This window comes from Acomys minous (genome assembly GCF_964271855.1).
Source record: "Acomys minous genome assembly, chromosome: 19".
Lineage (NCBI taxonomy): Eukaryota > Metazoa > Chordata > Mammalia > Rodentia > Muridae > Acomys > Acomys minous.
In genome coordinates this window covers 55,404,909-55,549,087 of record NC_140499.1, presented here as the reverse complement: position 1 = coordinate 55,549,087, position 144,179 = coordinate 55,404,909, and the positions used below count along the sequence as shown (strand labels likewise).

The 144,179-nt window shown below is 41.8% G+C and overlaps 2 protein-coding genes across 6 annotated transcripts; both read left to right on the top strand.

Annotated features, from left to right (window-relative positions):
* The first annotated feature begins 57,090 nt into the window (after positions 1-57,090).
* On the top strand, positions 57,091-67,644 carry LRAT (lecithin retinol acyltransferase). Its single transcript, XM_084769424.1, has 3 exons — positions 57,091-57,167; positions 57,382-57,922; positions 63,355-67,644. Exons 2-3 carry the CDS (start codon positions 57,383-57,385, stop codon positions 63,508-63,510), a joined length of 696 nt encoding a protein of 231 aa, XP_084625550.1. The 5' UTR covers positions 57,091-57,167; position 57,382; the 3' UTR covers positions 63,511-67,644.
* A 9,748-nt stretch (positions 67,645-77,392) lies between these two features.
* RBM46 (RNA binding motif protein 46) lies at positions 77,393-109,009 on the top strand. 5 transcript variants are annotated; one of them, XM_084768744.1, is made up of 6 exons: positions 77,415-77,565; positions 87,587-87,748; positions 88,560-89,027; positions 89,547-90,329; positions 103,790-103,849; positions 107,114-108,285. In XM_084768744.1, exons 2-5 carry the CDS (start codon positions 87,598-87,600, stop codon positions 103,843-103,845), a joined length of 1,458 nt encoding a protein of 485 aa, XP_084624870.1. In that variant the 5' UTR covers positions 77,415-77,565; positions 87,587-87,597; the 3' UTR covers positions 103,846-103,849; positions 107,114-108,285. The 5 variants fall into 5 exon arrangements, with proteins under 5 accessions (XP_084624873.1, XP_084624870.1, XP_084624871.1 ...); XM_084768745.1 differs by having other exon boundaries at positions 108,143-108,278; XM_084768747.1 differs by lacking the exon at positions 103,790-103,849 and having other exon boundaries at positions 77,393-77,540; positions 108,143-109,009.
* Positions 109,010-144,179: the final 35,170 nt, after the last annotated feature.

The following is a 144,179-nucleotide window of genomic DNA, read 5'->3' as shown; positions in this document are numbered from 1 at the left end:
GTGAAAAAAAAATCTCCAAAGACTCAAATACCTATATATAATGTAGAATATGTAAAATGATGCAGCGGGGAATTCAATTACTGGGAGTTACAAGTTCTAAAGAAATCACTCGAAATGCAGGCAGAGTCGATGGCCAAACTCTGACAAGGTAAGCAAGCCCTCAATAGTTCCCGCCTCACAAATATGTCTGTCAGATACATTGGGCCAGAAGGCTGAAGATGATGTCCTAACGTTATAGAGAGTTTTGGATCACTATTCAGGTAGCAAACTGTCTCTGTCATCTTCTCATTTGGAAAGCTACTAACCTGAACTTCTGTCATACTCAGGTAATCAAGTTTACTCCTTCTCAAGTCTCTGATGGAGTTGAAGACCAGGTAGCTTAGTTTTAAAATGAAGCTTAGTTGTTTAGGGGCTAAGATGTTTTTAGGTCTAGATAGGTGTTCTAAGTTGATAATGACAATATGTGATGGAGATTGATTTACATTCAGAATTTTGGATGCACCAAGATAGGAAAGATGTCTTCTTCAAGGCTGTCAAATACAAATAGCCAAAACACTAAGAGTGTAACATTTATATTATTCCTGATTGTATCATTGTTCGCTTTGCTATAGGTAGTTTATTGTATATATGTGTAATAATATAAATGTATATGTAAACAATAAACAATATAAAAATGAAAGCAAATTTACATACTTAAAAAAGAAATCACTTGAAAGAATTAAAGTTATAAATAGAAAGCTAATAATTATACAATATTTGCCTACAATAAAAGTAGACGTACAGAAAATAACTACCAGCTGGGTGTGGTGGCACATGCCTTTAATCCCAATACTTGGGAGGCAGAAGCAGGCGGATTGCTCTGAGTTCAAGGCCAGACTGGTCTACAAAGCAAGTCTAGGACAGCCAAGGCTAAAACAGAGAAACCCTGTCTCGAAAAACCAACCAACCAAACAAACAAACAAAAATAACTACCTAGGTAGGGCCAGATTTTCTAGAATTTAATAAGACACTGATTACAATATTTGGAGTAATTAAAACATAATTTAAAAAACTCTCAAAGTGCTCCATACTAATTATTGGAATTTATTAATGAATGTGTTTTGTGAAGTTGTTGTTGGGGGCCTTGTATATACTGGGCATGAGGCCTAATACTGAGACATTCCGCACACATGCTAAGAATGTTTAAATTTAACAGTTTTAAAATTTATTCTAAATACATAGGTGAGGTTATTTTTTTTTAAAGATTTATTTATTTATTATTATGTATATAGTGCTCCCCCTGCATTCACACCTGCAGGCCAGAAGAGGGCATCAGATCACATTATAGATGGTTGTGAGCCATTATGTGGTTGCCGGGAACCGAACTCTGGACCTCTGGAAGAATGGTCAGTGCTCTTAAGCTCTGAGCCATCTCTCCAGCCCAGGTGAGGTTATTTTTTAAATAAAATAAAGACTCAGCACTCAGGGAGGCAGAGACAGAGGGTGTGAGTTTGTGGCCAGCCTGGTCTACAGTTTAGGACAGCCAAGGCTACACAGGGAAACCCTGTCTCAAAGAACCAAAAACTAAAAAAATAAAGAAATAAAGAAGTCATTGTTAATAAAGGTAAAATGGAAGCTTTAAAATGAATTGAAGAGATCACAATGGAAACATATTCTCACCACTGAAAATTAGAAGGCAAACCCAAAGTCATTTTAATCATAGGAGTAACTTTACTTTTTCAGCCAAGACACATGGTAGCAGAGAGCTGATTCCCAATCTGGTGGCAGCCATGGCTCTGGAGTTGAGGTGTGCCAGCCAAAGCTCTGTAGGACAGCTGTGCTCTCCAACAATCTGTGACTGATGGGCCTCAAAGGAGCTAGAAAGAAGAGTCCAGTTCCCAACATATGGAAATGCTGTTTGAGCAGATGGAACTGGGACCCACCCTGACTTGATCATTTTACATATGCGCTGAATTATCACACTTCGCCCTACTAGTACTCATCTAGAAAACAATTCAGAGTGCAGCTTTAGAAGTTAGGAATATTCTGGGTAGTGACAAAACTTTCAAGAGCATCACCCAGTTAGAAACTGAGAGAAATCAAAGAAACAGGAGACCAACATCTCAAAAGTAGTCAGAAATGAAGAGCTTACTCAAATAAACTTATCCTTTAAAAGCTAGTTCTGGATCAACACTCGGTCTTCTGAACAATTACAAGTTGTCACCTGAAGCTGGAGGGATGGCTCAGCAGTTCAGAGCACTGGCTGCTTGCTCTTCAAGGGACCTGGGTTCAATTCCCATCACCCAGAAGGCAGTACACACCCAGCTGTAACCCACTTCCAAGAGACCTGCCATCCTCTTCGGGCCTCTGAGGACACCAGGCACATACGAGGCACAGACATCCATGCAGGTAAAACACTCATACACAGAAGAAATTATTATTCAAAAATCTTACTCACTAAATAATTACAACTGCATTTGTTCTGTTTTCCACTCTCCCCCCCCTCCCCTTCCCCTGACCCTCCCTCTTTTCTCTCTTTATGTCTATCTTTATTTCATCTTTTACTGAGATAGGATCTCTGTCTATAGCCCCGCCTAGGGGCCTTGGGCTGCATAGTCCCAGCTCAGCTTGCCAAGTCCAGGGACTGCAGGCATGTGTCACCGTGCCTGGCTTGGACTTTGTTTCTTAGTTTAAGGAAACACTCTGTGGTTTTAACTGTCAGTGCTGTTGGGTTGCTGGCGAAGCTTTTTCTTGTACTCCGAGAAAATGGAAATGCTCTGTTAGGAGCAAATTGCATGTCCATAAAAAGCAGAGGAGTTACCTACAGCGTGACAGATGCAGACAATTGCAGGAGGTGCTTTTAAACATTATTAGGAAATGCTACAGATATTTTAAAAAATTAAAGATGAAGAAGTAATATATCATCTGATCCCAACACGAGCTTTGGGTGCACAGAACAATTAATTTTTCCATTCTTTCTTCTTTGTGTTAATTTGATTTTCTAAGCTAATCTCTTATTACTACCAACAGTATTTCTTAGCCTCCAGAACCTCTTGTTAAAGAAATAAGCCAAAAAAATTTACATTGCAGTGTTCAGTAAATACACATGCCAAAATTTTGTCTCTTCTATATCTACATATTACTGTTTCAACAGTTCATTAGTTTTAATACCATACAAATACATGTTCAATATGTTATTTTAGAATGTGTTCTAAAAATACATTGGTTGCCCAAGTCAAAAAAAAATGTGCTCATATTTAGGAAGTTTCCATCATGAAGGTAAAACTTATTTTTTTCTCTTATATTCTTTTTTAAATTAATTTATTCTTGTTACATCTCAATGGTTATCCCATCCCTTGTATCCTCCCATTCTTCCCTCCCTCCCATTTTCCCCTTATTCCCCTCCCCTATGACTGTTCCTGAGGGGGATTACCTCCCCCTGTATATGCTCATAGGGTATCAAGTCTCTTCTCGGTAACCTGCTGTCCTTCCTCTGAGTGCCACCAGATATCCCCATCCAGGGGACATGGTCAATTGTGAGGCACCAGAGTATGTGAGAAAGTCATATCCCACTCTCCACTCAATTGTGGAGACTGTTCTGACCATTGGCTAGATCTGTGTAGGGGTTTAAAGTTTACCACCTGTATTTTCCTTGGGTGGTGCTTTAGTTTGAGCAGGACCCCTGGGCCCAAATCTGCCTACCATAATGTTCTATTTGTAGGTTTCTATGACCCTCTGGATCCTTCTACTTTGCTATTCTCCCATGCTTCTCTCATCCAGAGTCTCAATGGGATGTCCTCCCATCTGTCCCAGTTTCCTGGTAAGCGAAGGCTTTCATGGGACATGCCCCTTGGGCTTGTATGCAGATATAAGTGAGTATATACCATTTGAGTCTTTCTGCTCATGAAGGTAAAACTTATATTCATGACAATTAATCTAAACCAGTATCAAGAAAATGAACACTGTCTGTGGCCTTATTGACCAAAATAGTTTGTTTACTTCCTATATAAGATTAATACGCTTGTTTGTCTACTATGCAAAGGGAAAGGTATGTACTTCCTTTCCCTTATAAATATGTAACAAGGCAAGGAAAGAGAGAGGCAAGTGAGGGAGGAAGGGGAGAGAGAGACAGAGAGAAATAAAAGGAAGCTGTAACTCCAATGTTAGGAAACACAAATAAATAAAAAACAAGGAAGAAGGAAGAAACCCTGTGGCCACTTACTTCAACACAAAATCGGTTCATTATTCTAAGTAAAGGGTTATTGCTTTTATTTTTTAATGACCTTCACAACTGGGATGTGTGTCTCAGTGGTAGAATGCTTGCTTAGCATTTAAGTAGCACTGAATTACACACACACACACACACACACACACACACACACACACACACGTGCACACACATGCATATAAATGTTAACACAAACATTTAGAAGAGAGACTTAGAGAGTCCCTTAAAGTGTTGAACACAAATGACTTGACTTTGCTCTCCATTTCAATGACCTCACTGAAAGGATCACAGAAGGCCACTTAAGCCTGTGAGCACATCCTTGTGTAATAGGGAGATCTCTATCCGATGATATTGTCATAACTACATCAGACGTCAGAAAAGCTGGATTAATTACAGCTTAATGCAGCTCGCATGCTGATCTTCTGAGAGCAGTTGTGTGCCATTTCACACATCTATGGCCATTAACTATAATCTTTCTTTTAACTAAATAACATCCAAAACACTAGCCATGGTGAATAAATTACAGTCTGAGAATGAAGTGGGTGTTAAGACTTGATTCTGTGGATGGAGATGCCTCTCAGCAGCCACACAGCAGAATGGTTGTTGTTTGGCCAATGCAGGCGGTGCACAGTTTTGTGCAAACAACGTGAAGTTTTCGAGAGAAACAGAAACATTTGTTACTATCTTCATATTCTGAGACTTTTCTGAACTAGGATTTCAATACTAGGTAATGAACACAAAAAACTTTTCTGGGGGCGTGAAGGGGTGCTGGGCACATATATAAAACATGTTCTGCCACTGAGCTACAACCTGGTTCCAGAAATAACCTCCTTAAGTTCCTAAAGCAAAGGCCATACAAATATTATAGTTTCATGAATGTTTCATCCTTAGCTTTTGATAAGGATTTGATCCCCACAAAATAGATTTTGTCTTTTAACATTGTGTGTGTGTGTGTGTGTGTGTGTGTGCATGTGGTGTCTGTGTATGGGTCTGTGCATGTGTGAATGAGCCCAGGTGCCCTCAGAGGCCAGAAGCATCCAATCCTCCTGGAGTTGGGGACAAAGGTGGTTGTGACCCTCCCAACATGGGTACTGGAATCTGAAGTCCAGTCTTCTCAAAGAACAGCTAGCACTCTGAGCCCTGAGCTGTCTCCCCAGCCCCCCCAGGCCCCCCAGCCCCCATTGCAGTTTGCTTCTTTGCTTGCTACTTTGTTGGAGCACGAAATGATGGAAAGGGCAGGACTTGTGGGTTAGAGAGATCGGCCAGAGCCCCTTGGGCAAGTAGTCCAGTCGCCGTCTCCTTCTCTATATAATGAGTTTGCTGACTGCAGTGGGGAGAAGCCCAAGATTGGAATCACCTAGGCTTTGCCTGACTCTCAGCATAACTGCAGCGCACAGTTCACCTCTTCCTTCCAGAGTGATCTGAAGAAACCATGTGCACCACACGGCATTGCACTGCGAGCCGTTCAGAGTAAATGTCATTCGAGTTCTTCCTGTGCAAGATGCAATATCCACAGTATAGACAGAGTTTTAAGTAGAATTATCTCAATAAAGCCAAGAAAGCTCCCTTAAAATTCGATACATTTTGTGGCCCAGTCATGCCCTTAAAATGTATTTCGCAAGCACTGGCTTAAAGTGCACGTCAGGCAGAGAATACAGCCCAGCCCAGCCTCTGGGCTCAAGCATAGAATGTAAGAAAACGGCCTATAATAAAGGTCTCCAAGTAAACACCGGAGATAGATAGTTGGCCCTCTCGTCTCTGTTGGACATGTCAAGTAGTGCATCCAAAAACATTTGAGCAATCTGCCTACATCCCATCTGGTAACTTTCTCAACTGAGAGCTGCAAGTTCATGTGCAAGTTCATCCTGAGTTCATACACGTCGGAGCAGGTCATCCCCGGGGTAAAGGTTCATGTAGAGTTTATTAGTGTTTTTTTTTTTAAGACTGAAGTAGAAAAAGAGAAAATATACTAGTTGGAACCATTTTATATTAAGACCACAATATTTTTTTTCAGCACCATAAATAAAAGTTATGGATTTTCACAAGCCCTGTGCATTATGTAACAGCAACGGTCGTGATTGGGGAGGAGTCACCCAAGACGCTCTCCCTCCAGAAGCCATGGTGAATCTTGGCTTATATTATTTACAATACTTAAGAGAAAAATGTCAGCTTTTATGTTGTAATAAACCTATTATTTAAACTACGTGTCCAGGAGCTGTGGTGACGGCTCAGTAGCTAAGAATACTGGCTTCTCTTGAAAAGAGGGTGCTGGTTTGGCTCTGAGCTCCCAAAAAACAGCTGGTGACCATTCACGAATCCAGTTCCAGGTGATCTTCTGGCTTCTTGTGGCACCAGGCACATAGGTGATACACAGATATGCACGCAGGCAAAACACTCAAACTAAATAAATATACTACATGTCCAAAAACAGCCCTGTGAAATCTTCTGATAAATGGGGCATCGGAGAGAGATGTTGCACATCTTACTATCGGCTAATTAATGGTGAGTTTTTACTTTTGCAATTTCTTTTCTTTTTTTAAAATTTTCTATCCTCTCTCTTTCTTGTTTTCTTCTCATTTTAGACAGGGTCTAAAATATATAGTCCCAACTGGCCTGAAACTCACTATGTAAGCCAGGCTGGACTCAAACTCACAGCAATCCACCTGCCTCTGCCTCCAGCTTGGTCCATATGATGGCCAGATTAATTGACCTTTTCTAAAAATACTATTTGAAGTGCAGCACTTGTAGGTATGTTAAACACAAAAATGAAAGGCAAAGGAACGATATGATTCATTTGCAACAAAATTACCGAGTTTTCTTTGGGAAAATTTAATTTTGATAGCATTAGTCAATATTATTTAAATCAGCAACAAACATTATGATTTTTCTTTTGAGTAAAATCTTTGTATTTAAAAAAATTAAACTGCACGTTTCATCGCAGCACTTGGAAGGTAGGTGTGGGAAGATCTTTGTGAGTTCAAGGCCAGCTTGGTCTACATAGTGAGTTCTAGGAGCTCTAGGACTACATAGAGAGACCGTGTCTCAAAAAAATTTAGATTATTGGTTTTCAGGAAAATAATGTTGAAATATATCTTAGTCTGTTTGATGTTGCTGTAACACAGTATCTGATGGCAGACAATATTGAAAGATAAAAGTTGTTTACAATTCTGGGTGCTCGGAACTCTACACAGCACACCCCCTGTGTCTGTGGAAGGCTCCCTGCCTGCATCACACTTTCCTGAAAAAGAAAATGGTACCACTTCTTACTGCAGGAGCACGCGTATAGAAGAAAGCAGAGGCAGAAAGACCACATTACCAGCCCGTTCTCTCAGGAGCTGATGGCCTTTCCCACAAGACAGCATTGATCATCCAGATGCGCTGTGCCTGCCTTGACCTAATTACCTTCCACTTTGTCCCTAGGCATCAAGCAAGCTGTGTTCTCAACACAACCATCCTGGGGACCAAGTTTCCAGCACAGGAAACCTGGCCGACTACCCGTATCCAAAGTTAAGCAGAATGTTCTAAATGTACTAAAGCAATCTCTACTGTTTCTCAAATTCTGGCCAAATGCAGGTCCTTTGCTTCAAGACACCACTAAGATCCTTAAGAATACACTTGTTTCTCTGGGGCATGATGTATTACCATTGCGTTTTTTAATATACAGAGCACTTATACTGAGATGTTTCCCTTGATAAATGCTTAGTATTTATTATTTGGAAACATCTGTGCTAAGGATTACAAAAGACACAAAAATTAATCAGGTAACATTACTGTCTTGAAAAAGCCTATGCCCAGTGCAATAAATGTGAAATAAATATAAGAATAAATAACACAGCGTTAAAATGATTTAGTGCCACTTGGGAGATTAATGTAAAATGACTTCAGTGAGAGAACATGAGAAAAAAAATACAAGTTAAATCCAGGAAAAGGAGAGGCTGGGGATACCAAAGTGGAACATCTTCTACCCAGAAGTTTTAAGATGATGAACTACCCCCGGAGGAAACATTTCCAGATGGGAAAGCCTGGACTGTGCTGAGTAAAAGCCAAAGAAAAGTTCTGTGCAGCCTGGAGGAAACCTCAGGTATATTAGTTACCTGGTTTGGCCGTGATAGAACACCATGGCCAAAAGCAACTTAAAGACAAGAAAGCATTCATTCTTAGCAGGAGGATGAAAGTCCATTGCTGGACACAGAGATGCTGAGAGATCACATTTCTATCTACCCATGGGAAGCAGAGGGAAAAACCCTCATAACCGGCCTCAGTAACATAGCTCCTCCATGAGGGCTACATCTAAAGGGTCTATAACCCCTGCAAATAGCGCCAACAACAGGAGACCAGGTCTTCAAATTCCCGAGCCTACAAGAGACATCTCTCACTGAAACCAGGGTGAAGACACATTGTACCAAGCAATACTGTTGTTGGAGAACAATTATCCAGATCTGCATATTTTTGCATTTGCAATGTATACGTCCAATATTACACCTCTGAAAAGCACACGGCAGGCAGCTGGCCAGTGTGTGGTGAGTGCTTACAGATAACGTCTGGGACCTGGAGAGAGAGAACGGAGCAGGGGTGCATGCGTTTTTCCCAAGTGTGGAAGCAGCCCTGGGCTCCTCTGGACGTGAGTGATGAGCGTCCCAGCTGCGCGGCACGGAGTTCAAGGATAAGCAGTCTGGAACAAGACCACGGGGGCCTGGATGGCTAATGAGGATGACACATCATCAGATCCCTGCCCGGTCAGATCCTTCTGGTCTCTGGTGACCCTGACTGATTCCATGTGCTGGTCGCTTGGCCAGATTTCCCACCCTCCCCCTACAGCTTGCAGAAACTGGAAGACTGTTAAGTCCAGGCTGGAGGAACTTGTGCCTGAGCTTTTAACAGAAAACGGGTTCTTTTCTCCATTAAGAAATACAGGATAGGTAGGCGGGTCTCTGTGAGTTCAAGGCCAGCCTGGTTTACAAAGTGAGGCCAGGACAGCCAAGGCTACACAGAGAAAAACTGTCTTGAAGTAGCCAAATTTAAAAATAAATACAGGGTAACAGATGGTTGACCACAGTGTTTAACCATAGCCATGATGGCTAGCGCAAAGACTCCTCCTGTCTGACTATAAGGGAACACAGGGTTTCACTGTAGTAAGCTGCTACAACTTTTAAAAGTCAAATGACAAAAATGTCAGAAACAAAGAGTAATGACAACTTATACACTGTTGTTCAATATTTTTAAAGTTATTACATTTATGTGTGTGCTGAGTGTGCATTGCACTTATGGTTGTGTGTGTGTGTGTGTGTGTGTGTGTGTGTGTGTGTGTGTGTGTGTGTCTGTGGTGAGGCACACATACAGAAGTCAGAGGACAGCTCTTAGAAGCTGGCTCTCCCTCCGTCATGTAGGTCTCAGGCTTGAACTCAGGTTGTAAGAGTTAGCAGCAGGCATCTTTACCTGCTAAGCCATCTTACTGGCCTTAGTTCAATAATTCTAAAATGTCTCTAAAGATAGAAAAGCACATTCAAAATGGAAAAAAAATACGAGAAAGCAAACAATTGTCAGAGCTATATGATATAATAATGATATTAATTCTGTCAAACTACTAACCCTATACTCTGAGCCAAACTCACAGAGATAAGGGTCTGAAATGGCAAGGTGTTGGGAGGATGGGAGATAGGGCACAAGGAAGAGAGAAGCAATGGCGGGCATCGGGAGGTCTTGTATAAGCTGGTGATTTCTGCCAAGTTGACTTACTAAGAGGTAGAACATTTTATATACTAGTCGTGGGGGAAGAGTAGGACAAGGTCAGCAGAGAGCTGTATCAATGTTGGCAAAGAGAACACAGGCGACCTCCCGCACAGCTGCCTCAGGACTAATAACTACAGCCCTTGAGGGGAGAAAGTCACGTTCCCAGGAACCTTAACTCCTTTGAGGCCCCAGCCCCAGACTAGATTTTTGCTAAGTCTGTTCTTGGACAAGGACACAGAACTGACATTCCCTTTGTCCTTTTATCAGGGCCTCTGAGAGTCTAGAGTCCGTCTGGCTCTCAACAATACTCAAAGTGTATCCACATAGAATTCCCTCCCGCGGGTAAAAACATTCTTTGAGTTCATGTGGAACAATGACCAGATAGCAACAAACACAGATACACTCATTTCCTATGCTTGAGCCTGGCATGGGAGGCCCAGCAAAGCCGTCAGAAGCAGGAGGGAAAGAAATGTCTGTAGCCTGGGCTGCCCTAGAACAAGCTATGTAGTCAAAGTTGCCCTGGAACTCCTGGCAGTCCCTCTGCCTCAGCCTCCTGAGTTCTGGGGTTACAGGCACAAGTCACCAAACTGAAAGAAATAAATGTCTTTTTTTTCCCCGTAAAGTACCCAAACGGTTGTTTTTTATTTTAGCTACTGAAAATTAACTATAATTGTTCATGTCTGACCATCCATAAAATCAAAATGGATCATATTCTGAAATCTAAAATCTAAAACTATTAGGCTTTCAGAAGAAGTGTAAGAGAAAATCTCCATGATTATGAGTTAGGTTATTTTTTTCACTTTAATACCTTAAGTATGATCTATAAAAAGAAAAAATTTATAAATTGAATCTCATTAGCATTTAAAATTTTTTCTGACAATATCCAGGAAATTAAACAAATACAGAAAAGGAGAAGATTCCTTGTCAAGTGTGTAGGTAATGTCTACCAAACATGTAGATGCAGCAGGGACAGGACGCTGCAGGGACAGAAACTACTCCATACAGTTGCCCAGTCAGGGGAGCTCATCCATAACTTTATCAAATAACAACAGATTAGAAATAAATTTTGACAGGTCAGACCTGAGAGTTAACCAAAATCACACAACATCTAATGGCCACAGCTGTTCATCAGATGACATAAGGCTTCTTGTTCAGGAGGCCATCAACTGTACGTTAGTCACCTGTCTGCTCACACCATCTCCACCGACAATTGCTATTCCCAATGATCCCAGCCTTCCTGGAGGGCTTATGAAGGCCATCACGGCTGCCAGGGCACATGCCTGCCACATCAGAGCCTTGTAGGAATCACTCTGCGTTTAACTGACATTAAAGTTCCATCACCTCTTCCTCATTCCACCATGATGCACCCCCAACCTTAGAGGGAAGCATACTAGAGGTGACAGCAGTTCAAGATCATATCAGGATGGCTGCAGAAGTTTCTAGCGGTTATGACCATCAGATGGATGGCTAGTAATGAGCTAGGCAAAGGTGTAAGTGCATGTCCTAAAAGGTGTTTATGGGTAACTAATGAAATGGTTAATTTTAAATCCCTGGATTTGTAAAATCATCCTTATCATCTAGAGAGGACTGATCAAGACAATTAGTTACCTCTTTTAATAAACTATTTATTAATTTATTTATTGGGGCCATCATGCACATATATTTTACTCTGGATTTCCTCTGCCCCTGCCATCATTTCTCACCTGCTCCTGTTGCTCTACTGTGTCTACATTTCCAGAATGGTCTGTTCCTTAGTGATCTCCACAGAGGTTTCATGATGTTTGGGGCTCACAGTATCCAAGTGCAACAGGCTCTTTTCTACAGAACACCTGCTTTTCACACTCAACCAAAGTGGTCCGGCTCATTATCTGGTTACCTAGGCCTGGGAGCTCAAAGGCTTCAGTTTACCCAATCTGACAAAAAAAAAGTTGTTTTCTTTCTTTTTTTTTCTTTGCGAACTCACAGAGATCTGTTAACCTCTGACTTGCAAATGCTGGGATTAACAGCATTTACCACTACCACACTACCTGGAAAAAAAACCAACCCTTTTCCTCCAGGTGGGACATAATAGTCGAATTGCCATGTTTACAGGTGGAGAGAGAAATCAAGGCTTAGAGAATGGGAAATGGGCTCTTTTTGGCTTCAAGGAGAAAAGTAAATCTTTGCAATTTCCAGAGATAGTTATGTCACAGGGAACATTTCTGCTTTGTCCCCTCCAGTTGCTCCTTGTCCTTTGATTAAAAATAAAGGAGAACAAGTCCTTTGGCTTTAGTAGTCTTTTTTTGTTTGTTTGTTTTTCGAGACAAGTTTCTCTGTGTAGGCTTGGCTGTCCTGGACTAACTTTGTAGACCAGCCTGGCCTTGAACTCACAGCGATCTGCCTATCTCTGCCTTGCGAGGGAGGTGAGAGGGAATTAGACACAACTTGAATTGGACCTTGAGGGGAAAAGGGTGTTTCTCTTCAAAGCCTGGGAAGAAGTTTCGTGAGATGGATAGCTGAAAACCAGATCAAGAGAGCCACATGGCAGCAGAGTCTGCAGGGAAGAGTGTAACAGAGGCTCCAGAAAAGCCCTGAACAAAGGAAACATCTCACTTGTGTTTTTTCAGGAGGTAGCAAGTTCCACATCACATGATTTAGTCTGAGAGAGCTTGTGTGACAGAGAGCAAGGAGGAGGCACAGGGACTCAGTAGGACCATAGAGTAGAGGCTGTGAAGGCACAGCACAACTCGGTTCCTTACCTCTCTAGTCTCGGAGAGCTACAGAGGGGCCTGGCCTATTTCTTCAGGTTGTTGGATCTGGCCTCTTGTTTTAGAGTCGGGCCCTGGTTTTCACTGAATGGGAATAAGTATAACTACTCAGATGCCCTACAGGGGTACAGGGTAATTTACAGTGTAAAAGAGAGACAGAAGGAGGAGAGAGTGGAGACAAGAGATGGACAGCGTAGGGAGAGACGGGGTAGGAGACACAGAATATCAAAGTGTTTCAGCAGCAAAGCAATGGCTACAGGCAAAACTCCAGCGTTGGAGTCCGTGCGGCGTTTCTGCCGTGTCACCTACTCTGCACTCTGCGTACCTCACACTGCCCACATTGTTTTGCTTTTAACTGATGACTTGATTGCCATTTTTGAATGTGGGAAACTCAGAGCAGTATTCTTTTTAGAGTCCGTTCAACTGCTGCTCTCGGCAAAATAAAGCTGTCAGTCTGTGGCGTCACCGTTTCCTCTTAGTTTCTGGTGCAGCTTAAAGCGATTCATAAGTGACACTGGATTTCAGAGTTGAGAACTTGAGAGTTCTCAGACTTACCCAAATCCTATTTAGTGATTTCACTTTGGACCAACCTTTCTGTGCACACAGCCTGCTTCCACAGTTCAGTCTGGGACAATTAGGTAGCCATGGCACTGCTTCCTAACATGAGTTCCCACCTTCCAGGCTTTCAAATCTGTTTCCCGGGTGCTCAAAAATGTTACCATTTCCAGGCATAAAATTCTGTCTACTGAAAGTTTCTGGTCTCTAAAAGCCCTCCAGTTAGTTTAAGCGTAAAGAGCCAGGTTTACACAATGATGGCACATAGAACTCTGGGAGAATCATGCAACTTGTTCTGTATCTGAGTCAAAACAGGAACACAAAAACTGTAGCTGTGGGGAGTCACCATTGCTCTTTGTATGAAGGAAAATATAGCTTGCACTCTCCCTCCCTCCCTGTCTTCTTTCACAGGAACCATGTGATTGTACCATCATGTTTACTAAAAGAGGCAAATGCCCTCAGCATGCCTGTTTCTCATCCACATCCTGGAAAAATGAATGTGCTTGCTGTCTGGACCTGAGGCCACATGCCTGCCCTGTACCACAGGAAGACTGGGAAAGGACTGGTCTCCAGCTTCTGTAGCAAGGCAAGAACCAACGGGGTCAGAAAGAGTATAGAGTGAGTGAGTTTAAAGACAGCAGCAGTATTCTTCCTTGCAAATTCACTGTGGGACCTGGGGCAAAAGATACTTAACCTCTTTAACTAATCCATAGCTAATCCATAATGCGCCTAAGGATTTGGGACCCTGTGAATTCCAGGAGTCCTCACACTAATTCAGTTCTGGGTCTGTACTAGCTACAATTTTGGCTTCTAGTAACAGAATCCTTATGTGAACTTGTGAGAGTAAGTCAAAGGAATTCAAAACCCAACAGCAGGAAGAACAGGGGTGAAGCTGGCTGTAGGGGCCAGAGGCTGACTTGGGGGGTGTCTGACTCAGCTGGCTTCTCATGATCTCTCTTCCAAGCCTAAGAGTGGGCAGGACAGGAGTGAAGCTGGCTTTAGGGGTGTCTGGTCAGGTCGCCTCCCATCTCCCTGCTCTGGGAAAGAAGAACTTAGCCTGTCCATGGAGCTGGAACAAACCTGAGGCAGGAGAGAGTGCTCAGCGGTTAAAGCATCCTTTACACTTCCAGGGACCCATCTGTACTGGCTAGGTTTATGTTCATTTGACACAAGCAGACTCATTTTGGAAGAGGGAAACTCAATTGAGAATATGGTCCTACCAGAGCAGTCTGTGGGGTAGTTTGTGGTGCATTTTCTTAATTAGAGACATTGGTTGTAGGGCCCAGCCCATTGTGAGGAGTATCTCCTCTGACTAGGCAGTCCTGGGGTGTATACAAAATCAGACTGAGCAAGCTTTAGGGAGCAAGTCAGTAAACAACCATCTTTCATGGCCTCTGCTCCAGTTTCAGTCTCCCAGTTCCAGCCCTGGTGAGTCCCTGCCCTGGCTTCCTTCAGTGATGGACTTAGAAGCTGTAAGGATGAATCAACCCTTTCCTTCCCAAGTGTTTTTGGTCACGGTGTTTTACCACTTCAATAGAAACCCCAACTCCTAGCATCCATATGGTGGTGGCTCATATGGCCTGGAACCCCACCTTCATGGAGCAGGGAGATCTGACACCCTGATCCGGCTTCTATGAGCACCACATGCATGTGGTGCACAGACACACATGCAGGGAAAACATCCATGCAGTGAAAATAAAATTAGAAAGAAAAAAATCAACTCACATTCAAGTATCTCCTCATTCATGGGGGAATGAGAACTTTGCCTCTGGGAATCAATTTTTAAGGTCCATATGTGTGCTTGCTAACTGGGCTTGGTTGCTCCTATGTCAGGGAGCAGAGTCTGTGTCAGAGAGAGGGCAGCACACAGGAAGGTTGTGTCTAGTGTGTCATAAAACATGTGCAGAGTCTCTCTGTTCCTCCTGGTGTATGATGATGAGAGACCCAAACAACACCACTGTGGCTGTTACAGAGGCTACAGCCAAATTCTTGAGAGAAAAGCAAGTGCAGAGATTGGAGCTCCACCTGTAAATAGATTACAGAACGCCTTTATGGAGCGATCTAAATCTTGGAATGTAAAGGACCAGACTGGCTGGACAGTGTCTGCCAGGCATTGTCCCTACCTGCTATTCCTAAGCTGGTCATGATCAGATTCGAAGACCATTGTTTGAATACAAAAGTCTTTTCTCTTGAACTTTACGTGTTCACCCCACTCTATATCTATGTTTATGTATAAACATAAAAACATTCTGTGACGTATTAATATTTCTTTGGAAAGTTATATTATTGTAGCAAGATATACTCTAGTGCTGGTCATACAAATGACAACATAATTGTGTAGCTCCATGCTCTAGGAACATATCTGGCCTAAGACAAAAAAAAAACCAATCTACTATTTTCTCCTCAGAACTAATGACTAGGCAGCTTACCCTACAGTGGCTCTGAGGTATAGATAATGCTTTGCATAGTGAATCACGTTTCCTAAGTTGTTGTAAATGTGTGAGGTCCAGCTTGGATGTGTCAGCATGCAGATGTGCTTGTTGTTATTGTGATCTGAGGCACATGCACATTAACTGCTGAAAACTAATTGCAGTAAATCCTGGTATAATCTGGATGTCTCAATAATGCCACATTGTTATTCTGAGTGAACTTGTAATACCATTACATAAGAGCCCATTTTAAAACTGTTTTGTTATTTGCTGGTCTCTGCTTCTCTGATGTTTATTAATGATCAGGTGATTTCATTGGATTTTCTACTTGTGTGTCAAGTCAAGACTCGTGGATGCATTTCATCCTCTTCCATTTGATGGGCATCCACCTCTATGGATGTAATTAGAATTTCATACATATTCTTTTAAATCATTCTTTCTGCAAAAAGCCAACATGTATGATATACAGTTAATAGAGGAGCATAATTTGCTTTTAAAATAGAATTTATCTATTGTAATAAAAGGAATGTATTTTAAGTTAGGAGAGAAAATTATTTTAATTACTTAATAGCATTCATGTTATTTTCCCATGGCACTTACAGGTAAATGAGAGTCTTCCACATTTTAGGGCTTTGATTAATGTCATGCCACATGGGGAATTTTTAGCTCGGCTTATGTAAAATTAAAATCTCATTATTAAATACAACTGAGAAATATATTTTGAGAAAGTGATTGTTGGGGTTAAAATGTGCTCTGGCAGCATAAAATGAATGAAAAAGGGGGAATATTGGGAGCATAGGGCTATCACAGCTACACACTGCAGGAACATGTGGCCTGACCTGGGAATCCAGGGAAGTGCTATTTCACCTGACAATGGAAAGACTGCTAGCCGGGCTACTCCTGTGAAAACAGTCTTAGAGTGTACAGCACCTGGGAATGTTCAGAGGTGACAGGGAGGGTAGTCTCCTACAGCCGCCACAGAGAGGTGAGGTCAGCTCAGGGAGAGGTGTTAACGCACCAATGACTAGAGAGGCCTGACCTAGGACGACATAGTGAAGCTAAGAGGAATGAGTACTTTGAAAAGGGATGGGAGGAAGAACTTTTTGGTTACTGTGACTTGAGGGGCATCGAGGACCATTGTGCACATGGATGCGGTATGATGCACAAATGGAGGAAAACCAGGGCTGGGTAGCTGTGGGGCACTTCAGCGTGTCTGCACGAAGGTGTGTGAGCCACGTAGCTACTGCTTTCACACAAACACGAAAAGAATCTATAAGAGGAGAACTTCCTTAAGAGAACTACAGGGATCCACCAGGAAGGAGAAGAAAACCTTCTTAATGCTCAATGCTTAAGGAAAAAAAAAAACCCTCCAGAAATAATTTGCAAATGATTAAAAGAAAAATCACGATGCTCTGCAAAGACCAGATAGGATGAGAACTGAGAATTTCCTTTTTGAGTTTGTAATGAGAATGTTGCTGGTGACCTTGGCATAACCTCTCGGGTAAGTGGCCAGGGTGAAATCCAGACACAGTTGCTTGGGGAATAAGGAAGAAACAAGGAATTAAGGCTAGTGAACGTCAACAGCGCTTTCAACAACAATATCTGCGAAACAGACTACAGATGGCGAGTGGCTGGAGGGCAATGGGAAGCCTGGGACAATCTGGGTGGAAGACAGTTGGATTTAAACAGTACAATGTGAAGTTTCCAGAAGAGAGCAAAAGCTTGAAGATACCGGTGGGAGGACAGGGGGAGACCCCTGAGAGAATGGGAGATCATGGGGGTCCACCGTTTGGAAGTGGGACCCTCATCTATTGTAATGAGGAGGGAAACATGGCTTTCGGGGTGTGCCCGTCAGAAGTGTTTCCAGTTACAAAGAAGAGACAGCAACAGCCTCCTTAGCAGAGACTTGTTCTCTCATAGGACAAGGAACACAAGGTGCGCAGTTGCATAATCTAATCCTCCGGAAATTATCTGGGCGGGCAGTGGTGTTTGCCTTCTCACAGGGCCACCTGTAGCGGCAAGGGAAGCAGAGAAGGCGCTGTCATGCTCATGGTGGGGAAACGGAGAAATGAGATGAAAATGGTGCTTGCTGAGCAGAACAGCAGCACCTACACAGTACAGCACAGACAGAAACCTCAGCTGGCACCTCATGTGTCTGGTTTCCCCAAAGCTGAAGGGAGCTATTTTTGTGTCTGAAGTAAGAAATAGAATAATGACTGAGACAAAAACAAAACAAAACAAAACAAAACAAAACAAAACCCAAACAAACAAACAGGAAAATACCCTCAATGGAATATTTTAGAAATTGAGGAGGAAACAGTGAATCCCGAGGCACCTCATGGATCAGTTAGGAATTAGGGATTCATAAGGAAGAAGCTGAAATACTGCCAGAATGCTGGTCCCTATGACACGTCACAGTGCTCACATCTGGGAAGTGATGCCTCTTTTACTGCTCTAGATTTTAGATTCTGTCAAATGGAATTTACTTGATTACTCGATTATTGATTTATACCATATAAACCTTTGTTCATTTGGTTTTAGGTATGTCTCTTGGATCGACATATGGTAATGCAGACGATTTCATTCATGTGTATTTTCCCAGAGCTTTTTATCTTGAAAAATGTCAAATCTACAGATTTTTGTAAAGAGGAGAGAAACATGGCTTTCAGAGTGTGCTAGTCAGAAGTGTTTCCAGTGACAAATTCCACATTACAAAAAACAGTAATGTGATGGTGATAAACATGCATTATCCAATAACATTTACACACACACACACACACACACACACACACACACACACACACACACACACACACACACACACAAACACTTTTTCCCTAAGACTATCTAAAACTTTAAAGTATAATCAGTAGCTGAGGTGTCCCATGTATTTCTGGATAACTGTAACCTTCTTGGGTAAGCACACCACCATAACTGCACTTTTCAAGATTTAGCATAAAAACAGACTCTGATATTTTATAACAACCTTTGCTTTTAACTTTCCTAGTGTCCTCAAAATGATCTCCAGCCCAGTCTCAAGGAGACTATCGGAAAACTAGGTTTCTTTCCTTTGAACCAATTTAACAGTTTTGAAACATCCTTTGACAGCTGGGCTTAGTGGTGAGATTTTTGTCAGGGCTTTTCCAATCTTTTAAACTTTCATTTGAGAACAACTTCTTAAGAACATATACTATATTGTATATATTTGCACATTTAACGTTACATTTTCATTGGCTTTCATTTTCATCGACAAAGGCCTACTTCTCAGTCTGATGGTCAATGGTTCTGCCCTCCATTTTTTGACTATGTCTGAGTATCATGAAGCATCTATACCATCTGTCCCCTAAACCAACCAGAACTTACATTTGAGCCATTACTTCCATTGTTTGAACGAGAAATATGACTTGACATTTGCATAAACAGAGATGATGTCTTAGGGCATGTCAGAACTGCTAATAAACTGTAACTCAGTGCCTGAGATGCAAGTACTCCAGAAACAAAATTTAAATTATGCAAAAGTGGAAACACTAGGATTGTTGTTGCTGGAAGGGTCAGTGGGATTTTCTAAGTACAAACATAAGCCCTTATCAAGGAACTGGACTTCTTAAGCATGTAAATAAAAGACCAGATAAGGGGACAGAGAATGTACATCAAGGCTATCTGCCAAACACAGAGAAATATGCAGGATATTCAGGAGGATGCTCAGACAGGAACAAGCTTCTTGGAGGTTTACATGGTACCCTTTACACGTTCATGATATTTTGATGTTTTAATAAATAAAATAGGGTAATGGTGACCTAAGTAATTTTGTGTGCCAAATGCACACATTTTTCCATTATGCAAGTTACGTGCACAAAATAGCAAGATGCTGCTTACTGTTTTGGGAAGGCTGTGCTGTGTGGTGCATTGTACTGGCCTAGCCCACAGTCTCCCACAGTATCTGAGTCTCAGGATTTCTTTAGTCTCTCTGGTCTTAGGCAGTGTCAACTACTGTAGCCCATGAAACAAGGATTTCCCCAAGATGGACCTTGGCCTCCAGCACTGGCCTCCATAGCTTCAGTGAAGCAGTTGATGCTTTCAGAGTTGGGAAAAATGAGGACACGCGACTACCATTAAAAACGTGTGCAACCATCCTGGGCTGGGTCTTTGGTGATGAATGCAGTCCTGCCAACTGCTTATGTCAAAGCTGTCTGTGGACTGTCTGGCCTGTTGTTGCTTGCACGTGGCCACCAAACCTGACTGGAAAGGGTTGTAACTCGACTTTTTAATAGGGCTTGATTGAAACTGTGGCTGCTGACCTGGGCCTCAGGGCGCTGGTTCCGGCTTACATGCCCAGCCACTCCCTTGCAGGGCTAGGTCACCATTTCTTATCTTCCCTCCATCCTCCCGAGTCTACTCTTAGCTGATGGCTCTGCATCATATTTCACTGAGGTAATGGGAAGAGTTTCCTCCATGCCTCTTTCATAACCTGTAACTGATCTACTGGTGAGTTTCTTGGCTACCTCCAACATGCAACGCCAACCACGCCAACCACGCTAACCACGCCAACCACGCTAACCATGCTAACCATGCCAACCACGCCAACCACGCTAACCACCTTCTACCAGTTTCACACCATTCAGTCACAGTGGGCCTTGCAAGAGTCTCTGACAGCAGTTAGTGTTTCTACCACTGGCCATGTGTGCACCTGCATGCACGCGAGGGGGGGGGGTGTGCTAGGTAAGTTAGGTAAGTACTCTACCACACACCTTTATTCCCAGCCTTGACTGGCTCTTTTGACATATTAGTGTTTGTACTTATTGTCATTGTCATCATTGTGGTAGGAGGATTCCCAGTCTCTTCCCGTTGGCCACATACTTACCACCATTCTACTCCTCTGTGATGACGTCATGTCAGCAAGGTGTTTTGTAAACACCAGGTTATTAGAGAAGGCAAGATGGTACTTTTTGTTAACTCATAAGCAATTACTTACTTTTTTCTTTTCTTTTTTTTTTTTGTTGTTCTTTTGTTTTGTTTTGTTTTGTTTTGTTTTGTTTTGTTTTGAGACAGAGTTTCTCTGTGTAGCCCTGGCTGTCCTGGAACTTTGTAGACTAGGCTGGCCTTGAACTCACAGAGATCCACCTGCCTCTGCCTCCCGAGTGCTGGTGCTGGGATTAAAGGCCTGTGCCACCACCACCCGTCAGGAAGTCACTTTAAAGGAAAATATCAGGCTGCTCAGTCTGAGATTTCAATAGTTCTCTTAGTCCTGACTTGAGGCTGGGTCCTGGCCAGAGCTATCCCAGGCTGCACTGACGTCACTCCCTTTTGTCCAGACGACTGGAATGCCCTTTCAGTTCTTGGAGTTTGTTATCTATGTGGCACCCTGTCTTGCTTGCACACAGCAACTAAAGTGATTTGGTTTTGCAAACCCACCGCCATTTACACAGATGTGGTCTGGGGGACCTGCTCATTTTTACTGGGCTCTCCTCCTCCTTCCCTCCTAACTCAACTGCGCCTTGACCATGCCATGGCCAGATCTTTTTCCTTCCTGTAAGGTCTGTTTTGACAAGTCCCAGGGTGTGACCTCTGCAGAGAGGCCCTCTGCACCCCACAATTAAGGCAGCAGCCCCCCTCTCATTCTCTAGGCTACGAGCTCACTGTTTCTGTCCTAAAGCTTACCACCGTCTCAATGTGTCATTTCTGTGGTTCACTGCCTGTCTCCCATGAAGAGTGCAAGCTCTCAGAGTTTGCTATTCTGTACTGAGTAGTGTCTGGCTTACAGTAGGCACTCAGTAACTTATATTCCTTGGATGGATGAGTCAATCAGAGGAAAAAACAGAACTAATGGAAGAATATAAAATCCCCACAGCTACTGTTCACCTAGGAAACCAGAGGGATCCCTTGGAGTCCTCTTTCTCACTATTTGGAATGCAGAACTCAAAGCATTTACTGTTTAATAACTCCTATACTAAAATAATTCTGGCTCTGTGTGCTGGGGTATGCCTAAAATCTCAGCACCTAGGCAGTTGAGGCAGGAGGGTTACAAGTTGGTAGCTAGTCTGGGCTACACGGCAAGACCCTGTGAAGAATTCTGTTTAGTTCAGTGTCCTGACTTCACTGACAAGTTTTCTTTCATGTTGGAGTCAAAAGTTTAAAAACAACTTCCCAGAGAGTCAGTAATACTGACTAGAGCAGGGAAATCCTAGTGTTTATGGATTAAACAGTAAACAAAGAATAAACTTTAGGCATAAATAATTTATTTTCCACTCAAAAGTCAATTTTGCACTAAAAGTTTACTTTTTTGTTCCGGATTCTGAACTAGGCAATAAGGGTCACCATGCATATTCTTTCAGATCTATCAAAGGGGAAGAAATGAATTGGCCTTACACACATATTAAAAATCACTCAGATATAAACGTGCTGGGCTTCATGTATACTTAGTTGTTGATAATTATTTAAGTATCAATGTAATTTGTACATATTTTGTTTGTGAGCCATCCTAAAATTCCATGTGACATAATAACTGACATCTGCAGCAGGGGCTCACTGCTGGGGCACACAGCTCAATAGCTGTAATGATTTCACTAATAGCAAAGGAAGGAGATATATTCCCCCCCCCAACACAATTGACCCTTGTTTCACATTAAAATGACCGCAGTTTGACACTAACATGACAGCTGGTTCAGACAGCTTGAGATTTCAAAGTGCTTGAGTACATATAAATATTATGACTGATCACATAAAGTGTTGGAAGACATCTTAAGAAAGGTCCTTGGTTTAACGGTTTGCTGCATTCCCTGCTTCTGATTGAAAGAAAATACCACAATTTCTGTTTTATCTTTTGGGTTTAGAGGAAATAGAATAAATAAAAGACATGTAGTTGAACTCAGCAGAACCAAGATTGCAGGTTCAGGCTGGATGCAAACTGCTATTTTGTGCAACACTTTAGGTTCGGATTCCTAGAGTTTGATGACAAGGCTGATTCTATGATGAGATGTCAATAGCAATAGCATAGAAAATGCATCTCTAAAATGTATTTTGCCTCTGACTTTACTTTCTGAGCAAGGCGAGCATTTGGGAGTCAAAGGCAGATGGGGCACAGGTCATTTTTGTCCTTGAGACTCATAGTCTCCAAGGCACACCTGCCTTCATGCCTTCAGGCCTGAGCCCTTGGAAATGGTCTCATTTTTACTTTTCAAGTCTCTCTCTCTCTCTCTCTCTCTCTCTCTCTCTCTCTCTCTCTCTTTCTCCCTCTCTGTCTCTTTCTGTGTCTCTGTCTCTCTCTCTTTCCCTCTCTCTCCCTCTCTGTCTCTGTCTCTTTCTGTGTCTCTCTCTTTCCCTCTCTCTCCTTCTCTGTCCCTCTCTGTCTCTGCCTCTTTCTGTCTCTCTCTCTCTCTCTCTTTCCCTCTCTGTCTCTGTCTCTTTCTGTGTCTCTGTCTCTCTCTGTCTCTGTCTCTCTCTCTCACACACACACAAATCATAAACATTACACCCTAGTTCTTTAGGGTTTTTGGCACATTATTCTGTGAACAAGGAAAACGTGGGGTGACTGAGGGGAAAGATTAGGAGGTTAGAGTGGTAAACAAAAGCCAGAAGTATGGGGTTTGTTACTGTCTGAGATAGTTTATCAGCAGGACAGAGTTCACACAGAAGCTTTCCCATGAGGCCCTGGCCAGTTCCAAATGCATTAGCTTCAATTAATGAAGAGGTGGTCAAGGGTGCCTGAGGATGCAGCTCAGTTGGTAGTGTGCTAGCGAACGTGGGACCATGGGAAGAATTCTAGCATCATATAAACTGGGCAGAGTGGCTCATGCCTGCAACCCCAGCACTGGGGAGCTACATGCAGGAGGGTCAGAAGTTCAATGTCATCCTATGCACACACAAAAACTTCAAGATCAGTTTGGGCTGCGTGAAACTCTTGTCTCAAAACAAACATTAAACAGAACAGACAAAAATAATTGAGAAAAACTGAGGGTGCCTAGGGCCGTGCAGTCCATGAAAGAGTGTGGATTTGAAGGTGGAGGCTCTATAGGAGACAGATGTATAGTCGTTTTTGAGCAGGCAGGTGATCATGGAAAGAGAAATGTGTACACAGAACAGCTGGGATACACGGTTTTAATTTGGCATTTCTAATATCTTAAAACAGTAGTGTATGCACATGGCACAGAATTCAAATAAAGCAAAAGATCAAATGAGCATGCAGACCTTCCCACAACAGGTCCCAGTCTTGTCTCCTCCTCCAGGAGGTGAATGCTTTGTAATATATGCTTCTAGAGACACTCTATGCAGGAACAAACCTTTAGATACAGCTCTTGCTTTTTATATTAAAAGTAGCCTTCAAACAGTGCCTTCACTTTTCAGCCAGGACATGTGAACCTTATTATTCCACATCTGCCTTTCTTTCCTAAAGTGATTATGGACTTTGTTGCCTCAGTGCTTTTCCCAGATGCATTATGTGTGCATGGGGCAGGTTCTTGCTGGTAATAGGATGGAGTGGGCATCTATGCTTTCTTAATATATTTCCTATGGTGCTTGTGGCTTTGTTTTAAAATAAGGTCTTGCTATGTTGTCCAGGCTGGATTTGAACTTCAAGAACCTTTCTGTTCTTGTCTCTTAAATAGTTGAGGACTTTAGCATGTACATTTGGCTTAATGGGTACACTTTCATTGGATTTGTAGTTTATACACATATGCAGTTTACACTTTCAGTAGATAAAAAAGTCTCATATTTAAAGGGCATATTATTTCTCCCTTGTTTCTGTAATTTAATTTTCTGACAAAAACATCTTAAGGGGGAAATTACTCTGGTTTATAGTTCGAGAAGATGGAGTCCATGATGGCAGGAAAACTCTGTGGACAGTTAGGGAAGGCGCCATGGAAAGATCTGGAAGCTGGGTGGTTACAATGTATACACACTCATGAGAACCAAGAGAAGAGCAAGTTGGGTTAACCTGCCCTCAAAGCCTGAAATCCCATTCCTAGGGCTGTGCTTCCTACAAGGACACTCCTCCTCCCTAAGGGTTCCATAACTTTTCCTAGCAGTGCCGGCAGCTGGGGACCAAGTCATCAAGCACATGACCCTGTAGGGGACATTTCACATTCAAAACAAAACAGCCATTTAGAATACTGTCAAAGCATCCTTTGCTTGGATGCATTCGATGTGTTTCTTTGTGTTTAGGTTCAAGTCCAAGCCCTGGTTTAGAAGACTGTTTGGATACTCTGTCTCTGCCAGACTTCGGCTCTGGTCCCACATCTCAGCCCTGCCACTGAGTCCTCTGTCATGCCAGCTCGTTCGCCTTGTGGTGAGAAGATACACACACGTTTGCTTATTTTCTTCCTGTTTCCAGAAATGCTTACTTATTTCCTTTATGTACTCTTCCTCATCATCAGTAACTTCTACAGAGAAAATTCTAGTTAACTTAGGCTCCCTTCTGAGTTGTTCTCATGGAGGGTAAGTGATGTTTATTTTCTCTGCATTTTAGCTAGTGTCTCCCCCATTACTACTGTGTATCAGTCAACAATAATAGAAGCAGCATTTTGTTGAGATTATAGGGACTTCAGCCCTGATCCACTACAGCCATTGTGGCCTTGGCATATACATAACACATTCAAACATGCTCATCCCAATAGGTTTCCTGTGACATACTTGCTAGGGATTGACCTGAGGGCCTTTCTGAAGTAGGCTAGGCCAGCACTATACCATAAAGCTACACCCATAACCTGCCTGCCATCATGTTTGATAAGGCATTGTCTTTTATCTAGAGTTAATAATTTTTTTTTAAAACATTCTTGATGTTTTAAAAATTATAAATCTGAGCCGGGCGGTGGTGGTACACGCCTTTAATCCCAGCACCCAGGAGGCAAAGGCAGGCTGATCGCTGTGAGTTCGAGGCCAGGCTGGTGTACAAAGTTAGTCCAGGACAGCCAAGGCTACACAGAGAAACTCTATCTCACAAAACCAAAAAAAAAAAATATCTATATATCTATATATATCTGCTAGAAGGTATATACGAGCAGACTGAAATAGTTATTTTTTTCTGCTTTATAGCTCAAGTGAGAGGGTTATATTTTAAGAAAAATCTAAGCTTTTCTGATTCCATTTCAAGCTCTGAAACAAAATTCTCTTCAAGAAGCACACCCCCCTCTCAAAGAAAAGGACTTTCTTTAACACAACAGAAAGGTCTCTGTGGGTCTTAAAACAGGTGAGCCCATAAATCACACACACACACACACACACACACACACACACACACACACACTTTGAGACAGGGTTTTAGGAGGTGGGGGCAGGTAAACTTGATATTTTAAGGAGACTGAGTCCAACTGGATTCAGTAAATGTGATGAAAATTCTTTGTCTTTTTGGGTCTTAGTTTTATTAGTTGTAATACTAATTTGCCCCTATTCTAAAAGAATTCTTCACTGTTACATTATGTTTCCTTATCTACTACTGCTAATTACCCAGAGACCATGAATTTTAAATCTATTTCTGAAGAGCTAAGAGTGGCCCTATAAGAAAATGAACTCCTCTCATTATTTTTGATCATCCTGGAACTTTATAAAAATTTACCAAACCCTCATAAGGAGATTATTTTTCATGTTTAGGTTTCTTTAGCAGTAGTTGGAGGGTATCCAATGGAAGCTCTCTGACAAGAAGTCTTTTGTGGACTGACACCCCCTATTCCCCCCCCCCCCACCAGCTTCCTGCAGGTTCTGGAAGGAGGGGACAGGACAGGACAGTTGTAGCAATCAGTGGTCCAGCCTCCTGCTCTGTCTTGTTTATTAGCTCCTCTGGGCTTTAGAGGCAACTTTGCTGTGTATCTTGCACAGTAAGCCAGCCATATCTGAAAGCACAGGGGCACAAATGAGACAGGTGACCTGAGGGTAAAGTCCCTGTGAGATAAGCGACTTTCCTAGCAAGTCACATAACAGCACTTTGCTAATCAATTTTTGCAGCCACCACTTTACGACAGGGAGACGCTGACTCACTGACACAGGCATTTGACACCACATGAAATTAGAGGAAGCTGGCCACCCTCTCCGGCCATCTTCTTTCATAGCCCAGCTTCACAGAGAATGAACAGACTTTTTATAATTTAGTGGAATCTTCTAGATGCTTCATGTTCTCGTCTGTCTGTTGAGACGAGATGAGACATGCTCTGTTTGGGCTTCTGAGTTCCAGCATGTACTGGTGTCAGGAGTTCATGGAATCCTCTTTCTTTTCAAGGAAGACAAGGAAGAAAAGGCCTCAAAAGTCTTCTGTTTATTCTTTTACCTCCTAAGCCCTGAGCAATGGTTTCCCATCCACTCCCTTTCCAAAACTGCCCCTGAGAATGTCTCCTGTGGCTTCCATTGTGCTGAAGACAGTAGTCTGTGACTGCAATCCTCTGACCTGAGTCCTGACCACCCTTTGGCATTATAGTCACCTCTTACTTCTTTTCTCCATTTGGATTCTGTGTGATTGGTTCCCACCTCATGTTCCTCCATGTCTCTGGGTGGCTCTCCCTCTCTCTTCCTGCCTCTACTAGAAGTCCTCTGCAGACCCAGGGTTTGGCCCCTTATTTTCTAGCTGCACTTACTTCCCTTCTGGCTCCATCTTGTCTTTGACTTTAAATACCACCAGCATGCCAGATTCTTTATTCTAGCTCCTATGTCTGTCTTGGACCCCACACTCACATGCCTGCTCTCAACTTCACAAGGATGTCTGGCAAACATCTCAAACCTAACATGGCTCCACCCCCATCCCATTCAATGGACTTCCTCCTCTTTTTAGTAGTGACAACTCAGAAGTGAAATCCTTCAGTCCACCCCTAATCCTTCTCTTAGTTTTGTGGCCTGTGTGTAGTCCATCTGCCATGGCTCTGCTGCTATCTTCAAACTCTGCCAAGTCTGGCCAGGTTTTGTCAGTGTGTGATGATTACCCCTTACTGTCAACTTTATGAGATCTGGGCTTCACTAACAGGCATGCCTTTGGGTAGGTCTGTGAGGGCGTGTCCAGGAAAGACTAAATGAGGGACCCAGAACCGGGTGCATCTTCAAACAACATGTAAAATGTAAAGAGGCCTGAGGAAAAGAGAGAAAGAGAGGGGTGGGGGAGAGAGATGCTTGCCTGTCTCTGCTGCTTGCTGGTGACTGTGTCAATCCACAGCCATGGTTGTTGCATGGCTGTTGTATCTTTCACTAGCATCAGACTTCAGCTCAGGCTACCCACCATAGGCTGAAGACCAGCACATCTATGAGAATCTTCGAAGCCTTCAGCACCAGGCTGAGACAGCTGAGGCATTCTGTCTTCTGTACTGAAAAGCTTTAAAGTCCGCAGCCTCTCCCAGTACACAGTCCCCATCAATATAAGCCATTATAGTAAATAAATACCCTCCATGCATATGTGTATACATATAAGTACACTTACACACCTCTCTCTCTCTCTCTCTCTCTCTCTCTCTCTCTCTCTCTCTCTCTCTCTCTCCCTCCCTCCTTCCCTCCCCAGAACCTTGACATGCGATACTGTTTCTCTTGTTTCAGAGGCCTTCACCTGTAGCTGGGATTGTCACTATGGCTTTCTGCCTTGTCTCCCTGTTTCAACACCCCAGCTACTATCTATCTTCAGAAGAGTTAAACTTTAACCATGGATGGAGCTGATGCGATTCCCTTCTTCAAAACCCTCCACCTACAGCAAAAGGCCAGGTCCTTCAAATAGCCAAGCAGGCTCTGCCATGGCTGGGCTGCAATCAAGAGGCTGTATGCTGTCACCTCAGGGCCTAGCTTTTACTTTTTTCCTCAGGTGCACCTGGTCATGGTGCCCCCACTTGCTGGAGGTCTTGCCTTGGAGGTCACAAAACCAAAGGCCCTATTTCATACTGTCCAATGTCTTCCAGTACCTCAGGTCCCCTTTCTGGTCCACCTGACCTACTTGATGTTGTACTTATTTTCCATCTTATTTAAATCTGTCTCCCCATACATACTCCCACTCATATACACAAGCCTAAGGACAGAAATCTCCCTGACTACTTATTGCTGTCCCATTGATAAGGAAGGAATTCCTGCTGGGCAACAGACAACTGTACAATTCAAAACTCTGGTTTCTTGCCACCTGAGGTGGGGGTGAATCCATGTTGTATCTGCTGAGAGCTGAAACCGCAGCATTACCGCACACGGGCTGACCAGTTAGCAAACACTAACTGAGTGGTTTGGCACTAAAGACGGAGAAAGGAACACAAGTTGCCCCTGCAATCACAAGCTCACAAAACTCCCTCCACTTATAGTTTTATTACATTTAATATATAAAATAGAAATTAAAATAATTTGTATTAACATATAAAAATAATGATTTCTCTTCCTCACCTCTTATTTTCTCTTCTCTCCATCTCTGTATGTCTTGGGTGGCCTGGAATTGGCTATGAATACCAGGATGGCCTCCAACTTAGCTTTATACCTGCCTCTTGTCTTGAATACTGGGGTTAGTGGTGTGTGCCACCATGCCAGCCAAGAGATTCTTCTGTGCCTACCTCAGGCCTGAGAGAAAGAAACAGCACAGCTCACATGTGCCCCACTTTACCTTTCTCAGTTGCAGCCCTGCCAGAGGTAGCTGCTGACCCAAGTTCAGTGTCTACCCTTCCTACAATGCTTTTCTTTTCCGACCCAGGTATATATTTTTTATTAGCTAATATATATTAACTGTACCAACTACTAGATTTCATTATAACTGATGATAAGTGTTTATAGGTCTCTTATAGATCAGCATGTTTATGTTGGCTTCTGTTTTAAACAATCCTCCATAAATGTTTATATAGCTGTGTAAAACAATTACAAATGGATTCCTAAAACACAATAGCATTTTAGTTGTTTAAATGGTACCAGAAAGAAGGTTTTATTTTTTACTTTCTGGTGTGTGTGTGTGTGTGTGTGTGTGTGTGTGTGTGTGTGTGTGTGTGTGTGTGTGTGTAAACCTGTTCCTTTTCATTTCTGTATAGCATGCCACTCACTTGTTCATTGTGATTAGTTTCCAGTTTTCTCGATTTGACAGGACTGGTCAACAGAACTTTCTGGAATAATATATGACTATATTTTTACTCTGAGAGGACCATATCTACTGGAAAGATGGAGCTACTGAGAACTAGAGGTGGACCTAGGAGACTTGGTCAAGGAGACTTGAAAGTAGAATTTATCTACTCTTACTTGATATGGCTAACTGATGGGAAAGTGCAGTGCTGTCTTGGATGTGCATGGAACTCATCTGGGGATCACCTGTCAGCCGCTATGCTCTTGTGAGACTCCTGGAATACGCAGATGCAGGCATCAGTGAGAGTGGAGGAGAGATGTCACTAGTGGATTGAGGTCAGGGCAGCTCCAGAAAGGCTTCCATGTCGGGCCCAGTTTGCATTCTCATTTTATACTCTAAAACCACAAGGTGGGGAGGGCAGGCAGACAAGATTTTACAGAAGCCTATGTGGCAGTCAGCAGTTGTTAAGGGAACGGCCCATTAGTTCAGCTACTTCTCCAGGTCATTCTGTTCCAGGGAGCAAGCGAAGTCATGCTTGGCAGATAGGCAGTGCAAGTGATACTTTAAGCAAATCAATAAATCAGTATCTAATAATTGACCTTTTCTGCCTTACTCCATTCCATTCTTATAACAAGCATATTGTGTCACATCATTTATTATCTTGCATTTATAAATAACAGGTCCGTACACATTTACCATATTACTGTGCTGTACTTACTCTAAGAATGTCATTTTAGTTAGTATTTCAGTACGGCACCGACCACAAATATGCCACTCAGAAGACATAAGGAACTTAGCTGTAACTGCAGGCTGGTAAAAGTGTGTGATATGGGTAAGTCAGAAAGTGCCAGGGTGTGTGGTTGTTGATGAGGACAATTTGACATCTTCCTACTTATGTGTATGGGTGTTTTGCCTGCACGGGTGTCTGTGCAACATGTGTGTGCTTGTTGCCTGGGGAGAACAAATGTGGGCATCAGATTCCTGGATCTGGAGTTATGGTTGGGTTGGAGCCACCATGTGGGTGTTGGGAACTGATCCTGCATCCTCTGCAAGAACAGTCAGTGTTCCTAATCCTCTTAGGCAGCAAGCTATCATGTTCTCCAGTCTCTCTGTTAGACTTTTTCAATTCAGGGAGGGTACAGGGACATTCCCTTTTGAATGAGACCATCCTTCAGGTTCAGGACATACAGTATACGCGGTATAGCCCTGGCCTTGCTGAGACTTTTGATACGTCCAGCACACCCAGCAGCAAGGCCACTGGCTCTCCCAACGTGAGCATGTTCACCTTACTGAACAGTGGCTTTTGCCCTACCAAGTAACCTCCAACGACTTCCGAGTTTTCCAAGTGTCTGGGTCAATTCCCACCTCCTGGCGCAAGTGTACTCCTGCCGCTTTCCTGAGGAGTCCCTACTACAGGGTTCTAGCTGCTTCCCCCAGCACTACGTACATATGTCTTCATTTCCTCTTGGGCCCCCTTCTTAAAATCCCATATATGTTTAAAAAGTGTCACCCAGGTATTCATAATTCACAACCATAATATCACAGAGTGAGGTCAGTGCAGCCAAGTCCATCCGGTTGACAGGAGTGACAAGGGAGCATCTTGCACACGCTGATCATAACTACAAGATAACTATCGCTGCCACAGTGACAACATTCTCAACAAGTTCACAGTTCCAGGCCTCGTTACCACAGTCCTGCGTGGCTACGGCTGGGCAGCTCTGCGCAAGGCTGTGGGCTGGCTGGGCGTGCCCCTAGGACTCTGCAGGCCTCAAACTGGCTCCAGACTTTTCAATCTAAGATGATGGTGGCAAACGCTGCTTTTTATCTCCAGGCGGACTTTGAGGCACAAGTACTCAAGCCTTCTTTTCAAGGAATATTGAAAGCTGCCATGTGGATCACACCTGTGAATCTTCTAGAGGTTGACATGTGCCAGGCAGTAGCTCAAAGGCAACGGCAAGCTAGACAGAAATGGCGATAGGTCTGCCCAGTCCCTACTAGGACACTTTTGCTTTTCTATAACCCCTGAACGGCACATGTCTAAAAATACATATCAAAAACTAATGGAATAATTAGGATGGAAGTCCTCTTGTCTTTGCATACCAGCACGTGCTTTTCCTCTTACCCGGCACATTAATTCTGCCCACATGGTCAGGTACTATGTGACAGCACAGAAGGCAGGCCAGAGGGCGCTGAAGCATGGCCGCCGGTGTTTTCCAGTAGCACACACAGAGACAGAAGAACACCTTCAGCTGCTTCCAGGTCTTTCTACAGAGCTGTCAGACCCAGCACTCTACGATCATCATATTCTAAAAGCCCAGCAAACTTAAGAATCTTTATTTCTCTCCCTTAAAGGCATCAACCTAATAAATGAAAACATCATTCCAAATATTCCTGAGAATAAGGCAAAAAATTACATTGTGTGGCTTTCTGAAATCTAATATTAGGATGAATATACTAGTTGTAGCATATTGTTTTAATATAACAGTATGCAGTAATAAACCCCAACACATTACAGTAAGCTCTGCTTAGGAATATGCATGTATCTGCAACCGTTCAGTTGAATGAAAGAAGTCAGGCACGGAAGAGCAGGTACTACAGTTCCCTTGATGTAAAGTTCAAAAGGCTGGCAGCGTTAGATTAGCGTGTGGCAAAACAATCAACACACACTTAGACGTAAAGACACTGGATGGCTCATTGAAGAAGGTAAGATGGCTGCTTCTGAGGGCCAGGTACCTGTCTATTTTTCAGTGTTGTGGTAGGTTCATGGGTGTTGTTTTCTGATAAACCACTAGGTTGTACATACCTTATGTACATAGTTATATTTTACTTTAAAATGCTTGAAAAAGTGTAAGGATCCCAAGATGCTGGCTCTCATAAACCTGTATCTAGGTTAACTCTCTCAATACGACACACATAAAATTTTAAAAAATTTATCCAGTTAAAAAACTGATATGGGCCAGAAAAACATAAAATCCAGCACTAGGGTGGTGAGGCAAGAAGATTGTTACAGATATGTTACAATTTATAAACTTTAAATTTTTGGATGAACACTCAATTTTTACATGATTTTGTTAGTGTTCCTCTTGTGGGCACGGTTGCCATGAACATTCTTGTACAACCGTCCTTCATGTACCAAGGTTTATCTAGGCTTATTGCTGTAGAAGTAGAAAGAGTGACTTATTGGACATGTACATCTTTCTTACATTAATTAAGCCAACTGTTTCCCAGAGTTCTAATTTATGTTCATACTTGCAATCATTGAGCAGTTGAAGCTCTCTACATGTTGTAGTATGAATTTTTTTTGTGTGTGTGCATAAGCCTGATCATCCCATCACCACTTGAAAGTAGAGGTTACTCTGGCTTGGTAGCAATGACAACTAATTGAGTAGACCACAGAGGTAGCCATTTCCTCGTGAAAGGAGGTTGAAGAGTTGTCACGGGATTCTCACCTGGGGTTCTACCCATTGCTTCCCTCTACCCTCCTCCAGCAGGAAGTGATGTTGGCAAATGCTAGAAGAAAGAAACGGAAAGGCAACTGAAAGTCAGACTCCCTGACGCAGCTTCCATAAGGTCACCATCCATGACGGGGTGAGACCATGCAGCGATGGGGTCATCCATGCTCCATTAAGTACCTTTGACCCACACTCTGTAAGCCCAGTAGACTCACTGGTTTGCCAAGCTGGTTGCATTGGAACTGCTCCTTTGGGCTAGGCTTGTGCCCCATCTGGGGTGAAAAGACATTTGTTCACAACCCCCCAAGTTAACCCAGCACTCAGGAGCATGTTCTACTCTTTCATTTGCATTGCCATCACATGCGTATGATGGGTTTAATCTTTTATTCTCTTGTTTGCCGTCATCTCTGCTGACTGATAAATTCACACGTTGTGTCTTTTGTTGTTGGATCACTGCCTTTTTTTCTTAGAGTTCCTGGGTTCTTTAAGTTATCTTTGAAATCTGTGTATTCTGGACAGCAAGCCTTTATTAAGTATGTGTATTACAAATTAGCCCCTCCACATTTCTGGGTTTTGTTGGATTTACTGGTAAGCAGGGTTATTCAGTGAGCCAAATTGTCCCCATAGTTATGACAATGCACCGACCCAGCCAGCATTGAGGGCCGATCGACTCTGCATGCTCCTAGTTTACACAGCATTTGGATTAGGCATGAATCAGATCAGAAGTCATTGCAAGGGCCATATTAATTCATTCATTTATTGAGAGGGTAAATGTTGCAGGCACTGACTGTAGTAAGTTTTATAATACATAGAAGAAAAAGTGAGGGTCTCACCCTTAAATAACCACATAAACAACGCAGTCATACCAATCCCTTTAAAAGGCATGCTACTGCAGCTTGCCTGCTACCATGGTGCATGCGCCAGATTCACCACACCCTGATAAACAGACAGAGCTGACAATGCTCATTGCACAGAGGGCTCCATTGTGTGGACCTGGCCTTTGAGAATAGGTGTTCCCAAGACCTGACTGAACTCTGAGACTGGGAGAACAAGCTGGAAATGCTTTTCTAGGGAGATGAGTGATGAAGCAGCCATCAGTCATCAACTCTCAAGACACAAAGAGCCATTGATCCCAGGCCAGCCCTGGGGATATATACACTTGGTAGTCCTTCCATTTTGACTACTAGGTAGGGTTCACTTGCTTGTGACTGCCAGATACCTGACTACCACCCTACCAACAGCAAGCAGAGACAGGACCTCCTGAGAGGGCTTGCCCAGAAGCAGTGCAGAAGTGAGAACATGTTAGGTTCTTCTCACTCTAAATGGGATGACAAAGCAGTTCTTTCCCACCTCCCACCCTGCTGCTGTGTGTCTGTGAGTGCATAGGCATGTGGGTGTAGATGTACGGGGGCCAGGAGTCATTCTCAGGTGCTTGTCCTCAGATACCACCATGCTGAGTGTTTCCAAGATAGGCTTTCTCAGTAGCTAGGAGGTCACTGAATAGGCTAGGCTGGCTGGCCAGCTGCCCCCAGGAGTCGATGTGTCCCCACCTCTCCAGAGTGGTTATTACAAGCACATATCACAAAGTCCAGCGTTAAAAAAAATATTGGTCCTGAGGACACAGCTCAAGTCCTCAGTGCTTACAAGGCAAGCGATTTACACAGTTGTAGACTGTCTCTACAACATCCAAAGCGGGGGTCATGAAGTCTCAGAAAGCTTCAAAAACAGAATGTCTAAGTTGGGCATACAGAACTCATCAGTTGGTATTGGAATCATAAGTTCAGACTTCTTTATGAAACATTGACAGATTAAAGTTAAACAAAGGCATTTATTTGGTTGGCATCCTTATAATAGAGAATATGTTGAATCTTTTTAAAGAAAGGATGCATTTATTTTTGTTATAAGTGTTTTGCCTGCATGCATGCATGCAAGGCCCTGCATGTGTGGCTGGTGAGTGCAGAGGCCAGAGGAAGGCACTCAATCCCCAGAACATGGAGATAGGAAAGATCATTTGGTGCCATGTGAATGCTGAGAACCTGAGTCCAGAAAGTGCTTTTCACCACTGAGCCATCTCTCTAGGCTCTGGATCTTAAAACAAAGCCAAAGATACAATTATACTGGTGACATGGCACTTACTAAGTTAACCAGGATACATGACTTGTATATGTTCACTTTGATAACTTCTATAAGAGCAGTTTACTAAGTCTTCCTTCAAGATATAAAAACGAGTAGCAATGTGCACATTACTTTGGCAGGAAGAACTGATGTGGGATTGGGCGTGCTAAGGCCTGGGTGTGGCATATATGAACGAGCCGGGCTTGCGGACATTATTCAGTGACTAAACTAAAACTCATGGTGAAAACTGATGCGCGTTGAGTTCTGCTTGGTCAAGGCAAATACAAAGGTGCAGAAATCAAGGATGTGGAATTTTAAGGTTTTAGCATGAATTAATAAGTATGATCTTATCCAAGCTGGGGAGACCTAACCCTCAAGTGGAGAGCAGAGGGCACACAAAAGTAAATCACTGTGGAAAGATAGTCACACATGGCACACTTGCAGTAGAAAGAAGGGAGAAAATTTGAAAACCTGTCAGCCTTCCAGAGCCAGCTTCGGGAAGCCCAAACAGGCTGCTCTGCTCTGACCTCTCATGGGCTTCTGTGATCAGATGGCTTCCAGAATTCTCTCCCGTCTAATTTCTATGTTGTGAACATTGCTTAGAATCCTTTAATATGATGGTCTGCTGGGCATGGTGGCACACGGCTGTAATCCCAGAGCTCAGAGAGGCGGAGGCAGGCAGATCTCTGTGAGTTTGAGGCCAGCCTGGTCTACAAAGCAAGTCAAGGACAGCCAAGGCTATGACACAGAGAAACCCTGTCTCAAAACAAACAAACAAACAAAACAAAAAAAGAAAAGAAAAAATTTTATGATGGCTGTCTGTTGTTATTACTTGGGGGTGAGGGAGGCATCGTTTCCTGGGGAATCCTTCATCTTAATGACAGTCACTTTCCCCAGTGTGAAGAAGGTGGTCTTTATATGATCTCTTATTAACCATCCACAGTGCCAATGTTCCCACTGTTTTCCCTTCTTTAGCTTCACTTGTGACTAACTTAAATTGTCCTTTCAGTGTTACTACTTTCTGTCCATTTCCTGCAGTCTTCTCTTTATTGCATAGTTGTGCCTACCAGTGACTCATTTCTGTAAAATATCACATAAGTTTATCATTGGGAGGCAGTTAGGCAACACTGCTCGCTCACCCTCCCTCCCTCCCTCCCTCCCTCCCTTCCTCCCTCCCTCCCTCTCTTCTCCCTTCTCTCTCTCTCTCTGTAGTGACTATTAATTATGCAGTTGCACTTGGTTAATATGTCCTGTTAACTAGAATTGGACTTCTGTGCTTGGAAGACTGGTGTTGTGCAAATGATTGTAGTAACTGAAATTCATGCTCTTTTATTCTGTGCAAAGGGAAGGCCGTCTGTGCATTCAAGACACAGGAGATTGAAGCACCGGTCACATTTCATATGATCAAATGAGTTCTGTGGATAGCTTTCAAGTCATTAGGTTCAGGGACAAATACCCATGTGTTTTGGCCTAAGTTTAGTTTGCACATGCACATATAAACGGTTGGTTTATAATTCACAGCTGTCTGAATTTCTGTTAATTTCTGTCACTTGAAGGATAAAAAGCATATTTTGGCCCATAGCATGAGAGGGATCAGACCATGGTTGCTTAGCTGCATTGCTTCTGAGCTGTGGCAGGGCAGTGCACTGTAGTGCAAAGGAGTATGTGTTAGGTCAATACACAGAGAGAGGGCTAAAAAGGAGCCATGGACTCCATCCATCCTTTTGTAACATGTTCCTGGTGATGTAGTGCTACCACACCTGAGAACACCAAATACTGGCAAGTAAGCCTTAAACATGTGGGCCTTCGGGAGATGTGTTCAAACCCTGGCAAGTTCATATGCTGCAATATGAACCCTTGGGGGAACAAAAGCCAAAATTCTAAACATCCTTGGGTCAGAAAGTCCACTGGATTAATTTTCACTTACGCTATGTATTGGCCCCTTGCCAATCCTCTGGTTCTTCTTTTCCTTGGTGTTTGCTGTACAGCACAGGCCTTCTTTGTTGTCACCATACTATTGTTTCTTATTCAAACATATGCACCTGATTTACACTGTGAGGGAAATGTCTTCAGCTTCTCTTTCCTTTTTTTCACCAGATTTTTTCCTTTCCCCTTAGAGTAACCTCTCTGTCACTTTCTCCCTTTTAACTTTGCATAATGTCACTCACTAGCTCTTACTGGAATCCCAAGAGCAAACAGGCTATTCTTTAATCAATGCTGCTAAGTGTACCACTTGTGTCTCAGTAAAGGAACAAGGGCAAGGGCAGTCGTGGTGCCATCGTCTAGTGAATCTATAGGCTGAAATGAATCAAAGTAATAAATCAAAGGGCCAGTGTGTCATTTTCATAAACAATGTCTCCGTTTCATCTCTTCCTGGCAAGCCCTCGGATTATGGCTGCAGGCAGTGCATGTACTTTTGTTTTACTAGTAGCTGCTGCCAGATTGCATTACCTGAATTCAACTGATTAGTCAATCCTTCATTACTGATGACAAAGGAGAAGGGTCTGCTTTCTGGAAAAAAGCGATATATTTAGTGTGTGTGTATTTTTTAAATATTTATTTATTCATTATTTATACAGTATTCAGAGGGCATCAGATCTCATTAAAATGGTTATGAACCACCATGTGGTTGCTGGGAATTGAACTCAGGACCTTTGAGAGAACAGCCAGTGCTCTTAACCTCTGAGCCATCTCTCCAGCCCCCACTTTAGTGTGTTTTGCTTGCTTGCTTTCCAAGGTCCTGGTAATGTAACAAGAGTTCTCCCTTATGGGGAAGAGACACTCACAGTCCTGATGTTTCTTGATGAGTTGGAGTGGATGGGAAAGAGGACTCCCCTTTTCTGAGGAATAGGGAAGGGGAGAGGGGGAGAAGAAAGGAGGATGGGACTGGGAGGAGAGGAGGGGTGGAGCTATGAGTAGGATGCAAAGTGAATAAAATATATATTAGAGGGGAGAGAGAGAGAGAGAGAGAGAGAGAGAGAGAGAGAGAGAGAGAGAGAGAGAGAGAGAAGAGAGGCCCAAAACAAACAAAAAAGAGTTCTCCCTTATGGTGTACAAATACTCTACCATTGGGCTACACACTCTTAAATATTCAGCCAATGATATTGTTTACTCAAAACAAAACAAAACAAAACTTCAAAATACAACTCCAGCCCCTATTACTTCTAGAACATCAGTTTGCATTGGTATTTACTAATAATATAATTTTTGGAAAATTAAAGTTTTTAAAGTTTATAACACATATTTAAAATGTTTTAAATGACACATTGTATGTGTATTTAAAGTCTACGTTATATTTATGTTAACTGGCATAATTACATCGTTTTCTTTAAAACAACTGTTTTCAGCTGCAAATTATCCATTTTTTCTTTTTTATTAATTTCATTATTCTTCAACTTCATTTTCTGATAGTTGACTTTCACAATTCATATATCTTAACAGTGTTTCTGAATATCAGATGATTAATAAAATTCGTTCTATTAATTTTACATTCGACAGTCAACACTTAGAACACCAGAGGCTGTGTTTGATCTAGTAGTGCCATTTTTACGTAGCAGGTTTTCCTGAAAGTGTTGACTTTAGAATGAGGACCTACTTAAACATATCTCAAGATTTAAAACAGATCGTTTGTGATTTTGCTTGTCTAAAAGCAATGGTGACTGTGTGCATGATTTCTGACGTCCTTCATGCAGAAATAAAGGTCCCATGTCCATTCTAAACTCCATCTTATAGGAGGCCTTGGCCCTCTGAAACATCTGCAGATATGCTGTGTGTAGTTACTAAAGCTGAGGTGGGCTAAGGCTCCAATGCACAAGAGATGGAGCAGGGCACCATGTTTAGAAGCTTTATGTAAGACCTTGAGGAAGGCAAGCAGGTAGCCAAACCAGACAGATGACGACCTGTGTTCTGAGTGGAAGGAATGTATGAAATGGGCTGTGGTTGCACGACTGAAGATTAATTAGCTTAATTCAAGACTATGATACAATATGCTGGGGTAAGAAAGGTCAAAGTTGCTGGCAGGTTCAAGTCCGTTGGCTTTGTCAGCAAGGCTGGTCCCAGGAAGGCAAGGTAATTATCAGATGAGTTGGTTATCAAGGTGTCCTGAGATATGCTTAAGGCAGAAGACAGCCTGATCAGCAGGACCTGAGGTCTAGCTCTCAGATATTAGCAGCTACTTGTCCTCAGAGCTTATTTAGATAAGAGGCTATATTTATCTGGGTCCTTTTCTGTACTTAGCAGCTTTACATCTTTCATGTTCTTTAACAGCGACGTTCCTACATCAGCATTTCCAGAACTATGTCTATGGATACAGCAAACAGATGTAGGTTCAAACTTCCAGGCCCCATTTCTATTTCTGTTAGATAGAGGTGTTTCTTGGGGAACTCAATAGGAACTCGCCAAGAGTTCGGGGCTCTTATTTTCCTTTGGCCTCCTTTACCTGGCTCCACTTCACTTCCACCATCTTGGACAAAGAGCTGGGCTTATAAAGCCAGATGTTTTATTGGGCTTTAGTAGAACATTGGCTATTAAATATCTTAGAATCAGCATCACATTTGTACAACTATTTAAAATCAACATGAACTTTAGAAATGTTCACACTGATGGAACCACAGAAGTGGACTGAGATGATACATTCACAAGGAGGGGAGATATCTGAGGGTATTTCATTACTATATTTTTTTATTAAAGCTTTTATGATTATTATAATCTGATCTAAGGTCCCTAAAAGTTCCTGGTGGAAGTCAGTTACCTCAGCAAGTTGATTGTCCTGTTTCGTTGGGTTATAAAAATGTCAGCTGAGGGATTTTCAACTCAAGCATATAGACATGAGATTGGCTGGGTTTACTTATTACAATCCCTGGGGAACAATACTAGCATTGAGTGGGCAGGTCAGTGAGGTTGTGCTTCTCACAATACATGGGACAAAACCATGGAAAAAACAAGAATTACCCTGGCCAATGGGGAGATGGCTCAGTGGGTTAGAGAATTTCCTGTGTGGGCGTGTCAAACTTATTTTGGATCTCTAGAACCCATGTAAAAAGCTGGATGTGGCCACATGTACTTGTAGTCCACTGCTGGGGAGGGAGGTGGAGACAGAAGCCAGTCTAGCTGAAAATCAGGGAGTTCTAGGTTCACTGAGAGACACTATGTTAAAGGTTTAATGCAGAAAGCAATAGGGAAAGATTACCAACATGGCCCTTGCAGTGGAGCAGCATGTGTACATGTGCATGCTCCACACATAACACATATGCACACATCACACATACACACAAAGAATTCCTCTGCCTAGAAATTTTCAAGCACTAGGATGCTTGATACGACTGACTGTGGTGATGTCTAGTTGGTTCCCAGGTACAGTCCTAGGAACTACACCAACCTTTATACTCTTCTTAAGATTTCCTGATGCTAAGGTTCATCTCATCGCCCATCTGGTTTCCATAGTCTCTTCAGAATAGTCAAGGAAAACCTTAATCTCCCTTTGTTTCCATGAGGATTCTTCATTTCTGCCCACACCATTCCCCTTCCTCCTTCTTTAAAAAAATTTTTTTTCATCTCTTTTCCAAGGAGAACAACTGGTCCACCTCCATGAGACTCTGGTCTCATTCCATGCCATCCCATCCCCTGCATTTCTGTGCCATCCTACCTTATTGCCCACCCCATGCCGTGAGTTACAGTTTGGATCTGGAATATCCACCAAGGAACCACATGTTCAAAGCTTGGTTGCCAGGCCCTGATACTACTGTGAGATCATGGAGCCTCAGGTGGGGACAGGAGCCTGGGGGGGGGGGAGGGCGGTAAGGAGAGTAAGGGAAATTAACCACAGACGTGCCCTTGAAGGAGATACATGGGTCCTGTGATTTCCTTCTCTCCCTCTGCAGCTCTGCAGGCACGGGGTAAGCAGCCCCTTGGACATGCTTTTCCAAGCGACATGCTGCCTCAGCTCAGGTGCAAAGCAATGGGGCCAGGCCACTGTGGACAGAAACCTCTGAGACTGTGAGCAAGAGAGCCCTCCCGCTTCCTTTATCTCTGACATTCCGTCTGTGCAACGCAAAGCAAACACAGCATGCCCTGCCATCTCATCCCACTCCCAGCCCGTTCAGATCCTTAATGGCCCCGTTCCTCCTTTTGTACCCCAATCTTAAACATGAAATGAAAGAATTTGAAAGTTTTAATCTGCCACCCAGGCCCCTGGATTCTGTGGCTCCTGTCACTCTTCAGTCTGGGACGTGGCATCTATAAGTGCTTCTTGTGGCCATTGGCTCTATTTCCTTACTATATGGTGACCTTCCGAGTTCCTCAAAATCCACTTTCTACCTCCTAAGTATGGCTGCCACTCGCTCCTCGGGTTCCTTAGATTTCTCTGCAGATAAGCCCCTCACAAACTCAGCATTTTAGATCACCACTTTCTTGCTTCAGTTGACTTCCTGATATCCCACAATAGACACATCAAATAAATGTCTATGTTTCCCCAAACTCTGATATGGTATGATTCCCTTTCTGTCCACATGTGTCCTGAACTGTGACTGCTCCATGTCTGGGTTCCTTTCCTTCAGCCCCTCCATACACTGATATTAGATGTTGGTCCTCCTCCTCTACTGCCCAGACTGACCGCAGTGAAACCCATGACAATTTGTTCCTCTTGCCTCCTCTCCTCCTCTTTCCTCCATTTCTTTTGCTTTTCCCTGTGCTGCAGATTGCTCGCAGGGCTTTCCCCAGCCGGGCAGGTGCTCAACCACTAAGCACATCCACAGCCCTCACATGCTTGTGCAGTGCTGTAGTTTGGTGATCACTTCCACACGTGACCATCTCCACTTCTAGCCTAAGTGAAGCCAAAGGCTGCTTATACTCCTTGTTAGGTATGCAGCACCCAGTTCAGCGCTCTCAAGTCTTCACTAGAGGATGCCTGGGGTTGTAACCTAGTGGCAGAACTCTTGATTGGTGTGTGTAAGACTCTGACTTCAGTCTCCAGCACTGGAAAAAAAATAGTTGCACAATCAACAAATGTCGAGTGACTTGCAATTTTTTTTGTGTGTGTGAATATACTGTATATATTACATCAGCAGTTTTCAACCTGTGGGTTATGTATGACCTCTTTGGGATCACATATCATATATCCTGCATATTAGATATTTATATTACAAATCATAACAAAATTGCAGTTATGAAGCAACAACAAATAATTTTAAGGTTGGGGCCACACACATGAGGAACTGTATTAAGGGTCGAAGCATTAGGAAGCTTGAGAACCGCTGTTCCAGACTGTGCTTAGCACAGCTATAGATACTAAGCAAGCCACTTTACTACTTTTAAACAAAGTCTTACTTTGCAGTCCAAGCTGGCCTTCAACCCTTAGCTATTCTATGCCAGTCTCTTGAGTGCTAGGACTGCAGACATAGGCCATCATGCCCACCTTTAAACAATGTTGTTGTTTTTCTTTTTTTTTTAATGAGTCTCTTTTTCTAAAGCTATCATCTTTTGCAGTGTTTTCTCTTAATGTTTAGTACCATTTTCCTGTAACCCAAGTTGCAAAACTCCAGCTTTCTGATCCTGTCCTGAGCACAACATCTGAGTCACCTTGTCTGGTAAGCCTATCTCAGAGGTTTAAAGTATTTCCTTTATTTCATCTCAATTCTCACCATACTAATAGATTCTTCCATTTACAATGATATTTCCCAGTCAGCCTTCCTGTGGTCCACCACAGTCTAATAAAAGATATCAGATGCAGGGGGAAAAAGCCAACCAAAAGACCTTTCCACACGTTCTTTGCCCAACTCTTTCCTGGGTGAGTCAGGTTAGGCCACTTTAGCAGAGCTCACAGATTTCAGCAGATGAGGACATAGCACCAGATTGCTGTTCACATTATATGTCCATCACTTGTCAGCAGCAAGACTGCTCATGTTTAGGCCTCAGTGGCTCAAGCTGATGCAGTCTTGAAAGATGAAGGAGAAAGCTTTAGAGTTCTTACCATGGCCAGGAAGTAACACACATTTGTTGGGTTTGGGTTAAGTATCCTTCAAAGGCCCATGTGCTAAAAGGACTGGTCCTTAACACATTACGCTACTGAGAGAAGGTAGAACCTTTGGAAGGGGGAGCATAATGAAGGAGGTTAGGTAACCAGGGGTGTGCCCATCATGAAGATATTGACACATGGTTCATCTTCCTCTTCCTCTCTTCACTCACAGCATCTCAAGTAACCAGCTCCCTCCGGGGTGCCCTCCCATGGTGACATGCTGGCAAGCCACAGGGCTAAAGCAACAGTGAGCCAAAATAATCTTTCTCCCCGCTTAAGCTGATCATCTTGGGAATTTTGTCATGGTGGTAGGAAACTAACACACATGTCACTTCTGCTCCCTGGGTAGTGGTTACAATATCATATGCCGCTCCATCATGACAGGCAGGAAAAGCACAGGATCACGGGAGTGGAACTGTTTGGTTAACAACACCCATAACTGCCTACCACAGTGCCCATTTCTTTTATGGTCCTTACTGTCTTATCTTTCAGACAAGCTTCCTGTGTGATGATTAACATTTTGGCTTGTTAGCATCTAGAGTTATGCAGAACACAAACCTCTGGGCATTTCCGTGAAAACTTTTCTCTGCTCCCCCCACCTCCGTTTTCTTGGCTCTTTAAAAATTTTTTTTTTATTTTATGTGCATTGGTATTTTGATTGAATGTATGTCTGGATGAGAGTGTTGGATCCCCTGGAATAGGAGTTAAAGACAGTTGTGAGCTGCCATGTGGGTGCTGGGAATTGAACCTGGGTCCTCTGGAAGAACAGTCAGTGCTCTTAACCTCTGAGCCATCTCTCCAGCCCCTAGAATTTTTCTTGATTAGATTGGCTGAGGTGGGAAGAGGGGCACTGTCATTACACATTAGATCATAAGGTAACCTGTGACCCTGGTTTGAAGGAAAGATAAACCTAATTTTTAGGATTCCAAATGTGGGATCGGAACGGACTTGTGAGAGAACAGGTGAGGTTAATCCACTAGAAGACCAATCATCTCGTGCAGGAGCTTAATTGTTGCCAGCTGAAAATATCCTGTGAACAGACTCTGGGAGGAGATATATAAATGAGCCTAGAACTCAAGGCGGGGCCTTTTGGAGACTTGGGATAGTTTTGGCTGTTCATCGCTGCACTTCGAGATGCTCCTAGAGAGAACCCGCTCAAGGGAAGGCTTCGGGGCTCTGGCTCCTGCTGAGGTTTGGGGTTCTGGTTACTCAAGGTTCCAGCAGAAGAAATCCTGCTGATTGTGCCAGGAGAATCGTTCCTCGGAATTGATATCCTTACGGTTTTGTTACTGTGTCTATTAATCCTCATTTCCTATTGTTTTGGTTGGTCAGGTTATAAGTGATGTATGCTCGGTCACCAAGTTGTTAATAAAATATATTGGTTAGGAAAATTGAGCCTACACTGCTTAGCTTGAGCTACATACATATTCCTTTCTAGCATAGGGACCTCCACCTGCACAGAGCTGAGTGCAAACCACTCACTCCTTAAGCGAAACAAATGGTCACTCTGCTCTAATAACATTTAGAGTCCCTTAGGAAGCCCCATTTAGTCAAACACACCTTAGACTGTATCTGGGAACTGTGGACAGTAGGCCAGTTTAGCCTAGACTTTTTTGGGATGCATTAGTATAGTATGGAAAACTGTGTCTTATGAGTGAACTTTTATCAAAAACAATCGCTATTTACCAGCTATACCCAGCATGAATGGGTGTTCATTGTTAAAATCAGGTCCGCCATGGAAAAGAATATCCACCTAACAGGTAAACAAAGGCCCGAGCCTATCAATCAATAAAGCAAGTAAGCAAACAAAACCAGTCACCCACACTCCACGCCTTGAAGCCAGCTCCCCCTCCTAGACAGACAGCATCCAAGGGCTCTTCAGCCAATCTCACTTAGCCCATTGTTCTTTTCAGGGTATCTACTCTGTGCTTTATCTTTGCTTCTGAATAGATCCTCTTTCTTAAATTCTATAATATATTTTATTAATGTAGTCATATTGCATCTAAATTGTTATCCCATCCCTTGTATCCTCCCATTTCTCCCTCCCTCCCATTTTCCCCTTACTCCACTCCCCTATGACTGTGACTGATGGGGACCTCTTCCCCCTGTATATGCTCATAGGGTATCAAGTCTCTTCTTGGTAGCCTGCTACCCTTCCTCTGAGTGCCACTGGATCATCTTTCTAAAGAAGATGCTGAGAATGAAGAACTAGAGACCACAGAGTCCTAGAATGAATGAAGAGATGAAAGCTAGCACCTGCATTGTTCTTCCTGACAGGATACAATGTGAATGAATATTTCAAGTCCCTGTTGACATTTCTTTTTTAAAAATATTTTATTAATTTATTCATATTACATCTCAATTATTATTCCATCCCTTGTATCCTCCCATTCCTCCCTCCCTCCCTCCTGCTTTCCCCCTACTCCTCTCCCCTATGTCTGTGACTGAGGGGGACCTCCTCCCCCTGTATATGCCATCCTTCCTCTGAGTGCCACCAGGCCTCCCTATCTCCACAACACAACAGGGACATATGCTCAACCATGTTCATAGCGGCCTTATTCATAATAGCCAGAACATGAAACAGCCCCAAGTGTCCCTCAGTAGAAGAATGGATAAAGAAACTGTGGTACATTTACACTAATGAATACTACTCAGCTATTAAAAACAAGGATTTCGCAAAAATTTGTGGGCAAATGGATTGAACTAGAAATGATCATAATGAGTGAGTTCACCCAGAAGCAGAGAGAGTCAAATGGTATAATCTCACTTATATCTGGACATTAGCCCAAGGGGCATGTCCCATGAAAGTCTTCACTTACCAGGAAAGTAGGGCAGAGGGGAGGACATCCTACTGGGACTCTAGATGAGAGAAGCATGGGAGAATGGGGAAATAGAAGGATCCAGAGGGTCTTAGAAATCTACAAGAAGAACATTATGATGGCTGGATCTGGGCCCAGGGGTCCTGCTCAAACTATGGCACCAGCCAAGGAGAATACGTGCAGTAAACTTTGAGCCCCTACCCAGATCTAGCCAATGGACAGGACATTCTGCATAGTTGAGTGGAGAGTGGGGACTGACTTTCACCTGTTGACATTTCTTACTGCCATGGTGAGCTGCATCCTCTAACTGCGAATCACAATAAACCTTCTTCAAGTTTCTTTGGTCACATATTTTGTCACATCAGTGAGAAAAGAACCGTTCAGTCAACTTTGGTCATTCTCGCATTCAGTCAAGGCCCAGGAAATATATATTGCTTACTGATTATGTTAGATACTGAGATGGAACTGGGGAAGCAGCTGTGAGCAAGCTCCAGGGAGGGAGGGAGAGATGATGCCCAGTGAAGCTCACTGTAGCTAAGTTCACTGCAGACACAAGATCACAGAGGGTAAAAGCACCAATTCCCCCACCCAGCCCAGTGTGGTGCACATGCCTCCTAGCAAGAGAGGGAGCCAAGGAGTCAGGCTGCAGCAGAAGTAGAGGGGGAGGGGAAGGAAAACGGAGGAGAGAAGAGAAAGAGAGAGGGAGCCATAAGGAGGAAGGAAGGAAGGACTAGGAAGGGAGAGAATGGAAAGGAGAGAGAGAAAAAAAAGAAGTAAGGGAGGGATGAGAAAGGGAGAGAAGTGGGGAGGAAAGAAAGCGGAAAGGAGTATGGGAGAGACAGAGAGAAAGGGAGGGGAGAGGCGGAATGGGGAGAAAGAGGGAGGGAGATAGAGTGATGGGTGGAGAGAAAGGCAGAGGGGGACAGGGGAAGGCCACACAGGAGCACCCCTTAGAGAAACAAGCAAAGGCTATGAATGAGCAGAGCTGGCAGTGGGCAAGTATCCAGGGAGATGGGAATGGGGGAAAGGCATCCCAAGCTTTGGGGAGTGGGGTAACTTGTGAGGCTAAAGAAACAGGTGAGACTGACAGCACATGCGAGACTTGGCCTTTAAGGAATCTGAACTTTTCTCTCTCCAAAACATAATCAAATACTTATCTCTGAGCTCCTGGATTTCTTCCAAGCAGTTTTCCCTTCTTGCCATCTGCCTTTACAGTGAAATCCTTATAACTACCTTACATTCCCAGTTCAAGTAGACCTTTCTATATGAAAGTGCCCTTATTTCTGACACAGAAAAATCAGTCTGTTTCTACACTTTACTGTTAAGTAGTGTCTTTCCTGTCTTTTTTTTTTTATGAGTGTCTGTTGGGCTTGTATTAAGAGTTGCATCTGCCTTTGGACACCTCTAGCAGATGTTCCAGCCTCTCTGGCCAGGCATAGTCAGGCCCATCGATCACTTTCACATAGAGCTTCAGCAAACATTTCAAATTAGTATCCAGTAGTGAAGATAGAAGGATCCAGAGGGTCCTAGAAACCTACAAGAAGAACATTATGATAGGCCGATTTGGGCCCAGGGGTCCCGCTCAAACTATGGCACCAGCCAAGGACAATACATGCAGTAAACTTCAAACCTCTACCCAGATCTAGTCAAAGGACAGGACATTCTCCACAGTTGAGTGGAGAGTGGGGACTGACTTTCACATGTACTCTGGTGCCTCACCTTTGACCATGTCCCCTGGATGGGGAGGCCTAGTGGCACTCAGAGGAAGGGTAGCAGGCTACCAATAAGAGACTTGATACCCTATGAGCATATACAGGGGGAGGAGGTCCCCCTCAGTCACAGTCATAGGGGAGGGGAGTAAGGGGAAAATGGGAGGGAGGGAGGAATGGGAGGATACAAGGGAGGGGATAACAATTTAAATGCAATATGAATAAATTAATAAAATATATAAAAAAGAAAACACCTTCAGTGAATAAGATTATTAAATGTACCTACTTACTTGGAGGCCATTTTTGTGTTGGGCATTTAAAACATGTTGACTAATTAAATTCAGCAATTTAAGGTTCATTTATATTGCACAGCATTCATAGTGTTCTACTGTTTTATTAATGGAAAGTAAAGTTCCGAGGGCCAGCAAGATGGGGCAGGGAGTGAAGTGGTTGGAATAACAAATGTCCCTAATAGCCTTGAGCTTTTCAATACTTGGTCTCCAGTTGGTGGTGCTGTCTGGGGAGGGTCAGGAGGTGTGGCCCTGCTGGAGAAAATATGTCACTGAGGTAAGTAAGCTTTTGTGTTCTCAACAAATGTGTTTCTAAATAAATAAATAAATAAAAATAAATAAATAAATAAATAAATCCATTAGTGGAAAGTTAGGACTTAGGGCTATTTATTTAATTTTGTGGGAACTCTATGTGTTATAGTGAAATGGTTTTCCCTGTATATTTACTTGCTAATTATATTTTTATGCAGATAAAGATACAGTCAGGTGTTTTGTTCATGTACATGGATACCCTTTAGGAGTAGCTATGCTATTAAATAAATATATTTTAGGAAAATTATTTTTCATGTGTCTAATTTTAACATTCTCTTAAAAAGCTCAAAAAACAATACCCCCCCCCCAAATCCCAAATGCCCCCTCTCCCAAGTGTATTTTGAGGAGAAAATGTTGGGGATCAGGATGAACTGTCCCAAAGTGAGACTGGAGAACTCTAGACTATATCCACCTGAAACACACTAAGGGGACATTGTTATTGGTTCTGAGATCTGTGGACACAGGCCTGGTGTGAAGCCCTACCCCTCAGGGCTGGGCTGTAGAGCGCTTGCCTGGCAGGCCAGGGCCCTGGTTTGATTCCCAGCAATGGGAGGGTGGGGCTTTGCACTCACCAAAGAATCTTAATGTTAGCAGCAGTGTCTATGAGTCACACAACCTTCCTTCTCTGGTGCAATCTCTCTTTGGTGCTTTCTAGAGTCCTAAGTATTTCCCTTACATCTCAGGGTGTTGTGTCAGCTCTTCTGCCCTGGTTCAGGTGTGGCTCTCCTACCACTCACTAAGCATGCTTGTTTATGCTTCTTTAACTTGTGGCTCAGCAAACAGCCCTGGAAGGGAGCAGGGTGGACATTTTTCTCTCCACAACCAAAGCAACTCCATTATATTCAGCTGCTATCCTAGCTTTATTTCGGCAATATTCGATATTTGAAATAAGTACATTTCCCCTAAGATTACCATCATTCCTTACACATTTGGCCTCGAGAGAAGTCTGATGCTGCACAAGCAGTGCGCAAGTGCAGATCACCTCCAAAGATGGCTGCGCAGCATGGCACAGCAGAGTCTTCATGTCTTTGTCCCTTAATCACAGACACTCTTATCTTAATTATTCAAAGCAATATAATATGATTATCTCCAGGGAGGCAGATAACTCTATACCAGCTCCTTCCTGGCCTTGCACTGACTGCTCATTACTTAGCATACATTTGTAGGCTGGTCTGTGTTGGAGCTACTTCTGCTTTCTGCTGCACTAGTGACCTGGAACTGCTCTAGCTTGGTATTCACGGCCAATCTGCTTTCTTCAACAGAGGCAGCCAGCGCTTATGGCATGAGGTGTTGACTTTAAGTATGACTTTAAACAGAGTCATTGTAAAATAGGATGGCCACTATTCGTATTTGTAACATCTTGGAATCTGCAACAGAACACTAAAACCTTAATATGTTAATCTAAAGTTACCAGGAGCTCCACAAGAAGACCAACAGAGCTAACTAACCAGGGCCCAGAGGGGGTTGCGGAGACTGAAGCACCGACCAAGGACCATGCATGGACTGGACCTAAGCCCCCTACATAGATGTAGCCTATGGGCAGCTCAGGCTTCGTGTGGGTCCTCTAGTAAGGGGAGTGGGGGCTGTCTCTGTCATGGACTTTGTTGCTTGCTTTTTGATCACTTCCCCCTGGCGCAGCTGCCTCGCCAGGCCACAGGGCTGATGGGGCTTGATGTGCTGGGGTGGTTTGGTGGGCGGGGCTTTCCTTTTATAAGGAATGTGGGAGGGGAATAGAGAAGAAAGAGGGAGGGAGGGGGGATGGGCAGGGAGAAGAGGAAGGAGGAGCTACTATCAGGATGTAAAGTGAGTTAGCAAATGAAAATTTAAAATTACAATTTCTGATTTTATTAAGTAGAGAAGCTGTGTCCACCTAGTCTTCTCTGTAGCCAGCAATGCCATCACCATACAACATTCCTCCTCTCCACACTCAAATATTCCTGAGGATAAAGAGCATGATTTGTAATTCCTCCTAATAACCTCACCACAGGGTGATGGATCTGGTTTTGATGTTTCATCTAAGTACTAAGGAACAAGACTGGGGCGACTTCTGAATATCTTTCTTCTTTACTATCTTAAGTTGGTTAATGCTTGTTTAGATTGATTGCCAAAGATGGATGAGTTCAATTATGTTCTGACAAACTGACTTGAAGAGAGATCAAATTCTTTCCTTATAGCATCTGGTGACTTCACAAAGGTCAAGCAGGAAAAATGGTTCTGTTCTGAACAAATCCATAGGGTGCCAATCCCCACCAGAACTAGCCAAACTCAGGTTTGACTTCCATTATAATAATGTGATATTTGGCCTCATTGCCTTGTTCCTACGGCCAGATTCTATGGAACCCACATCCTCCGTTTCATTTAGCATCCTACAAAGAGGATCTAATTACTTATGCTCTGCTTTTGTATAAAATTTATCAAAAACGAACAGGAAATTCTCTGGGAAGTTTGGTCTCTAATGAATGCTGAAGCCACATTTAGAACACTGTACTTAAGAAGGCCTGCATTGTACACAGTTGTACTTAGTCAGCCCGACACTCTTCCATGTTTATGAGCCTTTCTCAACATTAAGGCATGTCTATATTTTGAAGCAAAAATTTAAAGAATTTTAATAGCTATGCCATTCTATACATATTCAATTTCTTAAAATTTTTCATGTAAAAAGAATGAATCCTTTAAATAGTCTTAATGTGCAAATGAAAGTACCTATTAATTTGGGGGTTGAGAAGTAATAAATGCCAAAACTTTCTAGCTAACTATATATACTTACGAAGAACAAACAAGTATTGACTCAGCACCCTCATGTAGTGGGCTGTACAAAGTAAACAGGAGAGAGCAAGTGCAGTAGGAGGCAGACTAGCACTTGCTACTTGAAAGCTCTGCAGGGAGTTAAGACTAAAACAAGTCAAACAAAATCACATAGAGATGGACTTTTTGGTATTGAAATGGGCTGATTAAGCACTACTAGTTGAGAGGCAATGTAAAATTGAAAGAGGAACTCAAAGGAAAATAATTCAGTCCGTGATATTTAATTGAAAGAATGACTGAGGCATTCATACAGATACACCTGCTGTCTACGACAGAGGTGTTGCTTGGTATGCGCCCTTAAGTGTGTATTGTTTGTGCCCTAGCTCCTTTACAAGTTAAGCTTCTGACGTAACCATGCCTTACACTTCACGTTACCAGCATAAGACATCATTTCTGTTCACTGTGGAGTACATAGTGAAAGGGAGCACACCGCACATAAACTGAGTGGGAAATAAGGCCATCACTGGACCTTAGCTCCTTAATCTCACTAGGTAAGTTCCCATTGATGACATTAAATATCACGGTGGGAGACGCTGGAGAGATGATCAGTGGTTAGGAACGTTGGCTGCTCTTGCAGAGGACCCAGGTTTGGGTCCCAGCAGCCACAGAGAGGGCTCCACAACTATCTGTAACTCTAATTCCAGGGCATCCAGTACCCTCTTCTGGCCTCCTCAGGAACTTTGTGCGACTCATACTCATGTATGCAGAAACGTCACTCATGCAAACGTGAAATAAAAATGAAATGGCTCTATAAATCATTCAGACTTTGAGAGTATCCTATATGTCAGCTCAGGCAATAGGTATCATTTATTGAAATGACTTAGTGATGGGCGTTCAGCACTTATTCACTTGCTCTTCCTTTCCAAATATTTTCTGGGTAAGAGTATATCACACAATGATGAAATAGTTTGCTATCGTTACAGAGATTGCAGTTTTATTCAAACCCTGGCAATGCAGCTCACAGATCCAAGGCCTTGACCCTGTTAACCTCCCTTACCAAGGGAACACCTGTCTGTCTGGCTTTCTGTAAGCAGGAGATACTGTGTTTCACTGGGTCTTTCTAAAGTTAGACATTGATACTTAGAAGGAATAAGATGGGTCCTACGTGGGGTTGGGAGTTTGCTCAGATACTGAACTGATATATTTGAAATGGTTCACATTTTTTTAAAATGTCAGTTATGTGCATGGGTGCTTTAACTGAATATATGTTCTCTGTCTCTTGTATGTGTATGTGTGTGCGTGTACGTGTGCGTGTGTGTGCATGCATCTGAGAAAGCAGCAAGAGGAGGATCTGAACCCTTGAAATTGAGGTTATAGACTTCCAGATGGCTGTTAGCTGCCCAGCAGGTGCTGGGAACCTAACTAGGGTCCTCTGCAAGAGCAGCAATAGTTCGCATCTGCTAGGCTAGCTCCCTAAGCCCGCTGGTTCCTATTTTTAAGAGCAAGAATACCTAGATGAATTTGATGCTACTTCGGACAAACAGAACATTGGGATTTAAAGTATTCAGGTCTCTGCAGCATTTCTACAGCTTTCTCCCGTTAATACCATTATCTCCATTCTCCATGATTAGTTCTCCATTTTTGTAAGTAAGATGTTTCTACTTTCATACTATCTCCTTGGCAGAGTGGACACGCATACCTTCCAGGATTTCAATGGCATGTGTGGCATGTGTTGGTTTCAGCTTTAGTCTTGCCCTAGCACATTTATTCTTAGAGAAATTCAACTTATTTATTTATATTTTATTTTTAGATTTAATTGAAGTGGGCTCTTCGTATATAGTCCACATTAGCATAGAAATCATTCTGTAGCCCAGCCTGCCACAGGGGCCTCCTGCTTTAGGCTCCCAAGCGCTCACTTAGAGGCAATTCAACTTTAAATAATATTCACAAGTGCTTTGGCCTCTGTCAGATCTTTTGTTTATTTTGTGTTTGAGGTCTGGAAATGGAACTGCAGAGCTCACACATGCTAGGCAAGGACTCTCCCAGTGAGCCTATCAGGACCTCCCAGGGAGCTGTATTGCTCCTGTCCCACACTGCCCTCTATTGCTATGGAAGAATGACCCACCTCCCAGCACAGCAGAGCAAAGGTACTTGTCTAGTTAGGGAGGAAATGAAATGAGCCGAGAAGGTTTCTGTATTTCCTGAAATCTACAAGCAGACATATCTTTACATACAAGTGCAGTCACGGGGCTGGAGAAATGGCTCAGCAGGTAAGAGTACTTTACACAGAGCCTGATGACCTAAACTCAGCTTCCAGGAGCAAGCACACTTGCATCGTTGTGAAAGTCGGCTTCATACCAGCCCCATATACGTTCAATTTCCTTGTTAAGTCCACATTCCACTTGGGTAAAAGTATAAAAGAAAAAAAAATAAGTCAGTTTAATTTACTGGGTATAAAATTACAAAAGAGATAGTAACGTAAAAGATAAATTAATCTTTTATTACAATAACCTATCTAGAAATTACTGTTAAATGTAGCATTTGTTTTAATAATAATGAATGTATTCAGTAGTGTGTAGGATCAGTAGCTGAAATTTGTATGATGGGAAGAGAAGTAACAGACTTCAATAGTAAACATTTTGAGAGGAAAAAGTTGTTCTTCCGCCAGCTACTCTTATGAGTGATTTTTTAAAATTCCTGTGTGCATATGTTAAAACAAAGTGAAAAGTTCATTTCAAAGGCACAGAGGATAAAGCTGTCTTCTGCCAGTTTTAAGACTAGGTCAAATGCCCAGGGTGTAGCTCTGTAGATAAAGTAGTCACTATGGACCACACAAAATTGATTGTGGCAGTACATGTCTATATTCCCAACAACTGACATGTGAAAGCAGTAATATCAGTAATCAGAGGCATGAGATACAAACTCTAAGAGATCACAGATGCCTGCCCAGACTACTATCCTCAGCAAAAATTTCAATCACAACTTATGGAGAAAGAAAGACATCCTATGATTTAAAAAAAAAATCTAATCAGTATGTATCTATAAGCCCAGACCCACTAGAAAGAAATATCAACCCGAAGAGGTTAACAACGTCCAAGAAAACACAGACTAGAAAATCAAAAGAGGAAGGGAAAAGCCACACCACAACAAAAAGCAATTAGGAACATAGACTAACAGCCTGTATTTAAAAACAGGATCCATCTTTCTGCTGCACTCAAGAAACAAACCTGAACAGTAGGGATAGACATCACCTGAGGATTAAAAAAAAAAAAAACATTCCAAGCAAATGGACCCAAGAAACAAACTAGTGTAATCATTTTAGTATCTGACAAAATAGACTTCAAACCAAAACTAATCAGGAGAGGGAAAAAAACTGTCTACTCAACAAGGGAAAAAAATCCACCAAGAAGACATTGCAATTCTTAATTTCTATGCAGCAAACAAAAGGTCACCCACGTTCATAAAAGACACTATTGAAGCTTAAATAACATATTTACCCTCATACTCTGATAGTGGATGATTCCAATACCCACTCTTACTAATAGACAGGTCATCCAGACAAAACTAAACTGAGCAATGATGGAGCTAAGTGACACCATAAATCAAATTCACATAACAGGTCTTTATAGAACATTTCACCCAATAACAAAAGAATATATCTTCTTTTTAGCATCTCATTGATTGTTGCAGGATATTTGATTACACTGTGAACCCTGAACAGCACTGATTGTGCTGCTTGCTGAAGAAATCTGTTTCTAATTGTAGTGTGGCTAAGCCTTATTCACATACCTTTAAACCAAGAGCTTTCTGCTCGAACAGGAATAAAGCTAACCATAAGCCAAGAGCTGAGCAAGCAACCAGATGACAGGGAGTGAAGACAGGAAAAAAACCGTAGAGTAAGAGAAAGTCATGCAGATTCTGTAGACACTAACAAACCTACTAAATGGTGTTGTCACTCGCTAGTGTAGGTTATCTGTTTTTCCAGTATTGGAGACGGAACCCAGATCCTCCTACATGCTCAAATGAACTACACCTGTAGTTCCTAATTCTTCTGCCTTCCACCTAAAGGCCTTACATCTTATATCGTCTTCCTCCGTTCCTGGTTCCTGTCAGGTCAGCAAAGCCCTGTCCTTTGCCCTGGCTGTAACTCTGTCTACAGTTTGAACCTACTGCTTCCCCCCGATATGTATGTCATGCTGTTTTTCTTTTTTTCTTCTTCTGAGACAGGGCCTCAATGTGTAGGCCTGGTTGGCTTGGGTCTCAGCTTGTGGACCAGGCTGGCCTCTAACTCACACACATCTGCTTGCCTCTCCCTCTTGAGTGGTGGGATTAAAGGAGGGAGTCACCATGCCTAGCAATTAAGCTGTTCTTCATTGCTATCTGGTTTCTATCTCCCCCTGATTACACTTCCTTTAATGTTCATATAACCTCATAGAATCTACTGGAAAATAAACAAAATAAAAACTTCTAGTTGAGCTCGTGTCTTTTCTGCAAAATCCTTGAAACACTCTATCATAAGCCTTTTTATTGTTTGTGCCTAGCAGCCTTGCGGAGATGAGAGAACCGTCTGCAGTGAGCCGTGGGCTCTTAGGATAGAACGCAGGTGGTTTCTTATTAATCTGTACTTACCTCACCTAGCCCTGACTCACTATCCCAGGAAAAACAACTTGTCAAAAAAGGACCACTGAGACAAGTGGAAAAAGGAAGTAAAAGTGACAGGTGGGGTGGGAAATATAGGCTGGTTTTGTTGAACCTCCAGGCAGGGCACAGTACATGGCATATAGCAAGTAGGCAGTAAGGGAACAGAAGACTATAGATGGATTGATGGAAGATCATGCTTACTTCCTCTTCCCATCTTCCTCTTCGATTCCTTTGTGGTAGTTTTCTCCTTGGAGGGAGAGTGCACTGCAGTGAGATCTACAATCCATCATCTGTGGAATGAACAAATGAACAAAAGTGCAGCGACAGGGACAGATCACTCATAGCAGACAGGTTGGCAGCAAAAACTTGAGTCCATCCATAGAGAGGTGGCCCCAGGCCCGAGCCTGGTAGGTCCCTTCATGAGAAATGGGGATCTCAGACCTTGGCTCAAACTTAGACTTCTTAGTCTTGTGGCCCAAGGCAGGGTTGCCCTTGTGGCCTTTGTCCTCGGAATTTAATCATTTACACAATACATAAGCACAGACATTCAGACCAGTCTGAGCACCCAGAGCCCAGCTGGTGAAGCCAGCACCTCAGGGGCTGCCTCCCCTCGGCAGCCTCCTCAGCACCCTCCACTGTGCCTGTGCCGCTGCAAGCACGCTGCCTGGCCAGAAGCACAGTGCCAAGTCCCAGCTTTTCAGCTCTCCTTAGTCTCCCTAGGCGGCAGCGCTTTACTGAAAGCCGCAACAGCTGGGTGAGTGACGCGAAGCAAGGACCCTGACATCAAAGGAACTTGCCGAGACAGTCCTGTTTTGCTGGAGGTCGTTGGGGCTTCTTGATGACCGTTAGAAGGCGCGCGCTCCGCAGGCGCTGGAGCCCTTGGAGCTTTCAGACTGTAGGGTTCGGATAGTCTGCGCTGGGGACTGCACAAGGAGCAATTCCACTTCCCCGCGTGCCACCTGAGAGCACCTGGACGCTGTGTGTCTAAAACTACAGCGATCAATTTAGGTAGGGTCCGCAGGCATTCCCGGCGCATTCACAGTGGAGAAGCAAAGTGAATTCTTTTCGTAAGTTTAGGGGCCCGCTGTGTATCAATACCCCATAGAGCTGGGCTCACACAGCAATCTTCCAGAGGGCACTTCTCACCGCCATAAAAGGCGCTCCACTGGCCCATTCGCGGCAGGTGCAGGACTTTGGGCGCGGCCACGCCTCAGACATCGCCTATCCCACGTGAGCTGTTTAAAGGTCTTGAGTGAGGAAGAGCCCTCGAGGAGGAGAAGTCAGGGTGCAGAACGCCCGCACCCAATCCGTGTTCTTCGGCCTGTGACCGAATTCGGCCCGCCCTCTGTACCTCTATAAGAAGCCACCGCTAAGAGCGCACCCGGAGCACCGCCCCCAGGCACGCTACTCTTCTAGCTCCTCCAGCGCTGGTACAGCTGTTCCCAAGGCTGCCATACACTGCTTTCTCTCCTTCTCTACATCCAGCACTGGGTGGCTTAGTCAGGCTCCTGGCTTCTGCTCCCCTGTTCTCCTGGCCCTGGGCAGCCCCCGCGGCGCTGGTCCGCAGGTGAACAGCGCTGCCTGGTGAGCTCACCTTGTGCACGCAGCCCGGGGGTGGCCAGCGTAAAATTCTGTTCCCTTTAGGATGAAGAACCAGATGCTGGAAGCGGCGTCCCTCCTCCTGGAGAAGTTGCTCCTCATCTCCAACTTCAAGTTCTTTAGCGTGTGCGCTCCAGGAGGAGGCACAGGGAGGAACCGTCCCTATGAAATCAGCTCTTTTCTCCGGGGCGATGTGCTAGAGGTGCCACGGACCCATTTTACCCACTACGGGATCTACCTGGGAGACAACCGAGTCGCCCATCTAATGCCTGACATTCTGTTGGTCCTGACCAAAGACAAGGGCCGCACTCAGAAGGTGGTCTCCAACAAGCGTCTCCTCCCAGGGGTCATTTGCAAGGTGGCTAGCATCCGTGTGGACACAGTAGAGGACTTTGCCTACGGAGCAGACATCCTCGTTAATCATCTGGACGAGACCCTCAAGAAGAAGTCCTTGCTCAATGAAGAGGTCGCACGAAGGGCTGAGCAGCAGTTGGGTCTAACCCCCTACAGCCTCCTGTGGAACAACTGCGAACACTTCGTGACCTACTGTAGATATGGCACTCGGATCAGTCCGCAGGCTGAGAAGGTAGGAGAGCCTGGTAGGAGCTGGGGTTGGATTCGTGATCTTTTGGGGCATCTTCTCCAACACAGCACTGTTTTGAGCTCTAGAGTAAGAAAGCTCTGGTGTTCCTAGGGGAGATTTGGTAAACAAATGACAGCTTGCCTTGCAGGAAGGATATTCTCAAAACGCATAGTAAAAGGGTGTGGCCACACAGAGGGTTTCCAGTGATTTCTGTTACTGCACACATGAGGTAGTTCAAAGGATCAGGGCCAGGGACTTGGAACTTCCCTCAAAAGTGCAATGGGCAGGGATGTGTCCAGTTTTCTCCTCTTGTTAGCTGCATAAGGTGAGTTCCCTTAATAGGCTCAAATTTTCTGGTAGGAGGATACTCCTGGTAGACACTCTTTCTTTCTGTTTTTGACTCAGAGAGTGTTTTCCCTGGTGTTGTGACTTCTTCCTAGGTGACTTTAATCCCTATCTCATGCCCCCAGTCATTATTAAGCATCTCTGAGTCATTAGCCCCAAAGGTAGGTTGGATTTTAGGTTCCCCAGAGATTAAACCAATTCATTTCAGGGTCCTTACATTTTAAAAGGTAATTTTTATGGCTACCTATGTATGTGTGTGTGTGGCAAGTATTAGAAAATGATTGTTAAATAAGCTACAAATCCAAAGGGGAAAATAGATTATGTCCCAAAGAAACTACTTAACTACAAAAGGTAATTTGTGTATTTAATCCTGCACTTTCATTAGCAATTGGATGCTTCTCAGTCTTGACTGTAATTATTAAGGGGTATACATTTGCTCTTCTTATGGAATCCTGGTCAGTCACAGAATAAGCTTTGGTGTCAGTTGCTATGTTTAGATGCTCTTTTGGAAACAAAGAACAAGACATCACACTCTACAGCCTAGATTTAATTGACTTATGTCTGCAGTAATTTTTTTTTTTGACACAGCAAAGAATGAAGCTACTTGGCTTTTATGCTGGATTTTTTAATTGAACCAGAATTAACTCATTCTAGGAATCATTTTCTACAGTAAATTAAAATGCAATGATTCAGGAAGTCTCCTCTTTAGCTCAGGCCCGTTTAGAGGCAAACTCCCCCACATTCACAAACACTGGCTTCAAAAGGAGACTTGCTAGACTTGGTTAGAAAGTGAGCCAATGGCTGTAGAGAAAAATAGTTTTCTTATCCAAACTGAGAGCTGCCCTTTCAAGGAACACATGTAGCACTCTGTTACATATTTCACCAGGGAAAGGGTATGCATGCTTTTTACCAGCACTAACATATTAATCATTTGAAGCACTAGTTAGTTGTATCATTTCTAATTTGGGGAAATGGTATGCTTCTTCACACGGTGAAGAGTTTTAATTAACAGAGATGCATAGACTCCAGTGAAACTGAGTTTCCGTGTTTCCTTCTGAAATGGTCTAGCAATCTAGGCCCAGACAGGAAGACTAGGCTTTCTCAAGGAAAAAAAATTCTCACCCAAATGTTCTAATTCTAAGAATTTTCTTTTTAAAATGGGGCATTAGTACTATATGATTTCTACTTTGAAAAAATTTAAAAGATATTTATATTTTTGTTTTAAATTAATGTATGTGTGTGCACATGTACACAAGTGCAGGTGCCCTTGGAGGCCAAAGGCTTGGCATCCTGAGAGTGGAGTGACAGGCCGGTTGTAAGCCATTCAGAGTCAGTGTTTGGATGAATTGGAGCCCTCTGCAATGGTGGCACCTGATGTCCATGGCTATGCCATAGCTCCAGCTCCATGGTTTCCACTCTTTAGAAACCTGGGTCTGACTCTTGAAGTCTGCATCTTCACAGCTATCCACTCAGCATGGCAAAATCATCTCTTCTTAAAGCTGGGTTTATAAAAAATTTCTTCAACACTTTCCCTCATGTGAACATTTCTTGCTATTAACAGCTCTCACTAGTAGGCCAGTGACAAGAGTCACTGGGTACAGGTGCTTACTGCTCAAACTAGGTGACTGCAGTTTGATCTCTGAATCCCACGGTGAAAGGAGGTAACTAACATCCAAAAGTTGTCCTCTTACACACACAGTGGTGTTACAGTACTGGTAAATATACACACACACCTCCTCTCTCTCCCTCTCTCTAGCAAATAAGAGACTGAACAAGAGCCTTTACATCTTTGTGAGACTGTTCTTTTTTCTTTTTAAGTTTTTCTTACTAAAAATATTGACAATTTCATATAGGTATATAATGTATTTTGACCACATAGCTCCCTTCCTCCTCCAGCTGATCCACTTCCATGTCACCAATTTCCCTCCTACTTTCATGACTTCTTGTGCATGTGACATACTGAGTTTAGTTAGTGTCTTGGTCAGTGTTCTGGTGCTGTGAAGAGACACCATGACCACCACAGCAACTCTTATAAAGGAGAGCACTTAGTTGGGGCCTGCTTACACTTTCAGAGGCCTATCTATTATTATTGGGGTGGAGAGCACGGTGGTAAGTAGACACACTGTTGGAGAAGTAGCTGAGAGTTCTACAACCAGATCTGCAAGCAGAAGAAGAGAGAGCCACTGAACCTAGCTTGGGCTTGTGAAACCTCAAAGCCTACCCTCAGTGACACACTAGCAAGGCCACAGCCCCTATTCTTTCTCAAGTAGTGCCATTCCCTGATGACTAAGCATTCAAAATAAGAGCCAATGAGGGGCATCTTATCCAAACCACCACAACAATTAGTATGTTTGTATGAGCATGGGATGGAGGTTATTTATTGGTGTATGGGCAACTAGCAAGTGAAAAATTGCTACTCCTTCCTTCAGTACCCATTAACTTACTAGTGTCTCTTCAGGAAGAGGCAGGGCCTCCCAAGACCCTCTAAGAGTTGTCTCTGTTGCATGCAGGATGGTGTCCTGGCTCAATGAAGGCAACTCCAGAGCAGGTAGCCATGGCTGCTGTGACCAGGAGACATCATTTTATATCACTCTTCCCAGGTAGCCATGGCTGCTGTGACCAGGAGACATCATTTTTTATCACTCGTCCCATCCTCAGCTCTTATATTCTTTCCACTCCCCTCTTCCAATATTGCTTTTCTTAGAAATCATAAAATTAAGACATTTTATACTGATATTGAGCACCAGTATAGTAAAATGTAAGTTTCTTTGTTTTTAACTTTTACTATTTGTTATGCTTTTTCTACTATCCATCTTTTGTCTAACTTGTCATTGCCAGAATGAATGCAGGTACTTTTCAAGTGAGTCAGTGTTTACAAAAGTGAACTTCTTGACACCTTCTATACATTTCTTACATTTTTAAAAAAAAACAAAACAAGGTCTTCATGAGGCTGACCTCAGATTCCCAATCTAGCTGAGGATGACCTCGAGTTTCTGATCTTCTGATCTTCCTTTTTCTACATCCCACGGTCATGCCTCACCACACCCAATGTATACAGTGCTGAGATACAAACCTCGGGTTTCCTGCATTCTAGGCAATCTTACCCGCCACGCTGATGACCAGCCTTCCTGTGGCTAGACAGTAGGGAGGGAGAGAGGAAAAGGAAAGGAGGGAGCAAGAGGGAGATGGAGAGACAGAGACAGAGTTGCATATTCATTCAATTATTCATGTGCATCTATACATAGAGGAGAAACAAGACATGAGCCCTAGGCTGGCCTCTAGCCCTCGAGAGGCAAGGCTCACCATGAACTTTTAATATTCCTTCCTCCACACCCCAAGTGCCAGGATTTCAGGTGCATCAGCACCCTTCATTTATGTGGCACTGGGAATTAAACCCTTAGCTTCACGAACTCTAAGCAAATACTCCACCAACTGAGCTTCATTGAACTCTAAGCCTCTAACTGAGTTACAGCCTCAGATCCTTGTTCAGTTCGATGTTGACCACTTTAGGACAAAGCACTCATTATTCTATATCTTGTTAGTTTAGTAGAAAATGATAAATTAGATGTTTGTCCTGTAAACAATACTTGGATGGCTAACAGGATATTGGACATTTCTTTAGATAGTATGTAAAACTATGAATAGAGATGCCTTTGCAGTCATATAGTGGACTAATACACACAGTCGAGCTTGGTTTAATGCCATTTTACTTGTATCACAAGGTTATTTACTTATACATCAGTAATTGAACCCTATAAGACTATTCCTATATCTGTGGTTGGTCCTCACCTGAGAAGGCCCTCTGAGGTCTTTAACTGTATTAAGCCTGTTTATTGTATTCATCAATAATTTAGAAGTTCAGGCAGGCGCAGTGGCGCACACCATTGAACCCCCCTCCCCCACTCTAGAAGCAGAAGCAGAAGCAGAAGGTACCTGTATTTTAAGGCCATCCTGTTCTATATAGTAAGTCCCAGGAAAGCAGAAACAATAGCAAAAGCCTGTCTCAAAACAAGGAAAATGAAGAATTTAAAAAGCCGGCCGGAGAACTGGTTCAGAAGTTAAGAGTTTATACTGCTCTTACAGAGGGCCCAAGTTTGGTTCTCAGCATCCACCGTGGGCTGACCATAACTGCCTGTGACTCTAGTTCCCAGAGTGCGGGCATGGTTCTGATGCTCTGGCCCCCACGGGCACCTGCACTCATCATGTGCACATACCCATACACAGATACACACAAATATAGTTAAGAATAACAAAAATAAACCTTAAAAAGCAAAGACTTTAGAAACTTCCCCTGCTGTTCACGAGATTCCATTAAGCCCCAGAATTCTGGGGGCTTGAGCAACACACCAAGCCCTCACCTCATATACATGGGCATATTCTAGAAAAGAATCCTGACTCTAGTAGGAATAGGAAAATCCACATGAAACTGAGAGTTGTTAAATTCTAGCAATGACAGTGATACCTGTCAAGAAATACAGCAGTGAGAGTAATCACAGCTGGCACCTTACATTTATACACTACAGAGAAGAACATTATTCATTTTCATGGAAGATTTAGCTGGTCGTCAGGGCTATCCCAGTATTCCCAGAAGAAGGAAGCCTAGACAGGAGAAATGCCTTATTTGGTGTCGCACAACAAATAAGACAAAGCCAGGGGGGTGGGAGCTACATCTAAGGTCTTTATTTCTAGGAGGCAATTATGTGTCATGTAACTGATGATGAATTTAGCTAGGAAGAGGATATGGCAACCCAGTGTGACTGACTCTATGTTGTTAGACTTTAAGAGTTATAAAAAAATATGATTGTTATCAAATTTTAGAGTAGCTGCCTAATTTTTTTTTTAAATTCAAGTTTAGAAACTTCCTTCTTAGGTTAGTTTTAGAATATGCTAATTAATATTAATTAACTTAATGATGTTGTTGTTCTTTAATGCTGAGTAACTTTTATGTGGTTCATTCTATAGTTTTCTATTAGTCACTGAGAACATAGTTTTCCCAGCAGACACAAAACAACTGGGAAGACTGTTTAGTCTGCGGTGTATGTGGTTCTTTTTAGCCTTGGATCCTAATAGTCCTACCTTTTGTTTTCCAGTTCTATGAGATTGTGAAGACGATCATCCGTGATCAGAGAAGCTGTCTTGCTTCAGCTGTCTTGGGATTAGCATCTATTGTCTACATGGGCCTGGCGTCATACACGACCCTTCCTGCAATCTGTATCCCATTCAGCTTGTGGATGATGTCCGGCTAGCTTCCATTGTGAATGTGTAAGGATTTTGTGTGAAAATGTTTATATTTATAGAGCACAAAGCATTATAAGCATTGTTGAGAAAACATAGCCTGCAATACTGTTTTGTAGATAAAATTGTGATTAAGAATCTAACAAAATGCTTACCATGTAAGCCAGAACAAAGCCTCTCCGTGTCCACTCGGGCGGTTCTGCTGCCGAGCACCATGAGTCCTTGGAAACATGACAGCCTGTGGGAGCTCCACAGCCCCAGAGAAGCAGAGCCTGAAGTGACAGCCACAGGACGTATCGTGGGTCCTTCTTTTCCCTTGTAGCCATTCTGCAGCAGGCTTATCAGCCGAGATCACTACGTTCATTGTAATGTATTCTGCATATTTAATGACTGATATTAAAGTGACAGTTTTCCCTCATTTAAATGAACGTATGTTTGCTAATTAGCCAAAAAGAAGCCAAAGCTAACATTTTCTTTTGCCTTTCCTCGTGTAATAATACAGTTTCAAGTCAGCCAAGAGTATTATTTTCATGTTCTGAGACCAGTATTGAAAGAACTTACCTAGAGTAAGTGATCAGAAAGCATAGAAATGTTTTCTCCTGTAGAAACAGTAACAGTAGCTATTTATATTTACTTGCGAATAGTCAGATATTGTGTTTTCTTCTTTTTGTTTCACATGCTTGTATGACTACTTTCCAAAAGGTAAATATAATACTGAAACAATTCCAGTAGTTGGTGTATACATGTGCCAAATAAATACACCAATATCTACACATACATAGATTGATAGGTAAACTGTATTTCTGGTTGCTTTATTATACTAGTGATGTTATTGATGAGGATCTATAAAAATGAACATAAAATTAAGTCCAGTGGTTTTTTTTTCTATGCCCTTGCCCTTCTGTATCTCTGTGTGTGTGTGTGTGTGTGTGTGTGTGTGTGTGTGTGTGTGTGTCACAGAAACTAAATTCTTTAATGCCATTTTCTAAAACAACAACAACAACAACAAAAAACCCAAAAAACCTCAGATTAGTTTTCCAACTTTCTAATTTAAATAATCCATTAAAGGTGTGTCGCAGCAATATACAAAGCCTAAATAAGTAGAACCAAAATATTATTCTGACAGAATTAGTAATGCCAAGCCTGGGAAAGGATTTCACTGACTCCATTGGATCAGAGCGGAGAGCTAGCTGTGTTAAAACTATGCCTTCAAGAGGGTCTCTAAAAATGACTCAGGTAGGAGTCACACTTCAGGTCCTGGAGCTGCTCTAGGAGAGGGTGCACGGCTGCAGTAGCTGTGTTCAGAAGGCTGAAGGAGCACACAGGGGGCTCCAGGCCTGTTGTCTGTTAACTGTCAAGAGTTACACAACAGGCCCCAGGAGATGGTGACTCAGCAGTTAAGAGCTAGTGCTGCTCTTGCAGAGGACCAGGATTCAGTTGCCAACAGTTCCCAGTGGCTCACAAGCTTCTGTAACTCCAGTTCTAGAAGGTTCAACACCCTCTTCTGTCCTTCATGAGCATAGCACACATGGTAGACAAATATACACGCAGGCAACACACACACACACACACACACACACACACACACACACACACACACATTAAAAATAAAGTGAAAGAAAGAAAGAAAGAAAGGAAGGAAGAAAAAGAAGCACAGAACACAGAATAGCCTAGCATGTAATCAAGGCATGGGATGTGGAGGGAGGAAGATTGGGTGTTCAAGATCAGCCTGCTACACAAGGGGATTTAAGACTTGTTTAGATGACCCAGCATGGTTCAAAACCAGCTTTCATTACATAGGGAGTTCAAGGCCAGTGTGGGCTACCCAATCTCAAAACAACAACAACAACAAAAGAATCACAGAACAGTGACTTTTATGGAGGAAAGGAGGATTTGTTTTAGCCGGTGTTTAGTAGGTGTTTAAGTGAACTCATTATGACTTTTTGTTGACATCATTATTGTTGGTAGCAGAAAATACTGTTTGAAATTAAATCTGTGTTCATGGATAGTAGCTTCTCCTCCCACAAGATGGAAATTCCTGGGGCTATAATTGACGTAAGTGATTTCAATGCTCTTCATGTCCTTAGATGAACAATCACTCATCATACACTGGATGTTCACTCTGTGCTAAGCACTGAAGTGCTGCAGTTTCATATTCTGGTATTAGTTTCCTTTTTTTTTAAATTTGGAGACAGAGTCTTACTCAGGAGACCAGATTTGCCTCAGATGAATTCACTCATGGAGATTTGTTTGCCTTTGCTTCCCAAGGGTTGGGATTAAAGACGTGGGCCACCACTCATAAGCTAATATTACTTTTTAGCCTGGTAGAATCACATGCGTATAGTGTGGTGGGAATATAGAGAGAAGAGAAAGAAATTCTATCTCAAGAACTACTTGAAGAAGGCAATAACAAGCAGGAAGCTGAGAAAGTGTGAGACAATTTTGTTACACTGACATCACTTAAGTGTCTTTGGGAAGGGAGGAAGGAAGGAAGATTCTATTTGGTAAATGTTATACAACACCAGAACTGGTCAACTTGTAGATAAGAGAGTATCTATTTTGTTTTTCCCATTTGACTAGTTAGTTAACAGGTAGAAAGAAAGATGTAAGTTATAAAAGAAATCTTGGACCAATCATGTGTTTCCTAATCTGAGGCAGCAGGTCATGAATTTCCCTAGACTTCTTTCAGTCAAAGCTCATCTTTATGACCCAAGTTCCTCATATTATAGTATTTATATTCTATCTTGTACAGCAATGACTACGTCATGACTGATGGTGTTTTTCATCTCTTGATTTGTTCTTTGCATAGATTGAGGCCAAAGGGACTTACCGGGCTTAAGACGAGTTGATGTAAGTGTCAGGAAGTAGGTTGCGTATGGAATGAAAAGAGAATGAGACATATACGGCCTAATAGACATAGTTACACTGGAGGTCAGTGACTGACATCTCAATAGAGCAAACTGAAGACACATAGAGAAAAGGGACTAATTTCAGCCGCTGAAACCAAAATCAGACAGACAGTGGGTACTAAGACTTAAATGCTGGGACAGGTTTTGGACAGGACATTCCACACATGGGAACAGCATGGAGGATACATGGGAACTGACTGTGAGGTATTCCACGTCAGGCCAATGCAAGTGGTTTAGGGTCTAGCAGAGCGAAGCGGGTGACTAGACATGCAGAAACACAAAGTGGTGCTGAGATGGTGTTGAGTCTTTCGTAAACCAAGAACTTTGAACCTCATGGAATAGAAGTGGAGAACTGGGTGTATAGAAAGGTAACTTCAAAGAACAGAGCAGAGCAGAAGGATGGGGTTCAGGCACAGGATAAAGAGACCTGAGAAGTTTAGCTAAAGTCGTTACTCTGTCAAATAAGGGTCTAGATTAGTGGTTCTAAACCTTCCCGATGCTGCAACCCTTCAGTGCAATTTCCTCATGGCGTGATGACCCCAGCCATAAAATTACTGTCATTGCTACTTCACAACTGCAATTTTGCTACTGTTTTAAGCCATAATGTAAGTATCTGACATGCAGGGTATTTACTATGTGACTCCTATGAAAGATTTGTTGAGAACCACTGGTGTAGATGGTGGGATGGCTCAGTAGCTGGAAGTGTACCTTCTGCAAAGCCTGACGACCCAAGTTCAAAGAGGGGTCTGCAGTTGCAAGGCTAAAAAGTGATGTGTCAGAGAAGTGCCAAACAACCTGAGCCATACCCTTAGAGTGACTGAAGAACAAGTCTTGATGGCTTGTCAGGGGATACCATGTATCCTCGCTTTCCCAAGAAAGAGTTGATTGCTGCAAAACAAATGGACTTGACGACTGTGCACACTGAACACTCCTGATCTTCACTCCGCTAGGCACGCTCCTTTCTAAGGACATGCAAGCAAGTTTGGATTGGCTGTCTGAATGTTTGTCAGAACCTGTTTCTTACTTCCTTGTTTTCTATTTCATATTGTTCATGCCTAAGACTAAGAGCTGCTTTTCAGGAGCATGGAGTTCCTGTAATGGCAAAGTCTTTTGTTATGGATAAGAAGCATACGGGCAGAGTCTGTATTTATATGCTCTAGCTGGGTTTCAATTAGCCTAGGTTTTTAAAGTTAAGTTTATATTGATATACATGTATTTTGAATAAAAATTAGTTCTACACAGCATTTTCTTGTCTCTCAATTCTTAATACCAAAGGGTGAACAGCAAATAGTTTTTGAACTTGGTAGCCTGAAGAACACTGCCTCTCTAAGCTATTTTACTATCATTAACTGTAGCTTTATATAGTTGAAAAGAAAATTTTATGTGTATCTACCTGTAGACTGATACGATCTTTGTTTCTCACAGCTTTCAGTCTACCTTAATTATGAAGGATTAAACAACAAATTCTTTATCCATCTGAAAAAAATTAACCACACTAACTCATTAGAGCTAAGCAAATGAGTTCAATGCTACCAAAGCAGCCTGCAGCTGTGCTCTGGCTGCACCTGGGATGGGAATGGGGCCTAAATTGGGGGGGGGAGGGGAAGGATTCCATGGGACACTAGCAGCACTCCCTCTCTCTCTCCCTCTCTCTCTCTCTCTCTCTCTCTCTCTCTCTCTCTCTCTCTCGCACTCCCTCTTTCTCTCCCTCTCTCCCTCTCTCTCTGTTTTGTTTTTGTTTGTTTGTTTTGTTTTTGAAACAGGGTTTCTCTGTGTAGCCTTGCCTGTCTTGGACTCATTTTGTAGAGCAGGCTGGTCTCAAATTCACAGAGATCCACTTGCCTCTGGGATTACAGGTGAAAACCATCAAGCCTGGCTCCTCCATAGCTAGGCTTAAAACACACAGCCAAGGATACTGAGTTAGCATCTTAGTTCTATAGCTTTGGGGTCTAATGAGAAAGAATAACATGAAAACAGGTTTTAAAACACTAATAGCAGCAGAGCCCAGACATTTTTCTGCCATCTGAGCGCCAGGAAAGGAAGGTGTTAAACAATGTAGTTACTCTGAGCATTGACTAGGTGGCCTATCTGAATTTCCTCCTGCCCTACTCTTTGTTTTCTTTGATGATAGAGGCTTGTAAGCTGGAAGAATTTCTTCATGTCTGGTGATCACTAGATCCATTAGATCTAGAAACGCTGTCAGAGTCCCCATACCACCACATCTAACTTCATTATAATCTCATTTGCATACTAAACAACACATTCCAGTATTGACACTGTAGCAAGGAAGGTAGTGCGCAAATTCCCAGAAAATCTCCATTTTCCCCATTAAGACATTGAAATCCCTCCCCTTTCTTAGACAACCCTTCCCTCTCCTGTCACCCTATGTCCATAATCTTCCAACCCCCATGGGCTGAGACGTTGATTCCAAGTTTGTTTCTCATTTCTCATTTTCTTGGTGAAGAAGACATTTCTCCTTTACTAGTCAGTGGCTGGTGACATTGTTAGCGCCACAATTCTGAGGGGGTGGGATGGAGGTTGTTTGAGGGCAACAGGGTAACAATAATCAGAAGGCTGGGGGCTGCAGAGATGTCTCAGTAGTCAGGAACACTTGCTGGTCTTGTAGAGGACCTGGGTTCTGTTGCCAGCACCCACATGGAAACCCACAACTGCTAATAATTCCAGTTTCTGATGGTGTGACATCCTCGTCCTACCTCATTTGGCACCAGGAATGCATGTGGTGCACATACACACCTGAAGACACTCACATACATAAAAAAGATAAAAAGAAATCTTAAGAAAATAAGAATTAGAAGCCTTGAAAGTCACTGAGAACTTACCTCTCTCTCATGAATTTTTGAAACGCACCACTGGTGTACCTGATAACATATAAATTATAAAAGAGAGAGAGAGAGAGAGAGAGAGAGAGAGAGAGAGAGAGAGAGAGAGTATCACATGTGCCTTTTGACAGAATTTGAAACATCATTCAAAAGAAAGCCATGTGGAGGCAGCAAGGCTTTGCTGAAGCCCTAAGGGAAGGCTATTTTCTCCGTAAAGCATGACTATTTTACAGACTTTTTTTCTTTACCTAGAAAAGGAAATTGTACTCTGTTATATGATTTTGCTTAAAAGACTGGGTGTAGGCATAAGGTTATTATATAGTTTAAATTCTGAGCTATCTAAATGTTGTGTAAACTCTGCTCCCCTATTGTCCCTCTGCTATGTCAATAAAGCAGCTTACAGCCAATTGTTGAGAAGGGGAGAGAATAGGGCTGGACTTCCTGTCAGCCAGGGAAGGAGGAGTTAGAGAAGGAGTGATGAGGAGGGTGAAGGAAGTTGAAGAGGAAGGAGCTGGTGCCGAGGAAAACTACAAAAGTGCAAGTATCACTGGGATGTTTGCTGGGAGTAAGACAGAATTTTAATAACAGACAAACTGTTCGGATTGTATTGTGAAGCCTTGTATTATAAAAGAGTCTCAATTATTTGTGTGATAGCCAGGTTAAGAAATAAGCTAAGAGAAACAAACACTGTTTAACTAAAATAACTTCAACAATTTGGATCTAAGTTCTGTCTGGCCTTGATAATGAACAAAGACTAATATTGTCTTTCCATCCTAAGAATTGATTAAAAAGAACAAAAGAATTAATTCTAATGGGCCTGCCAATGATGTGCACAGGAAACTCCCCTGCCCCAGAGGAAAGCTGCCTGTTACAGAGACTTTAGAAAATGGTGTCATACCTGCCTAAACGTGTAGGTCTATATGATGGTCCATGGCTTCACTCAGTGACCACTCAGTCTGTGAGAGCACTTCCTCTGTCCTGGAGGCTTTGGTCAATGCCTACTCTCAACTCCTTCTGTCCTGTAGTAAACACTGCCTATTTTCTCTACTTTGCTCTGTGTCTCGCCTGAATCCATTCAACAGGGAACCCAAGGATAGAAGACCAAGGGGAGGCCAGAGGAGATCTCTCTAACACTGTCAATATTGAAATAGAGAGATCTCCCTTTTCTAGGCCATTTCAGGCACAGAGTACAATGAACACAAAGGCACAAAACCATGTGAGAGCACACAACACAGTGGAGTCCACACAAACACTAAGAATAATGGTTTGTGTGTGTGTGTGTATGTGTGTGTGTGTGTGTGTGTGTGTGTGTGTGTGTGGTGTGTGTGTGTTTAAGCTGTGCTTTGAGAAAGAGAAGTTTCCTGTCACGATGGCTAAGATCAATAAAACAAGTGACAGCTCATGCTGGAGATGATGTGTAGCAAGGGGGAACACCTGTCCATTGCTGGTGGGGTGCAAACATGTACAGCCACTATAGAAATCAGTGTGGCAGTTCCTCAGGGGGATGGGAATCTATAAACCTGAAGTTTCAGCTGTATCACACTTGAGTGCATACCCAAAGATGCTTCATCTTTCCATGGAGATACTAGCTCAACCATGTTCATTGCTGCTCTACTCAAAAATAGCCAGACTAGATGTTCCTCAACAGAAGAATGGATATAGCAAATGTGGTACATTTACACAATGGAGTTTTACTTTGTTGTTAAAAATAATAAAATCATGAAATTCAAAGGTAAATGGGTGAAGCTAGAAAAAAAATCATGGGCAAGGGATCCCAGACCTAGAAAGACAAATGTAGTATGTATTTGCTTATATGTCAATATTAGCTGTCAAACCAATACTAACTAAGCTACAATTCATAAAAACACAGAGGTTAGGTATAGAGCGAAAAAATAGCGTGGCAGATAGATCTCATCAGGAAAGGGAAATAGGAGAGTTATGAGTGGGTGGCGTCTGGAATAGGGGGATCATGTCGGGGAGGAAAGGTAAGAGGGATACAAAGAGAAGAGAAGGCTGTTGCTGGCTCAGCATCCTGATGATGGAGATTGGTGTTGCCCCAAAGAACCCTACGACCATAAACAGCAGGAAGCAGCCAAGAGAACTACACCCCTTCTCCCCACTAACCTCCTTTCCCTCCTACCTAGGGTGAGTGGGTTGGAAGGGAAGTAGAGGCATTAAGAACCCCAAATAAAGTAGGTTAAAAAAAATTAAAGCCTACACAAGGGTATTCACCATCTCTATACTTATTCAACACAGTACTTCAAGCCTTTCGAGAGTGAGAAGGAAATAAAAGGAATGCAAATAAAGGCACAACAGAAATGTCTACTTCATAAAGGCAGACAGGTTATAGTTTCCTTCTGTAGCTCCATACCGTCCCAAAGCTTTAGCACTGTGGACCAGGCTATCCCGTGTGCTGATGATCCTAGGAAGTTAGGGCAGGAAGTCACAGTCAGTTGTGCAGGGGAAGGCTCTACAGAGGAAATCCTCCTGCACATAGAACATGTGTCAGATGTAGAGTGGAAGATAGGGTGCTAAATATTAGGGGATGGTCGTGTTGGAAAGCCACAAGGACCAGTCTATTCTTGTGAAGACAAGCCTCTCTGCTTCATCTGTATCCTCTAGGCATCTCTTAAATGCCAGCCTGAAGGGTACCAGCAGCATGAGAAAACAAGACTAATCAACATCACATCCTAAGGAACCCCGGTGGAGTATGGTCAGCTGGTCAATACAAATCCTGTGCTTTTCCTAAGCCTGTGATTATATTAGCTTGGAAAAGAGAACAGAGACCAAACTGGCTCCCACACACCTGTAGCTGCCAAGTTTAAAGTTCATGGCTATACTTTGCTGACAGTTGTCTTATTTTTCTCACTAATAAAGTTATACAATCTTTTAAGGTGTTTTAAGTACTCATGTTTTACACATGAACACACACACACACACACACAACCATAAATCTTAAAACATACCAAAAATGACACTTTCTTTCAGTGTTACAGTTATTTTTATATTTATAAACAAGTAGTTAGAAAAGATTTTTCACTTGTAATTCTCTGAAGACATACATTCAAACATGGTTATAACCGATAGTTGCGAGCCACCCTAGGGGTACTGGGAATAGAACCAGGTCTTTTTCAAGAGCAACAAGTACTCTTAACTGCTGAGCCATCTCTCCAGCCCAGCACTCTTTTCTTTCTGTTTTTCTATGTACAACACATTCATACTGAGCATCTAACTACAAAACAGCTGCTGAGCCTTAGATCACTATAAAAATGGAAAGGGAGCCACTAGCGACAAGGATAGTCCTCTATGGTTTTTGCCAGTATCGTGCCTTATAGGACGATTATTGTGAGAATAATAAGCAGGAAAGTTATGCTCTGGGCTGTACATTCCACATAATGCTTTTCCTTATCTCCACATCCACAACTCGTAGGTTCAAATCCTCACTCTAAGGACTGGCTCTGGGTTTAAGGTACAAAAGGTGTTTCCTTTGTCCTCTGCAATTCCCCATTGTTCAGAGGATAATCTTACTCAGGAAAGCTCCGGCTTGCAGGAGTCCGACGTGCTGCCCCTTCACAGCTCTACCCACGCTCCACATCACCACAGCATGCACCACCCAGGCAGCATGATGCTCTGGTTGATGACTTTACCCTTTTCTGTCACCAATATAACCTTTAAAAAACTATTCTGTCTTTTTTCCTTCTTGTCCACTGTCATGCATGAATGCAACCAACGTGATTACGAACAAAGAAAGTCACACTTATTTGGAAATGATTAGGACTGCAACCAGGGAGCTAGGGACATACTCAGAGACCTCCACCAGCCAGTCTCTCTGTGATGTCCGGCTGCTTCCCCATGAAGTGACCCTTGGGACTGTGTCGACCTGGTGGAGGAAAGAGTGTGGTTCTTCAAACGGTTGCACTAGTAAAGACACCACTCCCAAGTATTGCTCCTAGGGACCTGAAATATGACAGCTGTGTTTAAAAACTAATGTCGCAAGTGGGCAGACTGTTATGTCATGCAGTCAGGATTATGACAGCACTGTAAACGCCAAGCAGTCTTGTGAAACGGGATTGGGTGTAATCTCAAGCATCTGGTGGTTTTAGGGAAGGAGAACTTTGTACAGAAAGCCAGCTGACATCTCAGGAAACTGCCAGTTTGGACTCAGTGGAAATGTTAGCACTCCTGGGGCTGGGCATGCTTGAATCCCAGATCAAAGATTCATTTGCAAAAGCACAGGGTCTTTCTAAAAAACTGATCCAACAGTGGCCTGCTGTTTCCACCTTAAATGCCTAGAACACTTGCCACTGTGTTTTGGATTTCTTCTGTGACACCACCATCTAAGAAGAAGGATCTTATCAAAATTACTTCTACGTCTATAAGAGTAAAATCTATTGAGACAAGAAGTTTGGACATTTATTATTTATTCAACTCGCTAATGTTTGTGTGTGTGTGTGTGTGTGTGTGTGTGTGTGTGTGTGTGTGTGTGTTTTATGATCGTTTCTTTACATTTTGCTACCATATTTTTTTTGTGTGTTTCCTGGTTCATTTACTGGGCGGTCTTCCATGGGAGAATTCTCTCTGATAAAACAGGAGGACCTTGCTTTGTGTCAGACTTCTGACTGGCCTGACACACTTTCTTGAGTATTAAGTAGGTGTTCCTCACTTCCACAGATGATCATGATGTTTCCGGCATGTTGCGCTAGTCAACAGACACAAGCAGACATGCTCTATAGGCTACTTTGAAAGACGGCTGCTCATGGGACACATCCCTTGGGCTAGTGTCCAGATATAAGTGAGTATAAGTGAGAAAAGCATGAGAGAATGGAGAAATAGAAGGATCCAGAGGGTCCCAGAAACCTACAAGAAGAACATTATGATGGGCAGATCTGGGACCAGGGGTCCTGTTCACACTATGACATCAGTCAAGGACAATACGTGCAGTAAACTTCGGATCCCTAGCCAGATCTAGCCAATGGACAGGACATTCTTCACAGTTGAGTGGAGAGTGGGGTCTGACTTCCACAGGAACTCTGGTGCCCTATATTTGACCACGTCCCCTGGATGAGGAGACCTGGTGGCACTCAGAGGAAGGATAGCAGGCTACCAAGAAGAGACTTGATACCGTATGAGCATATACAGGGGGAGGAGGTCCCCCTCAGTCACAGTCATAGGGGAGAGGAGTAAGGAGAAAATGGGAGGATACAAGGGATGGGATAACAATTGAGATGTAATATGAATAAATTAATAAAATACATTAAAAAAATTAAAAAGACGGCAGCTCTCCATATTCCAAGCAGCATTTTAGGTTTATAGTTCCTCCTTGTTTTTTCTGATGATACTTATTACAGGGGATTGTTGTGGTCGCGCATGAAAGAAATAAACACAACAGGCTCATCTATGTGTTCGGTGTTTGGTCACAGGTTGTAGCGCACTGCTGTGATTGGAGGTGTGTCTAGGTAAAGAAAGTAGATCACAGTAGACATGCCTCTGAAGATCATATTGGATCTGAGCCCCTCTCCTCTGTCTTTGTTCCCTGTCCCTCACCGTGAGAAGCGTCTACAGCATGAACTAGTACAAAGTGGAGACATCTGCCTTCATCAGAACTCCCTTCACTTTGTACTGATGTTACCTGAGGCCATGGCCACCGGTTTGATACTTACAAGTTGACATTGATCTACGATACAAAGACCGTTATTTCTGTTATGCTGCCATAAAAGCAAGATTGTCAGTCCTAGGGCAATATAGATAGGGCAGAAAGATGTCTCATTCCTGTCACCAGAAAAGCCATTGCTAAAAACACCTATCTTACCTTAGAATCACCTTGATAATGGCTCATGGTCCAGAGTGATGGGAAGTTCTCATCATCCAGTCTTTGTGTTGAAGAAAGTATCACACCACCGACAGAGCGTGGACCAGTGGGCTGGAATTACAGCTGTACCACCATCATAAAAAACAACAACAAAAGCACTTTTGAAAGGCTGTCATCTTGATCAAAGTGGACCTGTTTTCTGTGTTGGGGTTCTATACTGATGCTAAGAGTTCTAGAAACACACAGGTAGGTGCCATGCTTTTGGATCTTTGTCATGACTACCAGATATGGATGGAGGAATCTTTAGCAACATATTAACCTTTATACAGAAAGTCCACCTTTATTTCTATCATGCCCTAAACAGTAAACATTTATAAGGACTTGCTATTGCTTTTCTTACCTTTAGTGGCTTGTATTCTATAGGACATTTATGAAACTAACTTCTAAATAATCCCAAAGCTTGCATTTCATATGGGGAAGATACACTTACAGATATCCAAGCTATTCTACCCAACTATTCATATTCCTCCCATTTCAAATGAGTTTTTATTAATTTTAAATCATGAATAGGTGTGTGTCTGCATGTGGATATGTGCCTGCAGAGGCCAGAGGTCCCAGCTCTCCTAGTACTAGAGTTACAGACAGCTGTGAGCCATAGGAACTGAATTTGGGTCCTCTGGAAGAGCAGTAAGTCTTCTTAACTGTTGAGATATTTCTCCAAGCCCCCTTCCATTGTTTAACTGTTTCTTTCCATGCCTACAGTCAGCATAGCTGCCGGCAGATCTCTTCTCTGTCCTCCTTCAGCAAAGGCTATTCCCTGTTTCTGGCTTCTTTCCAGTCTAAAGAACACCTACATTTCACATCTTTCTTCATTTGGATCATCTTTTTTTTTTTAATCTAAAATTTGAAATCTATTCTTAATGAATTCTAGTGGCAAAAAGGTTTCAGATGCCTTTTCCTTGGAAATAAAGGCTATTCCTTTATTTTCAGTTGCAGAAAACACAGTCTTTTATAGCATTCAATGAAAAATACATTTGCTAATGAATTTTGCTTAATTTCTTTAAGATTTTGACCAAAGGGCATATCCTGTAACATGAGTCTTCAATATTGTCTTTCTAAAGCAAGTATGGCCTCACTCTAATGAGCTTTAAGAAATCCTTGTTTACTTTTTTATTTTACACTTGGGGTCCGGTGTGAAAAGAAACCACACTGGAAAAGTTAAATGGCCCCCAGGCTATCGCCAGGAACTGTTTCAGGCCTCACAGTCAAATATCGCCACCTACTGGCTCGTAAAGGTTCCTACAACATCTCTTAACCATTTCAGCAAGTTAGAAAATTCACTGTTGGTAAAGGATAATAAGGCATCAACATGAAAATGAGGAGTGTGAATAACTTTTTCTCCCTGGAGAGAAAAACAAACAAACAAAAAACAAACAAACAAACAAACAAACAAAACCTAACAATTAGTGTTTAAAAGACCCAACTTTTGAAGTTTCGAGGTTTAAAAAAAAACAAACCTTAAAAACAAAGCCAAGCAAGCGTATTATACTACGTTTAGGCTTTCAACTTGATTTGAATATACTGAGCGGAACAGTTTAAGAAATACTGCTTTCCGAGCTACCAACGCATAGCATCCTCCTTGCGGGCACCTTTTGGGACAGTACACATCCCAGAGCTACTGTACGCAGTTTTCTGCGCAAAACTTGAGCCGCTTAATGCACAAGCGGTGTAAATGCCTACAGCTCCTCGCGTGGGTTTCCCTGCCTGTAAAACACGCCATGCCTTGTCTAAAGTACTGTGTGGACGTGGCACGCAGAAGCGTGAAAGCGCTAAAACTGTGTTAACGTTATTTATTTATCATCCAGGTCACACGATATGCGTTTTAAGGAGACCTAGAGAAGTTAAGGAGCTTTAGAAACCACCCCTCCTGTCCTCGCTCTATAAAAGTCCCCCAGGACTGTTTTGGGTCAAATTAGTAATTCAAGATTTGCAAGCTCCATCCAACAAGGCAAAGAACGTTCTCAACCTACCTACATCTCCCTTAAAAGGGAAGCACGCAAGTTCATATTGTAACTTGTTTTGTAAACGCCTTCAAGTCTTCCACGCGCCAAACCCCACTCTCCGGGGCTCGCTTTTCCCGTCCCAATTGGCCAGAGAGGCTGCCACTCCAAGTGGCTTTTCCCCTGTCGCCAGCGCCTTCTCGGGCATGTCAAGGCTCGGTCCCGCCCCCTCGCCTCTGCGGGGAGGACGCTGATTGGTCGCAGTGGGGGTTCGGGGGAAACTCCGCGTGAGGCACGCCAGGCTGAGGCGCCGAGCCCGAGGCACCGGAGGCGCGAGGACGGCACGAGCCCCCGCTGGCCACGCCCTGCCCTGCCCCGCCCCGCCCCGTCCCCGAGGCCACTGCCCCCGGCCACTGCTTCCGCCCCAAGCGCAGATCCAAAGCTCTGGCGGCGGTTTGCGCTCGTTGGTCCAGGGATTTTTAGGTCTGGCCTTAGAAGACCCGACGGGGTGAGGCGGGGACGGGAGCTGCGGGGTTGACCCGGCGAGGCGAACCGCTGCCAACGGCCGCCGCCGCCGTCGCCGCCGCCGGGGGTGCCCTCGCTCTGGGTCCCAGGCGCCACCGTCGAGCGAGCGGCGTCCGCGGGCTGGCCTGCGCGGCCGCCCCGTCCACGGCGGCTTTGGGTTTGGGGGTTGTCCCGGGATGGGGGCGGCTCGGGCTCCTGGCCTCCCGCTGCCGCCGTTGCGCCGGAGCGGGGCCAGGCCTCGAACTTTTGCTCCGCCGCCGGCCTGCTGCGGAGCGCATCTGCGTGAGTGGCTGTCGGGAGCCAACTGTCCGTCGTGCCCGCTAACGCACGCAAGCGCAGCAGCCTGGGGTGCCGGGGGTGGGGGTGGGGGTGGGGGGAGGACCATGGTGTCCCCGCAGGAGCCCGGCCTGGTGCTATAGCCTCCTGGCCTCCTGCAAGGGTAGGTGGGCTGCCTTCCTGGTCAACTATCAGAGGGGACCCAAGTAGACTTAGAAAATCATGGCTTCTAGGAATCCGCCCCATTCAGCCTTCCAAAATTGAGTTAAAATCAGGAAGCACCATGGGGTAGCATATAGAAGGCAATAACAAACCGTCGCTTGTGAATATGCACGTGAAAATTTTTGCTAATTTAAATAACTGACGGGCTTCATTCCAAGGATCAGGACAGTGCAGAGTTCTAGAAACTTCCTTTGTAGTCTTTCAGAACTAAGTTGACTTTGCACTGTGTTAGGTAGATTTTTTTTTTTCAGGTATACTGTTTAACATATTGTTTTAATGTTAACTGTGTGCCACGGAGGATATAAAGGTTGTTGTTCGCACTGTATTTGCCAAATGCCAACAGTGCCATGCTTTAAAAGCTAAATTTCATATTAATCTTGGATTTTAACATTAATGCCCAAAGTATAAAACAGCTCATGTGAAGTTCAAACTCCTGATAATGTAAGGATTATTTATCCCAAGAATTGTGCAAACATATTGTATGGCTGGAGTTAAGCCTTAAGTGTTAAGTGGTGTCATTTTTGTTGGTGGGAAACTTAGATGTACCATAACATTAAGAAGGAATGGCAAATAAGTAATTTGTATAAAATGTAAAATTTAATGCTATCTTATTTTACTATCTGATGGTTGGCAAGGTAAGAAAATATGATGGAAAATGTGATTTCTTTGTTCACGTTGATAAGATTTCAAATGACATTATTGAAGACTAAATAAGAAATGGTAGCTAGTGTAGTTTGGACAAACATTTGTGGATATCTCTCATAAGTTCTAAGAACACATAGCTTTTGGGTTTAGTATGTAAAATTTGTATAGTTATTTGAGACATGTTTTCCATGTGTGGGAGAGTGCAGGAGTGTGCATGAAAGTCAGAGGGTAACTCTGAGGAGCTGACTCTCGCCTGGTGGGCTGCACAGGTGAGACTCAAGCTTTCAAGTGGCAAGTGCCTTAACCCATTGCATATTGTAGCTCCAAGTGGTTTTTCCTAAATAGTTTTTTTTTAATACTAAATTTAAGCCTGTACTACAGGTATGAACTACCTAGTGCTAAAACTTTTAAACATTATGTTTAACTTTTGCAATTAAACACCCTCTCATTCTTTAATAGAAAAAGCTTAAAGTGAAATTGAATAGATCCATCTCTGACCTTATATTTAGAAATTGTCTTAGCTGTATAGGACCACACTTTTTAATGTTCAACCATGTTGCCTGTAGGACCCTGTCTCACTAAAGTAAATGTTGCTCAAAATCTCCATTAACTAGCACACAGGGATTTGGTGTACCACGCTCAGTAACACCTGAAGTAACAAGATTGTAGGAAAGAGATTCTATGTCTTAAATTATTATGCAACATGTAGTTTTGAAGACTTAAACTTTATATAATGTTCCCCTTATTAATCTGAGATATTTTTGTGATAATACAGATGAAGTTTCAGTTTGAGTTTAGGATACAAATAGAACACATTTTTTTAGACAAATAATTTTTCCCTGTATAAGGTGCAGAACTTTTGTTGTACTTGCCATTTTTTTTCATTACTATATTCTTTTGGAAGTCAGTACAAATCTGAAAGACACACACACACACACACACACACACACACACACACACACGTAGGATGTATGTGCATAGAAGTACAGTTGCCTTGGGAAGCCAGAGGCATCATCTCTAGGAAGTGGAATTACAGGCCATACTGAAGTCACATAAATTTTATCCCTGAATTGTAGAGAAGGGAACACACACATTTAGTGCTAATGCAGGTTCCAGATTCTTCCTCGACCTAGTCCTCCTCCTCCTCCTCCTCCTCCTCCTCCTCCTCCTCCTCCTCCCCCTCCTCCTCTTCTGATAACAACTCATCCTACTTTGTTTAAGTTAGAAGAGCCTAAAAATGATAAGCAGAAATGAGATGGTGTCTGTTATTCGGAAACAAGCAGAGGAGAAGGAGAAGAGCTTTTATCTATGCTATAGTTGAGCCTTTAAAATGTGGCTTTATAATATAAATAACCCAGCTCTTGAGAGGCTGGGGCAGTTCAAGGACAATCTGGGCTAAGTAGCAAGATTCCTCCCTTGCAGAGTTTTCACATAGACATTTAAAAGTGAATATTCAGACTTAGGCGATGCTAATGGGTAGATATTCTGTGTCATGATACAGCAGTGTTGGATTTGTTTGTGTTTTAATTTTTTGAAAAATTTCCTTTGCTTTTTAATTTGTTTAACTTTGGAGACAGGCTCTGTCTATGTATCCCTGGCTAGCCTGGAACTGCCCAGGAAGACCAAACTGCCTTCGTAGTCACAGCAATCTGCCTGCTACTGCCTCCAGAGTACTGGGATTAAATTTATGTGCCACCAGATCTGGCCAGACTAGAATATCTTAAAGATGTTTTCTGATTCTACTTGGGCCAGTGAATGCTGATTTCTCTCTGTGTGCTGTTTACTCAGGCACTGGCCACCATTTATATATTTGAGTCTGGGTTTCTTCACTTATTGGTAACTGAAGTGGTTTGGTTAGCCTTCCCAGAGATCTACCACATTAAAAAAAAACGGGTTCTGAAGATGGAACTCAGGTTCAAACATTTTTCTGATTAAGATGTCTTTCTGGCTTATTTTTTAAAAATGGAAAGTAATGCCTTAAGGAAAATGAGCAAAGTAGGCAGTTTCATGGATAGGACCCAAGTGGGTAAAAATGTTTAAAGTGAGGGCACATTTGTATAGGCAAATACCTAATGTGGTTATCTGCCTCACAGTGTTTGCCTCTGTGTTTTTAAATGAGCAAGGATAGCAACATCTCACAGATTATTATCATAAGTAGTAAATGGGATTCATCTAAGTCCATTATTTTTAGTGAAATCATAATGTCCCTTCAGTTTCTTTATTGAATATGCATTGTTTGGGGGTACTATGTGGTACCTAGAAAAGAAAGACTACACCTTAAAGTCTGGTGGGGACTGAGGAGGAAGGAGACGGCAGAGTGAGAAGAAGAGGGGATAGGCTCTCACAGCACTCTGAGGCGGGTTCTGTGATAAAAAGCAGACACTGAGCAAGACCTCATTTAGAATTGGGAGCTGTGTCTCGGAGAGAATTAATGGCAGGAGAAGCTCTTGGAATCAGTGAACACAGGGCTGACAGATGAGAGTGTGGGACATTTGAGAAGTCACAATAAGTACACATTGGGCCACATAAGAAGTGAAGCTGGGGAGCGAGACACAGCTAGGTTATGAGAGGTCCATGTGACTCTCTGTGTGGACTGGAGTTTGTCTTTAAGGAACAGTAGGAAGCTAGGCAGGCTAGTGAGCCCTGCCTGTAATCCCAGCACTTGGGAGGATTGCTGAATTGAAGTCAAGCCTGGGCTGCAGAGGTAGCAAGATCCTGTCTCAACAAAACCAACACAGACATAAAGAAAACCTGCCTGAAAGAGCTCTTTAGAAAGCATACACAGAGAAGTGAGAAGGAAAGGTATACTTTTGCCAATGATGACAAATTTTCAAGTTTCTTATAAATTGCCTCATAATTTGTATATGCCCATGTAAGATATGTGAATTTATATATGCTTATCTGAAAACCCTACATTTACAATTGCTATTGTTGTAAATGTATTGTTCTCTAGAGTGTTCTTTAAGTTTTTCTATATTCAGTAAACACAGGAGTATGACATTTAAGAAAGTGTTTTTTTTTTAACATTTATTTTATGTACATTTTGTCTGTATGCATGCAGGCGTAGGTATGTGTGTGCATGTATGTGCATCTGCCCTCCTGTAACTGTAGTTATAGATGATTGTGAATCAGCATGTGGGTGCTGACACTTGAACCCAGATCCACTGGAAGAGCAACAAGTGTTCCAAACCACTGAGCATGTCTCCAGCTCCAGGCATGGCATTCTTTAATAGCCTGTAAACATGCTAATGTGCAGTTATATAGTGACTTTTAACCCAGTTTGTGTAAGGATAGTTTTTTTGTAGGTTGTTGCTTTTATAAACAATGATCATTGAATTTGTATCTGTAGCTTCCATTCTTGAATTACCAAGAACATATGTATTTTGTATTTAATAGAAATTATCAAATATTGCTATAAAAAGAAGAAGCTTCTAGTTTAAAGTATTACTGCCAATGGTTCATGAATCGTTAGTTTTTTTTTTTTCTGAAATTTTTGTTGGGTTCTTCAAAAAATAATGTTTGGGTGCCTATTGTAGGTACTAAGGAAAGTATTGACAGCTCAGATATTGGGCTGTAGGAAAGCTGTTTTGTTTGGTCTATAGAGGTCTATTGATATTTTTATAGCTAATAGACAAGTTTTTAAATTTTAGAGATTTCACATGAAAATTTTCTAAATTTCTAGCCTTAAAAAAATTTGTGCATTTGCTACTAGTTGGTGTCTTATGTTCTGTTCCTGTTGCTGTAATAAAATATGCTGTCAAAGTCAGCTTAGGGGAGAGTTCATTGGCTCACATTTCAGTGGTACAGCCCATCATTTCAGGGATGCAAGGAGGCAGCAGTTAGAAGTGGTTGGTTCCATTGCATCCATAGTCAGGAAGCAGAGAGGAGGGGGATCCGTGCATGCCACTTCTCAGCTCATTTCCCTGCTCCATACACTCCAGGGTCCACTTCTGATGGAATGGCTCCACGTACAGTAGTTGGCATGGTCCACATTAGTAATCCCCCAGAGGCGTGTCCAGAGGTTGTTTCTCAGGAGACTCTGGATTCTGACCTGCTGACAGTCAGCACTGCCCACCACACTGTTCCCTCATGGTAACAGTTTTCTGGAGTTGATATTTCCCTTTTCACATGATGTACACAGAGTATAGTTGAATATGACTCATTCTTCGTTTGGGGTCCTATATTCATCCTCTAAGCATTTGTTAGACCTTGATGAATTTGGCTTGATCATTTAATAGATACTCAAATTTGCAATGTCTAAAACTGAAGTATATTTATCTATAAAATCTCTTCAGCCTTCCTCTTTTCTCATTGCTCAAGCTCAAACTTTGTTGTTCTCTTCCATTTGACTCTCATCCAGGAAGTCTGAAAATTGTACAGGATGTCTCTTTACATGAGACTGATTCTTACACTCTGCACCTCAAATTTCAATCTCCATCACCTTCATCACTCCGCCTACATTCGTAGCCTTCTCATTAGTGTCTGCCTCTACCTCTCTCTGTACTTCTTAACAGCAAGGCGATCCTTTTAGCTGGTTTTATTTTTTTTTCTGTTGTTCTTGGGATAGAACCCAGGCACTGTGCTGCTGGGCAGACACTGAGCTGTGTCCCCAGTCTATAGACGGCATCACGCTATTTCTGTGCTCCCAGTTGGCCGTGCTTCTCCTTTAACTCTATTTTAAAATGTGGAAGTTACTCAGCTCAAAAGGCGAATGCTGTACTGTAGTGAGAGCGTTCCTCCTACTTTCTCTTGTTCTTTTGCTATGAATTGCACATGCCAAGCACATGTGTATCCATGGTGTGTGTATGTGCGCGCTCACACATGCCTGTGTGTGTGTGTTCTTACTTATAGGTGCATGGGTAGGTTCTTTGATTCTTAGATGAAAGATTCCTTGTTTCCTTTCTCCACGAGAGCCCTTTTTCTGCTGAGAAGCTGGTACCTTCTCAGTCACATGGCTGTATGACTCAACAGTGTCACGACCCAGTCATAACCCAATCTGGTGAGGAACACCTGGAGGATTCCTGGAGGTCCATGTTGGAAGGCCAGAGAAGCAGGTTCCAATGTCAGTGGACAGTGTAGCAGTGATCACACCAGGATAGAGGATCTTGAGGACAGGATGTGAAGGCAGTCTGGCAAAAAGCAAAAGCCTTTTTCTTCAGAGCTCCAGATCTCTGGACCACCCTTGGAAAGGCGGTGCTCATTTTAGGTGGGAGCTCCCACTGCAGTTAACATAATCAGGAAGGTCCCTCACAGGTGTGCCAGACACTAGTGCAGGCACTGCTTCACAGTGTGCCAGACATTAGTGCAGGCACTGCTTCCCAGTGTGCCAGAGGACTGTCTCTTTACAGTGTGCCAGGGGACTGTCTCTTCACAGTGTGCCAGGGGACTGTCTCTTTACAGTGTGCCAGGGGACTGTCTCTTTACAGTGTGCCAGGGGACTGTCTCTTTACAGTGTGCCAGGGGACTGTCTCTTCCCCGTGTGCCAGGGGACTGTCTCTTCACAGTGTGCCAGGGGACTGTCTCTTTACAGTGTGCCAGGGGACTGTCTCTTCCCCGTGTGCCAGGGGACTGTCTCTTTACAGTGTGCCAGGGGGACTGTCTCTTCCCCGTGTGCCAGGGGACTGTCTCTTCCCCGTGTGCCAGGGGACTGTCTCTTTACAGTGTGCCAGGGGACTGTCTCTTCCCCGTGTGCCAGGGGACTGTCTCTTCACAGTGTGCCAGGGGGCTGTCTCTTTACAGTGTGCCAGGGGACTGTCTCTTCCCCGTGTGCCAGGGGACTGTCTCTTCACAGTGTGCCAGGGAACTGTCTCTTTACAGTGTGCCAGGGGACTGTCTCTTTACAGTGTGCCAGGGGACTGTCTCTTTACAGTGTGCCAGGGGACTGTCTCTTCCCCGTGTGCCAGGGGACTGTCTCTTCCCCGTGTGCCAGGGGACTGTCTCTTCACAGTGTGCCAGGGGACTGTCTCTTTACAGTGTGCCAGGGGACTGTCTCTTCCCCGTGTGCCAGGGGACTGTCTCTTCCCCGTGTGCCAGGGGACTGTCTCATCAGTAGTTCTTTTGCAGCGGTTCTCAACCTTCCTCATGGTGTGGTGACCCCCAACCAAAAAATTATTTTTGTTGCTACTTCATAACTATAATTTGACTACTGTTATGAATTGTAATGTAAACCTGTACATTCCTTGTAAGAGGATCAATCATTCAACCCCAGAGAGGTCACCATCCACAAGTATAACCATTGCACCTATCTTCTGCCAGTATGACTGAATAGATGCTTGTTTTCTGTACTAGAATATAAGCTTCAAGAGTGTTTGGTATTAATTTACTGTTATATCCCAGAAATGAGGGACACAGTTGGTAGTCAGTAAATATTGCAACTCAGCACACAAGTAAATGAAGATATTGTATGTCAGAATAATTTTCTAGGCAAGGGTGGGTGTTTGAGAACACGGTGACCTGGTTTAGAATTCCGTATATACCACTTTCCGGCTCTGGGATCTTGGACAATATAGTTTCTCTGAGTTTTTTCATTTCTTACAGTTTTGAAACTTGGAAATAATTTTCTCTTGTAAAGGCATATAGCTTTTATTAGTTGTAGAGATTAGAGATTTTACTTATTATTAGTGTCTTTGTATTTGTAATAAGCCTGAAAATGTAAACCTCTTATTTGTTTGTAGCTAGCATTGCAGTTTCGTTTTGAAGCTAGCTATTGTACAGATAAATTGAATAACTAGTTTCTGTAGTTATTTGCATATATGTGTGCATTGATATGAAGCATTCCAATATATGAATAAAATTAGCATTTCTGAATAATTGTTTTAAGATAAAAAAAAGAGTGCTAATGCTTTTACTTAGCCATCAGCTGGCTTATTTGTCAAACATTCCCTTTTCTTTATAAGATATTTGTCCTACTAATAAACAGTGTAATCAGCATATTACACACTGAAAAAATTGAGGTACAGCGTAATTAATAATTTACTATATTGATAATGAGTTAAAAGAAAGGTAATGAACCCAAGCCATCTCACGGCTTGCTTACCTCTGAAGCATTTGTTGAGAGCTACAGTGATTGCCTCCTTTGCTCTAGATCAGTGGTTCTCAACCTCCCTATGCTGCGACCCTGTAATACAGATCCTCATGTTGTGCTGACCCTCAATCATAAAATTATTTTGTTGGAATTCTGTAACTATAGTTTTGCTACCATTATGAACTTTAATGTGTACACCTGATGTACAGGGTATCTGATGTGACCCACAGACTGAGAACTGCTGCTGTAGAGCAAACTCATGGCATCTTCTCCACTCCCATTCTCTAGAGAGCCCACTATGAACCCTTGCTCATAGTCAGTTTGTATTTGTTGTGACACAGATATATCACCCTTGAGAAATGAAAGTTGTTTCTGAAAAAAACAATGTGACCTCTGCCTTTTTAAGCACCTAAAAAAATTAAAATATGCTGCCATTCTCATATTTATCAAGGCACTTACTTGATCCTTATGGACATTTTTAGTAGCCTTTTTACATATACTGTGTTAGTCAACCTTAAAAAAAGCAGTCATGTGAGAACTTATATTGGTATGTTTAAATGAATAATGTCTAAAGAAATAATTTTCAGGGCTGGAGAGATGGCTTAGAGGTTAAGACCACCATCTGCTCTTCCAAAGGCCCTGAGTTCAGTTCCCAGCAACCACATGGTGGCTCACAACCATCTGCAATGAGATCTGGTGCCCTCTTCTGGTGTGCAAGTGTACACACAGGCAGTGTATACATAATAAATAAATACTTATAAAGAAAGAGAAAGAAGTTGTCAAAGTCGTATAGAAAGAAAGGCTAAAATTGAGGTGCGCTGGTCTAAAAATTTACTTCTTCCATCCTAAAATACTAACCAGGCGCAACATTGCTTAGTTTCTAATGTTACACAAGACTGGCCATGTTCAGGGTGGTATGGCCATGAACAAAATGGACTTCTAACAATACAGTGACCTGGTTTCCATTTTATAATTAAGAAGAGTATATTTGAAGCCAAGATAGCTTTCACAGTCTACTCTCCATAATATGAATTTAATTTTTGTAATTATACTACTACTAACTGTGTGTGAGAGAAAACCACAGTGTTGATCATTAGGAAACACAAATATAATAATTGTTATTTTTAAAAATTAAAATGCAGGGATGGGAAGATAACTCAGGTGGAAAAGTACTTGCCATGTAAGTATGAGGATCTAAGTTTGATCCCAGTTGAAAACAAAAGCAAAAGCAAAAAACTGGACATGTGGCATGTACTTGTGGTTCCAGCTCCAGGAGAATCACACCCACGGTTGATAGTGGCCACCACATGCACACATGCGCATGAGCACACTAACCTCCACACGTGGAAACATCCATTTTATATAGGATGCTGAGGAAAGGCTGTGGCACTTGCTATATTTCCTATCCACTCAACTAAGAAACGTCTCTTGAGCTGATGCTAATCAGATACCAATCACATTGGCTTCTCAGATGACTGATGATTGTGTGTTTCTAGTCACCCTCTGGTACCTCCTAGTAGATACTAATAGGCAGATACGAAGGCTTTGTCTCACTTCTGATTTCTCATTCTTCCTAGTCCTCTCAGCTTTACCTCCCTTTCTCCTACTCAGATTATCTAAAGGTACTGCTTACGTGATGAGGGGCTTGAAAAGCAGTTTCCCAGTTTCTACTGCAGGAAACCTGGCAACTGCTTTGGTGGGTTTTAAAGGGGAGTAGTGAAGGTTAGCCATCATACATGTCAGCCACAACTGTCCTTGGCTTCATGTAATCCAAAGAAATGCTCCCCAGACGCCCAGAGCTGCGCTAAGAGGTCACGGTTATTTGACTCTATTTTAGGAATTGCAGCCATGAATGAAGAAAACACCGATGGAACAAATGGATGCAGTAAAGTACGGACTGGCACTCAGAATGAAGCCGCTTTGCTGGCTCTCATGGAAAAGACTGGCTACAACATGGTCCAAGAAAATGGGCAAAGGAAATTTGGTGGTCCTCCTCCAGGTGGGGTTTGCTTATACATGTTTAAATAAAAATTTTCAGTCATTTAGATGAGGTGTGTATCCCCACAAGCATTCTGACCAATCTCAGCCATGACTTGTGATTTTGAAAGAGTTTATGCATTTGTCTAAAACCTTGTTCTTGTTTAAGAACTGATTGAGAAATAACTTGGTTTGGATTGAGAAATAAATCAAGATTCAGGGTCTCGGGAAAAAGTATACTCAAGGCATTAACGGCAGGTCATTTGAGCAGAGATTTGAAAGAGCAGTGAGTAAGGCATAATATTTATATAACAAGTTTCAAAAAGGTATGGTATCTTTCCATCCTAATAATGCATTTCCTTTACTCAGACTCTCAAAATGGTTAAATAAAATTCTGGTTTCTGCTCTCCTCAGTTGCTGCATCACTCTCCACTGCTCTCCCCATCTAGTGCACTTGAGGCAAGTGGGCACCTGTACTGTCGTTTTCTCTTCATGTCTCCTCTCCCAGATAGTCCTCGTACATAACTTTATTTGTTGTATTCAGGTCACTGCACAAACTTTATTCTCAGAGATTTACTTATTTTATTAATGGTAACACTTCTTATATGACTAAATTTTCCTCTCAGAATTTTACCATTTACACATTGTCTCCTAGGATTTTGCTAAACTAAGTTTCACAAGGGAAGGAACTTTGTTTTTGTATCTCCAATATTTAGAATACTGCTTGCCACATAGGTGGCTGATAGCCTATTTGTCCAATGAGTAAATGATTCAGTTATGAATATGCCTTTTTAGAATTTAATTTTTAGGGTTTTTTTCCCTTTGTTTTTCAGGCTGGGAAGGTCCACCTCCCCCTAGAGGCTGTGAAGTTTTTGTTGGAAAAATACCCCGTGATATGTATGAAGATGAATTGGTTCCTGTGTTTGAAAGAGCTGGGAAGATATATGAGTTTCGACTGATGATGGAATTTAGTGGTGAAAATAGAGGTTATGCTTTTGTGATGTACACTACGAAAGAAGAAGCCCAGTTAGCCATCCGGATTCTTAACAATTACGAGATTCGACCAGGGAAGTTTATTGGTGTGTGTGTAAGCTTGGATAATTGCAGATTGTTTATTGGAGCAATTCCCAAAGAAAAGAAAAAGGAAGAAATTTTGGATGAAATGAAGAAAGTTACAGAAGGTGTTGTAGATGTGATTGTTTATCCAAGTGCAACTGATAAAACCAAGAACCGTGGCTTTGCGTTTGTTGAGTATGAGTCCCACAGAGCAGCTGCTATGGCCAGGAGAAAGCTGATCCCAGGTAGGATGGTCATTTCAAAGGTTACTTTACATATCAACCCCATCATAAATATGGAAAAGCATCAGTATATTATAAAGCATTATTAACAAGGTATATAATGCCACCGGAAGATCAAGAATTATTTTATTGAGGAAGTAAATTAAATGACTATAAAGTACAAGAAATTGTTCCTACAAAATGAGTTACATTTTCTAATTAATGTGTTTATACTTTAACTGACACTTTAATGTGTAGTTAACATTACCTGTTAATTATATTTAGTAAAATTTCAGAGAGCATTATTTAAATATTGCAGTAATCTTTAAGGTCTTGTTTGTCTTGCCAACTCTTAAATTTTGCCATAAGTTCTTTGCTTTAGTAAAGCCTGTGATATGAATAGGCGCACGTGGTGAGTGAGCTATAGTGATGCATGCTTGAGTTTCTGTTTACTTGGAGAAATTGCTCTATGCCGCTCTTTACACTTGTATTCTTTGCTCTAGCTACCTTCAAATCAGCTCATGTATGTTTTTTTTTTTTCAGGAACGTTTCAACTCTGGGGCCACACCATTCAGGTAGATTGGGCTGATCCAGAGAAAGAAGTTGATGAGGAAACCATGCAGAGAGTTAAAGTTCTCTATGTAAGAAATCTAATGATCTCAACGACGGAGGAAACAATTAAAGCAGAATTCAATAAATTCAAGCCTGGCGCAGTGGAACGAGTAAAGAAACTTAGGGATTATGCGTTTGTTCACTTTTTCAACCGAGAAGATGCAGTGGCTGCTATGTCTGTTATGAATGGAAAATGTATTGATGGAGCCAGTATTGAGGTAACGCTGGCAAAGCCAGTGAATAAAGAAAATACTTGGCGACAGCATCTTAATGGTCAGATCAGCCCCAATTCTGAAAATCTACTTGTATATACTAACAAAGAAGAGAGTCACTCCAAAACTCTAGGCAAGCCACCAGCTCTTCCAACTCGTCTCAATGGTCAGCATAGTCCAAGTCCCCCTGAAATTGAAAGATGTACTTATCCTTTTTTCCCTGGAACAAAGCTGACCCCAATTAGTATGTATTCTTTAAAATCCAATCATTTTAATTCTGCAGTGATGCATTTGGATTATTACTGCAACAAAAATAATTGGGCACCACCAGAATATTACTTATATTCAACAACCAGTCAGGATGGAAAAGTACTCTTGGTGTATAAGATAGTCATTCCTGCGATTGCAAACGGATCCCAGAGCTACTTTATGCCAGATAAACTCTGCACTACACTGGAAGACGCAAAGGAACTAGCAGCCCAGTTCACGCTGCTTCATTTGGGTAAGTTTAGAAGTAGTTGGCCTGTTGACATTAGAAAACACTGTAATAGGTTATACAGTTGTTGATTTGAACTCGGAACAGTAGTGCCCAGTCTCTAAATTGATCTGAGTCCTTGGAGACCAGAGCAGGAGGACCACAAGTTCAAAACTCAGTTCATTTTCCTGAGACTTGACTCCTGTCTAATTTTCTTATATTTTGCTTTTTGAGCACTATTAACCTAGAGGGAACTTCAGTTTGGGTTATAGTTTATGGCCTGTGTCATTACTTTATTGTCTGCTAGTGACTAATCCTCATTTGATAAACAGTCTGATGCGTGTCACAGAATTTGTTACACGAACCAGTTTTAATTCTGTCCTTGCATGTTTGGTGAAGTCTACACAATGAATTTTTAGTGGGAAGGGTTAGATCCATAAAATCACAGATGTTTCATGTGGATCATGTGTAAACATAGCTTTATGCTCACCAATCTGGAAATTTGTTATGACTCATGAAAGGCAAAAAACATCATTAAGAGAGATTGATGACAATTCTCTTTAAATTTCATGTTTTTAAAGCACTCCATTTTCTTAAATGTTGTTGGAATGATTGAGAATTAGGATATACAAAACTTGCTTGCTTGATAGTCTAAAGGAAAAGTTATTATAAGCCTCTAGAGTTGTCCTAATACTTACTATGTTTATAGCATATTTTTATGGAGATAGAAGTTTGCCCATCCATTTGCCTCAAAAAATTAAGATTCTACATGGAGCCAGAAGCTTGTCATTAACCTTTTAGCTCCCTTCTGGGGATGCTTTTAAGTTCAGTTCACTATTACTGACCTAAGAAAAGGTAGAGTAGTCCTGATTTGTTTTATGTAGGGATAAAATTAGCTGTGTGTCTCAGTTATGCTTTCTATTGCTCCAATAAAACACCATGACCAAAAGCAACCTATGGCACACACTTCACATCACAGTCTATTATCAAAGGCAGTCAGGAGCTCAGAGGAACCTGGGGGCAGGAGATATGGAGGAATGGCGTTTGCTGGCTGTCTCCATGGCTTGCGCAGTCTGCCTTGTCTACAGCACCTAGGACCGCCAGCCCGGAGGTGGCATCGTCCAGTCAGCTGGGCCCTTCCACACCAGTCATATAGCAAGGAAATGCACCAGAGGCTTGTGCACAGGCCAGTTGGATGGGACAGTTTCTCAACTGAGAATCCTCCTTCCTTCATGAGTCTAGCCTGTGTCAAGTTCACATAAAATTAGCCAGCACTCTGGCACATGTGTCCAACCGGTCACATTTTGACACAGTATTGTCTTAGACGAAGGTCACACTTCAGAGCTGCACAAGTGAGGTTAAAAATTTGCAAAGCAAATCTTGATGTTTAGAGTAAGTTTACAGTTTTGTGGTGGGCTGTATCTATAGAAACACTGGGATATATACATTACACGTGCCACAGATTAGACACCTGCTGCAGTGTACATGTAGATCAGTTAGAACGCTCACTTTAGATTTTTACAAGTTTTATATCAGAACTTTTAATTTGAAAAATAGAAGAGTTTGCATCTTATCAATTTTTTTATTTCTGTTCATCACTAGGGAGAATAGTTAATAGAATGTTATTCGTATTTATTAAAAGAAATGAGATGTAGCCTTAGCAGGTGCATGGCCCTGTGCTAAATCCTCAGACTTCCAAAAAATAATTATAGTAAACCCTAGAGCACATTAGGGCATGGTAACTAGGTCTGAGGCTGTGAGTAGGGAGCACAGTGCAGCAGTACTTACTGTGCTTGACCAGAGGCTAACGGGAGGCTGTTGGAAATACTGCTCAGGGGAGTGAGGAACAGGAGGGAAAGGAAGTGGGAAATCTGGATGAGGAATTTAGGAAGCCTCCGTCAGAAAGCGTATGTAAGGTCGTAAGAGACCAGGGTCAGGAAATGTGTGGAAAGGAGATGGCACTGTGTACCACGAGGCAGTTACGTGCCAGTGTCTGTGTTCTCACTAGCTCGCTCTTCAGTGATGCAGGATCCTTAGTGCAGGCTTACAGAGCTGGTGCCTCCTTTCCAGCACGGCTTTCCCTTAGGCAAACGGTGACGGATTTTATGCCACAGTTCAGGCTTGGGGATAGTGCGTGGCAATGGTAGAGAAGTGATAGTGGGGGTGAGTTTCTAGTGAGTTTACCCAACACTGCTTTCCTTTTTTTCTTGAGGTTTTGAGAGGTTGTTACTGATTCTTAAGAGTACTTCAAATAGAGTTTTTAAAATATTAAAATACATGCTTTGGCTCTATTTTTAAAAAGCATTTCAGAAACCCAAATTTGCAGATAGTACGAGTTACTTAAAGATAATTTCCTTGGATATAGTAATTTTTCTCAATTTGTTTTGATATTCCGTATAGCCCTGCTAATTTAGGGCTTTTTTATTTCATTCAACATTATCCAGTTCTTTGGATTTTTTGTTTTGTTTTGTTTTGGTTTTGGTGGGTTTTTCTTTGACAGTTGTAAGCAGCTATTTCCCAGCAAGGTCAACCCAGTCTGGCCTAGTGAGCGTTGACTCTCTTGCATGTGAGGCATTCATTTAACTGCTTTTTTTTTTTGCATCTCTTCAGGGATGTGATGTTAATATCCATATAGTTTCCATATTATCTTAGACTTTTGTCCCCATTTTTCAAGTTTGAAAACTTGAATAGAAGCTAAAAGATGCTGTATGTTTAAATGACCAACATGCAGTCCTTTAGGGACAGGGGCCACGTGAGTGGATATTAGCTGCCACGCTGTTCCTTCAAGGCACTTGATCTGAAGCGCCTTACAGCAGTTAACAACGTAGGAAGCAAGCTCTTCTGATGAAAACGCCTTTGGAGAAAGAAGGCCAAAGAAGGGTTAACCTCCAAATAGAAGGCCCTTATTTTCACTTCAGAATTAGAGCCTGTCACTAGCTTCATGTCAGAAAACCTTCCGTGACTCGGTCATCCATTGGAAGAAGCAGTGATGCATTCATTTACCTATTACTAGAAATACAGTGCTTATCTTTTAAAATTAAGATTTTGCTTCATGAGAAATAAGTATGATATATTCAGTGAGTTTACCTATTTATTATGTAGGTTTCTGAGACAGGAACTTGCTGTATTGGCTCAAACTGCCCTTGAAACTTGACTTCTTTCTGGTTCAGCCTCCTGAAGTCAGCAAGTTTAATGGGTCAAATGTAGATGGGCAGGTTAGGATAACAAGTCCAATACTTAATGTTTGGTCAGTGGAGACAGTTGATATTATTCATTATCACCTCTTTTAAAATATGACTCAGTTTTGATTATGGGCCTGTCAGTTCATTGCCATTGCTTTTCTAGATGATTACATTTTTTTTTCAAAAAAAGAAAATAAAATTGCTAGAAAACAGAGGAGAGAGGTAGACTTCATAGTTATTGCTATGAATGACCTCATTAAGTAATGTGCTGGTCACGGACATCAGTGGCAGTTCTTTCTTGTGTCACTACTTGGTGGTTTTAAAAGCGGGATGAGAGTCTCTGCTAGAAAGCTTCTTGTGTCACTTGGCGTAGCTCTGGAAAGGTTTGCTTTGGTGATCTCTGGCAGCCTTTAAGAATAACTGAAGAAATTGAGAAGCTGTGGCATTAGTTAATTGAACTTTCATCTTTCTGTTTAAAACAATTTACAGTATGGCTTTCCAGGTTGTACTTGCTTTTTCTCTGAGCAAGTAATTTTCTAGACAAGTCTGGCTTTTAGAAACATTTTATGTCAATATCCGTGATTTTAATATCACCGCTTTTGTCTTTATCTAAAATAGTCCGCAGGTGATATATATTGTATCTTGTGTTTGATTTGAAATGACCCATACATTTTCCCCTAACTGCTGAGTGGAATTTTGTAAATATTTTATTTTCTGTATTCTCATGTAAATTAGGTTTCGGTTTCTCTCTCACACAACTTTAGCTAGATGCTGAGGAGAAAGTATTACTACTGTGACTTTTTACTTGAAAGATAACTGGTGCTTTTTTCTCATGAGCTATTATTTCCAGATTGATGGGCAAAGTGTAAAACATAAGCAGGATTTTAGATTTAGAAAATTTGTCAATAAATTGTTTTGAAATAGAAAACTTTAGCTTTTTATTAAAAATAATTTTAATAGATATTTAAGCTAAATATAAAATAATGATTATATTACAGTGGAAGCTTTTATTATAAATAGAAGAAAATACTTTCACACTATATTCCGTCTAGATTTAAGTAGAGATTTCTCATACTGTCTCAAGCTGGTACTTAAAAGAATAGTTAAATTTGCTATAAAATCCACCTTATTTAATGAGAAGTAGCCATCAATTTTAACATTTTACACAATTAATTTTCACATGACCAAATGATAAGACCAAAATTCCATTAACTCAACTATGTGTCTTTGACCCTTGAAGAGGGACCACTTCTTTTGAAATGTACCTATATATTCCTATTGGAATTTATTTTTCTTTAAGATTCTTTGATGACCTTAATATTCGTTATCAGTCTTATCTTGATAGTACTTATCTTAGTTAATGGGCCACAAATACTATACAGCTAATATGAATGAAGCAGCTTAATGGAGGACTAACACCAGAGCACACAACTCCTGTGGTTTAATTAGGCACCAGCAGTGTGATCGTAGATGGGATATCTGAGTGATGTGGTCTTCAGACTTGAACACCTTCAGCCCTGAAATGCCAGGGTTATTTGCTAGGCTCTTCTTTTAGGAATTTATTTTAGGAATTTTTTTTAGTTGAGACAGGGTCTTGCTTTGTAACTCTTGCTAGGTCTTCTGAGTGCTGGGATGAAAGGAGTGCACCACCACACCTGGTCGTGGATCTTTCTCTCTCTTGATATTTTTTGAGACAGGGTTTCTCTGTGTAGCCTTGGCTGTCCTAGACTTGATTTGTAGACCAGGCTGGCCTCGAACTCACAGAGATCTGCTGACCTCTGCCTCCCGAGTGCTGGGGAGTACAGGAGTGTGCCACCACATCCAGCTCACACCTGGTTTCTAAGAATTCTTTCTATCTCACAAATTTATAGTTTTGTTTAAACTGTTAAAGGATGTGTTCAAATATTTGTGTAGGACCAAAAATATCACCTCAGCATATTTATAATCTGCCAGCATACGTATTTGGGTTCTGATAATTTAAAATCAGGAGCTTCTTTTCTAAAAGTAACCCTTTATCACAAATTAGTTCTTTATATAATTGAAAACTATGTATACCCTCCCCGTTTTTGAGATAGGGTCTCAACTGTATAACTCCTGGAAAGTCGGCCTGCCTCTGCCTCCTGACTGCTAGCGTTTGTATATTTTTCATAGCTGAACAACACTATGAAAAGTGAGTCAGTCATCGAGCTCTTTTATGATGGCACATCCTTTTGGCTTTTTTCTGCCAATTTAATCCCTCCTTTCCTCCTTCCCTCCCTCCCTTCCTTCCCTTCCTCTCTCCCTTCCTTCCTTCCTTCCTTCCTTTCATTCACTTTTTTCCAAGATAGGCTTTCTCTGTGTAGCCTTGGCTGTCCTGGAACGTACTCCGCTGACCAGGCCTCTGCCTCCTGAGTGCTGGGATTAAAGGCATGCACCACCACTGCATGGCTTCCCTTAAATTGCAGTCAAACCAAGATTGTCAGATTCCACGAAACAATTATTTGGAAGTTCAGAAAAATTTTTGTAACAGGATCTAGAAAACTAGTGATATGTATTCCAGGCCAGTGGTTGTTCCATAGTTATTATGTATTAGTTAATACTTAAACTGCTTAAAGTGGTTTCTTATAATTTTGCTTATAAATTAAGTTAGTTTAATCCTTTATGGTACACTTTCTTAGTATCTTTGTACAGGGTGTATGTGGATGTCTCTGTGACCACCGTGGCCATCAGAGTAACATTCTGCAGGAGGCAAGAAGGTAGTTTTGTTGAATATGACTAAATAGCTTGTATTGGTTTAAACTTCAGGAGTCTGACCCCAGGTAATTTATTTTAGTCATATTTAAACACATTTGGTGAAAATTTTCCTGGAGGTAATTAACCATTCCCATGTGTACAATAAAGCGTAAGATGTGACTACGTTGAAACTCTGTGAAATACATGTGGCATCTTCCATGAAGACGGGGTCTGTAGATTGACTACATATGACGCTTTCCAAAAACATAGGTTCTACTTGTCACAGTGAGAGTATGGGGGAGGATGCAGACCACACCGTGCAAATGTCACCAAGCTGTAAACCATGTCCACTCCCAGCCTTCTGGGTAGTAACAGTTCATGCATCGCTCCCTTTGAAGGAACAATCCTGCGTTTAACATTCCTGGTTCCCCTAGTGTGCATGTGTGTGCACAAGACCTCTGTGCCTTCTACATCTTTGTCTAAGACATCCCTGAAATCCTTACTTTAATATATTTATTTTCAACACTAGCTATTTTGTATTGATAATTGATTTTCTAATTTTGTTATTTATCTAATTTATTTATTAATTTATTCTAATTTTGTTATTTTGTTTAAAATTCTCCCTTTAGGTTAAATATTCAAATATATTACAGCACATGGTGGTTGGATGGCAACAGCAATTCATAGTTCTGCCACATGGTGTCGCCTAAATACATTATTTAATGTAGCTTTAAAATGAGTTTTTTTTTTTTTAATGTTGTTCTTATTTTAACCTCCTTCATTTTCTTTTTGATTGTGAATCTGAGATACTAGTATGAAATATGGATGGTAGCTTTCCTCAGCCAGTCTTTTCTGCTTCATTAGTATTTAATATGCCAAGAACAGTTTTTGCTGAGGCAATGTAATGTAGTGGATGGACTAATGACTAAAGACAGATGTTGACAGTAAGCGTTTTTACTGACAAGAACTTATTTTGTGTTTTTTTTTTTCTTGCTGAGAAAGGGTCTCATGAAGCCCTGCTGGCCTCAAACTTTCTATTTAGTTAAGGCTGATCTTAAATACCCGTCATCCTTCTGCCTCTACCAACCCCACCCCCCAAAGCTGGGATTAGGAATGTTTGTTTCTATGTCTCTCCACTTTGTGCTTATGATATTCTACAATTTTTTTGTTTGTTTTGTTTTGTTTTTTGAGGTTTTTTTTTGTTTTTGCTTTTCGAGGCAGGGGTTCTCTGTGTGGCCTTGGCTGTCCTGGACTCACTTTGTAGACCAGGCTGGCCTCGAACTCACAGCGATCCGCCTGCCTCTGCCTCCCGAGTGATGAGATTAAAGGCGTGCGGCACCACGCCCGGCTGGAGAGATGGCTCAGCCGTTAAAGGCTAGGCTCACAACCATAGATATTCTACAATTATTCATACACCTTTGCTTAGAGACACTGGCTTCAAATCAGGTAGACTCCTAGGAGCTGGTGTCTGAGGGATCAGTCCTAGAGCGCATCTTCTTCTCTGGCCAAGCTCTGCAGCACGTTGTCTCAGGAATAACTGGCTTGTCTCTAGGCTTACGAGAGGAAGCACAGTTGCTTCAACCTTAGTCACCCAGTCAATTAGAAGTTTTAAGAAAGGAGATTGTCAGTAACTACTTGGGTGTTTTTGCTCTTTAAAATGGTTATTATTGGGTGGATTTGTATTAACTACACATGGGCCGTTATTTGTCTCCTGGAAAGTTATACTTCAACTATAATACCTGTGTTGGATTTTTATTTGGCAGTAGCTCAAGTTTTATGGGAATAATTTGCTGGGTAGCTGGATATAACCTATTAAATATTGAGCTGATCCAGTAATCATAGTATTATAGCACATTGGTAATATAATGATTTGTGTTATAATTCTAAGTTAATAATTCAGACCAACAAGCATATAGGATGTTGCAGAAAAGAAGGCTCAGCAGAGTGCTTGCTGCTCTTCAAGAGGACTCTCAGGGTTTATCCTTAGACCCATGCCAGATGGCTCACAGCAGCTGAAGAGGATCCATTGTCACCCTCTTTTGGCTTCTAAGGGCACTGTACTCATGCACAGTCCTAATGTACACAGAATTTAAAACATTAAGATCTTCAAAGAGCTTATTAGACTGGGACTGGTTTATAGCTTAGTTTTAGATTCCATTTTTAGTATCCTTATCTGGTACATAATCCCCTCTGCCCAGGAAAAGTACGTAGGTCCACAGTTGCTGCAAAACATTAGCTGGCTATACTTGTATTGCCTAATACTTTGGTAATTCTTCATGGAACCAGCCTTTTGTTATATATTTAAAATAATGTAACTTGGGACTTGGTGTCTCTTGCTTGTCTTTTACGTAACCTGAGTTTGTTGTGTCACCCAGAGGCTCAGGCATCTGCAGCTCCAGTCCTGGGAGATCAGTTCCTTACTTCTGCCATGCATACACACGAGGCCTACACCCAGCACACACACTGTGCAAGTCAACACTTGCAGAATATAAAAACAAATAACAAATTAAAAACACATGTTGTGTTTAGGTAGGGGCTACATTTTATGTAGTTGACAAATCAACATGAATTAATAAAAAATGTAAACCCAGGATAGAAAAGTTTAGTTTTGGTTTTTTTTTTTAATACAAGAGCTGTCCATAGTTATTTTTACCTTTTTAACTCATATTTTTACATGTATATGTATATGTTCTTTTGATATTGTATTGGTAATTCTGTTTTGTTTGTAGATTATATAATCTAAGTCCATGAGCCTGTTATCTTATTTTTTCCCATTTACTTTATTTCAGTGTCCCAGTCCGTGGGGTCTTCAATGGGTTCCTGTGGAGGGGGCAGATGAGTGGGGGGGACAGGAGACAAGAAGAAATGAGGGCAAGTCTGGATTCTGATCAAGCCCCAATTATTGAAAAATTTCACAGGGTTTTTAATAGGCACGAGAACATGGGTATTTTCTACTTAGTTTATCTTTCTGCTATATAATACAAAATTAAAAGTTACACACTGAGTGATTCCCCTTCTAGAAGTCTGCTTCCCGTGTTTTGACTGCCATTTATTCTATTCCTGAATTTTTGACATTTCTTTTTCTATTCACCAGTCTCTTGAAAAGTAAATAATTCCCTTAAAATGTTTCTCAGGCTACATTCACTAGTAATTGCTACCTTTAAGTAAGAAATAACCCCAATAAATTGTGAATTAAATTGGACCAGCACACCTGTAAGTTGTAGTCTCGTGTTTGACAATAAACTGAGATACTTCCTTATAGTTTTTGGCTTTCCTCTAAGAATTGTCATTATCTTTCTTATGCTAAAAGCATTTGTAATTAATTGATGGTGATTTAAATTTAAATTCCAGTATTTTTCTCTGTTAGACTTGTTCTCATTGAAATTAAAGCTATAAACTAAATTATAAAACTCTAGTTGAATAGATGTCAAGGATGTTATGGAGAGAAAGTGGTTTTTGTATTTTATAGTGTTTCTATTCTACATCTGTTCTGAAAATAGCCATTAGAGTTTCAATAATCTTCATAGTTGGGATCTTTCCTACTTTATGTGTTGCCTGGCTTTGATAACCTCTTATAATCAATGATTTTGTATTTTGTCACAATTATATATTATGAACTTTTTTCATATCAATAGGTGGCATTATATTCTCCAGGGGTTTCGCTTTTTATTTTACTAGTTATTCATTACCTATAAACTAAGTGTACACATTGTGTTGTCTTAGTGACACCAAGTGTGTATAGTGTGCTTCCTGCCTGAGAAGCTTTGTTGTATTTTCCTCTAGACATTACCCTCTTGTCTTCTTTAATTTAGTCACTCTTGCATGGTTTATTTCATTTGTTCTTGACGTCAATACATTTTATTTATTTTGGTCAGGTTCTTTAACATTGTTTTTTTTTTTTTGGAGATGATCCATGTGGTGTTTGTAGCAGTTTTGTTCACTTGCTGTTACTTTCTGAAAGTTTGGGACATGGCCTAAGGTATCCCAGGATGTCCTCAGTTGCTATGTAGCTAAGGATTACCTTGATCCTCCTGCCTCCACATTCTTAAATGTTGGGAGTTCAGGCATGTATTCCTGTAGCTGGACCCAAAACTTGATGCATGCTAGGCAAACAATCTACCGACGGAGGCTCACCCCAGACCTATTTGCTGTTATGAATGTAAGCTTCCTACTGAATTTTGTAAACCACTGCTTCTGTTGATGCTGTCAGTTTTGAACTTTTTAGGTAATGATACTATGATGATTCTTGTACATAATATGTTTATTGATCATTTTCACTCGGTTTTATTAAATATAGTAAAGTTTTGTTTTTAAAAATTAGTAGACTGTGCTGAACATTTTTCTAAAATTATTTTTCCAGTTTATACTTTATTAGCAATATATGGGTCTTCTAGTAGTTTCATAGTGTGCTAATACATTAATATCCATATTCCTAATTTTGGAAATTGTGGCTAAAATATAGTACTGTGTCATTCAGATTATTACATGTTATGACGCTATCCTCTTGAAGGTATCTTTCTGAAATGCTACTTTTTATTGCCATTCATTTTTATGAGCATATGTGCATGTGTGATTTGCATGGGTGTATGTATGAGTATGTATGTATGTTTGTGTTCACTCTTACTATAAGGACGTGTATGTGCAGGTGAAGGCCAGAGGTTGACATCTGGTGTCTTCCTCAATTGCCTGTACTTTATTTACTGAGGCAGGGCTTCTCTTGGTCTCCAGTTTGTCTCCTTTCTCTGCTAGCTTGCCTCGAGGACCCTGTCTTCACCCCCTTGAGCTCTGAGTTCATCCTTCCAGGCTTTTATGTGGGTGCTGGAGATCTCAACCTCAGCCGTTTATTGAGCTGATTGCTATTGGTGCATTCATTGTACAAAATAAGTAGGCTTCACCCTAACGTCATGGTATTTGAGTTTGTTCTCCCTCTGTTCACTCCTCAGGCATCCCACTGATTGCCTTCCTCACTCCAAATAGTGTCACTACTGCTCTCATGGGGTCTTTGCCTTTAAATATAGAGTTTGCATATGAGAGAAAAAGCAATATTTATCTTTCTGAGTTTATGTCACGTAACATGATTATCTACAGCCCCATACGTTATCTTGTATATGCCATGATTTTATTCAAAAGTATTTTTTAAAGTTGATTAGTATGTGTGTATGTGTATGTGTGTGGGCGTGTCAACACACATGTGTCGTGACATCCATAAGGAGGGAAGAACCAGTTCTCTCTGTCTATGGTGTAGATCCCAGGAGTTGAACTTAGTTTGTCAGGCCCTGCAGTAAGCACTTTGGTTCACCGGGCATTAGCCCCATAATCTTATTCCTGTGATTGAATAAAATTCTACTGTGTATATATGCTACATTTCCTTTATCTGGTCCTCTGGTGCTAGGCTGTCTCCAATATGTTGGTTAATGTGACTATTGCTGCAGTAAACATTGGTGTACAGATAGCTCTGCAGTGTGTAGGCGCAGAATACCTTTGGCTATATCTCAGAAGTTTGGTATAGATAGATCATGTGATCACTCCTAGGTTTTTTTTAGGGACCTCCATACTGATATAGTACCTGCACTAATTCACTCCCCTACTAGCAGTGAGGAAGCATCCCTAGTCCTTCTAGGCATTTACATTACCCTAAGGACTAAAGATATTGAACATTTTTCCACAAATTTATTGGCCATTTTTACTTCTATTGGGAACTTTCTTTTCCATTAATTTGGAGGATTTGTTTTTCTGATAACTAGTTGAGTTTCTGTCTCTTGGCTAATTCCCTCTCAGATGAACAGGTAGCAAAGACTTCTGTTCTGTACGGTCTTCTTCATTTTCTGTTGCCTTTGCTGTGCAAAGATTTTTATTTACTGCAATTTCATCTGCCAATTTTTGCCATTCATTGTGTCCCAAGCTATTTAGAAAGTTACATCCTGTCCCTATATTGTAACATGTTTTTCCCTATAGTTTAGAAATTTCAGCTACATTACATATTTGATCTATTTTAAATTGTCTTTGTATGTGTAAATGCACACACTATATCCTATAACACAGATTTCCAGTTTCCCACCCTGTCTTTCTTCTGATGTACACTAGGAAGCACCTTGGGTAAGAATGAGCTTACTTATAGGTCTTTTGTTTTTCCACTGATCTACATGTGGGGTTTTGTGCCACTGCTGACATAATTATTTTAATACCATGGTTTAAAAATTTATTATCTAAATATCTTAGTGATCTGTTTTTGTTGACAGCTATTTTTGTTGGCTGTAGGCGATCTAGTTTATTTTCTACTATTATATTTTTTATTAAATGCCGGATACTGCATGTGAAAAATTACTGAGAATTTAGAGTCTAACTTAATATTATCTTTACTCAGAGAGGAGCTATTATCACATCAAAAAAATTGTCTTATTCCCAGCGGGAATTGGGAAGATTTCTATGTTCAGTTCATTCAATTTGCTGGTCTCCTTCAGTCCAGTTCAGTGTTCTGGTCCAGTTCAATTCAGTTTAGTTCAGTTCAGTCCAGTTTAGCCTGCTGGTCTAGGTCAGTACAGTTGAGTGCAATCTGCTGTATGCTGATCTGCTTCAGTCAGTTCAGGCTGCTGGTCTACTTGAGTCTAGTCTTACCAGTGTTGGCCTGCTTCAACAATAGCTCCTCCTCAGTTTCTTAACTCTGAGCTTCAGTAATTTTTCTGTGTATTGTAATTTCCCTCTATTTGTCATTTCCCTTTTGAGAATTGACCAGTCTTTACTGGGACAAAGACATTTCCCAAAAAAAGTATATTTCTTTGGATTTGCAATGTGTCTTAAGATCATGATACTATACTTTGTTGTGTTTAAAAACAAAATTTATTGTTACGTAGGCTAGTTCATCATATGGTAACAAGTTATTGTGACATTTTATGTAGAATTATCTTTAAGGTATTATTTAAGACTCTACAGTAATTTTGGAGATGATCGGACATGTTCTACTTGTGCATACTTTTATGCAGTTTCTTAACATGGAGTTGGATCTGTATTTCTGATGGAAAGGTTCAAGGCATATGAAACGGATGACAGCTAAAATGAATGGATGTTACAGTGGAGCTATGTATAGTTATTGTAGTTTCCTAGGAAAATTGACTTACTGACTTGTTAAGCAAGGTTTTGAAACTTAGTATTATTTTATTCATCAATCTCTTCTGAAAACAGGAAGGAAATGATACTTCATGTGTAAGTAACTATACCTAAAGAGCATTTACAGTCCATGAATATGCTTAGAGCTCTCTGCTTTTCTGAAATTATGCAGTCTCACTTATTTTTGAAATCAGAGAGTATTTCCTGAATACACTGATGAGTAAGAACTTAATTGACTTAGAAGTGTTTTTTTTCCTGATGATGTACTAACTCATGATTTTTGTTTAGATATCAGAATACTGTTTTCTTTATTCATCATTTCAAAGTCCAAAAGCAATACTTGTTTGCCAGTTGTCCATTTTTTCCACTTTTTTCTTATTTACCAATCAAGTAGTTTTAAACTAAAGTTATCAAGGGTTCCATGCACTTCCAAGATAGGGATAGCATCAATCTAAAGACTCAATTCTCTTCTGTCTTCACTGCTTACAGACAGGGAACACAGTCTCTTCAGCCTGGACCTGTGTAGAAGAATTTGGAGGAAGTAAGCAGGTAAGAAAACATGTCTTAGGAATATTGTGGTATATTTAGTTCTCAGAAAAGCAGTTTTAAGTTTCCTCTCATGATTATATGAGGAAATGACAGAATTAGCCAATAAACCCTGTGCAGCATTTTGTTTATAACAGATTTACTAGGTATAGACTCACTAAGGAAAAAGATTTAAAGTTAAACAGATTTCCATATTTTCTGATTATTTATTTTTTAATTTTTAAAATTTCAAATATTTTCAAACATTTTAACATGACAATGTTCTGATATCTAAATTGAACCACTAGGATTGTAAATAGTAGTTTAAATCAGATATAGTGAATGCTACGTTTTTGATGATTTGATGTTTTTCAAACTAAGCTGAGAATGAGACTCTTTTTTCTACATTATTAAAACAATATTTCAACTCTAAATTGGTTCTATAACAATTCAGTGTTTAGTTTTCTCACTAGAGTTCAAGGAAGAGTTTTAGGTGGGCCTGGGGCGTGAAGGAAGTTTGTGATTTTCTAAAACTCCTTTTTTACATATAAAGGAATAATTGTGTATAGTTCTGTGTTCCTGAGTAGGTTACTTCACCGTTGTGTGCCTTAAACCAACATTATCAGAGAGTAATGAGAGTGCTTGTAGTGCTTTTAGAAGGTTCCAATTGTAACTGGTCTTGTATGGCTGTTTTTGGTGTAGACTAAGTGCCTGACAAGTATTATCTGACATTATTAATGTCATTATTAATTTAATGATATTATTAATTTAGACCCTAAATTTATCCTCACAGATTTTTAGAAAAACTATTGCTTTTAAGCTTACTGATATTAAATCTTACCTAAATTTTAAACAGATGGTGCTATTTTAGAACTACCTTCTTTTCACAACGTCTTAGGGCTTGACTCGCTAATTATGAGGACTGATGTACTGGCAAAAAAGAACCTTGAGAAGAGTCTTTGTTTTAAGTCTAAGTCTGTTCTCTTCACGCTGGCGCAGACACTTTATGTAGTAATGGTTTGGAGACTGCTTTGAAGCGTAGACTGGCAAAGCTCCAGTCATGGCTTTTGCTCCCAGAGGTTGCTGTCCAGATGGTTTTGCAGCTACCGTGAGAAGGACTCTGCCATTATGATCTCTCAGTACACAGGGAAAATTGACAACCTGCAACATGGTTTATTTGGTCTTCTTGCTTCTTTAAAAGAGCAGCTAGACAAATTCCAGTGCCAGTGTATACTTTCTTTTTATGTGGGTCCTCCTTTATCCTTTTGTTCATGTGCTAAGTTTTGGTTGCTAGAGGCATCTACTGTTCATGGTTTCTTAGTATTTCCCAGTATTGGGAAGGAAGAGGCAAAGGAATCTGAATCAAGCTCATCCTTGGCTGAATATAAATAGCAAATGAAAGGGCAGTGATAAGTGGAACACTGTCTGGAGGGAGGGAGGGAAGAAGCCTGTATTAGGACATTCTCATGGTTGATCCCTGCATCAATACAAATGAAAGCACAAACATTTTAGCATATAAGGAAATGAGGTGCTGCACACACTGAGAAGGGAAGTTGTGGAAGTAGGTTGGTGCACCACTGACCTTCGTTCTCCTGGCCATTTGAAGTGGAAACCTTTGGATGTGCTTTCTTTTAAACACTCTGCTTACGGTGTCTCTAAAAGCTTGGCCGGATGGAAGCAATACCTTCCTAGGAATCAGGAGGTCTCAAAGTTTTAACTTGTTCTTTATCCATTTACCTAGGGCTCTGTCTTACCTAAATCAACTGCCTTTTTTCTTTGTCATTCATAAGAATTGGGGCCATTTGAATTAAAGACTTGTAAAGTTGTAGCTCATTCTCAGTTTTCAATTTGGAATTAGATTAGTAAAAAGTTTATTTGAATTAGTAGTCAAAAGACAAATATTAATGAGCCAAGAGACAGAGCATATCTGAACAATGATGTTTACATACGTAATGAGCACATTATTAGTCTTAAAGGAATCTGAATTAAAACCACAGTGAAATACAATATCACATGTAGTGGTTGGTATAGCTATCATTAAAAATGCTAGGCCAGGTTTGATGGTGCATACTTGTTATCACAACACTTGGGAGGGAGAATTAGGGGCGTCAGTGAAAAATTGAGGCCCATCTCTTTAGAAAGTGATTTCCGGGCCAGCCAAAGTCAGAGTAAGATGTAGTGTACAACACCCCCCACCCTCTGTGTATATGCGTGTATAGGCTGCATACAAACTGTAGAGGAAGATGTCGTGTGACCAGCTGCTAACTTCACGTTTTCCTGTTTGAATACAAAGTGGTCACAGTGAAGAACTGGAGAGCATAGTATCTATACCCCACACCCGTGCAGCCCTGTTCCCAGCCTTTTACCATCGCAGAGATACAGCAAAAAGGTTTACCAAGAACGCGCATAGAGCTAGAGCATCTGTGTTTTCGCAGTAGAGTTCATAACAAGCATCTTAACAAGCATCTAACAAGTCTTTCACTTGCCCAGTTCTTATAGTAGTTTGGATAGTTTCCCCTCATACATGACAATGTTATGAGTCCACTTTTAATCTTGGATTTAATGCAGTTTTCTTTCTTTTTTTCTTTTTTTTTTTTTAATGAGACTTTACCAGGTGATCTGTGTTTTCTTAAAGGCTTTTGGTAGAGGTCTGTCAGAGTGCTAAGCGGTAGGCTCACAGCCAGCTCTCTGGCTTGTTTGTAAATCTTCCCCTGGAGATAGAGTCCGAGTTCACATTCTGCAAGTAGGCTCTCTACCTCTTTAATAGGTCTAAACTCAAAGAAAGCATAATCCTATTTGAAAATTCCATTTCCTACCTATTGAAGTCACTTCTAAATCATGTCGTTGATGACTACATTAGTGAAATTTGAAGAGCTAAGTGCATTAGAGGTATGTGGCTATTAAGGGACTATATTTGCATAATAATCTTAAGGAAAACTTTTTAAAGGGCCAGTATTCACTAATACATAAATCACATAATATTTCAGCTTGCATTTCAATACTTTAATCCTTGGATAAAGTAGAATGTTTAAAAGAAGAAATAAGTGATGTTAGAAAAGCAAATGATTTCAACGTAACTTCTGACTTAAAAATACCCAAAATATTTTGAACATGGTTTCGGGCATTTCAAAACATGCTTATGTTTTCTTAAAACATGCTGCTTAATTGATCTTGTGGTACCATTCATAAATTTAGGTTTAAGGTTAATCTTTTTTTAGAGTTTTACAATGCTAGCAATTAAATCTATTTGCAACTGAATTGCATTTTTTTTTATTTTTTCTTAAATAGGTCCTTTCTGATGTTGCTTGAGCTTATTCTCCTGCAGTTGGTCTCATTCCTGTTCGTTAAACATTAAGTCCCATGACAACACTAAATTACAGGCTTCATAGTGAATGACACTGGAGGGGAAGCTTGACCTGTGTATTTAATGATCTTATTCTGTTGCTTCCACTGCAACAATTCCACAACTTTCATAAATGGTCATTTTACAGTCACAGTCATCACCTTGACTTAACACCACAGTAAAGAGCATAGTTGAGTTTTTGGAAGTAGAGGATCTACAAATTTGGTCAATAAAACATATGCATACAGAATTACTACAATTAAGGAAGCAGGAAATTATTGGTACATAAGATGAATGTTTGTTTGAAATTAATATTTCAAATATAATTGTTTTAATAACTTGTTTACTTTGGATAATTTTCTATACTATTAAGTTGATAATGGTTTTTGAAGTTTATTCGGTAGCGATGATTCATTTTACTGTTTTTTTGGTACCAGTGAGATGCTAATGTTAAATTGATGTGTTGGTTATTTGAATGTTTGTGCCAGCATTTAAATAATGAAATTTTGGACAGTTAGTTTTTACCAGAAGTCCAGGGGCAAATGCTTATGCTGGCTTGATGCCTAGTATAGTTTTAAAAAGAAAAGAAAAAAAAACCCCTGAATTTTCTGTTCATTTATCTTTTTTTCTCATGACCTACACGTGGTGTCAAAACCAGATTTAAGAGAAGCTTCTTTGTTGATTAAAGAGAAATCAGAGGTTTTCTTTTTCTGTGTTAAGAAGAAAAAGATACCCAAGAAAGTACTAGTAAAACCTTTTATGCAGTGTTGTCAGTTAAGGAAAAACTCCTGACTTGATGTAACTGTTAGTGTTTGCACTGCAGTGATAGTAATCCACCAACACTACAGTATCATAAGGTATTACATGTTAGAACATTATGTTAAGATGTGATTGTTGCTTCAGTGTTTTGTCTTTTGAATTAAATTTGTGTCCACAAAGATGTGCAGCATAATTGTTCATATATTTATTTACAGACTACAATTTCCGTCGCAGCTCAATAAATAGTCTTTCCCCTGTTAGCGCTACCCTCTCTTCTGGGACTCCCAGCGTGCTTCCTTATACTTCAAGGCCTTATTCTTATCCCAGCTATACCTTATCACCAACAATATCACTTGCTAATGGCAGCCATGTTGGACAACGACTATATATCTCCAATCAGGCCTCATTCTTCTGAAGAAAGTCTGGATGTATTAGTATAAACACTTCTTTGTATAAGGTAGCAAATTAAAATACTGTTGTATTTTTAGAATTGGGTTTTCACATTTGACTTTTAAAACAATATATCTTAACAACATCAGCTATAATTCCAAATGACAAAAGTGGTAGGATTTGCAGATATGCAGTTAAAAGTTATTCAGTGATAGCAAACTACTACTAGTCTTTGTAAACTTTGGGAGTTTCTAATTCCTGAGTTTGAAAAGATTCCAGTATTTTGGTTTATTTTTATAACAACTTTGTAAAGTAGCATTTTAAAAATATTTAAATATTTAAAGACAGTGGTTGTACTAGAGTAGATGCCAAGGACCGCTATCTGTAGTGGAGTTTGGAGCAGCTCTGTAACCAGAAGCATCTAGCTATTATGTAGAAAGAAATGATGCAACAAAAAGATTAAGATGCAAATTTTTGGCAGTTGTAATGAAAAATCAGTCTACCATTGTGGTCCTTGAAAGTAACTAAATATTTTAGTTGATATTTGTTACAGAAATAAATTGTAACTTTACTGTTAATATATTTAAGGTTTTTATAGTTATGCTTCATTTATGCTTTGATATTCATTGTTTGAGAAGATTGTTAATGTTTTTTAAATGTTGAAATCATGTGTTGTTTAATTTTTATACTTCAAATTCTTTAACATTAAATATATGGTGCTACTAATTTGTGTTTTGTTTTTATTAGAATTCACATACACAAATGCCTCTCATCTTTGAGAAAAATCTTTTTCCTTGCCAAGTCAACAGTTGCAGGGTCTTAGGTTTGATGTCTTCATGAGATTAGTGTCAGATAGTGTAAAGAGAAAATAGTTTTGTAAAAACAAAATCACTTTCAATTGCCAGTAGAAATGTCTTGTTGGTAGATTCACATAGATTTCCCTTTAAACTAAAGAGAACTAATGAATTCAAATAATTTTAACTTCTTCAGTTTATTAGCATGCACGAATAATTATGATGGTTTTCATAGTTGATATATATTTTAGATATCAAAATGTAACCTTTGTTCAACTCGTTGTACAAGCAATAGAAGCAGGATGTGCACACATACTGTGGGTCTCTTCTTCCCTGGGAGGCTGTTGGCCACCAGCCTACTAAGTAAGGCAGGAGGAGCAGGTGAGGCTCAGGGCTTGAAAGGCCATGAGCACAAAGGAGAATGACCTACAGGAACCAATTTAGGGCGATAGCCCAACTTTATTCAGGGAGAACAAAGGCTGTGTATTCCTGGGGGAGTGGGTGGGGGGCTTCCAGGATAGGTATACATAACTGTTTGGAACTAGGCACTTCAAAGATGCTTGATTTGCATTAGGCAGCACACTCCTATCATATGAATATGGAGACAGTACCTAATTATTCTATAGGCACAGAGAGGGGAGAGCTAGCTGGGAATTGCGTCAAAGGCCACCTATCAAATGTGCTTAGGAGCATCTCTGCCTAAAGACGCTCTCCAGGTGAGGTTGGACTGAGAGTAGGAGGCCCTGCTGGGGAGAGCGAGTCCTCCATGTAGCACCAGGCTCAGAAAGTTCTCCAGACAGGGAGCACTGCAACCTCAAACAGCAGCATCCTTCCAACAACATATTTAAAATAGTTGCAAGTAACGTTTCTATCAGAAAGTTACAAAAAGAGTAGATGAAACTCAGTTTCTTTCCATGCTAAAGAAGGCTTATTCCCCGTAAAGCATGTACTGCCTTTCCAGTTCAGTGGTTTAGATTCTCTGACTTAAATGAGCATAGACACTAAATCGGCACTGCATATATTTCACAGCACAACTGTTGCGTAAATGCTGGGCTCTTGGTTGCAAATCATTCAGAAAACATGCTGTGAGACCACCTATGGGATACAATGCTGAGTTGCATTCTAAGCCAGAAAAAAAAAAGCCACATTCACTTTTTCATAAAAATGTTTGCAGTAGCCCAAATCATCAGTTATTATAAATTTTCTCATAGACTTCATTTAGGGGAGCTGTAGAGAGCTGTCAACCACACAACATTTGAAGATCCATGGTGATGTAATGGTAAATGCATAAGTTTTGGTATCAATCCTTAATATTAAAGCTAAGTATTGGCAAGTGTAAGAAATCACACAGTAGCTGACATTTTGCAGTTGTATTTGCATTGATGTGGCATTGGCTTTTTGCACACTTTTCATCACTTTCCCCTGCAGGCAAAATTATACTAGTCATTGTATTTATGTGAACTTCCTTTGTGTTGTGGTATGGGTGAGTAGTGAGCTTGTTCATAATTGCATGAGATTTTACTGTTGAATGTAACTAATTACATGCTGCCTTCATTTCTTCAGAACAGGTTAATTATATATGACATTTGCCCCAAATGAAAGCTTCCTTAGTTACAAACTGTTGATAGATCTTAGACATGGTACAGTTTGTTTGTTGGACTGAGAAATGGTCCAAATGACAACCTTGGGAAATACTGTATGCAGCCTTTGCAAAAAACTGTTGCTGAGATTTGAGAGTTATTACATACTACAGAGCTGTGATCTTCAGAAAGATGGAGAATTTGTTAGAGTGAATAAGGCCATTTGTAGCAGTGACTCAAAGTATAAAGGGGTGATAAAGCCAATTTTGAAAGAACCCACTTGGCAAGAAAGGGCTATAGGTTGAATAAAAAAACAAATTATTAACTGTAAAATGTTGACATAGTAAACGAAAAGCTAATTTCTAACTCAGATGCCCCTGAGTATCTAAATCTAGACCTACCTGTAACCTAGGTAACCATGTATCTCGCCTCATGAGCTAGTTATTTTTATAGAGACCGCATTAGCTCTAATAGAGTTTTTGTTGTTGCTCTGATTAATTATTGAGAAATTTTGAAAGGAACCTGTATCTTTGGCTCGTGTTTTTTCAGTTTTCCTTGCAAATCCGTGGTCGTTGCTGTAGGCCCAGTGTAGCATGGGGGTGGTGGGTGGAGTACAGATGCTATTCCCAACTGCTGGAGTAGGAGTAGGGAGGGAGAAAGGATGATTATTGGCTCAGGCCCCGATACTGGAAAGTACTATGGAGGAACTAGTAGCCGAACTGTGGCAGCCTACAGACTTGATGAAGGCTCAGCTGGCTTCTGGGAATTTCAAAGGGCCCACCCACATCTCATTCAGCTGAGTCCCTGTTGTCATTTAAAATGATCCAACTGGCTAAATGCATTCTGCCCAGTCCTATTCAAGAAAGTGAAAAGAAACCCAGCCCTGCCCTACATTGCATTAAAAAACTATGAACACCCAGGCTTACAGAGGCAGATGTTTCTGCTCTGGACAACTCCCGGCCTTTTGTTATGCAGGGGGCTCTGGCTATGTGTGCTGTATGCTTATGCACTGTCGTTGTATGTGGTGGAATGCAATCTTCTCATTCTATAATTCCTGACAGAGAAACAGTTACCTTAGTGATAGTTTTCATTGCTGCATAAAACATGACCAAAAGCAGCTTGGGGAGGGCAGAGTTTGAGCGTCTACTTCTACGTTCTAGTTCATCTTCAAAGTCAGGCCTGGAACCTGGAAGCAGGGACTGAATGGGAGGCCATGGGAGCAATGCTTCGCACTGGCTTGCTCAGTTTGCTTTCTAACACAACTTAGGACAACCTGCTCAGGGGTGACGGTGACATCCCCTCCCCCCCCCCACACACACCAGGGGCTGGGACCACCACATCAATCTTCAGTCAAGAAAATATCCTATAGGCTTGTCTACAGGACAGTGTAGTGAGGACCTTTTCCCTAATAAGGTTCCCTTTTCCCAAAGGACTGTAGCTTTTGTCAAGTTGCCAGGACCATGGACTCACAGAAGGAGAGCAAACAGTCAGCTAAACTATGGTTTAAAAAGAGTGGGACCTTCACAGACATGACATCTGAATGGGTCCTCCAATTTTCAAAGCTGTTTTTTCCCATGCTTATAACCTATGCTCTCTCATTTTAGAAGACTGCAGAGTTAGCTCCTGAGAGCCAAGATGGTATGAGCCTCCAGCCGTCAGGCCATCTTATATTCTTTTCCAACTCTTAAGTTCTAGACTTACTCTTGAGTTTCAGCACACATGGTCCTGATGCTGCAAGATTTAACATGTCCTGGTAAAGAGCCAGAGGATGAATGTGGATGGGTTCTAAAGGACCTTGATCATGGAGGCTACTCTCAAAGGATGACCAATGAACACTTTTCAGTGATACGAGATTTAATACTATGGTAAGGATCCCAAAAGATGGTATGAGTTTGCTATGAAGACAGCCTCTAGGTGCCAGGACCAAGCTAAAATATACAAAAGGGTAAGTGATAGGTAGCTAAGACACAGCAGGCTGTGGGGTGGGTGTGCTGGCAGGGTAGTGCTAGCAGACACCTGAAATGCTGTTGCCACAAAACCATTGCTGCAGACTTCCCTGTGGCCCTTAAACCTGTTTCCCAGACACAGGTAAGCTTCTAAGAATTAAGATTATGAAGTCATCTCCCAGCGTTACTCGAATGTGCAGAGGCCAAGTCTGTTTGTGCTTTCCACACGCTTCTTTAAGCCTAGCTTCCAGTGGGTCTCTGCGTGGATACCCTGGTGGGAACTGAGATCTCCACTTCAAAAGGCTGTGCTGTACTTCCTGTTGCTGGGACAAACACCATGGCCAAAGCAACTGGAAGTTCAGAATATGAAGTACTATGGTCCAGACCATGCAAGGCTGTTTGCAACCTGGAGGACGATTTTCCTTCCTCATCTTTTGTTAGAATTCTCTCTTGATGTTCAGCTCAGATAATCAACTTCTCCAAAGTCCTCTGTGATTGCCAGTTGGAGTTGCTGCCTCCAGGCATCACTTGTTTATCTGTCTTACTCTCTGGCTCATCCTACTGACTGAGTAACCAGCTGTCAACATGCAATCCCACCTCTGTTCGAAGCAGAAATCATCTTGCCCCAAACTCTCAGTTTTGTTCTTTTAACAGGATCTCGTTATGCAGCCCTGGCTTGGCCTGGAACTTAATATGTAGACATGGCTAGCCACAAACTCAGAGGTCTGCCTCTCGAGTGCTGGGTTGAAAGGTATGTACCGCTATACCTGGCCAAAATTTTTACCTTCTATTACTGGGTACAACCCCTAATGCCTACAAAGTGTTTGAGAACATTTTATTAATTTTATCAGAAAGTGACTCAAACCCCAAGGTAAGCATTTACCATCGGGTAGGCATCAAGGCAGATTCGCATTCCCTGGGGCTCGGAGACTGAGCAGGGTAGGATTTCAAGCTCTTCTTTTATGAGGCTGTTTACTAAGATGTGCATGCCTGTTCTGTCCCCCAGCATGGATGTTTCTCTAATTTTTAACAAAATTGGCTTTGGGCAAGACACTTCAACTTCACTGAGACAAGACATAAAAAAAAAAAAAGTGACATTTGAAAAAGCAGCTCTTGGAAGTAACTGAATACAAAGGCCTTTTTTCGTAAAAGCATTTCACATAACTGTGAAAACATCCATTAATAAGGAAAACTTACTTGTGCTAGATTCTCTTATTTCTAAGGGTGGTCTTCAGGGTCCCAGTGAAATTTTGAGAATCACTGCAGAAGAAATAAAGGCCAGGTCCTTTCTTCCTTTCCTTTCTCCTCCCAGCTGTGTTCTTGCTCTCTGACCCACCTCTGTGTAGAAGGCAGCCTGTAGGACGGTACTGGGAAAGTTTTACAGAAGTCTTATGTTTACATGGGTTAAATTACCCAATATATTTATGGAATTGTTGGTAATGGCATATGGTGAGTTGTAGAGTATTTTCCTAGCAGGAGAAAACTTTTTTTGTTTGTTTTTATTTTTGTTTTTTTTAACTTGATGTCCCTATCAGGTCCTGTGCAGATGGAGAGGAGGAGGCCAGTTTTAGATTAAAGTTGCTCTGCCACACCCTAGGTCACAGTCACAGCTGGACCGCTCATATATCTACTTTCTGGACTGCAGGAAAAGCAAAGAGCCAAAGCATTCCTATAAAAAGAAGATAGCTCAGAAGATCTCAGAGTCCCCTTTTTCTCACCATTTTAAGTGTCTTTTGAATAAGGGTGCTTAGATTTAAAAACTCTTATTTTTATGTTGCATTGGTGCATGGCTGGAGTGGAGAAGTCAGAAGACACTTTTTGTTGTGTTGTTCTTTTTAATTTTTTATATATTCACTTTACATCCGGATCGTAGCTCCTCCCTCCCCTCTCTCCTCCTCCCCCACTCCCTACTACCCTCTTCCCCCACCCTCCTTCCCTTTGTCCTCAGAAAAGGGGAGCCCCTCTCCCACCAACCCACTCCAGCACATCAAGTAGCATCAGGGCTGAGCTCCTAGCTCAGGCAAAGCCGTCTGGTTAGGGTGAAGTGATTGAAAGCAGGCAACAGAGTCCATGTCATAGACAGTACCTGCTGAATTTACTAGGGGACTCACATGAAGATCAAACTGTCCATTGGTTATGTCAAGTGTAAGGGGCCTAGGTCTAGCCCATGCATTGGTTGGTACTTCTGTCTCTGTGAACCTCTGTGGGTCTAGGTTAGTTGACTCTGATGGTCTTCTTGCAGTGTTTTTGTCCCTTCTGGGTCCTTCTATCCTTTCCTCCCATCTTCCACAGGACTCCTGAACTCTGCCTAATGCTTGGCTATGAGTCTCAGTATCAAATTTGATCAGCGGCTGAGTGGGGCCTCTTAGAGAGTGGTTAAGTTAGCTCCTGTCTGTAAACATAGCAGAGTATCTTTTATGGTGTCAGGGGTTGGTTTTCTCCTATTGGGTGGTCCCTACAGAGTTGGAAATGATCTTGACCAACCCCACATCTAACAAAGGCTAACATCCAAAATATAGAAAGAATGTAAGAAATTAAACACCAGCAAGCCAAATAAACCAATTAAGAAGTGAGGTACAAAGCTAAACAGAATTTTCAACAGGAATCTTGAACGGCTGAGAAACACTTACATAAATGCTTAACACCCTTAGCCATCAGGGAAATGCAAATCAAAATGACTCTGAGATTCCATCTTACACCTATCAGAAAGGCTAAGATCAAAAGCTCAAGGGACAGCACATGCTGGCTAAGATGTGGACAAAGAGGACTCTTCTATGCTGGTGGGAGTGCAAACTTGTACAACCGCTTTGGAAACCAATCTAGCACTTTCAGAAAATTAAAAATAGTACTACCTCAAGACTCAGCTGTATCACTTCTGGGTATATACCCAAAAGATGCTTCACTGTACCACCATTTTATGTTTCCTGTGATATCCAGGGAGGCCAGGAGAGGGCAGTAGATCCCCTTGATTGGAATAGTAGATGATTGTTCCTACCTGTGATTGCTGAGAATTAAACCTGGGTTCTCTGAAAGAGCAGCCAGTGCTTTTAAGCACTGAGTTAGTTACCTCTCCCAGATCGCTCCGGAGTTGTATTTTAAAACTGGTGTGTATTAGTTAAAGTAAGATGTTTTGCTCCAGTATCGCATACATATTGTAGCTACTTACTGATGCTTTATTCATATTAACCCCCCATCATCCTTGTTCGTGTGTGTGTGTGTGTGTGTGTGTGTGTGTGTGTGTGTGTGTGTGTGTGTGTGTGTGTGTGTCTGGCTTTGGACTCTTCATCCTTCTGCCTCTTACTCCCAAGTGCTTGGATTACAAGCACCTGAAGCCGCACCAGGCTTCCATTATCCCTGCCTTACTTGCTTTCTCTTTTGCGTTCATTTCCATCTTCCTCCTCAACCTCTAGATTTCTCACAAAATAGAAATACACACTCATCTTTGTGAGGTTCTGTTATTTCATTTAATATGATGATCTCCAAATCCAAAATTTCCTTCAGTCCACATAAAGTTCTATTGTGTATATACAGCAAGTTTCTGCATCCACTTACCTGCCCACAGGTCCTCAACACAGTCCCTTAAAGCATCTTCTAGTCAGGTGACCTTGCTATTCTCTGTATGGACTCAGAAACAGTATAGTTATAGCCAAAGGAAGTTCTATTTTTAGCTTTTACTTGTGTGTGTGTATAAACTTTATATTGATTTTCATAGTACCTTAACTTAGATTTTACATTCTACCTGCAATATATGAGGGTTCACTTCCTCTCTCTCTGTGCCAACTAGCATCTATTGCTTTTGGTTGGTAGCCATTCTGGCTGGAATGAAGTGGACTCTCACAGTTTTGATTTGCATTGCTTTGCTGACTGGTGATGTGAAACATTTTCATGGGTTTATTGGCTGTAGAACTCTATTTGAAAAATATCCATTTTGTTCATTTTCAGATAGTAAGGCTATTTTACCTTGTTCTGAATAAAATAATAGTGGATCTTACATATGATAATAACCTAGGTTTGATCAAATTTTGTGTAAAAAGTTTTGCTTAGGTCACAAAAACAGAAGCCAACACTTACATGCTAAGAACAAATGATTTTATATAGGAAATCAGAAGTTTTCATGATCATTATAAGGAAATGAGGAAAGAGAGGTTATCAGTGGTGATTTCATCTGGAAGTACCATAAACTCACCAGGAAGCGGCTGTAAGTCTCAAAACCCTTCCTGAAACTACCCACAGTCACCCGGGTTGGCAGCATCAGGGGGCCATGAGTCTCAGGAAGTTGCTACCTGTGGCCTCAGTTGTGTAAGCGGCTGAAAAGCCAATTTAAAATATGCCTGGTACTGCTAGCAAGGTATTGTAAGAGTGATAAGGCCGTGCTGGAGTTAGCCAGTTTCCTCACCGAGGAGGAATTCAAATTCCAGAGCTTTGTGGTAGGACAAGGCTGGAAAGCCAAAGTCTTCTAGCCCTCCAATCTCAAGCATTGGTCTCACAGACCACTTTTCCCTAAGCCCCTCCCTGCTTCCCAGGAGGGATTTCTCAGCCAAACCACAGTAGCCCCAAAACAAAGCTCTGAATAAGAACATTTCCCTTATATATATGTTTAGCATTTCAGATGCCTCAGTGTGTCTGCCATTAAGTGAGAAGAAAGCTATGGGCTTTGTAACAACTTGCAGCATACACTTAAGATTTTGTGTATGATAGCAAACTGGATAAGGTTTACCGGTGCAGGAACTGGCCGGAGGCAGAACAAGCCTGGAGCTATATGACATTTTCAATGGACTTTTAGGGCCATAGGAATTATAAGCTTCACTTGTCTCTGTTCACAAAAGTCCACAGAGTGATAATTATCTGTAGGTATCAGTTTGAGTGGATGGCAACAGGCAGCTGTTTGGTTAGACAGTTTTCCGTATGTATAAGGCAAGGTAAACTCAGGAGGATATATTTCCCTCTCCAACTTGGGTAGACCTCTCCAGCTGGCTGACTGTGAGTGGAATAAAAGGTAGAGTAAAGCAGAGACCACTTTCTGTCTTTGGTCTCAGAGTTGGATTGGAAGTCACTCCATCAGTTTACCTGGTTCTCAGCCCTTCAGAACCCTAATGAACCTATGCCCTCTTTATCTTTCATTTTATTTCAAAATTTATTTTAATTTTTAACGTCATTTTTATTTTTTAATTATGCATGTTTGTCGGTGTGCGGCTTTGGGCACATGTGTGCAGGTGCCCATGGAGGCAAAGAGAGGGCAACAGATCCCCTGGATCAGGAGTTACAAGCAGTAGTGAGCAAGCAGATGTGGGTGCTGACCTTAGGTCCTCTGCAAGAACAACGGTGCTTTCTTGACTCCTGAGTCACCCCTCATTTATCTTGGGGAACATGTCGCACCTTTGTTTCATCGACCAACTTAAAACTCCACATTTTGTTCATCTTTGGTCCTTTCTGATGGTTGCTATGGTACCCTAAGGCACACATTAAAAAAGCTTTTGGTCACACGAGCAGTTTCCTCAACAGTTTTCATTATAATATTTACGTGCAACCTAATTAGTAAAGGAAGAAAGTCTGCGCTACGTGGCCTGCGCTGGTTACGTCTGTCTCAGTTGGAAATTGCCTCTGCAAAAGACAAACCCTGGTGCAGCCTTTTAATCTCTGCTGTCCCTCGGCTTTAATCCTAGGCTGTCTTGTTTAGCATTGCCTTCTCTGGTTCTCTCGTTTATTTCCGAGATTTTGAACTTTGCTAGAAGCAAAATTGAGAAAGTCTAGAAATGGTAGAGACAAAACAGTTTCTAGATATGTGGTCAAGATCAAAGTGAGGAGGTCTTACATCTAGCTTTGCCCTCTTTAACCTGCCCATTTCCTGTTTTTAACTTTATCAGCCCTTACAGAATATCCCGCCGTAGACACACGTCGCTGAAATTCACTCAAGCAAACTCACTTTGTTCTGTATAGCGAATTTAAAATCTAGTCCCTGCTCCTCTTCTTGAATTATTTTTATAAACCTGTTTCATACTTAAAGTTTCTTAAGGTGTGTGTGTGTGTGTGTGTGTGTGTGTGTGTGTGTGTAAGTGCATTTAAATAGAACAGAGTACATACTGTCATCTTGAAGTATTTTAGTAGTTGAAATATTATCCAATAGGACCACAAAGTTCTTAAAGGGCAGTAACCTATTAAATATGCCTGTGAGTTTAATAATGCAAGTTTTGGCTCCTGAAGGAGACAGGAAACAAGAGGAACCGATTGAGGGTCATACACTGATTGATTGGAATTGTATCTGGCCCTTTAAGTAAGTTCACTGGCAGAGAAAGTCATTTTGATAGATGCAATTTCTCTTTTAAATATCCAACATACCTAAGAATTTAACATGTCTCACAATAACTTATGGACATAGGAGAGAAGAACACACAAAGATGTCCTGGGGACAGATTGGGTAAAGAATAGACTCAGATAATAAAATATAAATGGGCAAGTTTTCCAAGGTATGAGTTATTACTGGCTAAGAGTAACAAAGACATTTTGGTTGTTTTGTTTTGATTGTGCTATTTGTGTTTTCATGAAAGCAGCACAGAAGGGGGCAATGGTGATTCTTAGTTTCTGATGATGTGGCTAATTTATTCAGTATCTCTTCAGTTAATATTCCATATTTGTAAGAGTGAGAAAGCCAACATGCTACAAGCTAGTGTGTGCAGAAGGCACCCAGCACCATGGCGGACACGTCAGTCAAGCCGGTGCGTATCAGTATGTGGCAAGCAGAGGTAATTTAGAGTTGCCCTAAGATGAATGCTAATTAGAGGCAGAAACGGAGGAGTGAGAAGAGGGCAAATCAGTGCCTCCACCTGTGACCTTGGACAGGTGCTTGCGTTTTCTGCACCCTGGTTTCGTTTGCTTATAAAACTGAGGTGCTAAGAAAGATAAAAGTAGTTTGGTTCTGTTTGTAAGTTTACAGTACCGTTTTTGGTAGGAGGGAGGTGAGGTAGGCTAGCCTTCATTACACAGGCCAATTGTTAGTATTGTACTCAGCATCAGCCCTATGTGAGTCCCAGATGTCTTCCCGCCCCCTTCTATCCCCACATTTTCTTATGCCTCCTACATTCCTTGGAAATAAGAGCAGGCAGCATTCATCTTTGCTACTTATTATCCCCCACACCCTCTAGTGCACTAATTTGCAATCAGAGGGTTTTGAAACTTTGTTATGAGCAGAGAGTGAGGGAGTTCCCTGCGTGTTGCAGTGTGTCACTAGAGAGTATGCTGCAGGCAGGAAGAGACCCCTGGATCTTGCCTTATATTAGAACCTATCCTAGTTTGGCTCAATGCGGCAGACCCTGATGGCTGTCAAACTGAGGCTGGACCAGTGGAGGAAATGCTTTTTGAGTTACCGAAAAAGCCGCATGGTGGAAGGGGGGAAGGGATTCAGAGAACAAATGAACAGTGTCCGGAATGCTAGGGAAAGCATGCTTGGGTTTTGACTAGTATTTAAAAAAAAAAAAAAAAGAAAGAAAGAAAAACAAATATACAAAAAAAAATGAAAAGAGAAGAAAAAGAAACAAGTGAAACGAAGGAAAAGGAAGAGTGGCAACTTGGTTTTGTTTTGTGTGTCAGAATTACCCATGATTCTTGGCGGCAGTTCTGAAAGCCGCTTGATCATGCGCTTGGAGGTCTGAAGTCCATACCGCAGTTGTGGGTTCCACTTGGCATCAGGAGTGAATCACAGTTGGCTTTAGGAGCCCCCCCCAGACCAGGTAGGGACAGGCTTGGTGGACTGGATTCCTAGGTAAAGTTTCACAGGCCTGAAAAGATTTGTTTTGGGGGAAGTGTTTCTTTCCAGCTCTGAGGTGATCTGCGCCTGGCACTCCAGCATCCGCAGCCAGCCTGGGATCCTGAAAGGAGGCAGCCCAGAATAGCAGGCAGGAATATTCACTGTTCTAGCTGCATGAATATCACTTACTGCAGGAAGGAGACAGAGCTCATTGGCTATTCTACCCACATTACTGGCTGTAATAGACTTACGCGCCGAGAAGCCTGTTTATTTGAGTAAGTGGATGGGAATAGAAGATGATTATATAACAGTGCCTCATTTACTCCTTCTGAATAATTACTCTAATCAGAAATTTATTTTGGGTGATCTGACTGCTGACATTAGGTCCTTTAGTTTTCTCAAGAGCAAAGAGTTGAAAGCTCTCTAAATACAACTGCAGCAGAGATGTGTGATGCCCGCTATAGGGTCGCCGACTTTCTCCACCTGAAGTTGTGACATGTCTCATGGTCTCTTTGAGCTACAAGGATGCTTAAAACCACAAGGCTGGGCATGAGGAGCGCCTTTCTTTTATGAAACAATAGTGAGTGTGTAGAAAAGGACTTATGGTGGGAGAAGAGAAATAAGTATGCTTAAAATTCAGTTATATCCCAAGGTAGGTATACTTAGGAGAAATTACATCTGAAAACCAAGGAATAGGATAGGTAGTACAGTATAGTGCATGTCCCAATATTCCTTGGGAAGTTTTCATACTCCCAACCTTTTATTAAATTTCTATTATTTAAAGCAAAATGCAAATACTAAAGTTTTCGTGATGTATGATGAACACATTGGCTTTTTTAAGATTTAATTTTTTAAAAGGTGTGTGTGTGTGTGTGTGTGTGTGTGTGTGTGTGTGTGTGTGTGAGTGGATGCTTGTGGAGAACACAGGAGGTATCAGATCCACTGGTACTGGAGTTCTAGACAGTTGTGAGTTGCTAGCTGGCTGTTGGGAATTAACCCCAGGTCTTCTGGAAGAGCAACCAGTTTTGTTCACTGCGGAGTCATCTCTCAAATTTTTAATCATGTGTATATGTGTGTGTTTATGCGTGGGACTATGCACCTGCCAGTGGAGTCCAGAAGACAGAGTCAGATTTCTGGGAGCTGGAGTCACAGGGGTTGTGAGTGGCCTGACATGGGTGCTGAGAACTGACCTCAAGTCCTCTGCTGGAGAAGCATGTGCTCGTAGCTCCTGAGCCATCTCTCCAGACCCTGCACATGACACTAGTTAATTTGTTTGAATGTCTTTCACCTTGCTTGAGAGGCTCCGCTCTCTGCTTATAACCCCAGAAATCCTCTTTAAAACTTCAGCATGAGCCAGCTTCCTCTGAGATGTATTCCTAGCTTCTCAGATGGACAAGGTTTTCTGTTCTCAGCTCACATTGTGCCGCACGTTGGTTTGTTTCTGTACTTTTCCTCTACTGTATGATTCGGCTGAATTGAGAACATGCTGCTCAAAGATGAAGAGATCTGAGCTGGGTGTGGTGGCTCACACCTGTAACCCCAGCACTTGAGGAGGCAGAGGCAGGCAGTCCTCTGTGAGTTCAAGACCAGCATGCTCTACAAAGTGAGTCCAGGACAGTCAGGGCAACACAGAGAAACCTTGTCTCAAAAAGAAAAAAAAATTTATGCATCTTTGTACTAGAGGGATGTTGCAAAGGAAAATGGTAAAGAGGAAATTGGTATAGAAGATACTTTAGAAATAGAATAAAAAATGACTGACTGGGGGCTGGAGAGATGGCTCAGTGGTTAAGAGCACTGTCTGTTCTTCCAAAGGACCCGGGTTCAATTCCCAGCACACACACGACAGCTCACAACTGTCTGTAATTCAAGTTCCAAGGAATCTGACACCCTCACAGCAATGTTCATGAAATAAAAAAAAAATGAAATTAAAAAATGACTGACTGTAGCAGTTATGGGAAAGTGATGAACTTTGGGAGTTATGACAGACTGCTTAGTTGGACTTTCAATCCATAACAATACTTTTTAGGGGATGCAGAGATGATTTTTTCTACCCTCCCTTTCAGCTAATGTGTCCATGTGATCAGGTTTTAGCCAGTGGAATGGGAGCAGAGCCCATGCGTACCACTGCACGACTGGCCCCACATGGGACTTTCTAGACAGTGCTTCCTTCTGCAGACTGAGCGGAGAACATGACAGCTCTGAAGAGCCACAGTGTGGTAGGAGATGAGCAGCAACTTCAGATGTTACATAGGTAGGGAACAGAGCTCTATTATAGTAAGCCCTAATGGTGTTTTGCTGTACCATAGCTAACAGTACCCTCACTAGTAGAGAGATTGGTCCCTGATGCACAGTTCTCTAGTGACAAGGCTACTACCGCCAGGCCCCAAAGATCAAGAGCAACTGGACCTCAAATAGCAAAAGTAGGATGGAGAGTCGCACATCAGAGGTGAGCTTTTTGAGCATCCACATCAGTTTTATTGCTTGAGAAAGAGAGACTTGATGTCAAGAGACTTCTTGAGGAGGGAAAACAAAACACACTTTCAGGACTCTGTCTAGGAAAGATCATCCAGTGTGGGCACAATGCAAGTAATGCAAACACAGCAATAGCAGTCTAGAAGGTGTTGCAGGAGATAATATTGCAGAGGACGCAGTTTATAAATGACCCCCAGGCTCCCATGGAGTTGCAAATTTTCATAATCCCAAAGAAAGCATGTTTATTACTACATGCTTAAGCCATGGCTATTGAGAATAATTTATGAAGAATCAATGAAGACAAAGGTAGGGCACACAGAGAACAACTGGTGAAGGGGCCCTGTCAGCCAATCAGAGTTAGGGCTAGATTAAGGAAATCTAGCCTTCTGGAAGAATGTTATCATTGCTATGGAGCAGTGACAAGTTGTCCTTGTTTTCTTTTTCATATGACAGTGTTTGCTGTGGTTATCTTGTTCTTGCTATACCATATGTATCAGATGGAGGAAGTGTGAGTGAGTGTGTGTGTGTGTGTGTGTGTGTGTGTGTGTGTGTGTGTGTGTGTGTGTGTGTGTTTGTGGTGATAAGGAGGTCAGACAACTTGCACTCTTTATGTTACATGTTACTGTACCAAAAGGAGACATTTCTACGTTTGACAGAGAGGAACTTCTGTCACCCAGACCCCCTTGGACTTCCACTTGTTTGCGTACAGTAAGTAGATGAGGTTTTTGCTTCTGTCCCATAAAGAGGATGTGACTGCACTACTTGCCTGGAAAGAAGAGAAGAAAGAATAGACACTTGATGGGAAACAAGGGGTTCTGTGGTAGAATCTGACTAGCCATTTACCTAAATCCTTTTTATCGTGGGAATGTCACTAAAAGAGATTTCTTAGCCACGTGCCAAAAGCTGAGTTGTATTTTCTTCAGGTCTATGTGTTGAACCCCTATCCCCCAGCATGCCTATGTTTGGAGCTAAGGTTGAAGACCCAAGTAAGAATAACAGGATAGGTCCCCAGTCTGCAGGAGCTGTGGCCTTACAAGAAGAGGGAGAGAGATGCCACGCCCTCTTCCCCAAAGACCCAATGGGAAGCTGTTTGCCTGCACTTCAGGAAGAATGCCCACACTTGGAGCTGACAGTTTTGTCTTGGACTTCCAAGCCTTTATCATTGTGAGGAATAAAGTTGTGTTTTCAAGGCACTACAGACCTATACTTTGTATGGAAACTCATGTAGATTATTAACTTGAAGAGGAGTTATGGTATGTTTCATTTCAGAACTTCAAAGGAGAAAAAAAATACAAGTCACTTTTCCCTTATTCTAAAATGTTCATGACTCTTCTGACAGCCCAATCAAGACATGTTCCTGACTTTAAAAGTCCAAAATCAATGAAATGGAAGGGGCTTGATCTCTTGAATCCTCCTTGGCAAAAGATGGCTCACTCATCAAGGGCCCTTACTTTGGCTTCTGTCTGTCAAATCTTTAACAGATACTTCATTACATCATCTGGACTGTCACAAGTAGAGTAGGAAAAGGAGGGGTGTTTTGCTCTGTGTGTGTGTGTGTGTGTGTGTGTGTGTGTGTGTGTGTGTGTATGTGTGTACACTGCTTCAATGTTTTTGATGTTAGAGGTGGAAACTTTGACTCATATCTTAAGAGAGAAAAAAAAAAACCTAAAAGGATGCTCCAAGAACAAACTTAAGGATTGCCTATATTTAAGAGGTTAGAAGATTGGAAGACCAATTAAGGAGATGGAGAAGGGATGGACAGCCTGTTAACAACAAGGTGAGCATTTTAGGGGCGAGGAGCAAAGAAGGGAGCTTCAGGGAGCTGAGACCAGAGGAGGGATGTTGTACTGGGCCCAGAAGAGGGGACCTGGCAGGTAAGCAGTTGTCAGAGAGAACGCATTTGTCCAGAAAGGAGGGATATTATCCAATACAAACGCTGTAACAGAGGAAGCCAGAATTCATGAGGAGAATTACCTGTACCCTGTCTCAGGAGCCCTTCCTTCAACGTGCAGCCCACAGCTTTCACATTGCACAAAGGGAAATTTGGTGCTATTTTTTTATCCCTTAATGTTTGCCTAGTTCATTCCAATAGGAACCGATGATTCTTTCTTGATTCCTTTTCATGACCAAGCCATGAGTTTCCATGAGTTCAGACTGACTTCTGTAGATGCATTACTGTCAATGGTGACTCCATGCCCTGGGACTCATCTGAAACATAGGAATGTTTTGAGTCACTTCAGATCAAGAGGCTTGTTTTCAGAGTTAGACTTCCCACTTTCCATCTTTTGAAACGTGACTCGCTAGCTATTGTTCCCTCTTCTGGGCAATGTCCCCTGGGTCTTGGGGGGATCAGTGAGATGCTCAGCACTCTACAGTCAGCTCTCTGGCTGAGATGAGAACTCAACAGTTACTTCTCAGCACTTAAGCGAGGTGTGGGGCTCTGCCCTCTTCAAAAAGCAGTTCCTATGCCCAGGCCGAGAGGAGAACTGGTCTAGAGTAAAAACACAATTACTTTTAACTTTGTGTTTTCTTAAGCCCCCAATTTTAAAAATATATCTATTGCTCTTTATTAATAATGTCTAATAAAAATTATGTGTGAAATAAGCATACAGCTGTCTCATATTCAAAAGATATACTTAAAAGTCATCCCGCACTGTAAGGACAGCCATAGTAATTCATGGTGTGAGCGCTTCTGGAGATGATGCTTAGGAACAAAGAATAGCTTCCTGGACATTTTTTGTAAGGCCCCCAAATGCCTCACTCTGATATTTTTCAGACTGTTAAGTCTGAATTCATTCTCCCAGGACAGAAATCCTGTCGTTCAGGAACAAGAGGGTCTGTGTTGGTTGTTTGAGTCTTAATGTTGAGATTAGAGACTTTGAAAAGGCTTCTCATTGTTTGCAGTTAGGAACACATCTGCTGTTCCTAACATCACCATCCCATTTTAATATCCCATTTTAATACAGGTGGCATTAATATGGCGTTGCTATTAGTATATAAGAAATATGGTATAGCAACTTTCAGAGAATGGAAATGTTAGTAGAGAATCATATTAAAATGAGAATGAGCTAACATTAACCTTTTCAGGATGATATTTCTTTCTTTTGGTGAGAAATGAAACCAAACAAGAGGAATGACTACATTAGTAAAACTCAATTTAATCAAAGACATGCAGTCAAATACCAAGGTCATGGCCAATTCAATGGTTTGCCTTTGCATTAAGGATATTATGTCCACTTTGAAAAAGATTTAAATTGCTTTAATTTTATATAAAGGAAATCAAATCTGGCATCAAATCTATGTTTTAACGTTTGCATGTGTTTTATGTAAATTATTTCCATTAAGCTCTGCTCTAGTTAGACTCAAAAGATTTAGGATTCCTTTAGCATTAGGAATCTTACTGGTTTTTAATTTCGTAAGATCTTGAGACATTCCTATTTCAGTCTTTTCTCTCTTGGTACTTCACTTCCTGCTTCTCTGGACACTCACCTAATGACTTCATCAACCGTCTCTAGCATTCTTGTTTCTTCACTTTGACCTCATTCTAATGTTCAGTGTCTCAAAGCACACACTTGACTATGTGCTTAAGTAGCCATATTTCCAAAGGGCAATGAAACAAAGCTACATTAATAGTAAAGGCACCATGTTAAGGCCTTTTGCCATATTGTAGTTGTAGACCCAGGTGGCATCAGGCAACTGAGCACTTCCACCAATGGGGAGACAGTTTGCAAGTGTCCTACTTCCATTTTTGTTGCTATGAAAAAAAAAACTGACTAAAAGCAGCTTAGAGAAGGAAAAGGCTTATTCCATTTACGATCCATAGCTACTGTCTATCGCCGGAAGGAGGTCAAGGCGGAAACTCCAGCAGGTAGGCCTTCATATCCACAGTCAAGGTGCGAGGGGCTGAGAGAGACACAGGCTGAAAGCTTTTTGCCTGTTGTATGCCCAGCCAGCTTTTTTCACTCTTAGACTGCTCAAGGCCCAGCTCAGGGAATGGTGCCATCCACACTCATGGTGGCTCTTCCCATCCCAATTAACTGTCAAGACAATCCCTCATAGACATGGCCACAGGCCAACCTGATGCCAATTGTTTTCCAGTTAAGCATCTCCTCCCAGGTGATTGATTCTAGGTTGTCATGGTAATATTTAAAAGTAATCATCAGAAGAATCATTAATAATTCATTTAGGATTCTAGAAAAGTAATTGTTAGGTACTGCATTTGGTTCAGAATCTTCTTTAATTAATTAATTAGTTAGTTAATTAATTTATATCCTAGTAGGAAGTTGCCCACCCTCCCTCTCACTTCCCCTCTTCTCCTTGCAGTCCCTCCCTCTCATCTCCCCTCCTTCCCCCCTGAACACTCCTCCTTTCTTTTCTCAGAGAAAGGTTAGCTTTGTTTGCAGTTAGGAACACTTCCCATGGATAGCAACCTGCTTTGGTATGTTAAGTAAGACTGGGCTTATCTTCTTTTTTTTTTTTTTTCATTTTTTTCTTCTTTATTAATTTATTCTTGTTACATCTCAATGGTTATCCCATCCCTTGTATCCTCCCATTCTTCCCTCCCTCCCATTTTCCCCTTATTCCCCTCCCCTATGACTGTTCCTGAGGGGGATTACCTCCCCCTGTATATGTTCATAGGGTATCAAGTCTCTTCTTGGTAACCTGCTGTCCTTCCTCTGAGTGCCACCAGGTCTCCCCGTCCAGGGGACATGGTCAAAGGTGAGGCACCAGAGTATGTGAGAAAGTCATATCCCACTCTCCACTCTACTGTGGAGAGTGTTCTGTCCATTGGCTAGATCTGGGTAGGGGTTTAAAGTTTACCACCTGTATTGTCCTTGGCAGGTGCCTTAGTTTGAGCGGGACCCCTGTGCCCAAATCTGCCTATCATAATGTTCTACTTGTAGGCTTCTAGGACCCTCTGGATCCTTCTACTTTGCCATTCTCCCATGATTCTCTCATCTAGAGTCCCACTAGAATGTCCTCTCCTCTGTCTCAGTTTCCTGGTAAGTGAAGGCTTTCGTGGGACATGCCCCTTGGGCTAATATGCAGATATAAGTGAGTATATACCATCTTCTATTGAGGCTGGACAAGGCAGTTTAGTTAGGGGAAAGGGATCCAAAGGCAGGCACCAGAATCAGAGGCAGCCCCTGGTTCTGTTGCTATAGGTCCCACATAAGGGCCAAGAAGTACATCTGTTACATAATGTGTGTGGCGGGGAGGCTAGAACCATCCCGTGCATGCTCTCTGCTTGGTGGTTCAGTCGCTGTGGTGTCTTTGACTTCCCTGGCTCTTTCAAGCCTTCCTCTCCCTCTTTCAGAAGATCCCCTGAGCTCTGCCTGATGTTTGGCTGTGTGTCTCTGCATCTGTTTTCAGCAGCAGCTGTGTGAAGCCACTCACATGGCTGTTATGCTAGCTTCTATCTACAAGAATAGCAAAATAGTATTAGTAGTGTCAGTGGTGGGCTTTATCTCATGGCATGAAACTCAAGTTGGGCCAGCCATTAATTGGCTGGGTTTTGTGGGGGAGGGGTGGTGTTCCCCTCCCTCCACAGGAAGTCTTGCCTGGCTATAGGAAGTGGCGACTTCATGGTCCATTTCCCCCACCCCCACTCTTGCTGCTATGAGTCTCAGCTAGGGCCACTACCATAGACTCCTTGGAGCCTCCCTCTTCTCCCAGATGCCCTCTCCCACCAATTTCAGCTCTCTCTCTCCTAGCCCTCTCCCACTTTTCCTACATTTGCTCCCCTACCCCGTTCTGCTCTCCACCCCCTCTCTCGCCCACTTCCCTTCCTCTATTTTACTTCAGTTGTCTATTTCCCCTCCTGAGAGAGACTTAAGCATCCCCCTTTGTCCCCTCCTTGTTATTTGGCTTCTTTGGATCTGTGGATTGTAGGATGGCTATCCTGGGCTTTATGGCTAATATCTACTTGTGAGTACATACCATGCATGTCTTCTCGCTCTGGATTACCTTACTCACTATGATCTTTTCTAGTTCCACTCATTTGCTTGCAAATTTCATGATGTCCTTGTTTTTAATAGCTGAGTAGTATTCCATTGTGTAAATATACCACAGTTTCTTTATCCATTCTTCAGTTGAGGAACATCTAGGTTGGTTCTAGATTCAGCAAATGTCCTTGTTGTATGGTGGAACATCTTTCAGGTATATGCCCAGGAGTGGTATGGCTGGGTCTTGAGTTAGCACTATTCTTCTTTTTCTGAGAAAGTGCCAGATTAATTTCCAAAGTGGTTGTACAAGTTTGCACTCTAACAGCAATGGAGGAGTGTTCCTCTTCCTCCACATCCTTGCCAGCATGTGCTGTCACTTGAGTTTTTTATCTTAGCCTTTCTGATAGGTGTAAGATTGAATCTCAGAGTTGTTTTGATTTGCATTTCCCTGATAACTAAGGATGTTGAGCATTTCTTTAAGTGTTTCCTGGTCATTTGATATTCCTCTCTTGAGAATTCTCTGTTTAGCTCTGTACCTTATTTTTAATTGAATTAATTGGTTTGTTGGTGTTTAATTACTTGAGTTCTTTATATATTTTGGATATCAGCCCTTTGTCAGATGTAGGGTTGGTGAAGATCTTTTCCCAGCCTGTGGGTTGTGATGCTCTATTGACAAAGTCCCTTGCCTTACAGAAGCTTTTCAGTTTCATGAGGTCCCATTTATTAATTGTTGATCTTACAGCCTGAGCTACTGGTGTTTTGTTCAGGGAGTTTTCTCCTGTGCTGATGAGTTCAAGGTTCTTTCCCACTTTTTCTTCTAACAGATTTAGTTTATCTGTTCTTTTGATGAGATCTTTAATCCACTTGGACTTGAGTTTTGTGTAGGGTGATAAGTATGTATCTATTTGCATTTTTCTACATGTGGACATCCAGTTAGACTGGCACTGTTTGTTGAAGATGTTCTTTTTTCTGTTATATGTTTTGGGCTTATTTGTCAAAAATCAAGTGTCCATAGGTGCATGGGCTTATTTCTGGGTCTTCAATTCAATCTTATGGATCCACCAGTCTTTTTCTATGCCAATACCATGCAATTTCTTTTTTTACTGTTGCTCTATAGTACACTTAAAATCAGGAATAGAGAAACCTCCAGAAGATCTTCTATTGTTCAGGTTTGTCTTTAGCTATCCTGGGTTTTGGTTTTTTCAACCAAATGTCTAGTCTCATTTCTCCTCCTCTTTGCTTCTCAGGTTTCAGGTTTGCAGCATATGGAGTGTGTAAGGCTCTTATTATTTTGAAAGTAAGTGACTAACACTTCAATTTAAGTTAACCAATCCCCCATGAAGGGGGAGTCCTCAAGTTTCAAACTTGCACTGCTTTTCATATCAGTCACCTATATATTAAGTATCAGTTGCTGATTGGAAAATAAAATGTATGTTTATGAACATTGGATATATTTTGGCAATATTTAATTAAATGTATTTTAATGGCTTACATAAGAAGTGGGGAGAAAGAACAGTGTATGCCTTTATTTTCATTATTTTGTATCCATGTATCTGACTGGCTTTTGATATGTTCAGAGCCTTTGTGCAGCGGTGCACTGTAAGCATTAAATAGCTATAACTGAAATAAATATTTATTGATGACCATGAGCAGGCAAAGCTATGGAAACTTAAAGCAAGAAGGTTTAGCAAATTTTCATATGGTAAATGGCTTCTGGTCCTGGTTCTGTGAAAAGCCACTTTCACATGATTACTGCGCCTGACTTTCTCTAGCTCTATGGTCAGTCTTTCGTGAATTCTTGCTCTTTCTACCTTTGCTAATGATGTCCTTCTCTTTGCTTTTGCTTTATAATAAAATCCAATCAAAATTTTTTTTCTGGCAATTCCAGGAACACAAGGTTGTTCAGTTCCAGTAAAAGCTGTGCATCTGCTAGCTGGTACCATTTTCACCTCTTCCTGTGCTGCTGCAATCTGGGTGGAACTGAAGCCTGGTGATTCACACAAGGCCATTTCTGTGGGGTTTTAGAACATTATCTGCAGGGGTGAAGACATTTCTATCCTAAGGAAACTTTAGCTATAGAGGTATTACATACTTGAAAGGACAGAATAAAACCTCCTTTCTTTCTTGAGTTGGCCTTTAAAAAAAAAGTGTTATTCTTAAATTTTAATCTAAAAGGTGGCAGAATTTAGTGTAAGCTGTTCACTAAATTTTTCATCATTCATTCAGGGCTGGGAACAGAAAAGATAAACAAGAACAGGTTCTTATTGTTGAAGTATTTTATTATTTTTTTCTTGCATTTGAAAATCAGTTTAATTCTAAATATTTGTAATTATTTTATTATAGTTTTTGAAACAAGGTCTTATGTAGCCCAGGTTCATTTGGAACTAACTATTTAGCTGAGGGTGGCCTTGAACTCTAGTCCTTTTGCCTTCATTTCCCAAGCACTGAGATTATGGATATTGTTAGAATTCTGCCTCAGTCTGCCGTCTGCCTACCTGTGATGTCATTGCCTACCTGCCATGGGGGCGTGGTCCTGCCCAGTATATAAAAGGACAGACCTACCTCGCCCTCTTCTCTCTTACTCCCTTTCCCTCTCCCTCTCTCCCTCCTCCTCTCTCCCCCTGTCTCTCTCTCTGGGGTCCCCCTTCCCCCTTCCCTTCTCTGCCCAGCTCATTTAATAAACTCCTCATCAAATATCATATCTATTGCCTGACATCTTATATCTTATTACCTTATTTATTATTATTAAACATAAAAGATATACTTCACAAAACTGGCTCTATTTTATTTTTGAAAAGGACTCCCCTTGTGCAATAGAATTAAGACTCAAGCACACTGGCTTGTCATGGGATTAACAGCCCTCACTGACTATGTGGGATGCTTGATTTGGGTAAATTCAGAGTGGATTATCTCAATGAGTCACACACTTGAATCTTATTAAAAAGTAAAAAGAAACTACAGGATGCTTCCTACTACAGTGTGCGCTGTGATCTAACTAAATTTTTCTTTTTAAAAATTGCTTGTGTTGGGCAGATTTTTTATTTGTCACAGTGATGAGAGTGAACACTAGTAAATGTTGGGGAAACACGAGTCATGCACACTGGCCGTTTACCCTAGGGTTGTCAAGTCTGTCCACGGTTCTGCCCAAGCACCTTCCCACCTTTCCTACCATATGAGGTAGGAGAGAGAAGAAAAGGAGAAGGAAGCAAGACAGGACAGGAGGAGAAGGCGCCATGGGTTAGTGTGGGAAAGGAGTGCATGGCTGGGCCAGTGTGGGTGGAGAGATGGAGACCATTAACATGTATTCTGGGACCATGGATGGGAGATAGCCTGAGATGGGGCTGGGAGGTAAAATTATTTTAGAAGGTTAATATGCTGTTCTTCCGAGAGCCTCTGTTTCCCCACAAACCAGCTCAACAGATAGTTCATGTCTCTCTTGCATTTCTCTGATGCTTTAAGCAATGCCTGGGGGGACAGGATGGCTTGTTGAGTGCTGAATTGTGATCTTGTTGTCATCTATTAAAGACAAGAAGAGCTTAGCAAGGTCAGCGTGGGCCCACACCTTATTTTTGAGCCATTTCACATGCCTCTCTGTATCAGAGCTTTTAGGTAGGCTTAAATTCTGCATCTCCAGCTGTTTATTGAAAGTTATGTGTTGGGGGTTAGTCTGATGCTATGTATTTTAATGCGAACTATTGGCCTCCAAGATCTGGTTCCTGCTCAGAAGGGTGCATTCTCATCTGTCCTTCTTGTGAAAACCTTGCTTCACCTAATTTAAAGTGATTGGTTAATAAATGCTGAGGCTTGGGGTTTGGCAAAGGAAAGGAGGTGGAGTTTGGGGTTCTGAGGCAGGGGTTGAAGGACCACCCATAAGGAAGAAGAGAAGGAGGAGGAAGCAAGACAGGACAGGAGGACAAGGCGCCATGGGTTAGTGTGGGAAAGGAGCAATGGCTGGCTCAGCGTGGATGGAGGAGATGGAGACCATTAACACGTCTTCATCTTTCTCCATGCTGTTCTCTGTTATACTGACAATTCAGAATACCAAAAGGCACACGTGAGTTCCATCATACAGTATTGGTTACAGGGGAATACAATCAGGTGAATAAAAAGCATAATCATTCTTACACAAGATAGCATAGGATATCTGTTTTATTCGGCTTTGCATGTACAATCATCTTAAAAGTGTGATAAAAAGGCCAGTGGTGTGGCTCAGTGACAGAGCATGAACCAAACCAAACCAAACCAAACAAACATGGAAAGAAAAAAACTGAATGCTTATTTTTTATTTCATTTTAATAATTGAACATTTACATCATTGTTCTCAGGGTTAATGATACATGAATAATTTATTAATATGGAAAATATTTCATAGACTTTTTAAAGTAAAGCAGTAATTTACTGACCCTCAGTTATTTACCTTTCTTTTCTGTTTAAAAGCCATAAATCATCAAGTCAGAACACCTAAACAAATCAAATGATTCTGGAAATGTTGACTCAAATGTATTTTTGAGTTTTATTTAAAATTTATGTTTTGTTTAAAGCAATACAATATTAAGTGCATCTTTGACATTCAGTTTTATTGTCATTTATGTAAAGTGGTGTCACCTTTACCATATAGGCAACTCAATATCAGTCAAAGGAAATAAAATTCAATAGGACATATTTACCAATGATTTTTAAACTGACAGATCCTTCCTTATTTAACATGAATATCTTACAGTTTATAATATTTCATAAATGCACAATTATTATTAAATCACTTTATATTTAAAAATTAATTCCTGTGTTATAAAACTAATGGAAGGCATCATGCTTGTAAAGTCATGATGTTAGTTAAGTTACTTTATGGCAATAATTTTCCCATTAGGAAGTCCAGAGATAAAAGGAAAGGAAAGCAAATATTAAAAAAAACAAGTCAGCCTTCATGCTGCCCTGGGGAGAAAATATGTAAAGTAGTAGTTGTAATCCACAGTCCAAATAAATAGTGCAATCTAGAAAACAGATTAGAAAAGATCCCATGGTATTTTCCTAGTTTAACTTTTATTTGTTGCTGTGGAGGAAAAAAGAATCTAAGAATCTAAGGAGCAAGAGCCTTTGCTCTTTCAGAGGTTAAGGGAAAGGAGAGCCCAGCTGAGACTGACTTCCTAGGCGATCCCAGGTGAGACCTACCTCCTAGGAGATCCCAGGTGAGACCTACGTCCTAGGAGATCCCAGGTACGACTTACATCCTAGGAGATCCCAGATTGGACCTACATCCTAGGAGATCCCAGGTGAGTCCTATATCCTTAGGAATTTGCAAGCAAAGTGGACTGTGGCCAGGTAGAAGGGCTTCCTGATCCCAGGGAGGCCTGAGTATTTTTTGTTCTGTCCGCAAATGGTGAAGATGAGATCCGTGAGAACTTCTGCTTTGGGAAATGGTTTTGGCAGCAACTGGACTAAGAATAGAGCTTCAGGTACAGGCCTGAAAAGCACGACCAGGGGATGAGTGGTGGAAACAGCAGAGACTTGAAGGAGTCTGAATTTGCTAATATAGAGCCCAGAGAGGGTGAGTCACCTGCTTTAGGTCACAGAGCACAGTAGTGACATACAGAAGCTATAGCACTCAGTAGGCTTCTCTTACAGCAGTGGACCCAATTACACTGGACTGCGACTTTGTAATAGGAAACAAATGAACCCATAAAGCGTTAGATCAAATGCAGTGTGCTTCCACTTACTTTTGAGCCATTATAAACTTGAACGCAGATGTATTAATCATGGTGAGAGCGGTAGCTGGATACTCAGTTACGCCATCTTCTTTGTCAGGGAGAGAAGTAAGGCTCCATGTTTTCAGAGAAAACCTATATTTAAGTATTTTCTATTACACTGGTATAAGCACTCTATTGTTTCAGGGTAAAATAGAATTTTCCAAGCCCTGACAGTGAAAAATAGCATTAAGAGGATGCACATCCCCTTTGTCTCTGAAGATGGACTAGTGTGACACCTGCTTCATCAGATGCAGGCTGCTGTTGCTGCCTTCTTCCTTATCGCTCTGGCAGAACGGAGCATAATAGGCAATTCCACAAAGATTACCCATTTCTTCTCACATGGAGAGCTCATCTGCTGTTCAGTAGTTCCACTTGAGAAATTTGACTGAACCCACAGACTTTGTGTTAACATGCCGGAGCCACACTCATAGCTTATAAGAATCACAGGCAGCATTTCCCGTGGCAAATCACTGACCCAAACGGAGCCTTTAAAACAAATCCTTGGGTCTTGTCAGCATGACCTTGAAATTGTTGAACAGCATTCAATGTTGAGTCACCGTGACTTGTAACTCAAGCTCTCAGGAGCAGAGGTGGGTAGATCAAGGGTTCTAGGCGAACACACTGAGATTGCAGCTCATAAAGAAAAGGGTGAGAACAATGGAAATCTTAACACTCGCCTCTACTACCTCATTGTACTTATTAACAACTAGGAACATTATTTCCAACTTCAGCTGTGAGACTCATGCTCTGATACTAATCTGTGATATTTACCCAGTGAGTAAGACCAGGAATGTCTCACCACCAGCCCCATGTCCTAGCACTGTGCCCCGGCAGTCCAAAGCTTACACACCAGTTGTGGTAAAGAGTCAGGTCATCATTACTAAGGTGCTGAGAGGCTCTCTGACTCAGGAAAGCATGGAAACACTACACTGCGGATGCAGAAGCTGGTAGAGACGGGTCCCTCCATTTGTTCAGTGTGTTCCCGGTTCTGTGGTTTTCTTTGTTTTTGCACAGACTTGCATGTAGACCAAGCTGGTCTTAAATATCCCGCGTAGACAAAGATAGCCTTCAATGTCAGATCCTTTTGCCTGTCCTTCAAGGATTACAGGCATGTGCTAGCTACCATGCCTCACTTTGCAATTTGGTTTTCCCTTTCTTCTTCCAAGAGGCTCCAATGTTGTTAAGCAGCAGTGGTGGTAGGTAAGGACAGCATCCTGGTTCTCTCTCTTATCAATGCAGAAGCAGAGCGGATGCATGAGGGTTGGACGTGTGCCTTACTGTTTTGTGCCCAGTGTTCATACTATGGTCATTCTGGTCCTGAGGAGGAAGTCCAGCTTCTGAGATGCCAGTTAGCTCATATTCACCACATCTCTTGGGAATCTGGGTTCTGAGCCCACGGTTTCTTTGTGTCTTGATGAGCTGAGATATTGATATACCAGATACAAACATTTTTACTTGTTAACTATGGTATCTTTTGCTGAGAGAAAAGTGTAGAATTACTCCCAAGAGTCTCTTTCTCCTTCAATCTTTTAGCTGTAAGTAAAGCAATAGCAGCCTCTGCTTCCCTTCCTTTTAGTCTATCAGAGGCGTCTTCCAGGAAACTCAGAATCAACACTCTTCTCTATACAGATAGATGCTTGGGATCTTATCCCCACTGTAGTTAGATGTTGTGCCTGCCTGTTCTTAGCAGATAACATTGCTATATGCTTCAGTGATAACACGGAGCAGGCAGAGGAGAACACCATGATCTGAACCCACCGAACATCCCAATGTGCTCACAGTTTTCTTCTTAGCCGCTTTCCTTCCTGTTTCAATGGGGCAAGCAGCTCAGGCCTGCCCCACTTTCTGTGTTCCGAGTGCCATTGTCTTCCTGACTTCTTAAGACTCCAGCTCCTAGGGATCGCACATCTCTCTCCTGGAGGCTCCTCTCTCTGTTTGGTTATTCTCTTCCTCATTGGAATGTGCATACGGTCAAACAGCAACCATCTCTGGAAAGGCTTTGAGTCAAAGCCTAACGTGGATACCATCTCTGTTCTCTGACTGCCACTGTAACGTGTTCATTGTTGAACAGTCAGATAGAAACTGGTGGCTCGTGGCTGGAACCCCAGCACTGGAGCCCTGAAGCTTGAGGACTCTGGTGAGCTTGAGGCCCCAGCAACATGATCCATGGAGAGCAACCTGGGATTCGGACGCAGATTTTGTCAAAATCAAAAGACGACCCCAAAGTTCAGGCCAACAAGATGGCTCAGCAGGTCCAAACACTTGGTCCTCAACCCTGGCAAGCTGAAGTCTATTCCTGGAACCCACAGACAAGCTGGAAGCAGTGTTCTACAACTGTAACACCCGTACTCCTGTGGGGGAGGTGAGAGGTGGCGTCAGGAGATCTGTGAGAGCCTCCCCAGCATCCTGTAACACAAGGCACAGCAAGAGGAACAACAGACCCTACTTCAAGGTGAAAGGACAGAATCAACTCCCAAAAGTTGCTTCCAGGGTCAAGAGGAGGGCGGGCGTCATAGACGGATGTACTTTTCCGTTTGCCACTAGGTTTTACAAGTCCTTCCATTAATCCCTTATGGCTGTTTTACCAAGGCCTGTTTTTAAAAATTAAAATATAATTAATGAATTAGTTAATTTATTACTTTGTGTTTGTATGAAGGTGTGGACACACTCAGTGCCATGATGTATGTGTGGAGGTCAAAGGGCTACTTGTGGGAGACTGTTCCCTTCTACCCTGTAGGTCTTGGGGATCAAATTCAGGTTTTCAGTCTTAGCTGCAAGCACATTTATGTGCTGAGCCATCTTTCTGGCATCCAAACATATTATTATTATTATTATTATTATTATTATTATTATTATTATTATTATTTTGGTTTTTGGTTTTTCGAGACAGGGTTTCTCTGTGTAGCCTTGGCTGTCCTGGACTCACTTTGTAGACCAGGCTGGCCTTGAACTCACAGCAATCCGCCTGTCTCTGCCTCCCGAGTGCTGGGATTAAAGGCGTGTGCCACCACTGCCCCGCTAAACATGTTATTATTGTGACACAATTTACATATAGTGAAAACACATAGATATAAGGTACACAGAGGAAGTTTCATGTTTTGATTTTTTTGGTTCCAAAGCTCCTGCAGGAACTAGTGGTCTGAGTAGCTGCTATTCACTATTGTTGCATTAACATCTGTGAATTTCTTCCCAAAAGAAGAGTTGCTGGGTGAGTCTGTTAAAAGCATGAATGTTGACAATGGTGAAGTACTATTGCCTAAGCATTTTCATTCGCCCTGTTTTCCTGCTATGCTTATGGTCATAGTGAAGACCGAGCTTTTCTAACTTGGATATTTGTCTGTAACTTTTTATCTACACCTTGCCCAGATATACCTTGCAGCCTTGACTGGGTGGACTACTAACAATCAGGGACTGACAATTCAAAATCAGCAGCTCCCCAGGGGTGGGCTCAGGAGTGTGAGCAATCGGCCTAAGGCTTGCTGGTTCTGAGCTTCCTCTCCAAACTGGAAAAAAAATTAGCAATTAGCCACCTTTGGTGAGTTTCCACATCTGGGTTTTGTGTCATGGATCAATCAGAAGGAGGACTCAGGCACTCTGATTAGCAGAATTATGTTTAGACAGCAAGCTGCCTAAGACAAGTTCAATCCATCCATCAACCAAATTGACCACTCATCAATTATGAACCCAGCCACTGCGGCAAGAGTCAGCATAGAGCAAGCTTTTCCTTTTGACTGGGTGGGCCACACATACTTTCCTAACACTTCTGTTGGCACTTTACAAAGTTCCTATCCTATGCATCACCAAGAATTTGTTTAAACCAGTGGTTCCCAACCTGTGGGTCACCTTTGAGGGGTGGATCAAGCGACCCTTTCATAGGAATTGCCTAAGACCATTGGAAAAACACAGAGATTTGCATTATGATTCATAACAGCAAGATTAAAATTATAAAGTAGCAATGAAATAGTTTTATGGCTGGGGGTCACCACAACATAAGGAACTATATTAAAAGGTCACAGCATTAGGAATGTTGAGAACCACTGCTCTCATTAAAACACACAGCCAGTAGTCTTATTTCCCTTCTTCCATTCTCTGACTTCCTGCAGTATTTGAGGTCTGACCCATCTTCTCTCTTGGAAGATATTATGGCTCTTCAGAGCCCTGATTTCCAGTCTGGCAAAGAGGAGAAAGGCGTCAGAGGATGAAATCACTGGATGGATGCCAGAGTGCCAGAGGCCGAGGGTTGTGGGGGAAGCTTAGAGGATGGTGGCTTTCAGCGGCACTCGAAGAGGACAGACAGGAGAGAAGTGACCAGAGACAGAAAGTGACTGAGGCACTTAGAAGGAGAAGCCAGAAGATAGCTAGGCTTCCATCCATGTGTTGCCTGCAGGAAAGAAATACTGACATTGGGGATGGTGCTGGGATAGAAGATGTGTCCAGATGAATGAGCTTGCAAGGAATTTGGAGGACGGCACACACACCGTGAGAGGCAGCAGAAGAGCCAATGTATCAGGCACGCCTACCAGTTGATTGACTTCATCCACCTAGAAAATATTAGTGACTCATCCCAACAGTGATGTCTCTCGGCTTCCTGCGATTGCTTTTTGGTCTCTTCCTGTCGTTCTTTGTCCCTGCTTCCCAGAGTAAACTGAATCACAAAATGATAGAAACTGTGCTGCTTCTTGTTGAAGCATCTGCCTGTTGCCATGGGACTCCCTGCAGTTCTCCATTATGAAACTTACAAAGATATATACACAAGAAGATCAGATAAAAGATCATTAAAATTAATGGATAATTATTTTTTTTAAAAACAATACCTTTTTAAAAAAACAGCAGGGAGTATTTGTATTTCAAGTATTTGGAAGAAAAACAAAATTAGTCTAAACTGTCTTGATTACTTCTGCAGGCTTCGGATGTCTCATATTGATAATCTTTCTTTGCTTTTGAAGAGCGAACTAAGGAAAATAATTATGGACTCACTCATCCATTAAACAGAGACAGCCTGTGACTGTAGCGATATGCAGTGAGTCCTTCCCCTTATGGGAAACAGTCTCCATAGTTTGCAAAGAGGAAGTAGGCAAACAGATTCTCTGCTTCTTAAGTAAGTTCTAAAATCTCCCCGTCTGTAAAGTGGGATTGTTGTGAAGACAAAATGCTTGGCAAACAGCTAAATCCCCAGCAACTGTTTTGAGGACAAAAAGTGATGCCTGTGTAATCTTATAAGCACAACAAAGCAGGTGCTGGCATTTGACTTATCAATCGCCATAATTTGGATGCCCTTGGAGGTCCTTTCTTTTGTGGACTTTATATTGTTTTCCTTTAGCTGTGGGTAAAGGAGCCATGGCCGTACCTGGCTGATAAACAGCTCACTATTTCACACCTCCAGGAACCTGGGTTATTAGTCATTTACTCGACTTAATGTATACAAAAGGTGAAGTGGAAGTTTCCGGTTTCTTCAAAGACTCAGTTGGATCATGTGGTGTTTTTCTGGAAGCTATCTGGTGAGGGGGCACGTGATGTTTTTCTTGCTGGGAGCAGACATGTGAGAGGGCTCGTGATGGTTGGAAGAAGTATAAGACGAACCGCAGACAGCGTGGCAAGGCTTTCTGCATTGCTGCACCCCCCGGAATGCTTCACTGGGCTTTGCTGGGCTTCGCTTCGTAGAGAGAAACGTTCCAGAGAACTGCTCATGGTACTCCAGCTGGTTTGGGCTGTTTTCACTGACTCGTGCTGATTCGGCAGAGCCTGACTTTTCTGCTGCATTCTGCCACCTCTGCAGATTCATGTGTTGGCTGTTGGACTGGACTGCTGGTGTCCTGACAACGCAGAGTGAAACTGGCCTGAGGAACTACGTCTAAACAGGTCCACAACCCCTTTTCCTATTAACATTCTTTCTCCCCTTTCACTGGTCAGTGGGTTAGAAGTGAGGTTGAGGCTTATAAGAACCCCTTCATAAAGTAGCTTTGGAAAAGTCTAAGCCTACAAAAAGGTGTTTAAATTCCTTTAAAAATAATTGTATTTTTTAAAAAGAAAGTTTCTGTACGTTTTTCTTTTTCCTTTTTTTTTTTTCATATACTCTTGGCTTTGGGTAACTCATCCAGATAGTTTCTTTACCCTGTTCTTGCACTATAACTTTTGGCTTGTATCTGAGCAATCTATTCTATTTCATTGATCTATGTTTTGTTTTGTTTTGTTTTGTTTTGTGTGTGTGTTGTGTTGTGTGTGTGATAGTACTGCTGCAGTTAATTTACCAGTATGGCCTAATAATGCTTATTATTAGGCCTATAATTGCTATTACGACAGTATTTTCTAACCCACCAGCACTCAATCAAGACACAGACACCTGTTATATTTAAAAATAGCCATAGTTAACCTGGGGCAAAGCAGATATTAATCCCCTAAACTACTTCCCATGCCATCTGCTTCTAATAATTCTATCAGGCTACCTCCCATCCGTAATCCCAAATACTCCCTAATTATCATCATCTGGGCCAAGTCTCCATCCACGCCAGTCATGTGCTTCTCCTCCACCTAACCCATGGTGCAGCCTCCTTCTTCCTCTTCTCTCCTTGGGTCTCTCTTCCTCCCAAGATTCTCTCTGTCTCCCCTAGCCCTGGAACCTTAGCCACACCTATCCCATTTGCCCTGCCCAGGTGTGATGACCTTTTATTTGGTCAAATAGATTAGGCTCCTAGGCAAAGTACAGGTGGGGCAGAGACGGCAAGCAGTAATTAGCATCAAAATACATCAGACCAACCTCCAACACAGTACCATGCTGTTTTTTTGCTGATATGACTCTGTAGTATAACTTGAAATTTTGTTTTTTAAACTTTTATAAATTCTTTTAGAATTCCATACATGTTTTTTGGTCATACTTTCCCCCTTTGCAACTCATTCAAGTTCCTCCCCTACCTCTTTTAAGATGTGATATTGTCAATCTATGTTGTTTCTCCCCCTCACCATGATTAACCAACACGTATGCATTCTTCTATATCTCAAAAGATAATATATAAACGTGCAGTGTAACACACCTTAGGGCATATTATTTTGGGTTGGAGAGATAGATGAATAGGTAAAGGACTTTTCACTCAAGCCCAATGACCCAAGTTCAATCCCTGGTAAAAGGATAGAACTTACTTCACAAAGTTGTCTTATGATACCCAGGTGTTCTTCATGGCATATGCATGCCCATGCACACACACACACATACATATATGCTATGCATTAATATTATTAAATTATTAAATGAAAATTTGAACAACTTGGAATTAATTATATGTGCCCTTTTTTCGAGACAGGGTTTCTTTGTGTAGGCTTGGCTGTCCTGGACTCACTTTGTAGACCAGGCTGGCCTCAAACTCTCAGCAATCCACCTGCCTCTATCGCCCAAGTGCTGGGATTAAAGGTGTGTGCCACCACCGCCCGGCTATATGTGCCTCTTTATGTGTTGCTTTTATAAGTCCACAGTATATGGAAATTCTTTCAGGTTTAGTGGTATGATCTGGACTCATCCTCATCAAGTGCTATGTACCATTTCATGCTGTGGGTTGAGCATAGTCTAGTCACCCTTTCTCCTACTTATGACTCCTTTTTTTTTGCATTGAGCTTTTACATCTATGCACACATTTTCTTAGGCATATATCTCTACACATGAGACTTCTTCTCATAGGGAAAAATACACAGAAGTGAGTTTACAATTCCACCAAGACTTTGGGATGGAGAAGTAAGTCACCTAAATTCACTCTTCCAGAAAAGGGAATATGAGCCATAAAATGGAAATGTCAAGTGAACACTGGGCATTCTCTGTCCTTCTCTGAACATTGTACAGGGACTAAAAATTTAGGGTGGCCAAAGGGCGAGTGAGTGGAGGAACAGATGTACACCTCCATTCTGTTGCTGTCCTCCCCTGATTCTAGTGGAGTGACAGAGGCGACCACCTGGGCCTTCTGTTCGACAAGTCCTATTCTAGTTACATGTCCAGTTCAGTGACTGGAAGTGACAGGCCCTCACCAGCTGCCTTGTCTTGCTCATGCTCATGTGTGCTGCTGTTGACTTGCCAGACACCTCAACAGCTTGGAGTCATATGTCTTTCCAGACATGGTATCTTCAACTGCGGTGTTCTCTCCATGGGTTCCGTGCTGAACCTGTTAAACCATTTCAGTTTTGACACGAACAGTACATTTTCCCAACAGTTCTTTTACTTCTGTTACGTTTCCCTCCCCGCCACCCCCTCCCATTCCAGTAGCTGCTTCTCCAGACAGCTTCTAGAAGTCAGTGGTTATTCATAGCCACTTTCCATATTTTCATTTTAGGAATTCACGCGTAGATCAATAAATTCCCTGTGGTGGATGGAGTCATATACTGAATCCAGATGTAGATTAATGGCTGCAGACGCATTGTTCACAAAAGGAAATGCACAACCCACTTTTTGGAGTAAGCCTTATAGTTCAGATTCCTGTGGCAGAGAAGCCAAGGTTCATCATTGTCTTCACTTTCTAATGCCTAATGATCACCTGGTGTGCTAACTGGAGAGTGTCCTTTATTTAATCACCCAGGAACTTTCTGACACAAGCAGCAGCAGCAGCATTTTATGAACCAAAATGCATTAGTTAATGTACCTTTTTTGTGTTTTATACTTTCTGTGAATAATATTTTTTTCTTGGTAAACTTGTCAGTGTAATGTTTGATACATTGCTTGAGTTAGTGTAGGAACCACAGTAGATGGAACCTATCATGATACTAAAAGCATTTCCTCAGACGTCCTCAGGGGTCATTACTTCAGGTCAGATGAGGCTGACCAGAACGCCAGAGCAAAAGCTCTCTTGTGATCTGTCCTTGGTTAACCCTCAAGCACTCCTCAGAGTGTCCTTAAGCCATGGCTCTCCTGTCTGAAGTTGGGACTGAAAGCTCTTAGAAGGTATGAGGGAGACATGGTTTAATAAGCCAGGCAGTGAGCCTCCTTCATTGGGTGCTTAGAAGTGAAAAAACAAAAACAAAAACAAACAAACAAACAAACCAAAAAACAAGACCAGAGACAAGATACAGAAGGAGGGTCTTGTCTGGACAGATCTTGGCTGCTTACTGAACATCACAGTTTGCATTTCTCTTTTATTATTTGTGTTTCTTGGCAAAATGTGTGCACTATTGTCATTTTTATGAGGAAATGAGGCTCTCACACATAAGAGGTTTCCCTGGTCACTTAGTAAATGACAGAGGCAGACTGAAACAGACCTTTTTGCCTTCAAAATCCATTTTTCCTATGCAGAAGATGATGTTTTTCTGACCTTGCTCAGGGTGGTTCCTGACTGCTGAGCTTTGTCTCAGGGGAAAGCCCTTTGTGTCTACCTTAGAGTTTCATTGCTGTGAAGAGACACCATGACCGAGGCAGCTCTTATAAAGGAAAACATTGAATTGGGGCTAGCTTCCAGTTTCAGAGGTTCATTCCATTCTCTTCATGGCGGGAAGCATGGCGGCCTGCAGGCAGACATAGCGCTGGAGAAGGAGCTGAGAGTTCTACATCTTGATCCACAGCAGCAGAAGGAGACTGTTGAACCATGCTGGGAAGAACTTGATCATAAGAGACCTCAAAGCCAGAGCTCACAGTGACACACGTCCTCCAACAAGGCCACACTTACTCCAACCA

What these genes read in the sequence shown, in the direction of transcription:
- LRAT (XM_084769424.1), top strand. Translation starts at nt 57,383, where the DNA reads ATGAAGAACCAGATGCTGGAAGCGGCGTCCCTCCTCCTGGAGAAGTTG. An exon ending in TCAGTCCGCAGGCTGAGAAG is followed by an intron (nt 57,923 to 63,354) that starts GTAGGAGAGCCT and finishes TTTGTTTTCCAG; the next exon opens with TTCTATGAGATTGTGAAGAC.
- RBM46 (XM_084768747.1), top strand. Translation starts at nt 87,598, where the DNA reads ATGAATGAAGAAAACACCGATGGAACAAATGGATGCAGTAAAGTACGG. An exon ending in CAGGAGAAAGCTGATCCCAG is followed by an intron (nt 89,028 to 89,546) that starts GTAGGATGGTCA and finishes TTTTTTTTTCAG; the next exon opens with GAACGTTTCAACTCTGGGGC. An exon ending in GTTCACGCTGCTTCATTTGG is followed by an intron (nt 90,330 to 108,142) that starts GTAAGTTTAGAA and finishes ATTTATTTACAG; the next exon opens with ACTACAATTTCCGTCGCAGC.